Source organism: Melopsittacus undulatus, chromosome 8 (assembly GCF_012275295.1).
Source record: "Melopsittacus undulatus isolate bMelUnd1 chromosome 8, bMelUnd1.mat.Z, whole genome shotgun sequence".
Lineage (NCBI taxonomy): Eukaryota > Metazoa > Chordata > Aves > Psittaciformes > Psittaculidae > Melopsittacus > Melopsittacus undulatus.
Genome location: NC_047534.1, coordinates 15,000,749 through 15,144,927, shown reverse-complemented (window position 1 = coordinate 15,144,927; position 144,179 = coordinate 15,000,749). Strand labels below are relative to the sequence as shown.

General features: G+C 39.1%; 3 protein-coding genes across 5 annotated transcripts; 1 reads left to right on the top strand and 2 right to left on the bottom strand.

Moving 5' to 3' along the window:
• Positions 1 to 24,039: 24,039 nt before the first annotated feature.
• Positions 24,040 to 97,347, bottom strand: CLEC16A (C-type lectin domain containing 16A). Its single transcript, XM_031050312.2, has 23 exons — positions 97,144 to 97,347; positions 90,253 to 90,381; positions 89,080 to 89,213; positions 88,181 to 88,329; positions 87,584 to 87,689; positions 85,597 to 85,720; positions 84,500 to 84,674; positions 82,790 to 82,843; positions 80,164 to 80,277; positions 71,158 to 71,386; positions 69,651 to 69,780; positions 65,480 to 65,580; positions 61,143 to 61,265; positions 59,106 to 59,215; positions 58,578 to 58,622; positions 57,274 to 57,324; positions 55,187 to 55,315; positions 51,201 to 51,321; positions 45,214 to 45,365; positions 44,312 to 44,516; positions 42,748 to 42,915; positions 36,511 to 36,657; positions 24,040 to 25,643 (listed from the first exon to the last, which is right to left on the bottom strand). Exons 1-23 carry the CDS (start codon positions 97,221 to 97,223, stop codon positions 25,303 to 25,305), a joined length of 3,117 nt encoding a protein of 1,038 aa, XP_030906172.2. The 5' UTR covers positions 97,224 to 97,347; the 3' UTR covers positions 24,040 to 25,302.
• Positions 97,348 to 98,433: 1,086 nt separating this feature from the next.
• DEXI (Dexi homolog) lies at positions 98,434 to 107,353 on the top strand. Of its 3 annotated transcripts, none has more exons than XM_034065667.1 (3): positions 98,434 to 98,519; positions 99,170 to 99,689; positions 106,700 to 107,353. In XM_034065667.1, the coding sequence occupies exons 2-3, from the start codon at positions 99,370 to 99,372 to the stop codon at positions 106,833 to 106,835; spliced, it is 456 nt and encodes a 151-aa protein (XP_033921558.1). In that variant the 5' UTR covers positions 98,434 to 98,519; positions 99,170 to 99,369; the 3' UTR covers positions 106,836 to 107,353. The 3 variants fall into 3 exon arrangements, with proteins under 3 accessions (XP_033921558.1, XP_033921559.1, XP_030906276.1); XM_034065668.1 differs by having other exon boundaries at positions 98,439 to 98,519; positions 99,170 to 99,543; XM_031050416.2 differs by lacking the exon at positions 98,434 to 98,519 and having other exon boundaries at positions 98,642 to 99,543.
• Positions 107,354 to 109,965: 2,612 nt separating this feature from the next.
• Positions 109,966 to 141,793, bottom strand: CIITA (class II major histocompatibility complex transactivator). Its single transcript, XM_031050353.2, is given in 22 exon segments — positions 109,966 to 110,609; positions 112,158 to 112,254; positions 112,910 to 112,993; positions 113,466 to 113,549; positions 114,322 to 114,405; positions 114,751 to 114,843; positions 116,575 to 116,655; positions 118,018 to 118,089; positions 118,970 to 119,143; positions 119,239 to 120,946; positions 121,398 to 121,463; positions 123,497 to 123,553; positions 123,694 to 123,834; positions 124,988 to 125,137; positions 127,530 to 127,589; positions 128,181 to 128,264; positions 129,339 to 129,398; positions 129,818 to 129,940; positions 131,629 to 131,772; positions 141,509 to 141,605; positions 141,607 to 141,736; positions 141,738 to 141,793. Coding segments are annotated over 21 exon segments (3,621 nt in total). The 3' UTR covers positions 109,966 to 110,609; positions 112,158 to 112,181.
• Positions 141,794 to 144,179: the final 2,386 nt, after the last annotated feature.

Sequence of the window (144,179 nt, the reverse complement as noted above, 5' to 3'; positions counted from 1 at the left end):
GGGCCCTACCCTTCCCTGCATCAGGGAAATGCAGCAAATCCAAGAACCCGAAAGTGAAACCTGCTGTCTCATAAAAAGATAACTGACTCCCTGAGCTGCAGTATCTTGGGAACTGATGAACAGAAACTGAGGCATTTACTAGAACATGGTCACAGTGGTTTCAACAGCCAGACATGTTCAAAACAGCTGCAGAAAAACTCACATGGCTTCCCACCCCAAAAGCTGCTATAAAAGAGTTCAGTAGTGACAGTGAAGTGGCAGTATTCAAGGTCAGTTTGGATGTGGCTTTGAGCAACCCAGTCTAGGGGAAGGTTCCCTGCCTGTGGCAGGGGGTTGGAACTGGATGAGCTTTCAGGTCTCTTCCAACACAAACCATTCTGATTATATGATACAAAGGAATGCCTTAAATCAACCAATCAGCAGGTAAGCAAGAAAGCACTTAGTGGAAAAATAACTCTCCTGTCAGTTTTGGGGAAAACTTCTGTGCTAGAAGCAGCCTTGCTTGGTGCCAAGGGACAAGAGGACAAAAGTTTGGATGAACAGGTCTCCTATGCTGAGATCACTTCAGCTGCACTGAAGTCATAGTCTTGCAAGTATACATTGATATGGTTAAAATCCAGACTGTGAAAAAGGAGGCTTGTCACTACAGCTGCAGTGCCCTGACAAGGCTCTGTTGGTTATATCAAGGGTTAATGTGGTATAACTACGAGCTTGGCAAGGAAAATAAATAAGCTTAGTTTTCTGTTGGCTTAATTATATCCAGGCTACAGCACCAGCCAATACTGACATTACCCTGCGAAAACCCCCTACAATTCCTGTCCAAGGACACCTTCCCTTTGACGGTACTAATGCCAACGTCCCACCAGTCCTGAAAATAAAACAGCACTACAAATCACAACTGGGCTTGCTCTGTAGGAGGTTACTCTAACATCTAGAACTAGGCCAAATACTCAACAGGGAGAAGAGCTTCACCCCATTTGTAAGAAAAAAGTGCAGTTTATGGGCAGAGTTGTATTCAGGTCATGCTGCTGCTCCTGCATTTAACGTTTTGCAAAATATCCATATGACCAGCCAGACATATCCTCCAGCACTCTAACTTATGTGCTGCTGTGGAGCATAGACTCAGACTGCTCTGTACCTCAGTATGCTTTACATGGACCTGGATTCTGTGGGCAACACAGAGATGGAGACACTGTCCAGACTTCAAAGGGAAAAGGCTAAATTTAATTGCACAGCCCAGTCATGCCTCTTGTGTTAGTGCAGAAACAAGCATATAAGAAATAATAATTTTGGCACTAAGCCTCTGGACCACATATTCTCTATCTGTTGAGACACTGTCTTCCCCCTCTAGACTGTCATCATGCTCCCAATAAAAAACCAAACCAAACCAAGCAGCAGAAGAGTATAGACTGCTGGCTCTGAGGCTGGACAGAGTGACTCAAAAATAAGACGTTCTGCTTTTCTCCATCTTTTCCTCCCTATCTAGGCGTTTAGAATAAATCTGTTTTATATTATTTGCACCCTTATTTTGAATGGGAAGGATACTGTCATCGTGCCATTAAGGACTGTTTGCAAGTACAGCTTTGATCCCTAGCCAGTGCAAACCCCACAGATCTGCTCAGCACCTTTCACTCAGTATTTCAAACTAAGAACAGAAGTAATCCTGTCCCTTTGTATGCAGATATGTGTATGATTGATAAAAACAAGGGAAGGCTATACAGTCCACAGCACTGATATACATACCAAGTCGTGACAAGGACACACTCTTAAGGGTTTCCTTTAAACTAGATAATGATGCAGTAGTCACAAAATGAACAATAGGTTTCATTCTAGAGATAAAGAGGCAGCAGAAAGCAGCAGCAGTAATAGTTAAGACCGCAGGCTCAGAAAAAGCACATGCTTGGCACTCAGGGCTTGGGACATGCTGAGTATTGAGTGAGATTTCACAGAAGTTTAAGTGTATGTCAGCCAAGATGCTGTAGTCCTGTCCCTACCTCCCCATCTCTCTCCTGTGCCAGCAGTAAAGTTTATGTTCCTCTATAATGAAAAGGTCTGGCAAAGTAAGGAGAAATAAATTATTTTGGATTTTTTTTTTCCATTCCAGTTAGAGTTCAGGCAGATTAGGTCCCTCACCACAGTCATAAGAGCTATATTATGAACACAAAAGAGAGGAGAAGCAGTGCTGTACAGTGGATGCCAGGAGAAAGAGTTGCCAGGACCCACAGGCAACCAGCTGAAGCTGATGTGAAATCACACTGCTGTCACTTGATTTTTTATTCACAGAATGGAGATATTTAACATCTTTGCTAGTAAATAAGTTCACAAAGTCCTTTCTTCACACCCTTCTAGAAAAAGCATAAAATAAATCTCAAACACTGACAACTCACTTGGCCTAACAGACTGAACCACTGGAGCACTCTGTCTTCAGACTCTTAAAGTTAAGCGCAGGAAAGCTTTTCATCTGGGCTGTACAGGCTAACTCTCAATACCAAGTGGACAGTGATGTGAGGGGAGAAGAATTTCTGCTATGGGAAGATGAGATCTAGCCAGAGAACATCAAAAGCTCAGAAGCCAGGCTGTGAGTCACGGATAATACCAAAGCAAATTTGCCAAATGCATGCTAAGAGAGGGAAAACAAAACCATGGTTGACAGAAAGTGACCATGTCTTGATATCTCACGTCTGAGAGCAGAAAGTGGCTGATGGCTCTCAAGAAAGGTCCTACATCATCAGCAAAAACAAATGGAAGAGATTCCCACTATTATAAATGTTGTGACTGAGTGGAAACCTGCTCAGCCATACCTAGAGAAAGCGTAATACAAGCCTCTGTCTGGCCCCTCCTGAAAATATAACTGCATCCTCAACATCAAAAAAATCCAAGATTATGAAAACGTGTTTCCTAAATGCACATCTGTCAAAACACAGAAAGCTTCCTGAACAGGACAGGAATAAAAGGTACAGGCAAGATGGCACAGTAATGCTATGAAACACGGGCAATGTAGGGGGAGAAAATCTCCTTCTCTTCAAGGTCTTCAGGCACTGAGTATCACATTCTGGAAAAAGCCCAGACTGCTGCAAGAAACTCTGCAGTAAATCCAAACACGGCATACTACCTTCTTCAGTTTGGTATTCTTTACTTTCCATTTTGTTGTCCCCAAGGGATTATCAGCTGGAAGAGGACACTTGATGGTTTCTGAGACCTCAGATTCCATTATTCTGCTGCAACACTTACTAATTATAAATGCTCTTACTAATTATAAATGCTTTGCCAAATATCTAATGTTTTCACTGGCTAAAAGCCCATGCCTAATGGGCTGATAAAGAACAAGTGCTGTCAGAGAATGGCATATGATTGCTTACATGGGTCAGCTGAAACTGTGCCCTCAGTAGGTGCCTGCCTGAGCCAACAGCATAAATGAACATTTCCTGGGTAAGAAGCTGAATGATTCTACTCCTAGAAAATTATTTAATATGTTTAACTACTCCCAGTGTTACAAAGGCTTCCGCTTCAGTGCCAAAAGTTGAACATCCGATGCATGTTACTCTGCTCTCCCCAGAATTCTGTGACCTGTCTTCAGTGACTGGTAGACAATATATTAAATAATCTGAGTTAGTTGGGCTCAGAGAAGAGTGTGTCTGGCATAGATACCCGTATCTATTTTTCCGGGCACATTGAACATGTAGGATGCTTTCAACACTAGCCTGCACATTCTGGCTGCTATATCTAAATAAGACATTGTCCTTTTTCTCCTACTGGTCTGCTTCCTTTGCCCTGAAGTCCACAGCTCCCCTGTTCTGTCCTCTCCCTTTCCTGCATTACTGCTCCACACCATCAATTCATACCCACAAACTTGCAAGAAAAGAAACGAAAACTACAGTCTTCTCCACTCCATTCTACCCCTCCCACTTGATCACTCAGAGCACTGTTTCTTAGAGAAGGTCTGAGACCCAAAAAACAATATGGGTCACTCCTAGATGCTGTACAAGTAGTATCCGTTCTAAGCAGGCAGAACAGACCCAGGCTGGGGAAGAGACAAAAGCAGATCTACACAGTGTGATGGTGCCCATGTGCTCTAAATACTTTATGGTTTTAGAATTAAATCCTCTCTGGGAAACCATGTCCAAGTACATTAGCTAAACAAAAGGCTGGAGTGAGAAAGCAGAAGACCAAACAACTAAAATGAGATGGTGATTAGCACAAAAGCTTCAGAAAGCAACTCAGTGGCATCAATGGGTTGTTTTCCAAAAAGCTTCAACAGCTGCTCTTCAGACTTCAGTTGGCCTCCTTTGCTTTGCTGTTTCATTTTTCAAAAAGCCTTGTGCTGCTAGAAAAGGGAAGATAGTGAATGAATGGTTGAATACCTGGCTCCTAGATTCCTCAGACCTTTGTAATCTAAGCTCTCTCACAAGTAAAAATGCCCTTCTCAGTTTCTGGAGATTACACTGATGCCATCTTTATTTTGATTTAATAGCTCAATGGATGCTCAGTCAGTAATCTGATGGCAGACACTACTCTGCTCTTGTGAGACCTCACTTGGAGTACTGTGTGCAGTTCTGGTGCACTCAACATAAAAAGGACATGGAACTGTTAGAACCAGTCCAGAGGAGGGCCACAAGGATGATCAGGGGACTGGAGCACCTCCCATATGAAGACAGGCTGAGAAAGTTGGGGGTGTTCAGTCTGGAGAAGAGAAGGCTGTATGGAGACCTCATAGCAGCCTTCCAGTATCTGAAGGGGGCCTACAGGGATGCTGGGGAGGGACTATTCATTAGGGACTGTAGTAATAGGACAAGGGGTAACGGGTTGAAACTTAAACAGCAGAGGTTTAGATTGGATATAAGGAAGAAATTCTTTCCTGTTAGGGTGGTGAGGCACTGGAATGAGTTGCCCAGGGAGGTTGTGAATGCTCCATCCCTGGCAGTGTTCAAGGTCAGGTTGGATGAAGCCTTGGGTGATATGGTTTAGTGTGAGGTGTCCCTGCCCATGGCAGGGGGGTTGGAACTAGATGATCTTAAGGTCCTTTCCAACCCTAACTATTCTATGATTCTATGATTCTATTTGCAGGGATATTCCTGATTTCCAGAAAAAAAAAAAAAAAGAAAAAAGCCACTCATTTTATTCTTTCCATTAAGTCTTTGCTTCTGCTGCACCAAATTCAGGCAGTTAACACTGTGGAGAAGGGGTGGGAGAAAACAAAGTAAAAAGCCCCATGCTCTGTCTTGCCACTCAAACTTGTCAGAGCCTTTGAGAAATCATGCAAGGGACCTGCAGGGGAATGCTAAGAAGCAACAGCACACATGTGCAGAACATTCTGGAAATGAACAAACCCCAGGGCTGGCTTTCTAGATATAGTCAGTTCCTTAGTTTTCCTAGTATTGATGCCTTTCCAGTTGTTTATCATTCACTTTACTTGCTATCTCACTCATATTCTTTTGGTAGTGCTGCCTTCTTAGAAATATATTCAGTGGTGTACTCAGTTTTGCCAGGGGATAGAATGGAAACAGAAGCCACCATCACTTGGAGGCTGAGTGATTCATCTCTTTATGGTATTTGCAAGATTACAGGACTGGGCTCTAAAGACACTTTTGTAGGGCTGTCTTTCTATCAGATGGAATATTATAAACTCAATTCTGTTTATGATACTTAGGCTTAATTCCATAATCTGTGTTGAGTGAACATTTTGGTATAACCACATCAGCATGTAGTATCATATAAAGATTAAAGTAACTTCTGTGAAGGCTGCAAGGCAGGGGAAATTACACATTTAGTGTCATTAAAGTTAGCAGCAGCATGACCTATCCAGGCCCAAAACTAGCTAATATAAAAGTTAGTTTGTTGGGAATTCAAACACTGCATTAAAAAGAAATAAATACATGTTTTAATACATTTTTTTCACAGATGGTTTACTTAAAAAAGCAAATCTGAACTGAAATAACCTTGAGATTACATACCTATTTCAGTGCTGGGCATGCAGCAGCACAGTCTGCAGACAGGCTTTTTGCCATCTATTATTCACCACACTCATGTGTTTTGAATCATGAGCTGCTGTAGCGGCACTAGCAGAAAGCTAGATGGTTGGTCAGCAGAATAACAATTTGGAGGAGTTGAGCCATTTTCTGAGTTCAAACTCAGGTAAAACTTCAAATTGCTGTTTACCACTGACTTAATCTGTCACAATCGCTGAGGTGTTAATGGTAGTTTCACTTTTCATTCTCCGGGTTCAGCTGCTGAGGGAGAAGCTCTGTTTCTATTTCTCAGCAATAGCCTCTTCACTCTTAGTTTTGGGCATTCTGACAAGGAATGTTTAAGAATCCTTCAGTTTGGAAACATTTCCACAAACATTCCCAGGTTCCTCAAGAAAAGCAAGAACATTGACCACCTGCATTTATTCTTGTTAGCAATGGATCAGCAGGTGCAAGGCCATTCCTTCACAGCAATTGTTCAGTGCAGTGGGTGAGCTTTAAATGTCTTTATACACATTCTGCCTTTGCTGAAACAGCCCAAAACATGTGTTTTGTGATAGTAACCAGCAAAATTCCATGGCATAAGTAGTGTTCCAAGGTCACTGGCAGGGAATGCATAAAACATCTTCTCTTCCCCCAGCTACTTCAAAATACAGAAGTTCCAGTATTTTAATTCTGGACACAGCTCCATTTACCTAAGCTAAATTTGTGTCTGGTGTTACATTTTGTCTCACTGGTGGATCAACCATGACAAAAATACTCCTACCAACAATTCCATATGAGATACTTCCACTTCCCCCCCCCCCCCCCATCTCTTTTAGTACTTTCAAATCCATCCAATTTAATGAAAACTGTCTGCAACACACACAATCCGAAAAGAGCTGCATCGGTTTCTACATGGGCATAGAAATGTGCAAGGTAAAGGCAAGAGCAAATGACTTCTTAAGCCATTTCCTGCAAGGAAACAACACACTCCTGAGTGTAATTTAAATTTAAGCTTCTACATGACTATTTTGATATTAGAAGTCAATCTCTGGAACGCAAATAGACAAACAGGCACCCACAGGATAAACTTCATGGGTTGTTTCACCAACAAACAAAAAGGATGATTAGATACTTTTTCCATTCAAAAAATGGCTTGGGGTTTCTTAGCTCATTCTTTTGGCAGGACAAGGAGGCTGTAGAGGCTATCACTGCCTTGATGCTTTGAAAAACTTTTTTTTTCTTTCATATTCCCACAGAAAATCATTTGAAGGAGAGAAAAAAAAAACCCAACAAACCAGCCTTTGCCTTTTTATGTAACAAATGGCTATGGGCTAAACCTATGAGAGCTTAAAATTAGTGCTTCTAATGTGACCACTGAGGCATTTCAGGCTTAATTACATCTGAAGCAGACTTAACCACCCATTTCTCTCCAGTTTCATACAAACAATAATTGCTCCTGTAGCCACACTGCAACATTGTAGAATTAACCACATCCTAGAGGAGCTGGAAAAGAAAAAAAGGGAAACTGAACAGCCTGTTCAGGCAGAACAGGCTCACTGAGCAGCCATCTCCCTTATGCAGTAAAAATTAGAACCACTCCACTGAAGTCAGTGCTGTTCTGTACCCAATGTCTAAAACAGGTAATGCTATGCTTCCTCTCTTGGATTCTACTTTAACATTTGTTGACTTACAAGAAGTCAGAGATACACAAAGAACATTCCTGAGTCTGTATGTACTTGTGGATGTACACCTGTACTTATCATCATCCTATTAATTTACTTCTTTAAAAAAACTCCAGTATTTTTACTTTAAGAAGCTGTGCAGATTTCACTTCAAGTTGTAATCTTGTGCACCAAGTGACACACTACTCCAAGGCAAAAAAAAAAGTGTTAGTAAAGCTAGTTCACTAATATAAACACAAATAGATAGCCTCTATTAATAAACATGTCAAACTTACTGTCCCACATAAATCTTACACTTGGATCTTACAACAGAGATCAGCAACCATACTGTGGAAGCTGGAATGCGGTTCTGCAGTTCTGGTATGGTTGGACCACTTCGAACCATACCAAACCAAACCACACTCTTGTCACTTGGTCCTCTGCGACAGGCAACAAATCATTTCAAAGTGAATGAGAGAAATACTGAAATGCTTTTTACACAGCTAGGTCCTGTAATCAGTAGGGCTATACATAAACTCAGCTGTTAGCCACAAAGCTAGGATGCTCTGCAGATTTCAGAGCCTAACAGGCAGCAAGTAAATCCAGGAGTTTCCTGGAACAGTAGATAGTACAATGCAGGATGTCTCTGCTTTACTGCTGCTCAGCACTATAATACTCATGCATAAGAAGATAATCCCCACTTATTTTACAAACCACCTCTACTGCATACTGTTTATAGTGTACAGCTCCAACCGCCTTCCAACTACTACATGTTCTAGACTGACTCTGGAAGCAGCATGGAGCAACAAGCTGCTTTGTTTGCTCCAACACTGCAAAGTTCACTGAGGGCCGTATACTTATTTTATGTCCTGTACATACAACAGGTTTTTGTTTTCTGTCTTGGCTTAAGCAGGTTGAAATACAGATTCTCACTCTATTTGTTTCCTTCACTGCCCAATTTCATATAAAGAACTTTAATATAATTAAATTAATTAATAATTAAATATAAAATAAATATAATATTAAATAATCCTTTAACATAATTTCACATTGCATATTGAGCTGAGGATCCATCCTCCCAAGTCTCCTGAAATGGAGAAGATAAGCTAACAAAAGAAGGTGCAGTTACTCCTACTTGCCAAGTTAGAGTTGCTAGAGATCCTCTTGGTTCACCATGTGGAAGTGATTAGATCTAGCACCTAAAAATAAATCAAAACATCTTACAAGAACATGCTACTGATACATTTGGAATTCCCCCAAAAGGAACCCTCCACACTGCGAGCCAAAAGCCCTCTAAAAGCTGGCTCACTCTCTCACAGTCAAAGGTGTGTCTGAGTGAAGAGGTACAAGTGTACTTCTCTGTGTGGACTGAAGATGCATACAGCTGCAGATCTAAATCCTAGTGCAAGCACACAAGTGTATCTTTACAAAGGCCCAGCTCAGAGCTTGTAGAAACATGTCCCAGCCTTCTGGTTTCAGGTGGGGTGGATTATGTTTTCCATTTTGCTTTCTTACATAGAAACAAAAAATGGCTGATGAGAAACTGAACATGAGCCAGCAGTGTGCTCTTGCAGCCCAGAAAGCCAACTGTACTCTGGGCTGCATCAGCAGGAACGTGACCAGCAGGTCGAAGGAGGTGATCCTGCCCCTCTACTCTGCTCTCCTGAGACCTCACTTGGAGTATTGTGTGCAGTTCTGGTGCCCTCAACATAAAAAGGACATAGAGCTGTTGGGACAAGTCCAGAGGAGGGCCACGAGGATGATCAGGGGACTGGAGCACCTCCCATATGAAGACAAGCTGAGAAAGTTGGGTCTGTTCAGCCTGGAGAAGAGAAGGCTGCATGGAGACCTCTTAGCAGCCTTCCAGTATCTGAAGGGGGCCTACAGGGATGCTGGGGAAGGACTATTCATTAGGGACTGTAGTGATAGCATAAGGGATAACGGGTTGAAACTTAAGCAGCAGAGGTTTAGATTGGATATAAGGAAGAAATTCTTTATTGTTAGGGTGGTGAGGCACTGGAATGGGTTGCCCAGGGAGGTAGTGAATGCTCCATCCCTGGCAGTGTTCAAGGCCAGGTTGGATGAAGCCTTGGGTGATATGGTTTAGTGTGAGGTGTCCCTGCCCATGGCAGGGGGGTTGGAACTAGATGATCTTAAGGTCCTTTCCAACCCTAACTATTCTATGATTCTAAACAAAAAACCCCAAACCAGCCAACCAACCAAAAAAAGACTAAGATCTCAATAGTAAGCTAAAAACTGTCCTGGAACTCAAGCCCAAGCAGCACCTCAAACACTGAAAAAAGCAGCTGATTTTATTATTTGTACTGCAATGTCTGTAAATTGTCTCTTTGCCGAACTAACTATACTTTAATTCACAAAGTTGAGAAATACGGTGGTTTTCTTTCCTACTGTTTCCCTAATCTAGAAGCAATTCAGAGACATAACAGTTCCATGTGTAAAACAGAGTAGCAAGAGCTAATGTGTCCCTAGCCAGAACTGAATCTCTCTGTATGTCTGCCTGCCTTTGCCCCTCAAATGGCTCTCTTTAGAGGAAAAGTGTATCCTGCTGAACTCTGTAAGGCACCTTGTGCCTCAGGTCTGGCTGGATAGAAGAGCTAACTTCTTGCAAGATTTCTAGTAGATTGATTTTGGCTAAAGGAAGCTTGCATGAAAGTTGCTTAATATACTCAGAATGAAACACTGCCTCATTAGAAGACTTTGAAATACCCACTTCTCCATTTCCATTTTCTCCATCAAAAAACTTGAAATCAGAGATTTTGTTCAATAACCGTCCCCTAGAATTTGCTGGTTTAGATACTTCCTATGCAACCAAACCATGAGTCATGTTTGAAGCCTACCTATAAGCCCCCTTAGGGCACAGAACTGTTAACATGCTGTATGACATGAAATAAACAGTCTACACAGGAAAGAAGAGATGCAAACATTCATTAAGGTATGAAGATCATAAAGGTATGAAGTCTTCCCAGCCACTATTCCCATGAGGATCTGCAGAATCCTCCAGGTAACAGAGGAGATGGGAAACTGCTCTTCCATCAGCTCTTACTGGCAGCAGAGGCAATATTCCAGATGATCCTCATGCAGACTGACTGAACAATTACTCTGGGTTTGTCCTATTACCTTTTTTAAATCACCTATTTACTCATCCCTAAACCACAATGCTAAGAAATTCTCTTACACGGAAAAGGTGCCTCATACATACTAGAAAAAAAAACAAACCTGTCTAGTAGTTTTATTTTAATTTCAGTTATTACATATAATCTCTCTTGCTGCTGGAAACACAAAACAGTCATCAGCAAAGGCAGTTCCTTTGGTTTCAGTTCTTGAGTCATCCACAGACTTTATGTACAATTTTGAGCAATCAGCCTGTGATACGGTTTTTTGTATCTTTAATAAGGAAACAATGCCACTACCTTACAGTCATACACCCTAGCCTACACATGTCATCATTGCAGAACTCTTTGTAACAGGGTTTATTTCATGTCTGTACAGTACCTACTATAACACTATTTCAGTTTCAGTGTGATGAGTGACATCTGTGCAATAGTGATGAAGAATGAGAAGTTGTTGAATCAGCTTCTGGTCATTCAGCTCACAGTCATTAAGGAATTAAGAAAGAATACAGCACCATGGATTTCACATTAGTAATGTTGGTCATGGAACTAACCAGAAATTTCAGCTTCCAGAAGGAATGGTACATTAACAACAAGGGAGCTGAGGAAAACCTGCAAACAGACAGGGGTACATTCTAACACCAGGATATGGTGACTTGGGTGTTTGTTTTCTTGAAAAAGCTGCATATCAACAGAGTAGCTTCCCTCAAAAGCATTCACTTCACTCAGGATAACATTTAAAATACTGGTCTAAGGAATACATAATGAATGAGTCTTGATTAAGTCTCATTGCTAATGGTGCCTTATTAGGACCTGGTCTGCTGGCCACTTCTGGTTCTTCATTTTGCAGTATCTAAAAACACTTTACAAGGAATTACTTATTTCTTTCTGCATACACTTTCTATTCCCATTTCAGTTATTCTCAGTTACTTCCTGAGAAATATTTTTCTAAAATACAAGGCTCCACATGAAAAATTGTACATAAATCAAACTTTCCATGGTCTTTGGCAGATACTCAGCACAACAGACCCATCAAATGGGATTGCTCAGTTACTCTGATGAACAGTTATATATTGCATTTGACCTCTGTTGTGGGTTCTTATGCTCCTGAATGCCATATTTTCAATGCTGTTACTGATCAAGCCTGAGCAGTCCCAAGATTTCTTCATGGTTACTAACACCTAACATGTCCTTGCTTTGCCCTACTAAAACGAATTTTGTCACAGTCCCAACTTGGAGACAGCAAAAGGGGCTGAGAGCTGCTCACCTACACCAACCCTTACATATTATTTCAGAATACACCTCCCATCAGTTGCAGCTAAGACACCTGTCTGCCACTGAAGCAGATAAGTGTTCCCAATTTCCTTTCCAGCCCCTGCTTCTGTACTGTCCTAAACTGTGCCAGTTTTGCAAATATTATTTTTTTTGTGGAACTAATACCCAAGGCTTGTGCATAGATGGCCTGTATATCATGCTGCTAGGGGTGAATTTAAGGCAAATTTTCCACAATATCTTGCTTTTTTAATGAATCTCTTTTTCTTTCTTAAGTTTTGTATTTCTTTTAGCCTATACACAGACAGACTCTTAAAACAGTTTCAACATTCTAAGACCAGCTCACACATTCAGTTTGACTTCTTAGAGGATAAATCATTTCCTTATTATCAGTAGTATGAAGCAGGAAGGTTGGACAAGATTCTAGAAGTAGTGATTATTTTTTTCTCTTTTTTAAAATAAAACCAGACTTTTTTTTCAAACATCAAAACTCTTTCCATGAATTAATTAGACTGGACAATAGTGAACCATTGCACATTATGACCAACACTTAAGTCAAAGAACTCCAGAAGCTTGGAGAACAGCTTTTTTTCTTAACATCTGAAAGTTGTTCAGATGACTCAGAGTTATGATGCAAACAAAATCACACGTGTATTTTGTGGTGACTTTCAAAGTTACAGGTATTCACCAAGAACTACATTAACCTGGTGCAAGTACTGAGACTGAAATGGTAATTTTAACAACATTCTTTTACGACAAAGAGTTAAAAAAAATAATATTTAACATCAACATCAAAGTGCTTTATAAACATGAATATCGTTTTGCAAGTGCACCATTAATTATTTGATATATTTGAAAAGGGTGAACTAAGAGGTTGATGAACTGGCCAAAGTCCTATTATGCTAAAGCAAAGGTGAAGCCTGCTGACAGCAAGATAACATATATTGTGCACTCCATGTGAACTAATATCTAAATGCAGGTCTGATTTGACAGGTCTCTGATATGCAGAGTCAGGTCTGATTACCCAAAAAAAGTCTGCATTTCTTTTCAGATTCAAAGAAAAACACAGAGAAGCTGAGCTCCAAGACTGGCTCAGAGATTTGTGGTTTTAAAAAAAACTGACAATTTTCCCTCCCTCAAAAAACACCTAATATGAAGATCTGTTCAAAACCCCACAAATAAGCTTGCAAGACCTATTTTAGCCAAAATTTAGCCAAGCAAGACACTTTCCCTCCAAATCATTTTGGCATCTGTGTGAGAATTACAAGTTACCTATCAGACAGTGGTTGCAAACAACGCTTTCACAGGAAAGCCTTGAAGCTGATGAACTGTGATAAGAAAATTCAAGTGAACTGCATGATGGAGAAACAGCAAAGCCAAGCCACTCACATCTTGTTCCCAAGAACTCTGGAATTAAGTTGTACCCTTCTCACATCAGCAACAGGGTTTGCATAGGATAATATGTATGTGGTGTAGAAAGAGCATTCCTTAAATGCAAGTGTGGCTCTGGATGGTTAAATCTGATACCCTTACAGATTGTTGTTGTTTTGTTGTTTTTTTTTTAATTGTATCAGTTAAGTAACTGATACCCTGAATAGAGATCAAGATAACATATAAAATGCTACATACTGGTTTTTTTCTGACTGTACTGCCAAATTAGCTATTATTTTCATCCTTTGTATGACTTGGAAGTCTTCTCTCCAAAAGCTTCAAAATTTTAGTACCTGAAACAAGACCTATTTATGTGAAAGCTAAATAAGGATATAAAATTTCTTATCAGAGAGAAGCCAAAATCAAAGAATCATGGAATGGTTTGGACTTGAAGGGACCTTAAGGCTCATCCAGTTCCAACTCCCTGCCACAGGCAGGGACACCTTCCACTAGACCAGGTTCCTCAAAGCCCTGTCCAACCTGACGTTGTGGAATGGTTTGTGAAATGGAACAGCAAAGCCTATCACCAGTCAAAGCAAAGGGACTTTATTTTAAATTATGACATACTGTGAAAAATGCATTCCTAAGCACACTGGAGAAAACAGCTCTGTTTTGAAAGATGTCCTAAACATTCAAAAGGTTGTAAGTACATAAGCAACACTAAGTGTCTGTTAAAGATTCTGGAAATGATTCTATTATTTTAAGACACTGGAGCTCTTCTTTTTAAGCATAAGAAACTTTTTAACTCTCATCCACTAGAACTGTACGCAGAAACCTCCTGGGCCGGTTATACAGAAAAGACAACCCAAAAAAACTTTTCTATGAGGCTCACATCACTTAGCTAAAATCTTTGGTATATATTCTTGAAATCGCTCCAAAACATTTAAATTGATCTCAACACATCACTAGCAACAATGAATCACTGGGCAAGAACCATTCAGGTCTTAGGTAAAGTAGATAAAATTAATTATATTAAAACAATTACTATCTGACCTGAAAATTTCCCCTGAATAGGACATTAAAGTTTATTTTAAACTATGCATGATTGCTTTGGTGCTTTGTAAACTCTTACAAGGACAAGACAGATGAACCCGCAGAGAGCTTCATCACAGACCAGATGCAGCGGGTCCTATTAGACCACCCAATCACAGCAGACCTGTATAGTAACCTAAGACTTTTCAAACTCAGTTCAACCTGAGTAGACAACACCGTCAACAGAAATGTCTAGTTTCTTTCTAGGAGAATAACTCCACTTCAAGGCTCTCCAGTACTGTTCTCTATGAACACCTGGACAAAGGTAACTCCTTCCTAATCTGATCCTAAGCCTTCCCTTAGGGCTACAAAGCCAGGAGTCTCACCAAATCAGAAACATTTGGGCCGTAGACCAGCACAATTCTGAATCTACTTTGTAGTCTTTTTATTCATGTTTTTGTTCTTAATCATGGGCAACCCCCCTCACCAGATTTGTTATAACAACCAGTATTTTGCCTGTCCCAGGATGGACGCAGGCCTGGATGACAGCTAACTCACTCCACTGCAAAACATGCCAGCCAAAGCACACCTCAAGAACAATTACTTACATTTGTAATGCTGCATTCTCAGTCCTCAGAAAAAGATGATAAAGATCTTAAATAGAAGCCAGTAACAAAAGCAAAATGCCAAACCATTTCACACACTGAATCAACAGTGACTTCCAACACTCCGACTAACATACCAGAGAATGAAGCAACATCACCAAGAAAAAATAAACCCTCTACTTAGTGTGCCCAATAAAAGATAATCCTGTACTTCATAAAAGAAGAGGGTAAATTTACTCATCATCAGATATTTGCAAAACCTGTTGAAGTTCTCACCTTAATTACAATTTCCCAAGTAGTACTTGTTACTAAGGGGCATCTAGTATTAAGAGAGATGCTTCCTTCCAAAGCAAGCTTCCCTTGCTGTCTACAGTCTGTAGCAGAACTGTTAGGGTATTTGTGGACTTTTTAGCTACCCAAAATTGAATTTCCACTTTCAGAATATTATCCTAAAGCAAAACTATGCAAACCAAGTCTGTTTATTAGAGCCTGGAACTGGTAGGAAAATTTTGCAAAGCCATTTTCAGGTATTTCACCATCTCTTGAGTATATTTTTATTAGCTTCTTGTCATATTTTCTCCTTTTTAGTATTTTGTAGCTTGAACGAGCTGAGAAGGTTTTCCTCAAAAGAAACTCAGAGAATGAAGTGTTTTGGTATAAAATTAAAAAGCAGCTCTTGCTAAACTGCTCTTCTAATTTTACCAGCCTACATGAAAGGATTCCCATCTTGTGATTTTTCTAAAGCCTTTAACAAAACAAACACTACTAAAAAAATAAATTATCAAGCTTCCCGTACACATCCTAAAAAAAAAATATCTAAAAGCAGAGAAGGGCAACTAGAAATTGCAGTAGCCCCTTCTGAGGAACTAGAAGAAGTAAATGAGAGGCTGATACAGAATTTTCTATTATTTCTACTTTGTTCATTTCCTTCCACCTGCTTATTGTAAGGAAGGCTAGGAACAAGTTGTTGAAACTGAAACACTGAAGCCAGCCACCAAAACCCCCGGTGTCCCTGTCACATACTCAAAACGCAAGCCTTATGTCTGTAATTCAGTCCCACCTTCCACTCAAACAGCTTGTCCTAAGCATGCCATCTCCCTACTGAGGAATCCACCTCCAAAGCTGATTGATACATAATACTGAGTAGAACTTCCTGTGCATGTTATTACTCACCTCACCCTGGTGTGTGGCAAAAATCGCAAGAGGAACTCTGCTTTACCAAGCATGTAAAGCCTGTTGGAATGAAAAAGGTGATATGTGGTTACATCCTTCCTACACCTAAGACAAGCTGCAAAACAGTCAAAGGAGCACTAACAGAACATGTGGTCTTGCAAACTCTCGTGATTTTAAGTTTTTTAATTATGGAAAGGTTCTTAGAATCCTAACCTTGGAATAGTATTACCTGAAAACCTCAACTCTTGCTGAATAAATGTATTTTGCACCTTTGTGACAAGTCAGAAAAACAAGGATCCAGAAACCTACTCCAAAACAAAAACTGTAATCTTCTCACAAAAGTACATCAATACAAAGGACTCTGCAATCTCTGCGCAAATTCATGCTGCTGTAAGGGATATCCTCACTGATGAGGAACTGTAGAATTAGTCTTGACCTCTTGCCTCTAATTCCCTTAGTCCGAACTAGGACAACAGGAGGACTGGAAGTGGGGAATGCCGCAGCTGGTGGTAAGGCATTCTCACCTGCTAACAACTTCTGTTACCAAGCTATCAAAATTCAACAGAAGTATCTGTCATGATCCACAGAGATGACTTCGGCTTCTTTCTTCCCCTTCTCAGCAATATGTAATCTCAAACACCTTATCTACTAGCCTTAACAGCATATTAACAATGTTATACTATTCATTGGTAGTCTATCAGGATGTGTCAGAAGAGTAAAGCACATTAGATAAGTGTGAGTACAGTCAGTTCAGTTCACAAGTGCCAGCCAGCACTAAGTCTGATTCTTATTTCATAGTCTACAGGCTTCTTTACTGCTTTTGTTTAGGAGAGGGTAGATGAAATCAATTTCCCCTCAATGTCGGAGGCTGGACAGAGTGTTTTCACAATCATTCAGGACAGTGACATTCAGGAAGAGCTTGTGGGGACACTGGTACCGGTACGTACGCTAAGGTAGCTCAGATTTCAGTTTTTAGTTTTGTGCAGACTTTTTTTCTATTGTTTAAGCTTCATTTAGAAGTCTCAGCCCATATAAATCATTGACAAGAACAATGTTGTTGCAGTAAAGAGCCAAATGTTTCCTGGGAATAAATGACCCATTTTGGAAGAGCAGCAGAGGTAGGAAGCCTCAGGAAACACTCTACTATTAACAACTGTACTTAAATAAACCTCCTCTCCAAATTTTCTAACAATTGTTTTAGTAAGTCTTCTGCAAGATATACCTTGTAGTTTTAGACATTTTTCTAAGCTTCTCAGCAACTTAAATCTGCTTCAAGTAAAAGATCCAAAACGAGGAGGAATTTACAGAAAGATGTCTTCAACTAATGAAGTAAAAATATATTTCTGCAATAAAACAACAGCCTGTTTTCCCATCCTGTGTCACAATGTTTATTGCAAACTAAAGCTGAGAAAAAAGATGTGTAACCAGGAAACACAGCCCAACTATTCATTTGTCCTTATCGGTCATCCAAATAGGGCAAAAAATAATTAAACTGTGGCTTATGTGAAATATAAACCTTTATTTGGGGGCAAGACAGTGAGGATGGAATGATGACATCAGTATTTCCCATTCAACAAACACGACATTTCCCAGCTTTGTAGAATGAGTCTCTGAGGACAGGCAAAAGCTTTCAACATAATTCATAAGATCTCATAACCTAAGGCTGAATAATAAGGCACTTGATAAGCTAAAAATCTCATCTCTTAAGATCCATTTTAGAGAACTGGCATCCAAAAGTAGTATCCATTTTAGGACCTAAACATATTTGCAGATAAGCTTTGAGAAAATCCTTGAACTAAAACCAGTCACATAACTGAACACCATCCAACCACACTGAGTTACTCCCCATCAGCTCAGCTGCCATAACTGTGTGTGAGCACTTGCTCGAGACCTTTCTTCCAATTCTGCCAGTGAAGATTCGGAACTCCAGGTGTTGCAACTCTCACCACCTCTCCTTATTTACAAGATAAAACATAGCAGCTTAAAATTCAATGGAATTTTCAGGGAATACACTTACATAAAACAGTCAGCTTGCATTCCCAGTTGTACTATCACATATTCAAAAAGAACACCAGCTCTGACGTGGCAGCATAAACATTCACTTAGGGATGCAGTTTCTTCCCCCCTGCCAAGCATCCATGCAATCTCATGGAACTCTTGCCTCCATGTAGAAACAAACCAAACAGTTTAGATGTCAAGGAATAAAGACATCAATCTCCAAACAATGCATCTTTACAAGAGTTATTTTGATGAAGACATATTGATACAGTTTCACTTTCTTAGTTATCTAATGATGCTGAATGAATCATCTTTTGATAAAGATGTGGATTTATATATAAAGGACTGTTCAAGTGGCTGCACTTACATGTTCACAGGGACTAAGAGTGTACTAATACAGCATTGCATTTCTGCCAATTTTGTTTCAGTCAGAATGAGAAAGAGGACTTGAGGCAGTGCTTTCACTCTATCTCTCACCATTAGTAACAGAAGGTAAGATGCTGAACCTGACTCAATATCCAAGCCTAAAAAAAAGAACTAGCAAAAGCGACAAGACAAAAGTCTGCAAAAGTTCTTAATGCACCAGAAGGATAGAAGAACCACAGTTTCAAACAGAAGGGAACTTCCTGGCCACAAATGATAAAATTGTTATGCTTAAATCAGTATTATTGGCATGATGTGGACAGACCAACTGCAGGAGCAGATTTATGCTCCTTTTCTCCAGTACACCATGTTTGAATGTTTCCATCTTATAGTCAATCACAGTATTGTCTCTTACCTATGGTACCTAGCTTGCTTACTTCACAGTACAATGTGATTTAATCTCTTCCTAAGAAAGCTTCTGGAGCAATGCCTAGTTTGAGAAATAACATTTCACAAGGAATGTACACTGACTGCAAATAATTCCTACAGATGGAGAGGCTAATTAACAAGAATCCAACTAATAACTTGGTTGGACTCAATCCATATACTGAACTGGCAACACGCACCAGGAGGAGGAGGCAGAAGGGTGCAAGGATATATTTGGGGAAGAAATCACACATGACAGGTCCTTTCAAAGTGGTTCACAGACATTTTAAATGTTGCCCAGACACTCTTAACCCTTGGTCTCATCTAGTTTCCAGCACCTCTGCAGGCTTCTTTTCTCATGCTATGTCTTTCCTGCACACACAATGCAAAGATGCTTTGGCTACTTCAGTTTTCAGCTTAAAGATTAAAATACCTGACATTCACAAATGTGTATCACTCTTAACAAAAGCAAGCTTCTGCACATTTGCACTGTTATTGAATGTCCTTGTGCATCAAATCCAGCAACAGAACATGAAAGGGAAGGAAGTGTTCTTAGTAACACCATTTTTATTGCCAAGTTCCATTTACAAAGAAAGGTCTACTTTTCATTCTTGCCTGGGTTTTCAATAGCTACAATACATGACTAATGCCAGCAAATACAGGCTCAGCTATAGAAATCTGGATTTCAGAAACATACACCAGTATTTTCTGATTTCGCTCCCTTCTCGGGCATTTATTTACAGTTTTCTTTAAATTAACATAAGATATTGTCACATTTACTCTAAATGTCTAACATAACTTATATTACATAATTAATAATTATTGCCTGTAGAAAGACATTTCAGATTTCAATTCACCCTGTGTTTGGGCTTTTTTCAATGTCAATGTAAGTGCCTGTTCAGGACTTTTTCTTTTTTTTCAAATGAAGTACATTTTGGACACCACTGAAATACATTCCATAGGAAGACAATCCTTCATGCTCATTAAATGCTTTACGTAGTGTTTAAATCCCAGATACATTCATTCTTCTAGAAAAATATATTTCCTCCTGTTTGTACTTGAAACAATCAAACTTACAAACCAGCTCAAAATGAAGTAAAAAGTTTGCAACAAAATTATCCACATACCTATTCACAAGTGGAGATGCTTCACGTTATCCCCTAAAATGCTTCTAGCAGGTCCCCTCGAGCCTTAACAATGTATTATTCAGTGCTATCACTGGGCAAAACAAAGCTCTGAGAAATTCTAAGTGTCTCTAAATCTACACCTGTGAATCTATTCTCAATCCTTTTCAAAATGATCTTCATGTTCATTGTACCTATTTCTACCATACATAGTTCTTAAACACACTCGAACACAAAATCTCAGACCTTTTCACCTGCTCATACATATTTTGGTTATAAGACAGTACTTATTATGTCTTAAACTCACTTTAGTATGAGTACCCATAACCAAAAAGTAATGGGGAACAAGATGAAAAAACTAACCCTCACATATCTTAAGACTGCAATCTAACAGAATCCTGGGAATGCTATATACTAGTCTGCACCTTACTGAACTCTAACTTTTGCTATCAACAAGTATACTTAGTCATTACCTGCTTCTTAAGCCCTTTTTAGTAAACGCACTCCACACATTTATGCTAACAGTGACTCAAGTTTTGCCTTTTCATATTAAGAATGAATTCAAGATAGCAAAACAATAAACCAGATACCACCACAGTGCACATTTATTACACAAGCAAAATGCAGTTTTACATTTATAATACATTAACAAACAAAATACATATTTTATAACAACTCGCAAAAGAAATCAAATCTGAGCAATGCACAGGTCTAAAAATTTTGGGAGATCAAAATAGGGAAAATTCTGTACAAATGTAATATAAAAATATGTTTCCATATGAAAGAACCTTCTGTTTGACAGTCCAGAACTGCATTTCCCATGTCTTCATTGCTGCTCAGAAAGTCCTGAGCAGTAGGAAAAAACTTGAGCACTTTCCCCTCACCCATCCCTAAAAACATCCCACCCCCACAAGCCCTGCTTGGATCACTATCTGCTTTTCAGAAGCCAATAGGAGACAGTAAGAAAGAGTTATTATTCGGAGGCAGTAAGAATTATTATATTTCTTTCTAATGCATGCTGCAAATGTTGCGAAAGGTCAGAGTGATAGAGCAGGCAAGCACAGGAGAAACACTCCAAAGACTTCTAGGAAACAGAAGAGCAGTGCCCAGGTTAATGACATCCTAGGGTAAGCCAGTGATGGTTCAACAGTGACATACCAAAAAATTGTTTCAAGAGGAGTAACAGATATAAAGAGGATCTTCAAATTACATACAGATGCCTAACATTAGGTTGCCTAAAAATAAGAAGACTCATCAAGGAGACTCATTATCTTTGAGGCATAATGTCTAGATCTTACTGACACTGATGGCCCTGTGTGATGTTCCTTTGACTCAATCAACTAACAGTTTCCTATATAGCAGCTGCCTGTGCAATGCTCTTTTAAAAGCAAATCCCCTTTTAACTTTAACTGGTTAGTGAAGACAACATCAGAATGTTTAGCCTTGTGTTTTGGGTTTTTTTTTTAAGAGTACTACGTGCAGATTACTGAAACTATGCATTAGGCTATTCTGTAGTCATTTACCTATACCGCATGCAGCAAAAAGAGTGACTGATTACACCAGAGCACTGGCAGCCCATGGTATTAAAGTGTTTACTTTCATAAAGTGGCTTAGTACTTATAATACATACAGTTTGCCTTGCTTGTCTGATAGCTTACCTATGTCTTCAAGCATACTGCTTGAAGTTTAATTTACTACTACAAAATGACACTCAACTGCAGGACAAATACTGAATTCTTAGACTGCTTAAAGTAATCATCCCAGGCCACGTGCAGGAAGTGTGGAAATTACAGTTACTGCTTAATTAGGAAAAAAAATCACCAGTAATTTCAGTCTTAAAGTTGCTGTTTTTGCTACAAACAAACTATTTTAACCACCAGTTTTCAAATTCTACACACAAAAATACTTCAAATCTACAGAAAAAAACACCATTATTTCCCCCTATATTCTATCTCTGTTAGACAAAAGGGTCATATGAATCGCTGGACATTGACTTGAACTCTGAATAGTGATCTAGCTTTGAGTCTTAAATTCTGGATACAGAAGAAGTTTAAATGTCACATACCTGTTCTTTAGCAACAATACTGGATAAGGATAAATTAATTCTGGAAGATATCCCCTAATTTTCCTTACCAAGCAACCTCAAGAAAAATTCCAACTGTGCTGTGAAGCAAAGAACACTGTGGAGCTTCTTTAACAGGTGTCACTTTGTATTTACTTATTTAACTCAGCTTAGTTTAAGGAAGAGAAGTCAGAATTTTAGTTTATCATCAATTAGCAGTGGGGAATACAAAAGACCTCAGTCCTTATATATAATTCATTATTTCACAGACAAAATACAGCTTTCAGTATCAATAAATATGAGCACAGTTCTAATGAATTTGGTTTAATCCACACAGCTTGTAAAATGGAACACAGGAAGCTTAAACTTTGGTTTCTTCCTACATCAAAGAACTTCGGCAAAACAATTTTTTGCAGAAAAAAGCATTACTTCCATGGTGAAACAGACATCAGAAATGGGCACTAATGTTTCTTCCCTCCCTTTTACCAAATTACCAAGTGTATGCTGCAATTACACCTTCACAGATGAAAAGCTTGAGCCTTGTTCATTGTCGTTATCACTGAATGACAGAAAAGCCAAGGAACCAGCAAGAGGCAGTGAAACCTAACAGTGAAGGCAACACATAGTTCTCTTAAACAAGTGATATTTTGGTAAAATTTGATAAAATGAGTAACACAGACACTAAAATAGCAAAGTAACATTTAGTGTGCCTTAGCTTCTTTGGCTTCTCTTCTCAAAAGGAAGAGAAAAATAGAACTGTTTTATGTTAAGAGAATATGGCTGAAGACAGGCATAGCCTCTACAAACAAAAATTTAGCATCCAAAATTTTGGCATTTTCTCTGGAGCATTTCTATATTTATTTTAGAGTGATTCTACCTCCCTCTGCAGTCTTACACCAAAATAGTGAGTCTTCTGAATATACAGTTGTTTAGCTGCTGCTCTCATTTGCAACTTGGTATTTGGATCTGATTAAAAAGAGGGATGTTACACTGACTGTCATCAACTTTTGTTCAGAAAAAAATTACATTTGTGGCTGATGTGCTCAAGCTTTCTTGGTTGAGTTTCCTTTTTACAGTGAAAGGGGGATAAGGAAACAGCCCTAGAGTTTTTCTGATAAGGATGAGACACACGCAATACTCTTCAAGGAACTGCAGAATGCTGTACTTGCAGAGATAACAGACTGGTGATGACAGATTACTTCAGCATCTCCAGAGCTTTTACATTCTGAAATCTCCTAATGCAGCATGAAGCACAGTCATATCATACGCCTTAATACAGAAAGCAAATAACAGGGAAAAAAAAAAAATAAAAATCAGCTGCTTCTGTGGCATAACCAGAGATATAGGTTTGGTTTGTACCAGTTGTGTTTATGAAACAACAGTGGTAAAGCGGTGCAATCAGAGCTTTTCTAATGTAACTTCATCTTTGCAGGGAGCTTTTGGATAGAACTCCTAAAAGAGATTCTACGTTACCACCCCCTGACCAGCAATAGACTAGACAGTAGACAAGTCTTCAATTTTCCTAAAACTAGTATCTATCTCAGTCATTTCCTGTGAAGGTCTCGGTAGATAACTGGTCATGGGATTTAAAAGCCACTCAAAGGCAATGAAAAGCAGAAAGTCAGCTTTCTCTCCCTTCATCTCATTTCATGTGCAGTACGGCTCACAGGTAAGATTATACACACCATTATAAAGACTCCTTGTGCATGGTCCTAATCTTGCTAGAACTGAGTTTGAAATTAGATATATAAAGATCAAGGTTTTCCTGTCTAAAATTAATTCTATTTAAGTGAACTCAGCCTGCACAGTGACATTTTGTATAATCTAGGTCATGAGTTAAGGTTAGCAACTAACATAAAATGCTTTCAAGAGCAATAGTGAAAGTCTGTTCATTTTACTACTAATTTTAATTAACACACATGGAAATTGATGAGAAATCTCAGATTCCATTAATGTTAAATTATGTATCACATTAGCAAGGAACATTCCAAACATTCCAAAATATTAATCAACACTTTTTCACTACTGTCAACTTGGTATCAGAATCTAGGCAGCAAAGTAAGGCAAGCATAAACTCAGAATCATTTTTATGTAGCAATGTTGTTTAACTGTGATACTATCCCAGACAGGAAAAGACCTACATAATACCTTTCAAGTTTCAGACTTGTAAAGGAATTATCAGTTAGATGTGATGACCTCCTTCCTACATAAAAACGAAAAATTTAAAAAACCTCTTTAACCTGATTCTATCTAGAAGTTGTCTTTTAGTAGAAAGGATATCATGACTCCTCAGAAGTGTAGCAGTTTGACTGTCAGAAGCAAAGAAACAAGTTATAGCAATCTCTATTTTACATTTCTCTGTAGTTGATTAACCAAAGACTTGAAGTAGTCTCTAGACTCCCTTATGTTAATTTGTGTAAGCATTTGTCATTAAATTTTAGGCTTTTACCTTAAAAAAAATAATAATTTGATATATATCTTGCTTTGGATCAAACCTGGAAATAAATATTATACAAGAAAACACAAATACTAAAGACTGGAGTCCAAACAAAGACAATACTGAAAGTGGCCAATCCTGCTGGTATCGTGCAGGCCTCCACAAAATGAATGAGATTAAGATTTTGAAATACAAACAACAAAACAACAAGCTGAAAGAACACACCATATCTCAAATGGAAATGTTATCGCTGTACTACAATATATAATTTCTTTCTGGTCAGTGGTATGTCTCCAGTTTCAGAGAAGTAATGATACAATATCCTGAAGTCAGTTATCCAAAAATGTCTTCATTTTGCCATAATACTGTAGACCTTTTACAATTAACTTAGTTCCTGCAGCTGGAACTCTACACTAGAAAGAAAGCAGGTGCTCTGACATACTTTCACATTCTTGTATAACACAAATTAGTAGGAAACAACTAGTCCAGATTTAAAAGTTAGGCTTTTTTCTTCTGCTTAAATATGCTGAACATCTGATGTTTACTCTAAAAGCTGCCCACATTCTCTTTCATGATGGACCTCTTCTGCTGGACCAGACTGCCTCTGAGGCTTCAAGAAGTATCTGCACTCCCAAAGGAAAAAACAACAAAGAATTTGGTTGCATTTGCTCACTGTTTATCACAGTCTGCAGGCTGGCTTTAGTCAGAACATTCTTCCTCCACCTCTTTTACCTTGCATACTTCAGCTTCAGATTGCAAAGAGGACTGAGGAATGCAGCTGAATGTTCGAATGCTGTGTGGATCAACTGGTGGCACTAGTGTGAGTGACTCTACACTTAGTGCATCTGTATTGTCATCTGTTATTAATGATATTGTGGGCTGCTGTGCAGGAATCAGGCTAGGAGAAAGGTTTGCTGTTTCTATGTCACTGTTCTTTACAGCATTCTTGCTAGACTTTGAGACAGCTGACAGAGTTTCATCAGTCAACATCGTCTGACCGGAAGTGGTCATCTGAGGCTGCTCTGGAGCTGAAGCATCATCTAATAAAAGAAAACACCAAGAAAAGAAAAAAAAAAATCAGCATTCAATTTACTATGTACATTCAGGATAACAGTATGCTATTATTTACAAATATTTCAGAATAATTGGGTGGGAAATGCAGTTCTGTGAAGCACTATGCTTAGCATTAACTTTTTAGTAATTAGAAATGAAACAAAATATTATGAGGGTATAACATAAAATGCCAGGAGGAATGCAATCAGATTAGGAACCAGAAAATTTTACACATTTAATATTAGAATATGCAGCAATATCAGAAATATTCCTAGAGAGAAGAAAGTGAGGGGAAGAATAAAAAAGCCTCTCCAGTATTTAGTACAGACTAAAATGAATAGATACCCCAATACCAGGAACCAGGAAGCTCTTTAGAAATTAAAAAAACAAATCCCTGTATAACTAGTTTTCCCAAGAAGTGGCTTGTTTCTTACAAAATTTCAGAATCTGGAAAAAAAACCCCACATTTAAGTGGCACCTTAACAATAGAAAGCAGAACTATAGAAAAACAGGAAGGAGAATGATGTCCTTACTGTAACTGAAAGATGCTGCAAAACAGGCCTGTTATTATACAGGCTTGTGTTATATGACTTTTTGGTGGTTTGTTTTTTTTTTGGTGCTCCTAAGCATGGAGCATAGAGCCAGATGAAATGGGAAATAAGCATTTCTTACCACAGAAAACTGGGATGTTACTGCACCTTCCCACACAATGACACCCGCCCTCTCCAACTTCAAAAAAACATTTACAGCTATTTGTACTGCCCTTTTCCCCCTTAAAATCCTAACTAACTTTCAACTAATTGGCTCAGATGGATAGTGAATAGAGGGGATAAGGCAATGCAACCATATCTGTATGCCCAGAAAAGTCAGGGATTTTTTTTTTCTTTTCAGACTAGAGTAATAGATGCCATTAAAGTTACAGGTATCCAGCTTCAAGACAGGTCATTTTTAAAGTTCTTGTAAGAAACAGCATGTGTTCAAGTGTACAGGCATCTGCAGAAAAGTCTACAAGGCAATGTAGTGAATACAGAAGAATTAGGTTCTATTTTTAATATTCAGTGACCTTAAAATTATTTCCATTTCAATTTGATTCCAAATAACCCTGTAAAAGAACAGAAAGCATGAACATAAGGCAAAAAAAAAAAAACAAACAAAGAAATGAACAAAGAAGAACAAAGCTGAAAATGGAATGGATATCAGCAAGGTTTCAGTGGGCAACAGTAAAATTCTTAGGGTTTTAACCTTTCTGGTAAGATAACCAAGATAAACAATGGTGTATTCTCACTTAAGAAACCTACCCAGTTTTACTTGTTGAATCAGTGGCTAAAGCTTCTCACTTTAACAAAACCAGAATTTATAGATTATAAAAAAGGTCTCCTTTTAAATAAAGGAGACATCACTGGTTATTTCTGAAAGACAAGGACAGATTCAAAGTGACTCTGCAGATTCTTCTTTTTAGCTGTTGAGAAGCTTTAGTGAGAATGTAGCGATTGATAACAGAGGAAGTGATGCAAGACTTGCTTGGAAAATTAACTGCTAAAAACATGAAGTCTCATTTTTCTGAATTCCAAGCTAAAATACTAACATTAAAGTATGCACAGAACAGTTTGCCTCTTTGCAGCAATTTTCATTTCTGAAAGTATAAAATCTTCAAAGAATATAAAATGTTCTTTTCCAATTTTTTTTTTAAATCTTGATTCTAGTATGAATATGCACCAAAATTCAGGATTCAGAAACTTGAGACATTCTGGTAAATTAGCAATCAAACGCATTCTGCTCAGGAATGTTATATACAGCACATTTCTACTGCAGTCCTGCTTATTTCACTTCTGACTCTGCAGTTCATTTCCTAATTCCACCCCCCTTTCCAAATATTAATACATTTTCTCAATACTTTCATTTACTGAAATTGACAGATGTGCATACTCTTTTGTTAGTCTGTACTGTTCCCAAATCCTTTCACACAGGATATAAATTAATGCTAAAGTGATTCCTTTCTTATTGCCACAAAGAAAAAGATTGCATTTGAAAAAAGTCCCTATTAAAAAAAAAAATTAAAAAAAAAACCTCTGGAGTCAACAAGTCCAAATTTTCTATCCAAAAGGCCGAAATAACATTCAGAAAAAAGATAAAAATATCAAAAAAATCTAAACATACTCTTGTTCAGTATTTTAGCTGCAGTATTTATACAGAATACAAAATTGGAACTCTCCTATGTTTCCCTCCTGCTTTTACTTACTATCGATAGAAATTAAGTGTCTCTCTTCTACTTTCACTACTTCTTTAGTCACTGTCCAAGCTTCATTTCTCTTTCTCTGAAATTGTATTTCTCTGTATTTAAGGATAACAGTGGCAGACGTCTGTATGTAACCCAACATGGCATTACTGCCAAAATAATAAGGTATTTGCAAGCTGCCCCTAGTTCCTGCAGTGGCAGAGAGCAAATACCACTACACAAAGGGGCAGGGGAGAGAGAGAGGATTTCTAACATTGTCTAGAATAGGTCAACAGCTTTCACTACTATTTTGCAATATACTGTCCCTTCTGGATTAATGCTTAACTAAAAATCCTATTCTTCAGTCACAGCTATAAACTATGGCTGTGAGAATGGTACTTCAACCTTAGCAATCAAGGCCCTTACTTGAGGCTTACACTTAGCTTGAAACTGCACCTATATGCTTCTGCCAGGTCATAATCATCTCCCATATCTTCTGGATACAAGGATGGGGAAAAACAACCCTAGTCTACAGATGAAAGAAACTAAACAGAAAACAGAATACAGAGATCCCACATGTTGGGATGAAATCTCCAATCTAAAATAAGACTACTCTCTTGATGTAAGAAGTCTTCACATGTAACATCTCCCAGTTAATTGAATACATGGCTTCAGGAAAGTAATTAATAATGAGAAAATCTTTGAGGCTCAAAATTTCAAAGCCGTTTGAAGTCATACTCAATTCTGAGAAGGATCCAGGTAGATAAATTTACATTTTGTGAAATCTGAATTCTCAGTCTTTGAAACTGAAATAAGCAATTGGCAAAAAGACATACCATAGCTGAAAGAAAAATTCAAGGAGGGATTATTAAAAGAATGTCTATCAAATCCAGTCAGGTATTAAGCTCTTGATTCAAAAGAGTTTCAAGGCATCCAGATATATCTTGTTCTCTAAACATATATCATATGTTTAGGATAATTCTGGATTTTCTGCCTATATTGCACATAAAAATACTAACTGGCTTTCAGAAAAACCCAAACTCCTAACACAGGGTTCCAGCTTGACTTTTGGACAAAAAGAGCAAAAATAATTGTAATTTATACCTGAATAAAATCTCCACTTACTAAAATATGTTCTACTTTTTAAATACCAAAAAAATATCACCTAATATGGGAGAACAGCACTTCTATTCATCTCTCCCCAGCCCCCATCTATTTAAGCAATAGTGTTCTGGGAAAAAATAAAAAGCTAGATCTGCAACAAAACCAGGGAAAGTGAAATCAGTTTCTTAAAACAGTCATGATATGAACATTTAGTTTTCACAAACACCCCCCACCCATCCCCAAATTTAAATATCAAACAAGGTTTGAAAACAGGGTGTTGGTTAGCAAGTTTTTGGGTATTATTAGCTATCTCTGGTTGCAGTGGCATCAGCAACCTTAGATAGTTTTCAGCACTTCTGTAATGCTACTAATATTACCATTACAGCAAAAAAATCCAAACAAATTCATTGAACTTTTGTTGTATTAAGGATGATCATTAGTGAAAGAAGACAGAAAAGAACAGGAAAAGAATGGATATAATCTGCAGAAACATGTCCTAAGCTGTACAGCAACATACTGTGAAAGGATAACAAAAATATAAACAACTGGATATGAGGTGAAAAGGTACAAAGTAAATCTAATAAAGATGAAAAGGGATGTTTATATAATATTAACAGAAAAAATATCTTCATGCCATGACAGAAAATAAAATTACATTAGACACAACTTAAAACAGGTTATGTAAATAAAAAGGTAGCCTCAAGTGTATTTCTGTGGTTTTTGCATCTGTTTCCCCTCCACACCTCCTCAGGCAATTAAACAGTCCATAAACCCATCTGCCTGAGTTTGATGATCATAGAAATATTGAGCTTGTGCCATCATAGTCCAAGGACAGTCTTATGCTGAATGCTTGTCCATTTTACCCAAGCTATAGATTTATTGTTGCTAGCCAAATACCTGCATTACTGTCCATTCAGGAGCCTGTGACTTAATACATTCCACTACAGACATGACTGCCCCTGTGCAAATGAAGACATAGCTGCTTTGAAGCTGGAGGCTTGAGAGCAGAATTTCCATCTTTGTCAAGAGAACCAACAAACATGGGAGAAACTGCAGATAATGCTTTCAGAACCAGCTAATTACTGTTTTACAATCCCACCCCCTCACCCCCAAACCAGTAGAGACTAAGATTTATGATGCTTTCTTCACTTTCCCACCTCACCAGCATTGCTGTCAGCATGGAAACCAAACATGTTCTATCAACTGCCAATGGCCTTTTGAAAGCTTATGGAGGAACCTGCCTGAATTGATATTGCGTGAGTTTCTGTTGCAGCTGCTGCTTGAAGACCTAAACCCAGTGTCCACCGTGACTGTCAGCCTCCGACAGACTAAACACCCGCCGACGTCCTTTCCTGCCAGACCTTACTAGAGGAAAACACAGCGATATATCATATGAAGGTTTTAACAATGAAACAAGGAAGTGAAACTGGAATGAAGACAAAGGATAAATGTTAGAGTAGTAACAAGAATAAGTGACAAGGACACATCCATAACTGCTGGTATCTTGAATACAATTTGACACCACACCAAGAATCTTAAAAGTTTGGGAAATACTTCTGAAGCTGGAATCATTAATTCTTTAGGAATAAGTGAGTTTAACTGAAGTTAAGTTTTTGCTTACCTATCTGGAAATGTTCATAAAAGGAGGTTTGGGCTATGTCTCGCAACACCAACAGTATTTACACAGAGGAAGGATTAGCAGGCACTTATTTGCATTACAATCTACTCACATGCTTTAGAAATCTTTAGAGCAGTTGTTTATCACCAATTCTGGTGACAGAGAATTACTCTGATATCCACTGGCCACAAATTATAAAAGGTGCACTACCATGCATGTGACAATACTTCAGACCATTCAGCCCTAATACTCTATAATACGAAACTGAAGTATTAGATTTGGTTTATGTTAGTGTTTTTAAAGATAGCAGCAGTTCAGATGATGATGCTTGGTGCACAGTAAGTTTCTAGAAAAGTAACTTTCTAGAAACAAAAGTATTTCGTCACCTAGTTAGAAAATCACTAGCATCATAGAACAGAGGAGATCAAACCACATTTACGTTACTGATTATAAAGGCAAGAGACAGGGATGGTTTTAGTAAGATGGCAAGCACTGCTCTTACAGGCTCTCCATGCTTGATTAATCCTCCTCTCCTTGCAATATATAAATTTTAATTTGCTGACTGGAATTGAATATATTCTCTGCAACAAGGGACAGCTCTCTGTACTTATTTTAGACCTTTTACCATCAATATCTGCCAGTAGTGTGAAATACAGTGTAAGTAGTGTAGAAGATCAATCCCTTCCGAAGTCCTCAATATCCACTGCTCCCATGTAAACATTTTCTTAAGTATTGAAGCCAATTGCATTTTAAAGCTTAAGACAACCTCAAAAGTGATAAAATACAGCGTAGATGACATTACACATACATAATTCTGGAAGACTGCTCACTTACAGTAAGAGAGCTTCTTTATTTTAATCCTTGGCATATATATAAATAAGCACTTTAAAGAAGAGCATGGTTCCAACAAGTGTAGCCAAGAAGAGTCTGTATTCCAAGCTCAGAAGCTTGATGATTAAAATCTGCCTAGCGAAAGAACAACTTTACCTTATGCATCACAACACTTCAAATGGACATGTTAAACTAAAAAAACAAATATGTAAATACAATGAAAAAACCCCCACAACCTGATAGCAGCATTTGCAGAATCTGATACTGCCTTTTCTGTCTTGCTAGGCCTTCTGCTACCTCTAAAGGATGACTCCCGTTTTCTCAGTATTAAGGAATGGAGATCTTGTAAAGGGCTTAATTCCCAAATACTGCAAATAGGGGAGCTGCTAGGCTTTAAAATATCTGTGCCAGGAAGTATTGCGACAATTAGCAGGTAGGATAGCTGATAAACTCAGGAATCATAACAGCTTATTGTACTGATGACAATGCTGTTAATACCACAACTATTCTCTTACAGTGACTGAAACATGCGCAGCAGTCACATAATTTTATGTGAACTCAGTTAAACTCCCTCCTCACATTAAAATACTGTGTGATTGATGCAGGCAGGAGTGATAGCAAGTGAAGGATTTCTACAAAACACAAAATTAATTTCTTTTCTGTGAAACATTTTTGAAAGCATTTTTACTGTTGAACTATTAATATATACTCTACCTTATAATACTGTTTTCTCTCAACTATTACGCATTTTTTCTGTATTTTGTTCTCATTTATCAGCTTTAAATAAAAGTCAGTGTGTATGGTCTAAATCTTATTTCCTGAAACAATTTTGTGAAGATTATAAGTACCATCTCAGATGTATCAAGCTCCAAACTTTTAAAATCTGTTAGCAGACAGTAGCTTAGGACACTATAAACACAAGTGTACAGGAGAAACAGCTGCTGTGGTTTAGGTTGTTTCTCGGAAGGAAGGTAGCTGAGGGAGTTTCCTGGAAGTCCACATACACCTCTCCCCTTTACCTTGTCTGGCATTCTTGACTGAAGTTTCTGAGTAATCTAGCAGGTTCTTCTTCATGGTCAACAACCTGAGCAGTTGCCAGAACAAACATGGGAGTAGGGAAGGAAGGAGGGATAGAGAGCATGTGTGCTCACGTGAGTGTGTTTAAAATGGAATGGAAAATGAGAAGGGAGATTCAAATGTGACAGATGGTGGCAACATTCAAGTGCTACCTTGGGGCATAAAACAGACCTAGGTAACAGCTGTTAACCAGCTACTTGTTAATTTCTCCTTGAAGGAGCCACTTCACATAATGCAAGCCTCCTCTTCTGCTTCACAGTCAAGTAAGGCAGTTTATTTTCAATTGTCCTCAACAGGTTAAGGGAAAATCAGATTATTTTATATTCAAGTGGGTGAATACCAAACAACTGTTTCCCGACATCAATGAGTCATCAGTAAAACCTGATACAACACAGTGGCCAAAACACTATCTTTTCTTTCAGCAGTGTACTTGTGTCCACACAGAAGCCTACGGATCAGCTATCTGAACATACCAAACGGATAATCTCTTTCTTCGTTATGCTCCTAGCAACAGTTCCTAGTATAGATCACAATTACATATAAACACTGTAAATATTACAAACCTGCAGTGAAGCGGTCAAATCAGTTCATGCAGAAGCACTGGTCCCAGGAACTGACAAAAGAACTAATCTGACACTGAAGATCATCAAAAAGTGTCAACAAAGCTCCCTGGGTTGGAGAAAATCCTCCCTCCACCCCGCAAAGACCCTGCTCCAGGGATCTCAACACCCTCTCTAGTCCATACTAAAGACCTTGAGACACTGTTAACCACTCAGCTATAACTACTGTCATGGTTTGAGCATGTTTTGAGGGTGTTTTTTGTTCAAGGTTTTTTCCAGCCAGGTGGAGGAGGGGAGTCCGGGAGGAAGGAGAGACAGGACACCTGACCCAGGCTAGTCAATGAGGTATTCCATACCATAGCACGTGATGCCCAGAATGCATACTGGGAAGGAGAAAGCTGGAGGGGTACAGCTCGGGAGGAAAATGGAGGAGGGAGCACATGGTGCTCGGCCAGGCAGGGTGGAGTGAGTTTATGGGTCGGTGGCTGGTGGGGTGTTGTATTCTTTTCACTTGCTGTTTGCTGTATCATTATTATTTGTAGTAGTAAATGGCAGTAGGGGTTTTGTGTTATGCCTTAGCAATTAAACCGTTCTTATCTCAATCCGTGGGGGCTACATTCTTTGGATTCTCCTTCCTAACTCTCCGGGAGTTGGGGGACTTGGTTTAAACCATGACAACTACTTAAAACATTACTTGTCCATCACTGGCTGCAGTTACGTTAGCAGTTTGGTACTAACCAACAGAGTAACTTTGAAGAATTATGTACACTTACTGCTTTAGTCTGATTTGAGGAACAGTTTCTGTGTATTCACAAGGAAACCAAACTATATGATATGCTGCAGCTGTGCACCAAATACACTTCAAATCTGAATAGCAACATACATCTGACCTAATAACTGGTCCTTCAATCACATACATGGCAATTACGCCTGGTCCTAAAGGGTGGAGTAAGTATGGTCCACAACAAAATTTGTAAACTACAGGAAGATCAGATACATGCACCTCAGTACCAACTGTCCATCATCCAGCTGCACTGAATTACTTGCTCGTGCACGTACAGTCACTGTCTTCCTCTTTGTTACTGCTCTCCAAGTAGTTAGCAGTACAAAATCCAGGAGCTGAGCTCAGAAGTCATCCCTGCAGCAGCCTAATGTAAGCTGCTGACCTGGGACTTTAGTGGCTGATGCACATTTTCACATTCATTTCCACAGACTTTGCACATAGTGGTGTGGGACAGAATTGTATTTTCACAACTACATTTTCTAAAGCATCTACATCACTGCACCTAGATCATGTACAAAACACCAAAACTCACCTAAAGACTGTTTTCCTGCCTAACGTGGCATTTTGAACATGCTTTATGATTAAGCCACAGATCATACTAAATGTGGTCAGTTCATGCAACCTAACTGGTAATGTGCAGACTGAAACCAGACATTTAAAAAAAACAACTTTCCCCTCTTTTTTGGTTGGTGGGGTTTTTTTGGTATTTTGTGTGTGTGTGTGTTGTTTGGGGTTTTTGTGGATTTTTTAGGTTTTTGGGGAGCTAGGGAAAGAATTTACTTTTTTTTTTTCCTGAAAACAATAAGCAGCCTCCTGCCACCAGGAATTCCAGGAAACAAACAGAACTTTATGTTATACAGGTGCCAACATATTGTGTAAGTAGATTTTAACTATAGTCTCTGGTTATAAGGCACTATCTTTTTATGCTAGATAAGCAATTATGTGCTCTGGGTGTACTCAGTTTGAAACATGGAGTATGGTCTTGCTGGATATTTCTTTGAACTAATATGTTGCTTCTGGCAACAAAAATAATTTACATTTTTAATTTTCATTTCCTTTACCCCAGTTTTCTGTCATCACTGCTGCCAAGAACTTGCAGTTGCATTTCACTTCCTCATCATAGAGGATGCAAACAGAAAGGCAATCATAAATTAGATTTTTTACACTGCAAAGGAGAAAGATGCAGTCAAACAAATGATTTCTTGTGGTGCAAACTTATACTGAGACTTTAGACAATACGTACCACTTCTCTGGGTAAACACCACATATTATCTAGGCCATCAAGAGACTGGGTAACAGTAGTCAGTTACCAACACAGAAAATAAAGGTCCTACCAAATTTTTTAATAGACTGCATATAGAAAAATATTCCAAATTATGTTCTTGAATTACACATGTTGCAGGAATATTTTGACTATATGTCTCTTACAGCAATAGATTTGCTTTAATCTAGATTCTGAGTGCTAGAATGCTTTGCATATCATTCATAAACTTCCTAAGTAACCTTTCTTATCCTTTCCAGTAACATTTTTTGCAGGGTTAGTCACTTTCGACATAAAATGTACATTGATCTTCTGATGCTGTTCAACAAAATCTACAATATACTAAATGCCCAACAAAGATTGCACAATTTCCTGTAGAACTGCAATAAAGCTTACATCTACATGAGCTTTCCAATAAAGGCAAAATGTACATCTTAGAAGGGGGAACCAGAACAATTCCAAGGAGCGGTTAACAGTGGAAGTGACTGTTAAATGAGGGGTCTGTTTTAAAAGGTCTTGAGAATCAAGCTACCTCTATTGCTTTATAACTAAACTGAGAGTAGGTCTGTTCCAGCATGAAAACACTTTGGGATGTATCCTTCAGGAGTTACTTATTGTTTAGTCTCCAGCTTGAGGCTTTACCTCACACGTAATTTGCACTCAGAACAACCACCATTACAAATTCTCTATAAATGCTACACAAAAAAAGGAGGAATGAAGGCATTCTAACGCAACACAAAGTCCCAGTATAAACATACTCACTAAATATACTGACCACACAAACACATGGTAGTAGCTACATTAATGAAAGTTACACTGTCAGTATACTTATATGGCAGCTGCTTCTGCACCAGTGAAACAGGCTCCTCAAATGTGATGGCTTCAGCTAGAAGAGCGTTATTGCAAAAGCTTTACAACATTAGCATCCTAAATAACTGTTCTCAAGTATTTCATGTTTGAGCCATTAATACAAGTCAACATGAGTATCAGATAAACACAGAAGCAAATATCACTCAGTTCAAAAAAGATGCTTAATGTGGAGTTCAACCTAGCCACTGTGGTGAAAGGCTAACAGTATACATTACAAATTCATGCAAAGCAATACTTCAGTTTAAAAACAAACAACAACCTTTTAAGTTGTATGTGCTAGGAGACAAGTCAGACAAGCAGGACATTATTTCACCAGTACAAAAAAAAATCACTGCTGAAAGATGCCAAGTATTTATTAGTGTTCCAGAAGGCTCCACAATTTACTTTAACCAGTTTAGTTGAATGATCATGTGATCTGAAACCATAAAGCCCTATAGTTTTTAATCTAGTAAAATATTAACTTAATTTTACAGTATCCTATAGATTTATCCTATATCAGTTAATGTGCCTAGGCTGAAAATCATTATTTAATACCTGATGGGCTCTGTGCAGCAGAAGGGGTGGACGCTGAACTTGCAGCCACTGAATCACAACGCCCCGTACTCCCACTGCCACTGGAAGGTGATGGTGATGAGAGTGGTGATGGATTGTGCTGATTTATACACTGGGCTACAGCAAAACCTGCAAAATAGGACAATGAAGTTTATGAGTTAATAATTAGCTTGAAAGAACTAACCCACATGAACAAATTGAGAAAGAGGAAGTGCATTATATTGCATTAGAGTGGTGCTAAATTGACTTCATATTGGCAGTCCCCTGAATTACTGAAAGTAGCCACAATATGCACTGCAAAACACCTAACAATGTACTTACTCGTTGCCTTCAACTGCATAGTAAACACTGAAGAGGAAAGCATCTGACAATCAGGTATGAAAGCAAATGCACCGTTGCACATTTCTTTATTTTTTTATATGGGGAATCTCCCACGGCATTGGATTCATTCACAGGATATCCTAAATGGGGAATTTGCTGGTGCCATGCAGCAGGCAGCCAGTCAAAACAATTTAAATGAAGTCATTACAAGAAGCACATGAAAGCTTTAACACACAGACATGACATATCAGGAAAATGCTGTTAGCAGCAACACACACTGACAGGTTGTGTTGCACAGAAAAAAAAAAAACCAACCTAGAAGGGAGGAAGAAAGGAAGAAACAAAAGCTAACAAACATCAGCCCTGTTAACAATCTGACCTAATCTGCAGTCCCACTTCTTACCTTCTACTTCCCATCCTTATACACAAGAACTAGACTCAAAACACTTGCAGAAACACAATGCCATCTGAACAGCCGTAGTACTTGCATCACAGTTTTAGATGGGTGAATTCCACTTTTATCAAGCTTTTCTCTTATCTGAAGTTACAATTCATTATGTCCAAGATGAACATCATTTGAAAGAATTAAATAACCACCACTGCAGGAGACATCTATTTTATTTAAAAATAAAACAGTTTGTGAAGCAGCTAATTACTTCATAAGTGTTAATAAACTCATGTATTTTATTTCAGAAACCCAACTGACTGATCTTCTACAATCATTTAGGTAAGTTAAACGGAGGTCACACACAGTGACGCCTGATAGTCTGCAAAAAGTTAACCACAAACTAAACTATCTCAATTGTGAAAGACTTCTATAGCACTCAGGGCCACTGATACATAGAGTTTTTAATACAGCAAACATGCATTAGGCTTCTCATGCATACTTCATATTTTGAAATACCGGTTAGGATGGGAAACAAGGAATAATCAATGGACTTGTGACCACAGAAGTGAGGCAAAGACATCTCTTAAAGTGAATAAAAGTTGGTTTTGGAACAGATACTAAAGCCATTCGTATAGGAGTTTTTATATCAGTGTATTTTGTTTCCCTTATAGTGATGGGAAAAGCTATACCCATCCAAAGCATTCTTTGTCCACAAATGGTTTGCACTTCCAAGGAAGGATAAACCTTCCATCCTCACCAAAATGGTAGAAGAAATAAACAAGAGTTAATCTGTCTATCCTGTGAAAAGCTGCTAGGATTCAGGAGGATTGCCTGCCTAAAGGCTTTGCAGAACAGTGCTCATAAACTCATAGAATCATAGAATAGTTAGGATTGGAAAGGACCTCAAGATCATCTAGTTCCAATCCCCCTGCCATGGGCAGGGACACCTCACACTAAACCATATCACCCAAGGCTTCATCCAACCTGACCTTGAACACTGACAGGGATGGAGCATTCACTAACTCGCAGGGCAACCCATTCCAGTGCCTCACCACCCTAACAATAAAGAATTTCTTCATTATAACCAGTCTAAACCTCTGCTGTTTCAGTTTCAACCCGTTACCCCTTGTCCTATCACTACAGTACCTAATGAAGAGTCCCTCCCCAGCATCCCTGTAGGCCCCCTTCAAATACTGGAAGGCTGCTATGAGGTCTCCACGCAGCCTTCTCTTCTCCAGACTGAACACCCCCAACTTTCTCAGCCTGTCTTCATATGGGAGGTGCTCCAGTCCCCTCATCATCCTCGTGGTCCTCCTCTGGACCTGTTCTAACAGTTCCATGTCCTTTTTATGTTGAGGACACCAGAACTGCACACAATACTCCAAGTGAGGTCTCACGAGAGCAGAGTAGAGGGGCAGGATCACCTCCTTCGACCTGCTGGTTACGCTCCTCTTGATGCAGCCCAGGATACGGTTGGCTTTCTGAGCTGTGAGTGCACACTGCTGGCTCATGTTCATTTGCTCACCAACACCCCCAAGTCCTTCTCCGCAGGACTACCATGAATTTCCTTTTTGTCCAACCTGTAGCTGTGCCTGGGATTGCTCTGACCCAGGTGTAGGACCTTGCACTTGGCATGGTTAAACTTCATGAGGTTGGCAGCAGCTCACCTCACAAGTGTGTCAAGGACCCTCTGAATGGCATTCCTTCCCTCTAGCGTATCAACAGAACCACACAGCTTGGTGTCATCGGCAAACTTGCTGAGGGCACACTCAATTCCATTGTCCATGTCACCAACAAAGATGTTAAACAAGACCGGTCCCAACACCGATCCCTGAGGGACACCACTCATTACTGGTCTCCAGCCAGACATTGAACTGTTGACCACAACTCTTTGAGTGCGACCATCCAGCCAGTTCTTTATCTACCAAGTGGTCCACCTATCAAATTGATGACACTCCAATTTAGAGACAAGGATGTCATGTGGGACAGTGTCGAAAGCTTTGCACAAGTCCAGGTAGATGACGTCAACTGCTCCACCCCTGTCCATCACTTTTGTAGACCCGTCATAGAAGGCCACCAAATTGGTCAGGCAGGATTTTCCCCTAGTAAAGCCATGCTGGCTGTCACCAAGCACCTTGTTGTTTTTCATGTGCCCTAGCATGCCTTCCAAGAGAATCTGCTCCCAGGTTTTGCCAGGCACAGAGGTGAGACTGACTGGTCTGTAATTCCCTGTGTCATCCATTTTCCCCTTCTTGAAAATGGGGGTTATATTTCCCTTTTTCCAGTCATCAGGAACTTCACCTGTCTGCCATGATTTTTCAAATATGATGGCCAGTGGCTTTGCAACTTCATTCGCCAGCTCCTTCAGGACCCACGGATGGATTTCATCAGGTCCCATGGACTTGTGTACATTCAGGTTCTTAAGATGGTCTCGAACCAGATCCTCCCCTACAGTGGGCCCAAGGTCTAGGTTTTCACAGTCCCTTCATCCACCTTCCAACACTTGGGTGCTGCGGTCAGAGCCTTTGCCAGTGAAGACCGAGGCAAAGAAGCCATTCAGAACCTCAGCCTTCTCCAAATCCAGGGTAGCCAGTTCTCCTGACAGATTCTGGAGGGGGCCCACGTTGTCCCTAGTCTGTTTTTTAGCCGCTACATACCTATAAAATCGCTTCCTGTTATCTTTAACATCCCTTGCCAAGTTTAGCTCTAACTTGGCCTTAGCTTTCCTAACTTGGTCCCTAACTTCCCAGACAACATCCCTGTATTCATCCCAGGCCACCTGTCCTTGCTTCCACCTTTTATAAGCCTCTTTTTTCCTGTGATTTTTTTCTCAGCAGCTCCTTATCATCCAAGGAGGTCTCCTGGCCCTCCTGCTGCACTTCCTTCTAGTCGGGATGCAACACTCCTGAGCTTGTAGCAGGTGATCCTTGAATATCACCCAACAGTCCTGGGTCCCCCTGCCCTCTAGGGCTATATCCCATGGAACCTTGCTAAGCAGGTTCCTGAAGAGGCCAAAGTCTGCTCTCTTCCATTACTATGGGAGGACAGAATGGGTTAGCTATACAGCTTAATGTGTAGATGTCTTTTTGTCCTTTTCCTCCCTGGGTAAGATGAAAAATGATACGACTTTTTTTTCATTATTAATAATGAATGCCTTTCTTGTTGGTAGTCCTTGCTGCCGAGTAAGAATCCTTGAACTTTAATCTTTATGATGCAAGATTTCTGTTCACTTAGAAATCAACCAAAAGGGTCAGACAGGAGAAACTTAATACTTAGTTTCTATAATATCAGTTGTTACAATTCTTTATAGTGTTTTGTTTTGTTGTGGATATTATTATCATTTCTTTTAAATCTCATTAATCTCTTTGGTATTTTTTTTTCCAATGCACATTTGGTGCCATGACAGATAGACTGGAGGAAGCATGATGCATCCCCTCATTGCACAGCAGCAAAAAAGAAAAGACTCTTAGTGATTTCTAAAATATGACACTGAATGAAAAGGTGATCTGAAGTAATTTTCCTCTGTATTACTATTCCCAGAAGTTACGCAGCCCATGCACTTAACAGTATTTAGAAATCCATCAAATTCCAGGCCAATCACTTTTGGCTTTGTATATATATAAACATCTATACACAATATAATTTTATATATTTATGAAAAAAATAATCCTGAGAGATGCATACATACACATATTATTATTCATTACATAAACATCCTGTGGCATTGTCAATATACTTCATGATTCACTTCTGTTTTCTTAGTCTGTTAGCAATGACTATAAGGGAACTTCAAATTCTAATTCTCTGTTGGCTGGAGGTGTAGAGTGGCTTTCTTTCACTTCTTACATATTCCCTCTCCTGAACAGTTCTATCTACTTCTAAAATCTGTCCCACATATCAAGGGTTATCCTGGACTGGTAGTAATTACAAAAGGGGAGTGATAGTCCCAGCTTAGTGCTTCCCTATCTCTTTATGATGCTCTAAGCTGTAACAGAAGGATGTCTCTTGCAGAAGGATGTCTTGTCAATAGGTCTGAAATTCAGAAGTTCAGATCCATTCCAAACTGAGAAGAAAACTAGGAAGCCTACAGAGGAGGAGGGGCACAACAGTACCAAACAGAAAGTTATTTCTCTAAATGAAAGCTTAAATTGGCAAAACCTAACACATGTCCTTACATTGAAATATTTGCTTCCAAATAATCTTAAATAGTAGCGCTGCTACAACAGAGACTGAGGGCAGACCAGGCTGAAATAAAAGTTCTTGAAAACTCTACATTCAGTGAGAAGACAGATTAGCAAACTGATTCAACAGTTGTAGTAAAATTCTCCACAGAGTGAAATTTGCAGGAGGGGTGAAAACGTTTATATCACTGTCAATTTCTTAAGACATACCCTGGACGTACAGCTGACGTGGTCCTACTAAGGAAAGTGATTCATGTTCTAAAAATATTGCGAAAACAATGGTTCTCCCTTAAATTGGCAAAACCCACCATCATTGAAGGAAAGCATAACTTCTTGCTTACAAGTATAATCAAATTAACAGACTATATGACATTTGCAGAACTCTCAAGCATCACTTAAAGCTGTAGCATTAAGAAATTAACACACAAAGGTAGTTACAACTTGTTCAATAATTTTTTTAAAAGGAGCAAAATCACTCTCAAAGTGAAAACCACTCCAAGCCTGATTAAAGGATAAACACAAAGAGATTCCTGTGAAAAATGGCTTGGAACTAGGAAACCTCATACACTCATTAGTGAAGAAAAGGGGAGAAGGAAGAGGCCTTTGATATTCATTTTGTAACCAGATGTAAAATAGTGTAGCAATCCAGTTTCATTATACTATTGGCTGTTATAAAATGCATTCCAAAAAAGCAGAATGTGAAATACTTCATGTTCTGTGCCCGGTTTCTTGTACTTAGTATCAAATAAAACTTCAAAATACTTTTTCTTCCTGAATTGCATGTGCATACAATAGAAGTTTCCATTTCCTGGAATTCAAAGTAACTATGTGGTTGGTTGAACAAACTACCTTTAACCCCAGTTCCAAGCTGATGCTCTGTGCTACTGTTCAAGTTAAGTAGCTGTGGCCCTTTTCTGTTTTGCTGCCTGTAAGGTAAATGAAGCAGTGCACAGTATCCCAGCTACTTTTCAAACTGGCAAAAAAATGATCATAACCAAATTAAAAAGGAACTATGTGCAACTGAAGACGTTGCATAAATACTGAGTATGTGGAACAATTTAAACTAACTCAACTTGTAAAGGAAGGCAACGCATTAAGACACTTCCAGTGTAGTTGGACGAACTGCCGCAGACATTCCTCACAACATACCTGGAATTCACACCCAGGTATTGTTTCTCTAAGAGTAACTTTTTCCATAAGTCTTATCCTGGAGTTGTGTGTTCAGAAACCTATCACAGTAAGCTTTTCATAGCTCATTCAAGTTACAGTTCAGCTGTTGCAGATTCAAATCACAAGCAGAAGTTGCTTGTTAAGGAATGCTAATCTTACCTGGAACTTTGTCAACAGATGCAAAAACAGAGCGTTGTACTGTAGGATCACTGCTACCACGCCGTGACTGATCATAAAATCTAAATGGAAGGTGTTGGGCTGTAGCTGAAGAACTGTGTCCAAAACCCATAATATCAGTTGAAGGCTGAACAGGAAGATCCAGCAGAACTATGTTTAATCACAATTGATAATTTTTGTTACTCAAAAAATACATAAAAGGAAGAGTAGGTGAAAATAAAATTGATAGTTTTCTCAGAATCTTGGAAATGAACCCTATTGTTTGACATAACTTGACTGCATTTACCTCTTAATTATGGTTACAACTGCATTAGAAAAAGAAAAGACACAGCATTTATGGCAACCTTTCCTACCACTGCTGTCTACACATTCATGCTAAGGAAGCCTCAGAACACAGTGGAGGAGGAAAAAAGGATTAAAGTAAGCTCCCTGCATGAAGTAAGCCACCGGAATTATTAAAAGATAAAAAATAAACCTTCTGGTTTTCACTGTACAAATAGTTATTAATTAGTTACAACTGAACACTGCAGAAACCCATGTAAAGAGACAATCTGCTGTCAACTAGCAAAAAAAAACCAAAAACCTTTTCCATTACCACTCAACCTGAAATTTTAGTATCAAAATAGACCTGTATTAACCTCAAAATTGCTTTACACTTTTTTACAAGAAGCAAGCCATATATGTATGACATATCTATACTGTAACCTCAAAACATAAGACACTCCTATATTTAGCTTCCTACACAACCATAGGACACTAAAATGATCTTAAACCATCTATACTCAGAGAAATTCTCTGGCCAACTCAATAGTTGTGATAACAGCTATGACTGTGTTTTTCACAGCTCTGATTAGTTCATTACTGCTACTGGACAATCCAAGTAACTTAGACATCTGGTGTCTCTTTTCATTTGCCCAGCTATTTTCCCTCCTGTATTTCAGAGTTCCCTTTTCTAAATTCTCCAATACATTTTTTACTGGTAAGCTTCAATTTATTCTTCAGTCACTTAATACAGACTAATATTTTAATCACTCTGCTATTCACTCAAATTAACTCTTTCCTTCATCTCTTTGCATGCATTTCCTTCATTCACAGAAATATAGGCTGCTGACTCAACATTCAGGATTGCTCATTCAAGCATTAAACATTACAGTAACACCACTGGGACACCATCCATCTTGGGGCTCAGGCAAGCTGAGTTCCAATTTAGTCCTAAGGCAATAGAACATCTGCTTTTTTAAGTAGAGCATTTGAACTGAATCACTGAATGACATTTAAAGAGAAATGTTGAGTTTTGTGAGATGACTGGCAGCTAGGGGCAACAAAACAGGTCTCCTTTTTTGTCCGTCCTTTGACACATATATCATTAAATGGGAAAACACATTTTACTCCAATAACAATCTATTGCTTGGAAACTAGACACTGATTTACAGTTTTCTGTGGCACACCACTACTTAGATTTTTCTAACACATGCTTTTGTTACAGAATGATTTGCTATGACATCAAAGTCTTGTTTCTCAGAATAATTTCAAACTAATGGCTCACCTGCTATCCTCTGCATTTTCATACGCCGAGCTTGGATACGGCCTTTTGCAAGCCGCTGCTTTGCAATAATGCAGCGGATGTGATCTGAAAAAATAAATGTAGCCTGAAGGATAGGGAACGGCTTAGAATGAGGACTTGAGGCAGGCTTATGAATTATTATGTTCAGAGCTCTACTGTCATCCTCCACTCCCGTCACCTGCATATCCTAAAAGGAAACAGAACACAAGTTGCTAATTAAAAGTTTGCATTTTAGAACTATAAATACCAACATTAAAAGAAAATCCTATGAATGGTTCACCAAAGCACCTAGGAACTGTTTCCATATTAAGAAAAAGGACTATACAAGTTGTACAATGTTGAATTTTGCTCTTCAGAAATTAGTACTTACAGAGATTGTCAGTTTAAAATTCAATTGAGTTATTTGGGCATAGCAAGTTTCAAGGAAATAGTGTTGGCTAAGGCAAGAAAAATACAAATGAGGAAAACTTTTTAAAGCTTTTGAAACAAATTAGAAAAGCACAGATGATTCTGAAGTTACAGCCTGTCATCTTCCCTACCTGTGTAGTAAAACCAGAACTCTAGGAGAGTTCATTACTGTGCTACTTAAGGCAAGTGCCTGGGACTCAATCCTAATTGTATATGATTCCAGTGTTCAAATGAACACAGCCCAATATATACTGGAGAAGTTCAAGTTTGTCTTTAGTTAGCTATGTAAACTTCCTCACAAAATCAGAAATAGTTTAAAAGGCAAAACCTAAAAAAAAAAAAAGACTAGTAACAGAAGAAACAAGTAAGCATGGTACAAAACTTAAATATATAAGCTAATATTGGTATTACTATTTAAGATAAATGTAGATTTTCAGCCAAGAAAAAGTAAGCACCCATATTAAAACTCCTCTTACCTGCAAAAGGCCTGCAAACTTAACTACACCCCATCCAAGTCTGGCAACATCTGGCTCAACCAAGCTCATCTGGTATATGTCCACAGCCAGGAACCTTTGAACTTGACCCCCATCCTTTGTTATTACTGTACAAGCAATTAGATCACTGTTATCTGAAGGAAGGAAAAAGAATTCCATAACTTAGCTAGTGAAGTTAAGAATTATGGATTTTGGTTGTTTTACATAACATAATTTTAATGTATAGAAGTGTAATCATCTTCACAACACACATTTGAAGTTATTCAAGGCTGTTTTTTTTTAATTTCCCTTTGATTTCCCTATTATATATATAGTTAAGTAGAAAGGCCAGAATATATTTCAATAGTAGTGGTTGAAGTATCTTACAAGTTACATATCAGATGTGTATTATAAGTACTATTATAAGTACCCTGTTTTCTCTTACCACCTTCATTACCTTTTAGTATAAAAGGTCACTTGATTTTAGGGGTGAAATTGCAACAGTGTTGATTTCTCTCACTAAGTTAAAGTCTCAAAGTCTTGTCCGAAGACCAGAGACATCCTCTGTGTAGGAGGCATGGCAGAACTGCAGGCAGTTGTCTGTATACCAGTGTAAGCTTCACCTTCATTCTGACACAAGCGCCAATTCTACAGATTTAAAACCTGACTTTCTGACTGTCAGAAGCTTTTCAGCTTCAAGACTATACGGATGCTCCAGATTAACGGAATGAGGATTTTGCCAGTATTTGTTAAGTCAAGCGACTTTTTTTCCTTTACCCAGCCAACTTTATTAATTTGTGTTGAATAAACATATCCTCTCTTAATCATTAATTCTAGCACCCCTCAAACAAGCCCCAACATACAGATCTCGAGCTTTAAATACACCATTCCCTGATCCTCCTGCATCTCCTCAATGCACCTGTTCCAGTTCAAACCATCAATCTTGAAAATGTAAATCACATTCTTTACATCAGAGTATACTAAGTTGCCCATAAACTGGCACTGACACCTCACAGCAGACCTCATCTTAGATTTTTCCTTTACTTCAAATACTTTCTAATACTTAAATTATTTCACCTTTTCATCAGTAACTGGAAAGCCTGAAGTTATTATAAAGGTTTCTAAGTCATGGTAAAACAAGAATAATGCAGGTGCCATTTATTCTGTACTGGCCTGTGAATGTAGGCAGAAAACACTCAAACATATTTGATTGTATTGCCAGCTGAAGTATACACAGTTTGAAAGAAGCAGGCTGAAAGAAACTTGAAAGACTACCACAACAAAAACTGACATGAAAATTAGATTTGCTTTTTTTTTTTAAGCAAAACCTTAATAATTCAACTAACTTCATTTAAAGAATACCTAGAACGAAGATTTTAATCCATACATAAATAGTACAAATGGGTAAGAAATTCAATGCAAGTCCAAGTCTAACAGACAAAAGCTACAAGTGGCAGCAGCTCCAAGGTGAAAATAAGTGACTAATGAACCTACACAATTGATAGTCTGCCCCTTCACAAGACAGAGTTTCTAATTAAGAACAAACATTTTTCTAGGAATACACTTTTGGTGAAGCAGAACTAGCTGCCCAGAAGTCATACGTAATGTACAAAATATTTTTTTCCAAGCCATAGAAATCAGAAAAACCCAAGAGAATCCTTATAAATATAGCTGTTAACTGAGAAGAAATTAAATCTCAAACAGCTGGTATGACTAAACAAGGATGGGCTTATTATGGCCTATCCTCCACATTGCATGAGCTCTTATAGCCAATATCTTTTCTGAGGTAGTCTCAGTAACAAGCATAAAGTCTTATCAGTGTTAATGAGCCCTTAAGGCTTTCCACAGTTTTATTTCAAAACAGGACTCTGGAACATGTCTGGTTACTGCTTATCTTGGGACCCTTCATTTATTGCCTCTTTCATTCTTTAAACCAATTATTTCATCAACACATTTATTTCCATCGATACAAGTTTGTGGAACAGCCATACTCTTCCCTAGACCTGAAGAAGCTGGATTTTGACATCTCCAAGTAAGTAATGTGAGGTTTCTGAATTCTGTGGATAATTTATTGTGAGATTCTCAACATACAGGCCACAACACCCAATATAGTCATGAAGTTCTCAAATACTTGGTTTTGTCTAGTATTTATACAGTTTTTAGTGCAACTGCAAGCAGATTAATGTACTTGAAATAATCGCTGTACATATTCAACTGGGTGACTACAGAAATGCAGTACATAAGGTAAAGAACTTAAAGAGCAGTTGTTTTCCAGATCAGAAAGTTTTCATTTTAGGTGTGACAAAAACTTCAAGTAAAGCATTGCTGTTAAAGTTTATCAAACAGAAAAAATCATTACTCATTTATTAGGAAACTGTTACAGGAATCTTCTGCGTTTATACAACAGAATACAACAGAATGTACCCCATTTACATGACTGTTCACAGCTACTGAAGGCTCATAAAGTACAGTCATCCTTTATGACAAAAACAGAAGAAAAAATGTGGTTAAACACATTTCCAGTGAACTGATCTGAGCTTACAGCTAAGCTATAAACCATTTACAGATATTGAACCACATTTGGGTAAATTTCAAGCCCAGTAAACTTAAATACTACTGAAATCTGATCAGGGGATTAAAGTGAACCACAGACTGAATGGTTCACTGGCATGATACTGATGCAAAGAAGTGTACTGCCGTTTCCAAGACTAACAGCAATGCTCATTCTTTCCTCATGCAAAATAAAGTTCAGGCAATACACATCCAAGACATGATCCAAGATTTCTCTGGACTTTGTCTAAGAAACATACAGCTTTTAGGAAATACAGAACAGGAAGGAGAGTTTGAAAATTTCAACAGTTTGCAGCAAAGAAGATTTAAATTAGATGGACACAGTTGTCTGTGAAGACTGCATTATATGAAGTCTTTACAAATGTAATAGCTAGTTTAGGAGATGGTCTAAACGTGCCTCACCTACCCCAGGGTTTGATCTTTAATGATTTTATAATTTACAGTGATGATAATTCTAGAAATCATCTGTAGGCACTAAAAGCTCTTACAGAAGCTTTCAGCACTTTGTGTGCTTAGCTGGAAGTCTAAAATAAGCATTAGGCTGGAGATAGTAAATGTACCACCTCCCACTTTACATAAAAAACTTTTTCCAACAGCATGTAGCCCATTTGGTATGCTATTCTTCTTTGCTACTAAGTTATATCCCTTGGAAGATATTTAATAGAATAAAAAAGTTATATACCCTATGATAAAACCTCTTGACAACTTCTGCAAATACCTGTCTGGGAGCAGTAAAGCAGCTGAAGCCAGTGTTATCCAACAAGATGAGAAGCACTGAGCACAAAATGAACCACAGGAAATTTCACAGAAACACTGGGGGGGGGGGGAGGAGGGGAGCAAACAACAACAAAGTCCCACAACCCTTTCTTTATTATGAAGGTGGTAAAATAGCAAAACAGGTTGCCCAGAGACACTGAAATCTCCATTCTCAATGATGGAAAACCTGATCAGTGAGGGCCCTGGGCAACTTGCTCTACCTGACCTTGCTTTGAGCATGGAAGTCAACTAGATGGTCTCCAGAGGTTCTTTCCAACCTCAATTATTCTATGATAAATATCCCTCAAATCTTATTGAAAAAAACACCGATTATGATATTATTTATAAAGCCTATTTATTTGGTAGAGACAAGAGTGAACATGGAGTCTTACCTATAATGTTAATTTTTCCTGGTTTAGCTAAGAAAGAATGGCTTTAAATGTATCATCATTTACCTCTTGACCATGGCACTTAAAACATTGTCACTAATAGAATCAGCAGCCTGAAACCAAGCCAATTACATGACTGTTAATTTGAGCTGCCAGTGAACTTCACACAAACAGTGAAATGCTGAACAAGATTAAAAAGCCACCTACATGAGACACCTACAAACTCACATGCAGCCTAAGGCAGGCAGTTATCACATAATACATGAGTGCTTCAATACTATTTACAGTAAAAAACAACTCTGAAAAGTAGCAATATATATCATTGTGGTAGCAGCATGCCCAGTGAGATGGAATGAGCCTTCTGTGGAATACATGACTCATTTCTAAACGCAGAGTCATATAGAGCGCCGACAACCTTGCAATTACACTTAAAAGGGTTACAATGAACATATGCACATCAAAACACTAAAATGATTTTGTACAAGAAACTTTAACCTTTCTTATCAATATCCCATAAAACACCAGCAATGCATTCAGTATGGGGGGGGGGGGGGGGAAGGCATTTTGATAACATGAGCTTTGCAAGAGATTTTAAAATCCGAATGGTAGCTGAAGTAATTCCTGGATCTTATTAACTTCTACTTCTTGTCACTATATGTATACAAATGAGCATAACCACTGGAGGTATCTAATGTTCAGAAAATTTTAAAAAGCACTGTAAAAATAAAGATTGAGAAGAATTTGTCTGATTGAAAATATCTCCAAAGTGATAACTGAAAAAAGGCACACAAGTGTAATTTTTTGGGTCACATTTTGTCAGCTATTAAGTCTCCTCCCAAGATACGGCACCAAGCAACAGCATACCAAAATACTGATATTCTCTTCTCTATTGGGCAATGAAAAGACTTGAGCTGGTTTTCCCTTTATTAGGGTAATTTTGATGGACTTGATGCACAGAAAGGTCTCTGAGATACTGGACATAATCATACAACATCTACTATGGCAAGTAGGGCAACTATTTTTTTAGCTGAAGTAAGATCATCAGGCATTAAAGCATAAGACAATAAAAATTTAACATCTAAAACATCAAGCACCCCCCTTTTTTCTTTTTAAAGAATAAGAACCTTCAAAGATTAAACCCCACAAATACACACACTATTTTAGCAATCACATGTCCTCTAAAGCTACACATCATACCTCCAAGCTCTTAATAAAACAACTGCCTGAACAGAATTTAACTACTTATAGAACTTAACTAACACCAATATATCAAAATCCTCTAGGTCTTGATTACAGGCAATGGAGTTAATACTATTTACATTGTCATATGCTTTCTTTCCAATTCTAGCCTAAAAGTACACTTTTCTACATATTTTAAGCCTTTAAACAAAAAACAAATGTCTCAGACTATGATAGGATTGATCTAGAACACACGTTACTATGTCTCAAACAATGTCAGTGCTGGAGACAGTGGAACTACAGCTTTCTGATTTAGCCTGGACTCGAGAAGTTGTACTGTTTGGTAACACTGAAGGTCATCTGAAGATGTATATTTTGATATTAAATAAACACAGGTATATTGACTTTGTGGACAAATATATACTTCATGATTCTATTCCTTCCAACTCTTTTGGGTGGTTTTTTTTTCCTCCATGATGATGCAGAAAGAAGGTACTTCACCTTCTAAGTACTACTTAGTATCCCAGTGACATTCTGGACATTACAGACTGATTTCCCTTGGGAATAGCTTTGTATCCTGTTCAACTATGGGAGTATATCTTCCATACACCAACTTGAAAATGACAGAAGAGATGTGAAGAAAAAGAACTCTGGGGGATGGACAGGACAGAGTAACAGTGGCACACACATGATAGTGACCAAATCCTAGTATTAGTAAACCAGCACAGTGTAGCTGTTGGAGCAATTACCTCTAGTCTCTTAAAATTCATTAATTGTTTAAATGAAAGCAGGATGAAAGAAAATTCTCCTAGGATCAGTTCATTTAGAAAACTAATGTACCAGGAAACCAGATGAATGAGACTAAATCTTTTCTGTGCTAATATTTAAACACTAGAATATTTATTAACAGCCTCTTAAAACAAACAAAAAAAACACCACAAGAAGTGTTCCAAATCCAGTAGAAAACAAACTTAATAACATCCTCCTTGGTAGTCAGTACACAAACAATGTAGCAATATAACTTATAAAAACACAACCAGAAGCCAACAATTTTTCCAAGTCATGGACTATTTGAGAAATCAAGGGACTACTTACTCAAGTCAAGAACATCATCTGCCTTTATCAGATCTCCCTCCCTCGTGAGTGGTAACTGAGTTTCTGGCTCGTCTCGTAAGTGCAGTGATAGTGAACGGAGCATAAAGAACACTCTGATTGCCTGGAAAAATTGGAAAAAGAATATTACAGTATTGCTGCACTCAGTACTACAGGTTTTAACAGTCTTACGTATACTCGCTTTCACATCTTGGAGTTTGCTGCAATGCAGTACATCTACTTTTTAAATTGAGAAAGTAGAATGGAATTTCAAAGTCAGCTAAAAAGGACACAGAAGAAGTTGAACATGCTATTTGTTTTTAATGAAGTAGAAGAAGCAGAACTTTCATCCCACTGGCACACTTACACGGACTGTGACTGACAGGCAAATGATTACAAGGAGTTGTTAAAGCAAAACCAACAATATTAGACTTTTTTTATCATTATTTGAAAACTAATTGTATTTACATGTACACTACAGACAGCCATATAACCAACTTTCAGAGACTCTCACAATTTGAACTTTAAACAGTAATAAGTTTTCAGTTGGAGTCTAGCCAAGACATCTACAAATTTCAAAGAAAACTGGGGATTTTTGAGCTTTAAATTGCTGTGTTCATCAAAAGTAATCATCTGCAATACAACATTCTTGGAGAACTTCTTCTACATTCTCAGAAGGTCTATATGAGGGCAAAGCATTCTAAAAGCTGCACCAGTCCCAAGAAAATTCCAGCAGCTGCTGTGAGAAATTGGTTTGATTTAGAAATCAATTACAAATAGTTTGCAAAGACTAGATAAAGTGCCAAAAAAGTGTCATCATTTTATTAGCCACATTTTGAAAAGCACCATTTATAATCTTCTTCCTTTAAAAGAACTGTGTTTTCAGTATAGCAAATGAAAAAAAATTAAAAAAATAATTTTTTATTACTTCTAGTGTTTTGGTTTTAAAAGTTTCTATGTAGTAATTCTGTGGCATACTGTAAATTAACTGCTGCCTTATAGTAAAAGCACTGAATTCATGGAACAGCTGCAGTGCCTAGGAACCCCCGGAATGCAGGAAGTACTAGGAAAAACAAATCTAAACTGTTTTAAGGCAAAATCTTTCAGCCCTGTACTTTTTAAACCAACAAAACTGTTGCTCCTGTGAAGCGGAAATGAATGCTTGGCAGTTAATATCATACTGGTGGTGCTTTCAGAAACTTCTGACAGAACATGGATGAAGAGAAGGAAGCCATGTATCTGGCTCTTCCATAAACTGTCCCAGAGCAGACCAATGTGGTATACAGTTGAAACCTAACAAGGCAAAATGCTGATTCTGAGTACAGAATGTCAAGGGTATCTAACAAAACCATGATATTAACACTGCCATATGAATAACAGCAGAGTCACTTCCTCATGGGACATGATCTCTCACATTTAGGCAGACTGCATATTGTGCATTTACCGAAATTAAACAGGATCACCTACTATAAAGCAGCTTTACTATGAGATGCTTCAAGAGGAATTCATGATATTGGGTTTAAAAGTTTCCAAGTTCAACCAAGAACAGCAACATCCTTGCATATTTGGTAACTCAAAGTCAAATCCACCAGGGGTTTAAAATTCAGAGGGCAGCCATCACTTAGCTTGCTTTCACTCTTTCCCTCCTACAGAGAGCATTAGTTTTCCTCACATTCCCTATAAAACTAAAGTTACTCATCTCCAAATATGTAATCATATTTACTACAGGAATGGGTAAAAATGTTAGAATTTTAGCCTTTGCAAGAAAAGAATAATCAAGAACATTAGATGAAAACAGAACTACACCATGCTTCTTGCAATACTGGCAGCCCTTGCTTTGCTGGCAGCATCAATATAAACCCAAAAGCATGTGATTTGTGACTTATTGAGATCTAATAAACTGCCATAGGAAAACAGCAGAGCCTAGAATTTCTTTCAGCTGACTTCAGTTTTCTTGGTTAAGTAGGAACAAATATGAATTGCTATCTACACTAAAGAACTATGCATTATGATGGGGTATACCCTGCACTGATTCCTTCATTCATATACATACCACAGGCAAACAAATAGCAATTTTAAGAGAAACCTTCCAGTACCTGCCTACATTCCCATGAACTAGCGTTCTCATAGGTAGTTCAAAACCTTCTCTCAAAGCCTTTGCTACGCACTCCGAAGTGCAGAGGTGCATGACCCATACTGTTCGTGGCTTCCCAAATCAGCATGTAAGTGAGTTTGCCTTATTCTAGGTGATTGGTAGCAACACCATCTTTAGGACTATAGAAATCAGAAGGAAGAGATGCAACCAACAAACGGTAATCAAATTGCCAACAGTTCCAAAGAGCATCTGATTCTGGGCAGGAGGCTCAATCAAGTAGTAATAGCTGATTTCAGAAAGAAGCCTAGAAGCTTCTGGTCATTTTAATGCTTCAAGTCAGAGGGGTTGGCTGTCTGGATTTTGGAGATGTGCCTTTGATAACTCAAGAGTTCTGATTTCTGAGAGTTCCTGATAAAATTAAAGAGCAAAGACTTGCCACTTAGAGGCACTTCCCATAGCAAAAGAAATGAGAGCCTAAAAGGATCTGATCACTAACAGCTAAGAACTCATGATATAATCAAAGTATGGGACTTTTTCACTTCCTAGTGAAATAAAGCATTTTTATAATCATGCCATGGGATTCTCTGAATTGAGTCACTATCCATTTGAACCTGTCAGCAAAAAAGACTTCCAGCAAGTTAAGTGGCAGCAGCAAGATACACTTTGTCACCAGATATACATGACGTTCAGCATATTACTATGGCAATTCAGCCTAGGAGAACCTAGCAGGAAAAAAGTAGCACAGGAATTTTAACAAACTCTAAACCTTTTAGAGCAGTACAATCTCTAACAAACTCTAAACTTTCTAGAGCAGTACAATCAGGGGAAAGAGGATCAACAAAGAAGCATTATGGGAGTTCTTGCTGACAAGAAAGACCCTTCGATTCCAAAGGATTTACAGGAATATTAATACTGATTTCTGAATTTCCACCAACAGAAGTTAAGCTACTCCTTACTTAGCATATGAAAAAACATGGAGCAGTAATTTTCTATTAACACATTTCTAAGTATCATTTTGTTCAACGTCTCCAAGGAAATTCTATGAAACATTTTTGCTTTCTAAGAACGATACTTGTCAAGATAATTCACTGTACTTTATCAAACTTCCTGTGATAACAAAAGTTTCATGGCTTATAAGAAGTAATTATAGCAAAAGTTTTCTGAAGATTCCTGGAAATACGTTTTTTTCCTCAAGAGCACTTGAATACACTTATGCAGACATGCAAGTGCAAAGCTACCTGAAGAGCAACACTTTCCAAATGACAGTGTTGTGCAATAAGATATCTGAAAGACTCACTGGCACCACAAGGCTTATTATGTCACTGCCATATAAGGGCCAAGAAGGGATTATCCCAAGCATGCTGATAAAAATGTTGTTATTCAGGTCAGTATCACCTCTACAGACTGCATCAGTCACAAAAATAAGTATTTTGCTTTTTTTCTCCTCACTCTCAAGACCCCTATCATGAATTACTTCAGCAAGATGAACACTCCTGAATAGATTGTTTGGGTATTTTTCTTTTCAATATCTAAGAAAGACAAGTAATATGAAGTCAGCCAGCCTTTCACTAGTGATTCTTACCATAGGAATATAATGACAGAATGAAATAACAGATCACAAAAGAAAACTGCTAGCATATGTCATCACAACTTCTCATGCCTTCTTATGGAGTTGTCCACATGGTCTAAAAAATTAAATCCCTAGTGCAAGAACATACTGAATTGATCAGACACAAGAAACTGGAGAGAAAAAGTTTTTTCACTGTGACAGGTAAATATTATGTACTCTACACACAGACCTGCCTTCATAAAGTCTTCATGATTTTATGGATCGAGCTTCTAACCAAGCAGCTTGCAAGAAAAAAGAAAGTAAAAAAAAAATAGTATGACTCACTCTTCGTGTTCTTTCCACATCTCCACAAGGCAATCTTTTCACAAAATCAATACCAGTCAGCGGTGTCCCCGTTGGAGGCAGTAAGATGGAGGCATCCATCATCAAGTACTCTACATTCATGGGTTTAATCTATAAAAATATTTTAACATTGATCACTATACAGAACAACAAGCATCTGCATCTTTACTTTCAAATACAATTCATGGTTGCATATTTTAAGAGGAAGGAATTGTCAGAGTTCCAAGATTTATTTTTTAATACCATCTATCTTTTTTCGAGGTCCTTACACACAATCTCTATTTTATTTGGTTACCATTCCCTAACACACTGTTGAAGTTTCCATACTGAAAAGAACACACAGGAAAATAACTCTGAAAAATTACAGACAAAAAAAGCTATTTCATGAGTACTATAAACAAAAGCCTGTCACGTTATTGCACCTTCAATCATAAGAAAGTTTTCCATATCTTTTTCTCTCCAAAAGAACTCTCAAGTAATGCAGTAACTTTCACACTAGACAATCCCCTTCAACTGTGCCACTAACAAAGTCTTTCCCTTTACATGTTTACCTATTTCCATGAATAAATGATGCCTAAAATATCTATCCTTCTATACCTTTGGGCAATTTCATCCAAGACTTATTACATATACATGCACTGGAGACTTGAGCTTGTTTTTTTTCAGGAAGCCAGCTGGAATGGCAAGAACATACAAAAGCCCGTTCCACAGCTTGTACAATACTCTGCCCGAAAGAAAAATGCAGTCATGTGGGCATTCCAAAATAGCCAGCTGTAAGCATTTCTGGCCACTTTGCCATGGTCACATACTATAAAAGTAGCAGACTGAAACAAGGTCCAGAATTTTCACAGTGCAGTTTTAACTGCTGCCTTGCACACATACAGACTTAAAAATAATTTTTAGCCCATTTTTCTGATCTCAGAACGATTCATCTTCAGTGTCTAAAACATGGCATTAACAAATTCAGTAATGTGTAAAGTGATATAGAAGCCTATACAGACAATTGTCCTGGTTTCAGCTGAGATAAAGTTAATTTCCTCCCTAGTAGCTGCATTTTGGCTTTAGTCTGAGAAAAGTGTTGATAACACTGATGGTTTAGTTGGTGCTAAGTTGTGCTTACACCAAGTTAAGGACTTTTCAGTCTCATGTTCTGCCAGTGAGGAGGGACACAAGAAGCCAGGAGGGAGCAGACACAACACCTGACCCAAACTAGGCAAAGGGGTATTCCATACCACAGCACGACATGCCCAGTATATAAACTGGGGGGAGTGAGCCAAGAGGGACTAATGGCTGCTCAAGACAGACCAGGTATCAGTCAACAGGTGGTGAGCAACTGTGCTGTGCATCACCTGGATCTTCCTTTTTTATTTATTTTACTGCTATTTCATTTTATTATCACTATCATTGTTATTATTATATTTTACCTTATTTCTCTTATTTAACTGTTCTTTTTTCAACCCACAGTTTTTTACCCTTTCTTCCATTCTCTTCCCCATCCCATGGGAAGGGTGGAGGGGGGGGTGAGTGACTCTGTGGTAGTTAGCTGCTGGCTGGGGTTAAACCATGACAACAATGAACAAATGAGAACACAGAACTAAAATTCATAACAAATAAATAACTACTTCAGATGCAACTCATGTGTGTGTATGCCGGTTTAAACAGTAATTTATAACATAAAGGTGAAGAATGTTAAAAAAAGGAAACTGAAAGAAAGATATAGGAAGATTTTCACGTTGTTTAACATCTAAAAAAAAAATCCAACATTTCATTTCCCAGGATAAAGCAATTTTTATATAATCACTTTCTGAAAGCAACGGGCTTTTATTAAGGAGCTGTAAAATTTCACAGAAAGCAATGGGCTTTTATTAAATAGAGAGCTGTAAAATTTCAAAGAAACTATTCATGTAACTGTAGAGATAACTCTTCAGAGACAAAAAAGCCACCCACGTTTTGTTATTCTACTCCTAGAAAAAAAAGATACCAGCACTGTCAGTAGTTAGCAGTAAGTACTTGCTGCTGTGCTGTATCTGGGTTTGAGGATCTGGCAGGGCGGAAGGGGTGTCACTTACTGTCATGCTCCGGTATTCATCTTCAAACATATCCAGAAAAATTTCTTCTCCCTTTCAAAAAGAGGGATAGAGACAGACCATAAATCCTTACAAACATGAATCCACGTTTTTGTTTCATCATGTACTGGGTGTTTCAGTGCCACCATCAACTGCAGGGCATAGCTGAGCCCCTCAGCAGAAGTCATGGCACCTCTGGGATAACATGCTTGGGAAAGGGAGAGAGATTCCTGTGCAGGCTGCAGAGAGGGCCATGGTGGAGCAGGTATGCCCTGAAGGAACTGCTGTCATGGAGGACCCACACTGAATCAGGTTTCTTTCCTGAAGGACTGCAGCTCATGGAGGAGAAAACCCTAACTGGGGCAGGGGAAAAGAGTGAGGAGGAGGAAGGGCCAGAGATGAACTGCTATGGACTGAACCCAAAGCCCTCTTTCCCACCCCACTGCACCACTAAGGAGGAGAAGGTAGACAAGTCAGGACTGAAGGAGCAAAGTTGAGCTAGGGAAAATGGAGGGGTGGGGGGAAGGTTTTAATTTGTCTTTGTTTCTGACTATCTAAATTTATTTTAATTGGAGTAAATTAATTTCCACCAAATTGGCTCTGTTTCGCCCATGATGGTATTGAAAAGTGATCTCCCTGTTTATCTCAACCATAATATTTTTTCATCTTACATTCTCCCTCCATCCTCTTGAGGAGGGGGAGTGAGAGAGCAGCTAGGTGGATGTCCTGCAGCCAGCCAAGGTCAACCCACCACCTGAAGTTACTTATTGTATGTAAGCCACATTGAGAAGACATCCTTCAAGAAAATTCTAAGAACAATACAAAGAGGCTTTAGACACCTGAAATCTGTTATGGATTTACCACCCATTATACAGAAGTTAATGCCTGTGGGTGCAGAGGCCTCCAGTGAGATTAAGTAAAATTTTAGATAATTTCAGATAAGATATGAATAAAAAGCAATGCCAAAAAGAAACACATTCTGTATTAGAAATGTTCTAATAGTGTGGTTCTGTTCCATGAAATACATAAGATAAACAAAATACACACCAGTTACAGCAAAAGCATGTGGCTGCTAACTTGACTTCCAGCACAAGCCCTGTGGGACTTTGTGACATTATGCCAGTGTGGTATGGGAATGGCATGAAAGCAGAGGAATCCTCCAAAACCACTTTCTTCTCTAACACACATTTGGAGTGCCCCTCTTAAAAAGTGCTGCCTTGGGCACTCTGTAAAGACTGGGATGCAGACTTGCTTCTAATTCCACATTATGTAAAAGATGTTTTTCTTGCAGCATTTTGCATACATACCTTATAGAAACGACGAAGGAGATGAACACTTTCCTCCCTTGCACCCTAGGAAAAACAAAATAACTGTGTTTCAGGGAGTAAATGTACCATTTACTCAAAAGTCACATTTAAACAAAAAATGCCCCAGAAAAGCATACATAAGAGACTATCTGTTAAAGTCCCAATGCTCAGAGCTTTCAGCCCAGAATTTGATAGAACACAGTTTTTGCACTCACAAAAATACAGTTTATGCGAGCTTGTTAGTGTAAAAAGCACTCCATATCATTCAGATTGATGACATACAGACTTCAGAGAGAAACGTCAATGTAACCTTGCTAGAGAAGTTAAGAAAGATAACAGCAAAGCTAAGAACACAACACAGGGTATTGATTCTCTATATTCACTGCACAGAGTCACCAACGGAAAGACGTTGTGAAGCTCAAATTTTACATTTATGCTCACTGCAATCACAAGTTAAACAAATTTATTCAGCTATAAGACTCAAAGACAAGTGAGGCTGTGACTGGCAATGTGAAAGAAAATACTTACCTCAAGGCAAGCAAGGTGAACATCTTTTATGATGCTGCTGTTTCTAGAGAACACAAGCTGCTTCAGCAACAGGCAGCCAAGCTCTAAAGTTGCCAAACGGATTTTTCCATCTATGAAAAGAAAATTTCAATATACAAAATAGCAGCAGTCCAAGTATCACTTTTCTTATTACCAGATGTTCTTAAATGTTTCTACTCTTTTCTGCAATTGTCATAAACTTTGCTCCTCTGTCATACACACCGTATCTGAGAAGAATGAGTGCTAATGTTGACTTACAATTTTGATGGTTATTAAAAAGTACACCACAACTGGAAGAGTAATTCAAAGCAGAAGCAAACTTAAAGCAGAAGTGTGCTATAGGAAGGTAATAAATACTATTAGAAAAGAATGCCTTTGTCAATCTGAATAGGGAGAAATGAATTACACTAAAATTACAAAAGACTCACAGGTGTTTGGAATGGATAAAGTTACAGGACAAAAGGAAGTTGTGCATACAGAATACTAAAAAGGCATAGCTTTTCCTTAAAAAAGATCTCAGGATTCAAATACAGCCTGAAATCTGGAGAAGTCAGAGTGAAAGAATGCACTGAGATTTTAAGCTTGTATTTCAGAAGGATTAATTTACATATAATCCTTAGGATATGTATTATATATAAGAAATATACAGTTGGAGTTCAGTGATCAATACTAAAGAGACAGACAAACATCTTAGCTTTTGACCACAACCCCATCTACTATTCTACAAGTTAGCAGCATGCTGTCAGAAACTAGACAAAGGTCAGTGCCCCCAAAAAGCAGAGAACAGGAAATGTTCTATGCAGCATTTAGCAAGCTTACACCCCTCTATTTCCACCCCTCCCCAGAAGTGCTTTTGTTTAAATAAATGCATTTCCTCATCTTGCACTCTTCCCATCTCCAGTATGCCCAAACTCTTTATATATAAACATGCTCTTAATCTGTGACTGACACATCAGCTCAAGTTAATACTCTGTTGATCAGCCAAATGAGCATTAGATTTTACCCTGCAGACAACCAGGAATTTGATTGGGTGTCAGTTTCACGGGAAAACCATGTCTACTCATTTGAAGTTTTAATAGGGGAAATGAAGTGAGAAGAGCTGTGGCTTAAACAACAATCATGTTTCCATGGAATAGGTCACAGAGCCTTATCTCTCATTTCACAAAAGTAAAACTCAGGGAAAACCCCCCGGTTTTCTGCAAAACAGTTCAGAAACTGGAAATACAATGTAAAAAAACCAAAACAAACAAAAAAAATCACAGGAAAATATGCTATCACCTCTAGAGATACGTGATGCTATAAGCAAAGGCTACCATACAGTTTTCAAGAATACTACTCTGCTGGAATTACTTTCACAGGCAAAGGTGCCACAAATCATATATCCAGGATGCTGAATCACAGAATGATCTGGGTTGGAAGGGACCTTAAAGCTCACCCAGTTCCTACCCCTTGCCCTTGATCCAAGCCCCATCCAACCGGGCCTTGAACACTGCCAGGCTGGGGCAGCCACAGCTTCTCTGAGCAGCCTGTGCCAGGGCCTCACCACCCTCACATTTATCATTTTCTATTAATTCTGCTTATTTCCCAAAAGCACATACACTTTGTCCTAATTTCAGGACTTTGTTCTGAGTTGCCGACTGGAGTTAAACATGATGCGTTTGCACCAGACACTCTCCCCAGGCACTGGGAAGTCTGAAGCCCAGAGGAAGGCCTCAGGAGACCACAACTGTCCCTGCCAGACGGTTGTGAAATCACTATATACCTCATCACTTTTCTTTATTCAAAACCACAGAAAGTAGGAATTAAGACAACAGAATCATGTAGTACTCTGAGTATGAAAGCAGCTATTCAGCAGAAACCCAGAGTTCCTGGTTTCTCACCAACCGAGTAAAACCTGATTGCTGTCTCTCACAGACTGTATCTATTTATTGTTCATGGAAGGCACAGACGCTTCCCCCTAAAAGACAAGAAGTTAAGAAGCAACACTTTTTTATTACTTTTTCCCCCACCACCACAAACCTGGTTGTGCAGCATAATTCATTATCCTGATGAGCCCTTCTGCAAGTACATGGTTATATGAATTTCTCTCTTCAGCATTTTGAGCTGGAAGCTGAATTCTCTCCAGCTTGACTGGGTCAATTCCTTTGTGGGAAATGAAGGAAGAAAGGTAAATGAGGAAACAGGTATGCCTTAAGTATTTAATATACTACAATAGTTTTCTCAGAAGCAGCAATACAAAACTGGGCAATTTAGTTCTGAACAACAGAAAGACTAAACGCATTCATGTATCACTGAAAAATCTCAGTCTTAAATGGAGCCTACTTGGTGAAGGAACTCAAATCCCAGGTGGATAGTGACATCCAAGCCATTTTGCTGCAACTAGAATTCTCAGACTATTTGTCTGCATCTAAATCAAAGTCAAGTCATATATCTGAAGAGCATAATGGCTACAGGGAAAAAGACAGAAGTCCGATTTGAAATTCTGCTCTGGGAATAAGTGATCAGCTCATTTATGTTTAAATAGGAATTTTATTTAGTAACTAGTGGCCTTTTATTTAGTACCCTCCCCAACAGATTTTCACTGATTTGTATAAGGAAACAAAACCCATATTTCTTCAATTTCTTCCTCTAAAATAGCAAAGTTATTTCTCAGAATAGACTGGTTACTTGTAGGGACTCTTTAAAAATAAATGAAGTTATGGACTGCTGAGGATCTCCCTGTCCCTGTTTTAAAGGATGGCAATAACCCCATAAAGCAGAAGATTACTATCTCAGGGTTTATAGTTTCTTCCAAACCTGTCCTTGTAGTAAATTAACACCACCATTCATGGTATCTGAATTATTTCCTCACTAAGCAAGGTCTGTTTGAAGGCTAATGACAGTATTAGAAATGTCATGGTGAGACTAAAGAAAGTGGGGCAGGAGGGGAAGCATTTAAGGAACAAGGGCAATCAAGAGTGCTAGTGTTCACAACAATCTAACAGTTTAGTGAAATGTTAAGAAACAGTTTTCTTTCTGGGAAGAAAAGTTGCTTACAAGTAACATTTCTTAGAGAAAACCTATGTGCAGATTAAGTTTTCAGAGGAGGACATAGTCTTCAACCAGCATAAAATCATTAAGAAGACTAAGAAAACATGTGGGAGGAATAGGGCAGGACCAGACAGGTACTCAACAAAGTGGCCAAACTGAAATCACAGTGAAAGAATTCATATTCAGCATCTTTCTTTTGGTTGTCTGCCTGCCAAGGATGCCAAGTTCTGCATTCTTGAGATACAGCACATGCTCTACCAACATATATGAAGGGTTTCTTCTGGAATTAAAGATCTCTCAGATCCAAGAGGTAGATGTACGCACCTAAATAGATGCGTTACAAATTGTAATTCTTTTTTATTGTTCACACAGATATTTCTTGCTGGTGAAGACCAAGCACATTTTCTTTAAACTCATTCAAGCACATGGTGCAAAATGCAGACTCAGTATCCAAATGGAAAGAGTCATGATCAAAAGCCTCAAAAATGTGTCTATGTTTACTGACCAAGACTGAGAAGGCTGCTCCCTTAGAAGCAAGGCCCAAATCAAAGTTCTTGATTAAGCTAGAGCAATTCAGTGATTTTTGAATGTGTTCTGTTTTAGCCTTCACCACTGTACCAGAGTGAGCAGGATTGGGGGGAATCGTGAAATTCAAATGGACCAGCTAGGGAATCAGAAACAGACGTGAAGCAGTTAATATACTGAAAGAAAACCACAACTCGTTTTCCTGTGGTGTAGAGATGACAAGTTTGTATTGCGTTCAGTGACAAGAAATCATCCTAGATTTCCAATTCATTACCTGTTTGAACTGATTCAAGTGCTCACTACGGCACTTACTATCTCTGCCAGGCAGTAAACAGGTAATCAGATCCTAGATACACAACTCTTAAGAGAGTTATTGCTTTCTGAAACTGGGGAAACAACTCTCCGTGTTTGGTCCTTCATGCCCTTTTGTAAAAGAAAAGGGTCATTGACCCATACCTTGAGAAAGCCTGTAAGCAGACAGATTTCTTGCATTATATTTAATTCAAATATAAACACACTGACTCCAGCTTAATCCTGAGGCACCTTCCATGACTGATATTGAATCTGGGGTAGAATGGAAGAGCTGCTCTTTAACAGCTCCTGAACTTTTAAAGAACATTCGTTCTTGCATCAAACAGGGGCACTAAATTACCAGCTTGTAAAACCCCTCTTCTTCAAGACAGGTGCACTGATTGTTTGGCCCCCAAAAGCTGAAAGCAGTGTATCACAGGCCACAGGAGTGGGCAAGAAAGACAAGACCACCAAACCTGGATGCCATTATGTAGCATTATGTAGCATCTAAGACCTAGGGCCAAGGATATGGGGAGAAGGGAAAATAGCTTCCAAAGAGCATCAAGCTAATGTAAACTATTGACAAAGAAAGCCAACTAATATAGCCTAAAGAATCTTTCATTTAGAAAGGTCTGATGTGACCACCAAAGAAGGAAGTGTGTATTTTGACCTCTTAACAAATAACAGGTACCTCCAGGTTAGGGAAAGGATATGTTTAGTGTCTTGAAAATTAGATATTTCACTGCCTGTTGTATTTCTCTTGGTAGGCCTGGATAGTGGGTGGAAAATAGAGAGCACAGAGATTGCTGAAACAAAGCAGCAAGAGGCTGGATCTGCTGCGTTTCTCACTGTTTACAGCAATACTACAGGTGTTTCAAAGATAATTTGCTTACAAGAGAGGATGTGAGAACTTTTCTGGGAACAAGACATTGAATAGTGACTAATTATACTGAATGAAAAAAACAGTGGGCTGAAGGACTGTAGTCTTAAATAGAATAATTCTTAAGAAATACAACCCTAGAGTACATGCTTACTCCTTTACAATGACACTGAAAAGCTTCCAGAGACATTCTGAAGCTGCAACAGCTACAGCTAATGATTTTGGCTATTCACAGCTTCAACTAATGAATTTTAAGCAAAGAGAATCAATTTCTGACATAAGGGTTTTCTAGTACAGTGATGCTCAAAAGCCCCTTAGTAAAAGACACTTTTTGTAAGAGGTATACTGGTTGTATGGCAGGCTGGGAAATAAGAGATGTGAATCAGAGAGGGCTAGAACATGGCAAGGCTGTGGTGCTATTTTGGGTGATATTAGTTGTGTTATTATCTTTTGTCATAAGAGATTGTGAAAACCCTGGAATTATCTGTAAATTATCATCTCAGAGAAACATTGTTGGGAAAAGTTAAAACCATCAAGAAGATGGAGGAGAGCAGGAGACGCTTATCTTAGCTAGTTCCCCCAAGACTCCATTTCCACCCTACCTGCCCATTAGAGGTACCTTGAAGCTAAAATGGTATCCTTGCTTTCAAGCATACCATCACACCTGATGGCTCTCTTGCTAAGTTTACTTAGTGCTAAGTTTACTGTAGCAGTTAACTCATTTAAATAACTAGTATGACATAGAAATTATACTCATAAGCTAAAAATAATTTAAATTCTGCTCAGTTCATGACATATATCATTGCCATGTAGGAGCTATTTACATTACTGTTCCATAAGGAATCTATTTAAAATGCACAGAAAGATAAACAGCACAAAAGCTAATCATAACCATCCCTTTGAAAAGTTTATGTATTCTCATGCTGTCTGAATTATAATGAAGTACACATTTAGCATAGGTTTGCTAGTTTATAAACATAGTCCAGGCTCCTTGGGAGACTTGCAAGATGTCTTATGGCATAGAACAGTGACAACTTAAATAAAGTTTCGATCAATTATGGCACAATGGATGAGGCAGCTGATGAGGAGCTGCACAGTTCAAAAAGAATTACTGAAGGACTGCCAAAGCTGGATAGAAATAGGCAGTACATGACTTTCATAATCACATCTGATTCTCAGACCTTGGGCAATATCTATATGCTTAAAGTATACAAAGATTTAATTTTAACATATGGTGACAAGTTTTGGACCATTTTATACTTGGCTTACATGTAGGAATCACAGCATATGCAAAGTGGGAAAAACCTGGATGCCATATATCTGCAGATTGAATACAGTGGACTTCAGCTGATATTAAGAGATGAAAAATTATATAGAACAGTCCTATTCCACTTCCAAGAAAGCAATGGAAAAAAAAGTTATCTGATGTTCACAAAGCTTTCTACCAAATTGTTCTTAAAAATGTGATCCTTAGCAACTGTTTTTACTTACAACATACTTATTTCTTCCTACCCCATGTAAAGAATTTCTCATCCTTTAAGGCACACATAAACAGAAGTTACAAACAGATCCTGCCTGTCCAAAACCACGTGCCTCATTGGTTTCCCTAGAAGAAGCAAACATTGCTTACCTTTGTTGTGTGACATTGCATATAAAAGACAGAGCACAAAGAGGGCATAGTAATCATCTTCAGCACAGTCCAGTGCATTATAAACCATATCAAGAAAAGGCCTGTGGGAAGGAGTAATTTTACAATTGTTCAAAGAAAAAGAAGACATCTACAGAAAAACAAGCAACTATGTTGTTCTAAATGTAGCTAATGGAAGAGGCAAAATTACAGTAATACACACTCACAGGCATTAAACAAAAATAAACCTGTTTGACAGTATTCAGATTATAGCTAAGCTTTGTATTACATTATTACATCCTGATATAAAATCTCATGTTTTAAAGGGATTTGTTACATAATACTTTCCAAGAAGTGGCTGTTGACACATTTACTAAGTTGTCTGTAGCACATTTAACATGTATGTAAGCAAAAGCTTGGTTTAAATGTTTACATAAGTAACTTTAAGGAGCTGCTATCACTGTTGCATTAAAAAAACCCTACCTTAAATCTCACATACTAAATGGACTGGAAGTTTTTACTATTAGAAGAAAGCAGGTTTCACTAGAAGTTTGGAGGAAGCTGGGTTATTCTGAAAGAATCAGTCAAAAAGTTAACTTCGAGCAGTTCTAGGAAGAAAATGAACAGGGATGGAATATTTGAATTGAAAAAATAAATGTTTAGGCCACAGATAAGCTTTTTTTCCCCATGACTTTTATGCATGTGTGACCTACAACATATATACAGGAAGCTACAAATAGCATCATGGTCACCCTTCACTTGTACCCTGAACAGACCAGAAAAGCCAAGTTAATCCAGAAGCTGTTTGGACAGCTCAGAGATTCAACTGATACTAGCAAAAACCTGATAGTAAGGCAACTTAGCTTCTTGTCTTCAGCTGGCTTGCACCCAGGCAGCTCAGAGCACAAGCAGAAATTAGATTAGTTTTCACAGGCGGTCCAGACAGACAATAATTAAAAAACTAAAAAATCACCGAAGTGATGAGAAGAGAGTTTAGAACCTTGATTGAAAAGGGAGAATTTCCACTCCTCAGAGAATTTTTAACAGTGAAAAGAAAAAACATCGTTATGTTACCTAAATTATATCCAAATAAAATACAGTAATATAGCATCCCAAGTCATAAAACCAAGTATATTTTCCTATTTTCAGACCTAGCAGACAAAAAGTATGCACTTCAAACTCATTGCTGTGGTTAGTGATGGGTCCTAACAGCTATCAAAGATGAGAACACAACATACTGATCCCAGACCTGTGGCACCCTGATGGTCACACTTAATGTATCCCAGTAAGCCACTCAATCAAAGTCACAACAATGTATTTAACACTTCCTCTCCACATACATTTCAACAACACACTCTCTTTTTTCAAAACAAGGCTATGACAAGAATAACCAAACACACTGTTCCTCTGCTCAGTTTGCAACATCACAGTTGTATGCTTGGGCATTTCTGAAGCTGGACTACAAGCATTCTCCATGATACAACTGCCACTGAGCTGTGCTCTCTCTTTGCCCAAGTTCAGCACTGCCCTACATACCTAAGCCAAATTGGTTAGGTACAAATACTCCTATTGTAGGTCTCAAAAGGAAGTAACTATTAATGCAAAAGCAGCCTGAAGAAATAGCAATGTGAAAATAAACCAAGAGTGCCTTCAGTCTTCCTAAGCATTAAAGAAGCCCTATAAGCCTCATGACATCCTGAAAAGGGGTGCTTTACACACAGAAGAGGGAGTCCAGCTTCCAGACTAATAAAATACAGAAATGGGACAGCACTGGGTCTCTTGTCAGACCAACAACAAATAGTAATTACCCTAAAAAATAACATATGATGTTGTCATGGGTAATATTTAATTCTATAGACTCAATGTTTTAGGAGGTCAAAGGTGAAAGAAACATCAGTAGCTGTTCCATTAACACTAATATTACATGGTATTAAATGCCATCTATAATCTCTAGTGCATTTTTCCTTGTTTTCACGCACATACTACTTAGATTTGTGAAATTACAGAATTTTAAGAAAATATGATTACAGCAGAGACCAAAATAATTTACACTCCAGCTACTTCTTCATAGCATCTATCTGCATTATCAAAGTCTCAGCTGCAGTAATCTGAGGCCAGAACAACTGCTAGAATCCCACTGACCAACAGGTCCTCATATAGCCTCAATACAAGAGAGACCCAGAAAAACTTTGTCTGTAAGAAGGTAGCAACAGAAGGTGCAATGTAGCATGAAGATTTTGCATTCTCGAAAAAACTTTACTATGTAACATATCATAAAAGGAAGTTAATTTAAAACAAGCCTTTAGGCTTAAGTTTTCAGTAGTGAGGCACATCAAAATAAATTACACCAAAAATACCTGAACTCTCTTTTACGTTCTTCACAGTAGTAAAAAGGCTAAGGGAGACTGAAAATCTTTTACAGCTACAGCTTTTTAAACTGCAAATACCACTGCTTTCTGTTTATTTTCAACAACTATTGGACAATTTTTAACACCATTTTTAATATTAATTAAATATTAATAATGGCCATATGGCAAGTATTTTCCATTGTATTTCTTAACTCTGTAAGCATTTTCTTCCTTTATTAGCCTTTTACTAGTGACTTGATAGGAGAAACAGGTTAAATGTCATACAAGTATTCTTCAAACTATTCCTGTAGACTGTCCACAATTAAAAACTGCAACATTTTAGGAATCACTATCATCATAATCATTAATGATTATTACAGTTATGAAAGTTTCGCCCACTTCAAGCATGACATAAAAGATCATTGTATTTTCCATTACTACATGGCTCACCTTACTCACAAGACTCAGCAACTCCAACCAGTGTTAAGAAAGAAGCTACTTGAGCAAATGTTTTGAGAAATGTAGCTAACTGCTTCAAATATTACAACTGGCATACAGAATAACACAAAATTTTAAGCTGTACCACCTTATCCACCAAACATTGTCCGAAAATGTTTGTACAAAACTAAAACCAGAAATGCCCTACACAAGATCTATCCTTATTTTAGAACTATCTTTAGCTCTGCACATTCTTTGATGCTGTTTATATCTAGGAAAGATGAAGGATGCTGACAGATCATACCTGCAGATCAAAAGAATCCTGAAATGTAGGTATTTGCCAAATGCACTGGCATCTCATGCATAAGTATTTTGCAATTTTCACCACCAGAGCACCTTAGTTGTTTTAGTATTCAGTGAAGTCATTGCCAATTTCTTTCTAAAAGCCATTTGGCACATATTTTAGTCAAAATATCAATAATCTAGAAAAACGTATTTTAAAGCCAGTTCAAGTCAAGGTTCAATTTCACTTTTACAGTGAAATTGTTATCTTTATTAATGAATGTAATCTAAGCTACGTCAAAGCTATAATGGAGACAGAATGAAATTCTGGGAATACTAGGCAGCATTTCCCAAGTTTAAAAATAAATTTCAAATCCTATTAAACATATGCATTTCATCAAGGGACACATTTGCAATTACTTTTGGGTTAGAGATGGCACATTCAGTTTCTTTAGCATTCTAATAGTAAAGAGTGCAAAATTCATATTGAGAGTGCCTATGGGCATTAAATATATCCAAGTTCAAATTTTGAAGTCAGAGCAACTTCTGCTCCCCAAAACACTTAAAAGCTGTGTTTCCAAAAGTCTTCAATAACTCTAAGATAATGCTGATGGACCTTGGAAACTGTTCATAGGTTAGTAGGGTTTATCCACAACTACTATTTCTAAAATTCTGCCAAATTCAGCCCTGATCAGAAGAATTTATTTTTTTTTTTCCTCCCTGCAGGAATATACAAAATTGGCAGACATGACCATATATGTAATTAAGAAAACTTCTTAATTTAGAGTTTTAGAAAATTCTGGAATTAAAATATTTATATTCTGGTATTATTGTGTTAATATTCTGTAATTTAATTTTACTATCTTAAGGCATCACAACTACCATAAAGGAAGGCACAAAGGAACAGGACTATTTCCAAAACTGATAGGTAGAGGTCTTATCCCATTTTTCTCATTCTACAAGTGCCTCAGTTATTTGTGATCCACAAAAACCCCTGCAATTTTAATTGGAAGAAGATTTGAAACTTCCTTTAAGAGAAGTGAGAGAATTAACAGGAGGGCAAGTAAAGACAAAATCCAGCAAAATATACTGCAATATCTTTATACCTATTCCAGTTTGTTATCTCGCTCCCAGAGGCAGCTGCGCTCTTTTCTTCATCTGTTGTATTCTGTTCTGTTACAGTAGAGATGGGCAATTGTGACAGTTTACACCTCTCCATGATTACCATCTCTATTTCTAAAAACCAAACCAAAAAATGTTATATTTTTAACAAATAGCTGTGCTTTTGTACTTTCCATTTTGCATTAAAAGTGACTGATGCAATTATATCTTAGAGACGAAACCAGAACCTTGGAAAGGTCAATGAATGCATAGATATAAGTGAAATTTCTTCTCATTAAAATAGTTTGTTTACATTTCTTTTAAGGAATTTAACTGCTATACAAAAATTATGCACATACATAATATATGTAAGGGCAATATATAGATTTTGGCATATAAACAAGAAACAGCAATCCCCCTTCCCTCCAAACCACAGGAAGAAAATACACAGAGATTATTCCTGGGAAAAAAGAAAAATCTATGTGAAAATGCTGGTGAGACTGGGGCATGAGTGGTCATCAAGTTTCATACAGGGTGAAAACAGGTCTCTACAATTACAGCAAACAGGTTATTTAGACCCAAGTGCTTCATTCCTATTGGCTTTAAGTAAAAATATTAGGAACAAGTCTAGCTTTTGCTTAAGAATTTGGATAAAGATAACCACTAAAGGCTCCTGTTCAAAGAGTAGATCATGTCATATTTTCTTCAAATCATGGTGGGCAACAAACCATCAGTTATTTGACACCATTTAATGAAATGCCTTCTCAGACTGTTTACTTAAATAAAAATGCAACCATGTTTGAAGAGGTCTGTCAAAGCATAAAAGTCTTGTTCTGAATTACTTGCATGAAATTCTGCCATATTTTTCTCAATTTATGTCTGAAGTAAAGACTAGTTTCTAGCATACACTCTTCTAACAGTTACTAACTAGTAAAATAGAACAGGTACAATATGCTGCAAGATCACTCATCCTATAAAACCAATTCTTCTAAAGGTTAGCATTACATAAAAAATCCTGAAAACATTCAATTAAGAATTAAAAAGTATGGGGTTTTTTTTCAGTTCTGAACTACTTAATACCACCTTCTATACTATACTGTCAGTTTTAACACACATAAAATACTCCTGACCACCTTTACCATGTAAGTGAAGTGACTACACCATTTGCCTTACCACAGAAGGAAAAGTTAGAAAGTTGAAATCTACTTAAAAAGTGCCCCATAACCATGTACACCCAGGTGCAAAGCATTCACTTATGATAAGGGCTGAAGACTATAGAAGACATGAAAACACTTTCATAATTTTTAATCAGATTAGAAGCACAGAATAATTCAGAATAATTTAACATGACTAAAAAAATTTATAGCCAAAGACTGAAACAGATTTAATAGGCCCACATTCACATAGTGCAACAAGAGAACAAGTGATGCAACAGATCACAGCTAACACTGTGATAAACACACTAAATAAAAGTATCCAAATTGTGTAATTTTAATTAGCTGTTATACTCACCTTCTTTTTCACTGCTTGTTCGGATGCTCTTTGAACTCGCTTCTGTACCTTTAGTTTTATCTAGGTCATCTTGGTTATCATCAGACCCTCTCTCCTCTTCATCTTCTTCACCAACATTTTTATAGTTGGGTCTTTTCTGCACTCTCTTCTTCCCCTTCTGTTTGTTAATTTCAAGAGACCTCTCAAGTGTTTCTGTTGGTTTTATGAAACATCTGATACTTGACTTTGCCTATAAATTTGAAAAGTTTACACTGAGTTATATCAACACATTTTTAATTCCAACTGATAAAGGAAACTTCAGTTCACATAAAAGAGGGGGTTTAGAATGAAAATTAGCAGACCATTAAAACTCTCCAATAAATTTTAAAATACAAAAAGGCAGACCTCAAGATGTATTAAATTTTCAGTAGAACAATCACCTCCAAAGTAATACATCCTAAAGATCTCTCATTAAAAAGTACGCCATTTTGAGACAAGATACAGAACTACCTATTTCATCAATAAAAGTTTATAATTTTTTCCCCCTCCTTTTAACTTCCTGAACAGGTGAGACAGCGAGTACACACAAATTCAAACAGTAAGCAATCACCAACTGATTTTACTGATTATTAATTTACAGAGCAAGAAAATTCATTTCAATAACAAATTTCTCCCAGAGTAACTTATTTCCAAGAGTCTGCGCTATCTGTGCCATCCTAACAACAAAGACTTCGCAAAACATTTAGAAAAATCCCTCCCTTTACTGAATAAGGAACACCTATATGTAAGAAGTAAGACATTAGGAAGAGATCTGGGAGGCTCGGTGGAAGATTCAAACAAGCCATCATTGGCCATTCTCAGTCAGAAGCTGAGGTGAGTAGCTTGAGACAGTAGCCTGCAACACCGGAGCGAGGGGAGCTTCACCTCAGAGTGACATAAGCCACCAAGGAGGGAGCCTCAAATCCTCGACAGGACTTGCCCAGGAGCCAGCAGCTCAGCTCCCACGAGGAGCTGACTCACCGGGGGCGGAGCCAGGAGGAGCGGCACCAGCTGTGAGTGGTTAAAAACCTACCCAGGGAGCACAGCAACCAGGAGCGCGGCAAACGGAGTGGGCAAGCAGAGCGGGTCGAGGCAGTTCACACGGGCAGGCGAGCGGGATGGTGAGCACTCGCCGTATGACCAGGGCCCAGTCTGGGAGCTCTGCCGTGGCTACTGTGGTGGTGGCCAGTGTAGGCACCCAGACAGAGCCGGTAAGTGGGGAGGCTGCAGCACAGAGCTCGGAGTGTAGAGAGTGCCTGCACTGGTCTTGTGAGGGAAAGGTGCACAATGGGCAGGGCTGCGCTTGCTCCCTGATGGAGGTCCTCCTGCAGCAGGTGGCTGAGCTACGGGATGCTGTCAGTAAGCTGCAAGATGTCATGGGAGCTGAGAGGAAGCAGGACTGCTTGCTCCAGGCCCAAACAGCACAGGGGCCTCAAGCTTCCCCTCTAACTCATGGAGGAAAGAAGGAGGCTGTTAACCCAGGAAGCTGGGAATTAGTAACCGAAAAAAAAAAAACAACAAAAAGAGGAAGAGAGCAATTAAAAGCAAGGGGCTTCCTCCTAAATCTGTTGTCCCAACCCAGAATGGCTTTGCTGTCCTGCAGGGGGCTGATGAGGAAATGCACTTGCATCAGAAACAGCCAGCTGGTGCACTGGTAGAGAAGATCTCTACTGGTGCTGCCAGGAAAAAGTGGCGGGCTGTAGTAGTAGGGGACTCTGCCTTGAAAGGGACAGAAGCGCTCATCTGTCGGCCTGACCCGGTCGCAAGGGAGGTGTGTTGCCTACCTGGGGCACGGATCAGGGATGTTGCAGAGAGGCTGCCTGCTCTAGTAAGTCCCACAGGACTATTACCTGCTTCTAGTGATACATGTGGGTGCTAGGGATATAGATAGTAGTAGCCTGAGGAGTATAAAGAAGGACTACAGAGCCCTGGGAGAGGTGGTTAGAGGCTCTGGAGCTCAGATAGTCTTTTCGACAATTCTCCAAGACACAGGGGAGGACCTTCCAAAGGCAAGGAGGATTGGACAGGTTAATAAATGGTTGAAAGGGTGGTGTCATAGTCAAGGGTTTGGGTGTCATGGACATGGGGCCCACATTTGTAGGCCAGGCCTACAGGGGTCTGGTGGAACTGCTCTGATAAAGAAAGGGAAGAGTGGCTTTGCTGGGAGGCTTGCCAGACTTGTCAAGGATGCTTTAAACTAGTTGTGTTGGGGGAGGGGAGCATCATTCCATCCCAACACACCCACTCAGTTGCCAGCACCTATAATAAATACTCTGAGCAATGCAGTAATGTAGCCACTGAGCCAGTTTCATCTGGAGCTCAGCTCAGATGCCTCTATACAAATGCCCGTAGCATGGGGAACAAACAAGGAATTAGAGATGTGGGTACACCCACGGAGCTATGATACAATAGGCATCACAGACACATGGTGGGATGGCTCCTTTGACTGGAGTGTTGGAATGGAAGGTTATAGGCTCTTTAGAAAAGACAGGCCTGGTAGGAGGGGAGGGGGAGCTGCCCTTTATGTTAGAGATAGGCTGGAGAGTATGGAACTCTGTCTGGGGACAGGTGATCAGTTAACAGAAAGTTTGTGGGTCAGGGTTAAGGGAAAATTGATGATGGGACACATTACTGTGGGGATATATTACAGACCGCCTGATCAAGAGGAGCCTGTGGATGAACTCTACAGACAAATAAGAAAAGCCTCACACTCGCAGGCCCTTGTTCTCAAGGGGGACTTCAACCACCCTCACATCTGTTGGGGCGATGGTAGGGCCCGGCACAAGCAATCCAGGAGGTTTCTCGATTGTGTGGAAGACAACTTCCTTCTGCAAGCAATAGAGGAGCCGACGAGGAGAGGTGCCCTGCTTGACCTCGTGCTCACCAACAGGGAAGGGCTGGTTAGAAATGTGACTCTCCAGGGAAGTCTTGGATGCAGTGATCATGAGATGGTCAAATTCGAGCTCCTCAAGACAGTGAGAAGAGCAGGCAGCAAGCTCACTGCCCTGGACTTCAAGAGAGCAGACTTTGGCCTCTTCAGGAACCTGCTTAGCAAGGTTCCATGGGATATAGCCCTAGAGGGCACGGGAGCCCAAGACTCTTGGTTAACATTCAAGGATCACCTGCTACAAGCTCAGGAGTGTTGCATCCCGACTAGAAGGAAGTGCAGCAGGAGTGCCAGGAGACCTCCTTGGATGGATAAGGAACTGCTGAGAAAAATTCACAGGAAAAAAGAGGCTTATAAAAGGTGGAAGCAAGGACAGGTGGCCTGGGATGAATACAGGGATGTTGTCCGGGTAGTTAGGGACCAAGTTAGGAAAGCTAAGGCCCAATTGGAGCTAAACTTGGCAAGGGATGTTAAAGATAACAGGAAGCGATTTTATAGGTATGTAGCGGCTAAAAAACAGACTAGGGACAACGTGGGCCCCCTCCAGAATCTGTCAGGAGAACTGGCTACCCTGGATTTGGAGAAGGCTGAGGTTCTGAATGGCTTCTTTGCCTCGGTCTTCACTGGCAAAGGCTCTGACCGCACCACCCAAGTGTTGGAAGGTGGATGAAGGGACTGTGAAAACCTAGACCTTGGGCCCACTGTAGGAGAGGATCTGGTTCGAGACCATCTTAAGAACCTGAATGTACACAAGTCCATGGGACCTGATGAAATCCATCCGTGGGTACTGAAGGAGCTGGCGAATGAAGTTGCAAAGCCACTGGCCATCATATTTGAAGAATCATGGCAGACAGGTGAAGTTCCTGATGACAGGAAAAAGGGAAATAGAACCCCCATTTTCAAGAAGGGGAAAATGGATGACCGAAGGAATTATAGACCAGTCAGTCTCACCTCTGTGCCTGGCAAAACCTGGGAGCAGATTCTCTTGGAAGGCATGCTAGGGTACATGAAAAACAACAAGGTGCTTGGTGACAGCCAGCATGGCTTTACTAGGGGAAAATCCTGCCTGACCAATTTGGTGGCCTTCTATGACGGGGCTACAAAAATGATGGACAGGGGTGGAGCAGTTGACGTCATCTACCTGGACTTGTGCAAGGCGTTTGACACTGTCCCACATGACATCCTTGTCTCTAAATTGGAGAGACATCAATTTGATAGATGGACCACTCAGTGGATAAAGAACTGGCTGGATGGTCGCACTCAAAGAGTTGTGGTCAACAGTTCTATGTCTGGCTGGAGACCAGTAACGAGTGGTGTCCCTCAGGGATCGGTGTTGGGACCGGTCTTGTTTAACATCTTTGTTGGTGGCATGGACAGTTGGATTGAGTGTGCCCTCAGCAAGTTTGCCGATGACACCAAGCTGTGTGGTTCTGTTGATACGCTGGAAGGAAGGAATGCCATCCAGAGAGAGACCTTGACACGCTTGTGAGGTGGGCTGATTCCAACCTCATGAAGCTTAACCATGCCAAGTGCAAGGTCCTACACCTGAGTGGGAGCAATCCTAGGCCCAGCTACAGGTTGGGCAAAAAGGAAATTCATGGTAGTCCTGCGGAGAAGGACTTGGGGGTGTTAGTCAATGAGAAAATGAACATGAGCCAACAGTGTGCACTCACAGCCCAGAAAGCCAACTGTACCCTGGGCTGCATCAAAAGAAGCGTGACCAGCAGCAAGTCAAAGAAGGTGATCCTGCCCCTCTACTCTGCTCTTGTGAGAACTCACTTGGGAGTATTGTGTACAGTTCTGGTGTCCTCAACATAAAAAGGACATGGAACTGTTAGAACCAGTCCAGAGGAGGCCACGAGGATGATCAGGGGACTGGAGCACCTCCCATATGAAGACAGACTGAGAAAGTTGGGGCTGTTCAGCCTGGAGAAGAGAAGGCTGTGTGGAGACCTCATAGCAGCCTTCCAGTATCTGAAGGGGGCCTACAAGGATGCTGGGGAGGGACTCTTCATTAGGGACTGTAGTGATAGGACAGGGGGTAACGGGTTGAAACTTCAACAGCATAGGTTTAGACTGGATATAAGAAAAAATTCTTTACTGTTAGGGTGGTGAGGTACTGGAATGGGTTGCTTAGGGAGGTTGTGAATGCTCCATCCCTGGCAGTGTTCAAGGTCAGGTTGGATGAAGCCTTGGGTGATATGGTTTAGTGTGAGGTGTCCCTGCCCATGGCAGGGGGATTGGAACTAGATGATCTTAAGGTCCTTTCCAACTCTAACTATTCTATGATGCTATGAATCTTCTGACTTTTTTTAATAGGTTTCATAGAAATCTCCTTGTGCTTGGCACTGAAAAAAAACCCAGACAGTAGGAGGTATCTTTCACAACACTAAAAAAAACCACAATGTGAAATTTACCACACTCATATCCCCAAGTAACCTCTCCAATGTATTTTTAGACTGATCAAACTGCAACACAGGAAGGTTTTAAACCACCAGAGTTACAACCAGATTACCTTTTATTGATGGTTTCTGGTCAGAAAAGTAATAAGAAAAGGGAAGAACTCATTAAGTCCTATTCTTTAGACAAAAAAGGAAAAGTACCATGCAAGTTGCATAATGCATTTTTCTCTTCTTGCGTTCACTTCTGAAAATTGTTTCCTAGAATCCTGTAGCTGCTTTCTTTATTAAGAATGCCCATACTTATCATCCTTGCATTTTGAAGATGCTGTTTGCCATAAGAGCAAAATAACTGAGACCAGTAGATAGCAATGTGCTTGTAAGCACTGAGCCATGGTCTAGTCCATCTCAAGACAGAATGGTGAGAAAAGTCAACATATGCTATCCTGCTAAACATAACAAGTCTATATATTTAAAACATTCTAAAATCAGACTTAAAAATAATTTACATAGTATATGCTTTATCTAAATTGATTATACAGTTTGAGATACTGCTATTTCATTCTTCTAAAATGTCTTTCAACCATGCTTTCAATCATGGTTTATCTTGTGCAATGTGTGCTGGTAAAGTAAGGCAGTAACTGTAACAGCTTTTACAGGAAGGAGAAAGTAGGTTAAACAAGAAACATGAAATAGGTGGAACAGGCCCACATCAGAATTATGCAGAGAGACAGATCTCACAGGAAGTAAGGTAAATGTTAGTGTGATGACTGCTAACAAGTTTAAGTATATTCTGTTGGCTACACATACTCAACTCTTATCCTGAGGCAAGAGACAGTATTTCTTCTGATGCCACCTAAATCCGGAAATATAGTGATAAAATATAGAAAGAAAACTGTATCCTCATTTGCTATACCTGAGGTGGAGAACCTGTTCAATGGAGGCTGGGCCATCACTACTGCCCTATGATGTTCAGCAGATCTCCACAGATTGGTTATTGCCAATTCATAAATTATCATGAATTAGACCTGCTGGTCATTTTTTTTCAACAAACTGATTTGCAGGAAGCAGTACCATTTATTCCTGGTAATTACTGCTGCTCTTTTACCTTAAATAACTCTGGACATGTTGCATTTATACACAGCAACTGCAACCCTTCTCACCTTTTAGTTTTGTTAGGTGTTCTCTACTCTTCAGCCTCCTAATATGAAGGCACATGACCCTGCTTCTGGTAATCTTGGTCCATGCTCTCTACAGCTCATTCCACTTTAATTCATTTTATTAGGAAGATTAATATAGACATGAGGTTCTACTTCAGGTTCTAGAAACTACATATTAGTTAGAAACTGACACACTTGAATTTAAATATATAAAGACATATCAGTTACAAGGGATAAGCAGTATTAGGTACAGAGCAGTGGTTTAGAGAGAACTGTGACTCACTGTAACACACAGAAATATCCCTGAAACAAGAAGCTTGGGAGAGTATCAGAATTATTACCATGGGAAATTGTAACAGAAAGGAAGTAATAAAAGATAAATTTGGGTTTGACTTAAAAACAAACACAAATCTAAACTCAGCCAAAAATAAAAAAAAACTAAATAAAATTTTACTCATCACATTTCTCTACTAACCCCAAAACAAGGAATGCTTAAGTAGCTTCTGAAATAGTTTCCATTATTCAGTGGAAGTTTGTAATTTCTTCACAACAGAATACACCACAGCAATAACTTTGCAATGATGTTAATGCACCCCTGAAATAGCCAACTGCTCAAAAAATCAACTTTCTGCTCTAAGAAGTCTTATCACAGAGCAACAAGAAACTGTCTCACCTTTACTTGTCCATGCCGCCCCATCTACAGCTGACTTTTAGCCTCTCTGCATTGAGTTGCGTACCAGTAGAAAACACCACACAACATGTGCAATACCTGCTCACACTCAAAGGAGGGCAGCTCACTTGATAGCTCCCCTCATTGGAAGCAGCACATGGAGCTATTATGATGAAGACTACTCCCTGCTTTCTGCACCAGTAGCCTTTCTGACAGTACAGGATGACCTTGAGATTTCACTGAAGAATATGGTTGAATTTACCAAAAACTATATTTCTCCCATGAAAGTTTTTTCCTCAACCACCAGAAGTGGCACCACACTGCTCTCCTTGCAACAAATGTCCACTTCTAGCAGTTTTGCTAAATGCCTGTCCTAGAAAGCCAGTATCCCTCTTACTTAGCACTGGTCAGGTATGACAGAAGTACTAGTTTACATGCCATTAGGACCTTTAAGAGCAGTAATATGATGCAATTTAAACAGTATTACAAACATAAAAGAACAGAGGAACAGAAGTTTATGGGAAAGCCCTAATATTCCCAACATTAGTGCAAGCACACAAACACATGCTACAGAAATTTTGCAACTCTGTTACAGTAGCTATGACAGAAAATCTCACTTCTGTGACATCTGGTGCCACACCCTCTTGCCACAAATTTCCTAGTACCAAACTGCTTCTGCACAAGCAGTAACATACAACATTAAGTAGGCAGCTAGCAGAAGGTCAGACATCTGCTAACACAGAAGATAGCTTTATCTTAAAGCATTCAGCCAGTTCTACCATTCCACTGCAGTTTACTTTAAAAAAGATTAGACTCTAAGTATCAAGGTCAACAGTACAAAAAGCTACTGGCCGAGATAAGTCCACACAGTTTCCACTGCACAGTTGGAAGAAACACAGAAAAGCTGACTTGTATTGTGGAAGACTTGAAGCATATCTCCCCCTTGAAACTCTCATAGCTATAGCTGGGAAAGAACATGCACAAGAACATAACAATGTATTATAAATTAAATATGCAGTAACTCTTTGCTGACCAGGCAGAAATCAGGGAACACATTCAATCTTCAGACAGAGCTATTATAGTCATAAGCCTCTTAATGAAAGTAAGGTTGTACCCCTTCTTATTTTCATCCCCCATTAGGCCTTCAACAAGTAACAAATTGTGAAACCCACCACAAAAGTGAAAAAAATCATATACACAAAACACTTAATAAAGACACTAGCAGCACCAGCATCTAGCAACACGTACACAGGATTAAAACTGAAGGTACAAGGGCAGTGACAAAATGATAGCACTCCCACCTATTTGTGGCTTGCCTATGTTCCCTTATGCACATGGATGCATGCCTTTGAAGATGATCAGTTTTACTGATAAACCAGTAGGACTACTCAGACAAAACCCTGAATTCCTTTTATATCCAAAGGATTTACCATAAGGCCATGTATTTTGTCTAAGTCTCTCATTTCTACAAGTTGTGTAAGGAAGTAATCTCACAGGAAAGTTGTGATGACTCATTTCTATAATACAGAAGATTGGATTACAGGAGTGTCCCATCAGAACAACAGAAGCTTTTGTGTAGTGCCTGAACCCTGCAGAAGCAACTAAGTATTCTTATAGGTGTTCTACACATGCGTATACCACTACTGGAAATACATATGCATGCACAAAAATATTGCACCTTTGACAAGAACAGAACACACCAACTTGCAGAGAGTATTTTTCTGCTATCATAACCAACAACAAAAGCTGAAATCTACTGCTGCTTTTCTTTCCTAAGCACAATCACCTTAGCTTACCAGTTTCCAGATGCCTGATTCTACTTCTCAAATGTTTTCTCTAAAACAAAAATATTCAAAATTAGTCAGGACCTACCGAGTTTTTCTGTACATCTTGTTCAACTTTAGAAGAAAACACAGAGAGGTCACCATTAAGTATAACCTCAGCCAATGAGTTCACCAAAGGGGCATAATGTATAATTAGAAAAACCTATTAAAAGAAGAGTGGAAAGAAATATCAGACATCTATTACAGAACAAATAGTTTCACAATTTCAGTCTCTGAACATACTTTGACCTGGTTAAACTGGTAACTTTACATATAAAGTACAATTGGTAACCCTGACAATTCATGAAATCTACTTCGACCTTTCTCCACATTTTAAGCTATCTAGTTTAAATAATTCTTCATACTCTTTGCTCCTATAGAAACTTAAAATTCTCTCTCCTCATCAGCTTCAAGATGAAATTTATGTGATATTCCAGTGAGCAACCCAAATTAAAACTGCTCCAGAAAATTGGGGGATTTTTGGCTGGTTATTTCTGGGGGTAGGGGTGGGGGTGGGGGAGAGATCACTTGCTTTTTTTTTAATTTTGTTTGTTTTGGAGATTTTTGGAGTTGGTTAATCTGGATGAGGTTTTTTTGTTTAGTTTGTTTTTTTTTTTTTTGAGAAACTACACAAACTGATTCTGGTACAGAGCATTCACTGACCTTCTTGTATGCCAACAACTGGAAGGACTCCAGTAAGTTCTCTGTTGTGCATACAATTACTTTGCAGTGATTCATGAGTAAAAGAAGCTGAACTGGATAGAAGCAGCTTTACTTGCTATGAATTAGCTGTTATTTCTTTCAATGACTTATGGTCTAGCTACAGAGCGGCTACATAACAGACGAATAAGGGTAATACTGCTTAGAATATTAAAGCACTTTTGCAGAGTTCTCTACACTAAGCACTCTATCCTGAGGCAAGGCTTACAAGGTTGGGCCAGCAAACAATTGGCTCCTGAACAGAACCAGCTCAGATCCAGCCGCAACAGCCTTATGTCAGCTTATAACCATTTTCTCCATAGGAGAATCAAAGCCTAAACAGTGCTTCTAGCTGAAAAATACCCAAGTAATTCCCAAATCCGTAAACCTTACAATTGTTTTGACAATATTTAGCTAAACGTGCCTTCCACAGGTTTTCTGGTTAAAGTCACAACCATTACAGGCCTTCAAAAGTGAAGTGCTTATTAGTATGCAGTGGTGACCAAGTAAAACTTGGAAAGTTGCAACACACTTTGAACAATCTCACAAACCACTCCAGCTTCTTTTGATTCAGAAAACATAGCTTAACTACACACAGGCATGTTTTGGTGTAAGTATGTTACATGTTCACTTTGTGAACAGTCTACAAAAGTCCACAGCAGAAGAAATTAATCTGCTAGTATGACTCTTTCAAGCACTTGTCTCCAATATGAGTAATGCCTGAAGTGCATGCCTGGTCTCAATAACAGGAGCTAAGAAGGTTTTTCAGACACTCAGCGTACACTTTTTCAGGTCCCCCTCCAAAGACAGACTCCAGGTTAAAAAGTAGTAGAAAAAGATGTATTTCTGCCAGTTACAGAAAAAGTAATTTGCTACATCACATCCCATTCGGACACAATTTTTTTTTCCTCCAGTTCTTTATTGTTAGGAAAGCAGTTCCATTTAAAAGAATAAAGAACATGGATATAAATCATGAAGTGATACCTAGGCAACACTTCCACTGAAATCAGAGGTTAAAAGAGGTCAACATACAAAGCCCTGTGATGCGGATCTCTTTAGACATAAGAAGTTGCTCCTCCCGATGTTTTATCTGTAGTAAATAACTACCACATCATCAAAATTTTTTAAGTTTAAACTAAGAAGCATCAAATTGTATTATCCTGAAAAATCATATTTTTCAGAAAAGTTCTTAAAGAAGATGAAATTATGGGCCAGACCATAAGAAAATGACTCACATAGAATCATAAGTTCAAAGGAAAAAAGATGAGTAAATTCTATGAATACAAGGCAAAACTATTTTCAGAGAAAGTAATTTAAGAAAATTAGCCTACTACCCATGCACTGAAAACTACAGGGAGAAAAGATTCTTTTTCTCTATTTACAATAACAAAAAAATCTCACTGTGAAACTCAATAGGAAAAAAGGAGGTGGCACTAGTAACTGAAAGAAATTGCAAGTACTTAAATATAGATTTAAGGTATAGGCATAATGCTATTCAAATAGTGAGAAAGCTTGAGGCTTAAGTGGTGGTGGTTTGGGGGGTGGGGGGGTGGTTGGCTGGGGGAGAAAAAAAACAACTAACCAATCAAAAAAAACCATGAGATCACTGCTCCTCCTATTTCTATTCAAACCTGGAATATTCCATTACTTAGGCAGATTCAAAGCACAATGCAGCATCTGGCTAAACTTTACCTAAAATATTACCAAGTTTTGTCCTAGTGTGTTGCACGGCTCTGTTACACACCATGTGTCAGGTGGTGTACACAAACTGACTGCTCTAAAGGCCACCCTGTGCTATGGGATCCTCAGAAGAAGGATATTAGCTCAAGTAAGAAACTGCTTGGTCTGTCCATAAAAAAAACAAATTAGATCTTCACTTGCCAAATCTTTAATAGATTTGCCCAAAATAATTTATAAATCATAACACTACTGTAAAAGTATGTTCAGCAATAGGACAAAATACTTAAAATACTTACTTGTGAAAGAAGATAGAGAGAAACTTGGAGGCTTATTTTTGGACGTTCTCCGCCCTATGGAAAAAAATGATGAAAAATGTTGATTTATTTACACAAAGTCAAAGCATCTACAGTTTAATATTTTATTTAAAACAAAACTTTTAATGAGGTGCTGTTCCATACATTCTGCTATTAAATGTTCAGAAACTAACATGCTTTTTACCATTCACTTCTTGTAAACTATTTCAACTGAAGACCTTCCAAATAAGCATGTCCCTTAATCTACATGCTTAAAAAAAATTGCTATTGATTACCATCTCTCATAATCACTTTGGTAACTTAAATTTCACATGTAAGTATCTGAGAAACATGCAGGGTTTCACAATGCTACTATTCCTTCAAAAAGTACTTCTCAGTTAACCTTCATTAAAAATTTGCTTTAAAAATTACTTATTCAGAAACAATAAAATATTTCCTACATGTTAAAAAAACATTTTCTTGATAGACACTTCTCTAAATCAAATAAACCACATTGGACAAAAATATCTGAAGTATAATTTGGGCACAACGCTGCTAAATTTATATATCAGTAGTAATGAAAACATTTTTGAAAATTAATTAGTGATACCTTGAAAAGCCATCACCAAATAAATTCATCAGTTATTGCAGGAGGTAAGAACAACCCCATTTTACAATGTAAGTGCCTGAAAACAGGATCACAAGCAGATTTCTGTACATGTGTGAATGGAAAAAGTTGAAAGAGCTGAAATGAAAGTAAAAGCCAGGAAAGTCTGCTTCATCCTATTTCAATGGCAAGACAAGAAGCTTATTGTTATTCAATCTTCAGTGCACAAGGAACACACTGAATTCATTAACTTGCAAGAAACCTGACCTCTGGCTAATGCAAGAATCCTGAAGTTCCCAAAGCACTGTCTATCTTAAAAACAAGCATCACTAGACAAGTTAAAATATATATATTTTTTTTCTTAAAAGACAAATGAACATAGGAACCTGTATATGTTTTAAAAGAACAGTTTCTATTTAATTAAAAATTGGCTTTCAACTATGCTTTACAAAAACAAAAACAAACAAACAAAAAAAAACCCAAAAAACCACCTTTTTCTAAGAGCAAATAGTGATAGGACAAGGGGCTTTAAACTAAAAGAGGGTAGATGTAAATTGGATATATTTCTTCCCTGTGAGTGTGGCAAGGTACCAGCACAGGTTGCCCAGAGAAGCTGTGGCTGCCCCATGCCTAGCACTGTTCAAGTCCAGGTTGGACAGGGCTTGGAGCAACCTGGTCTAATGGAAGGTGTCCCTACCTGTGGCAGGGAGTTGCAGTTCAAAGAGCTTTAAGGCCCCTTTCAACCCAAACCAGTCTGTGATTCTATGAAAAATAAAATCAAGTGTATCGCATTCAAATACAGCTTATCTGCAAACAGAATAATCAAGTAACAAAACTAAAATTTGTAGTTTCTACCTGGAGTGGATTTTACACCATGGAAAACTTGCAGGGATACTGGGAAAATCTATTATAACTTGCTTATTTTATCTATTCTGCCATTAAAATTCAGTCTCAGGGTATTTCCTACACTAATCCTATTTAAGCTGTTTCATGTAAAGCATACATAGATATCAACAACATTAACAACACTACAGCATGCACCTGCTGAAGAAATTGTTATGCATACTGGAAGTAATACCTTTAATTGTTTTCAGGTATTAACTTACCTTGTCTTGATTGACTAGTGAATACACATATAAGGGAAGAAAGAGCCGATTAAGTAGGTGGTCTGTCAGCACATCATTTAAAAATTCACAGTTAATGATAAGGATATCATTAAGGTAATGTAAATGATCAAGATGTTCTGCTACCAGGTCACTGAGTTTGCCCCTATTTCTGTGCCTGAAAAAAAGAGCAGAAAGAAAGTCTGAGATAAAATCAATTGTCAAAGTGTTAAAAACCTTGTGAAGAGAATTAATGTGCATCCCTTCCACATAGCACCTCTTGAAGATTAACTGTCTAAAGAGGTTTTTACTAAAGTCAGCTAATGCAGCTAGCACATCAGGCTTAGATGTGGTTTAGGATGCACGTATCAAGTTCTTCCCCAAGTTTTCAGAAGCAGTGGTTGTTTTAAAACTTCACTTTTGACTGCCAGGGTCTTTTCACAAGCCATTCATAAAAAAAAAAAAAAAAAAAGGTAAGATTTGTTTCCAAAAGAAGAAATCTATGTTGTATTTAGCGTTCACTTCTTCACTTTAAGAAAGCAAGAATCAGAGAGACCTATGCTAAGGTGGGGTGGGAAGGCAAACCAAGAATAACCTAAACCAACAAAATATTTCTGTAGATGATAGTGGAGTATTACACATGCATTTCAGGTCTGACAGTTCACGTATTTCATAAGAGTTCATCTTTTCAATTTGAATTTTTTTCCTAGAAACTTCAGAAAGCTGTTCTACTGTGATGCTACACACAAAAAAGGAAGATTAGAAAGATACAGCTAATAAAATTGGAAAAATAAAACCCACCCTTTTGTGTCTTCTCGGTATCTACTAAATTTAGCAGAATTGAAACAAAGATGAAGGAAAAGCATGCTGCCGAACACTAATTTACTATCTGTATATTATCATGGAAAGGACACAAAGCACTAATCACTATCAATTCAAAGAATCACTAAAAAACTTTGCAGGAATGAAAAGCTTTAACTGTCTACAGTGGAACATATTCAGAAACTAACTTGATCCGATCACTACAGACAAAGTAAAGAGAGTATCAAGACCAGGGAAAAAGCATTTCCATTCAATACCCAGCATTTGTAAAACCTTACTCTTCATCAGTCTGCACGCAGTTATCCAATTCTATCACATGGCTTCCAATAAACCAAACGAGGTTGGAGAAATAAGGGACAGCAGTTTTATCTCTAATGTAATGCAGCATAGGTTGGTTGTCCACTGAAGAGAAATTGTTAAAAAGAAAAAAATCAGTTGCCAACTTTTTGTAATTAATTTTTAACAAATACAACAGAGTATCTTCTCAATTTGATTACATGCTAGCTTTTCATATGTGCATATACCTGACATGATCTTATGCATGAAATGGACAGCTACAAAAGCATCGTATCAATTCTTAATTAGCTTGAATGAGCCTAATACTGATATATTTACAAATGTCTGAAGAGAAACAAATCTAATGGAATTGAGAAAGGGTTTTTTTAGCACATTCTGTATTAATAAGAAGAGTAAAAAAGGATAAGAATAAAGCAGTAATGCTGAAAGTCAAGCTAGTTAGACTTACATGACACTGCATTAAGGAACACAGGAATCATCAGTGAAGGAAGGGCAGAAGAAACAGACAACAGTTAACAAGATTAGGAACTGGGATAGTGACATCCTCCAAAAGGGTTTAAAAAGCTAAAGCACAAAGCATCTAAACTAAAAGATACAGGGTAGGTGTTAGATCAGAATATATGCTAATGGTAGGCAGAAAACTATGAACCCTGAACATCTGAGCTGCGTTTTTTCAACTCTAACCTTTATATTGCTATAACATCCCATAAAAATTCTAGACAAGTGCATTTTGGGCTTTTTTTACCATAAAGATATTTAGATACATAAATACGTGACTAATAGGATATAAACCCCACACTCTGCTCTTTTTGTGAGCTCATACTTGGGTTTACAGCTCCTTGAAGTAGAAACATGTACAAAGTGCCCATTTCACAACATACAAAAGAAAGACATTTCTGTCCCTTTCAGTCAACACTATGAAGAACCTCTACGCCACAAAGGCTACCCAGTTATTTGCACAGCAAATTGTTCACTGTTTAAAAAAACAGATCTTATATTCTTCTATGAAGACTTATCAAATCACTATTTCTCTTGATAGAAAGTTGTGTAAATTTAAAATGCAATTTAATTTAAAATTGATTAAAGACTAAAAAACCCTGCATGAACATATTCCATAATACATTCTATCTTACAGCATGCTGATTTCAGAGGTAAAAGTTCTAAATATACACCAATTTCTCTACAGAGATCACTATATTTTTAGCCTATTACAGATTTTATACACTCCACCTAAAATATTAGGGGGAAAGTGACTTTTGGACATTGTCTAGTTCAAACCCATTCTCCAAGTAGCAATAACTTTGAAGTTCAACCAGGTTGCTAAGGGTCTTGTTACATTTTTAAGATCTCAGACAGTACAGATTACTCAGTGTCTCCACAAAACCTAGTGAAGTTTGGATTGTTTTTCCTGATGCCCTATTGGAATGGTCAATGCAGAAATTTGTGACAGCAGCCTCCTGGCCTTGACTGGGGCCCTCTGGGAATGGTTTAGCTCTTCTTTGGACTGCAGCACCTATGAGCTCTATAATCATATTCTAATGCACTTAAAATCCAAAAGGAAGTGATGTAGCCAGCAAGGTTACTATTTCACACATTATAAAGCTCAAGTTCATAAGTCAAAAGTAGTTGATAGGCTTAAAGCACTTTGGGTTTGGGCTTGGTTTTTTGTTTGTTTGTTAAATACAGCCACATTTTGATCTTTGTTGGAAGGGAAGCTGAAGTTCCTTGTGCATGCTTTTTTTTCAAATCAGTTTCATCTCTAAGGAAACAATACTATTTACAAGTACATACTGTAGGTTTGGGGTTCTGCTTCATAAAAAACAAAATATGCATTTGAAGCATGTCAACATGCCAAGCTTTTCAATCTCATAAAAGACAGAAAACCTTTAAATGTAAATAACTGAAAACTAAACTACCACAAAATAAGCATTTTGTATACATGCCTTTTTTAATATGTAAAAAGCATACCTTTGTAGACATTTAAAGTTATAGTCCTAACAGCAATCCTGACCATACTTTCCGGGTGATTAAAAAATTTAATAGCTTCAGTGTACAAGGCAAAGTCGTTTGTGTGCTGTAACAAAAGGAAAGTATTTATGCATTAACCAAACATCTGCTGGGATTCTGCATGAAAGCTGTCATCCCTGTACTGCTCTGATACTTTTCTTTCTACTTAAGTATTTTAAATGATTTTACAATGCACAGCTGCATTTGTAGCTCTGCATTAAAAATAAACTACTTTAAGCGTCCAAGTTAACCCTGCACATATTCAGTGCTATAATGCCATCTTCTGGCAAAATGTGGAATGGAGTGAGGAAAAATTCATTGCCACCTTGACCTTTGACTACTCAGGCTTTTTTAGACCTTATAGTTGTATAAGGACAAAGACCTTCTTTATCATGTTTTTGCAGAGATCCCCACAAATAAATTCTCAACCACTTATATTAACATTATAAAAATAAATGTAGGACATGGCAAAAGAAGAGACTAACTAGAATGCGTACCAAACTGCTATTTCTAATTAAAGTCCTCTCATCATTATACTACAACTCTTTTTTCACTTACCTCATTATAAAAGAAATGTACAGTATGATTGTTGAGTTTCAGGGAAAGAGTTTTCAAAAACGATATGTAATATGCCATGATCTCCTCATCAGAAAAGTCAAATTTGTGGACAATAATAGAATTTACATAGTTATTAGAGAGTAGGTAGTCTGAAAAATAAAAGACATTACACAGGTTAACAGAAAGAGAAAATTATGCTAACTAGCTGTATCTAAAGTACCTGCTAGCAACAAACTACCTGATGACTGAAGATCCACATTTTTAGCCAAACAACTGAAGTGATGGCTTCAAGCAGTAATGTAAAGAAACCATTCCCTACAAAGATCTTTGTTGCTAAGGATAAGAAAACTAAGAATACACTTGACTTTCCTCAATTTATGCAGTCTTTGCAACTAATAACACATAAAATAACTCTCTTTTTCTGCCAAAATCATAACTTCTAAAGGCTTATGACTTTGTTTCCAGGACAGCTGTAAAATACTTAATTCTCTGCACTCTTTACATATTTCTAAAACCCTGAAGTAAAGGTAGGAGACTGAATGCCAGCCCTAATGACCTCAGAACAGTCCCAGTACAAATGATAAAACAGAGTTCCACCACATCATCTGCAGTAGCAAGGCGAATAATTCAGAACACAATGACCTTGCTGACTTAACCCCCTGAAATGTGATAAATGTTTCAGTAATACTGAACAACTACTTCTGTACAACTGAAAGTTTATATTAAAAGGTATTTTGGAATCAAATTACACTGTATTTTCAGTGTTCAATTACAAAGATTTTCAAGAGTACATAAGGTTCTTCTGTGAAGGTGTACTAGGACTAAATTTCATTAAGTGAAAGGGAATTCAATCACATCTTGATCATTTAATCCTGAACAGTTTATAAGTATGCCCTTACACAGTGATGTTTCATGACTGATGTTCTCAAAAAGGATGTTCAGAGTCTGCAGAAGCTGTACACACACATAACGACCAGACTTCTGACGCAAGATATTCAAGAAGAAAACAAACATATTCTTCTCCAAGAAAAAGCTGAAATAAAATAGAGGTGTCATCAAGTTACTTATTGTCTTTAACAAGAATATAACTTTACAAAGATCAAGGATGATTCTAGGCAAGTTTAACAGCATGTTTTACATTTATAAAGGATTATTTTGCAAAGTTTTATCTGTACAATTAAAGAGTATCTTCCAATAACCTTAAACACTAACAAGGTCACTTCAACACTCAAATTATGCAGAAAAGGAATGTCAAGAAATCAGGGACTTCTTTATTTTTAGTATATGCAATTTATCAGGCAGCTTCCCCACCTAGCAATCATCATTCTGAAGGGGGGAGCTTCTAAATGAAGATTACATTTTGTTCGCTTGCCCCTTTTAAGCTAATACACTTTTTGCCTTCACGCAGAGAATACAGTAAGGAATGTGATGGAGTTACAGTTCAGGCATGAATAATCAGAGTTAAGTTAGTTTTCTAAACCCAATCATGTCGAAACCAACCACTCCTTAAATAAGTAATTAAAACCACAAACACTTTACTTAATCACAAATTGCCTTGACCAACGAGCAAGCATCTTCAAGCAAACAGCCAAGCAATGGGTATTAATAAAGTCAGCTTTGCAACTGTGAATGTTTGAAGTTTTTCTACCATGTTATTGTATGAGAATTAAAGTAAAATCTGAACAAAAACTCTAAATAGCTAGAATATCTATTTATAGTATCTTATATATATTGAACGACCTGAAGTCATATGATATTAATAGATGTACTGAGAAAATCTGGGCCCTAAAACAGGCCTGATTTTGTGTTTATATTGGAGATTTCAGAGCCAAAGAAAAGCAGCACATGAAAGGGGCTCTGGACTTTGAGAGCTTTTTTATTAAAAGTAGTAAATTCTCTGTTTCTTTGTATGACAAGAATATGATCCTGCCTACCTGTCCATTACAGGACATAGCTTTGTACCTACATTCATGAAATAGTCTTTGGAGAGTTAGCCTTTTGAACTAGATCTCTATGCAACTTTCATCACTTTTCAAAAACAAACCAGAGTCAAAATTCTTTGCAATACTTACTCAAATACTGAGCTGTCATTCTGATCTCCCCATATAAGGATCTCAGTTATAGAACGAATAGTCTCTACCAGCAGGTTGCGGTTGTGATCCGTTACTGTTGTGTTTTTAGTCAAAACATGATACATGTACCTAAAAGAAAAAATAGTCACAAGTATCAATGTAGCTATCCTGTCAAATGCACCACATTTATCTTCAGTCACTGTAATTTAATAATAGACACACACATACTGTATGCTTCATGATTGTACAACTTAAAAATCCAAAAATTCCTTTTACTATTGATGCAGAGAGAAAAGTAATTGTTAAACAGAGTATGTGCCAAATGAAACAAATCCATAACTTAGCCAGTGTGAAAAGTGCAATTGTGTAAAGAGACACATGCAGATCTCACTAGGAAAGTTAGATCCCTACTCTTGTCTGCAGATACACTTTACAGATTGACTCATGTCAATTTTATGGTCAATAATCAGGACTGTCAAAGGCTATTCACCTTGGCAGTTTAATCACATCTTTGGCCCTTCAAGCATGGAGCTACTGATGGGAAAGGTGGTAAACTCCAGCTTTATCATCTCAAAGTTTAAGGCTGCCCAGTAAAGTTTACAAAAGCGTATGCCTATGTCTGATTTACACAGTGGACAGGAACCCAAATAAAATTGGAATGGCTTGTAAGTCTCAATTTCACTCAGTGAAGCACATTTATTTTTTTCCTTCAAAATAAAATGTTACAAAGATTATTTCTTTTTGTCCTAAAAACAAGAGGGGATGCTAATAAAAGCACAAGAATCACCACTGCCATTCTCCCTCTGTTTGGTGCTTTTTTTTTTTATTTACAGAGTAATAAACAAAAAGGACAGACGAAAGAAAGGTGCACAGTTATGAAAGTCATTATTAAAAATAATTTCATATTGAGAAACTGCATAAAATTAGAACTGCAAGAGTTTACCTTACTAAACACAGATCATACATTGCTATACTGCAATCTGTGCAAAATAAAATCTGTGGATAATCCTGAGTGTTCAGGACTATCTGGACAATAAACTCAGAAGTGCTTGGGAAGGAAGAGAGATTTTTCCATACTATCAACCTTTCCATGAAAAGTGGAGCTAATAAAACTCCCAGGATCTATTTCTAGGAAGACAGCCTGAGTGTCCTGACTCTGGGGCAGCCTATTATTATTGTTTTGGATTCCATGAAAGTTCATTCTATGATTCAGGCTGAAATTCTAGGAGTCTTATTAGTAAGATGCAGGAGTTTAGAAATTCAAGAAGCCAGACCCAAAGACCTCAAGCAGCCATTATGTAAAAGATAAAAACATCAATCTTGCCAAGGATTGTAGGGTTCCAGGAAACTGCATTTCTGACACAAAATGCTGGGCTATTTCATTTAAGGCTAAGTTTTAGAAATTCAGGCCAAACCCAGACTTGAAATCACATTTCAAAAAAACAGTATTCCTATCAATCTTACGTACATCAGGAAACTGAACCACTGCACAGAGCAAACATGCAGTTGGAGACTAAAATGCCATTTAACTGAAGCCATGTATCAGGCTGTTACAACTACTTATCAGACTCACAAAGATAAAACAAGGTATTACCCAGTTTCAGAACCTTTTTCATGCTTGAATTAATTTATTTTTTAATCATATTTTCAGTTTAGTTTAAATTTGCAAAATTTGGTTTGGGGAATCTTTAACAATTGAGCTGCCACTCAGTTGTCCAAAGCTTCACAGGACTGGTTGCAAGACACAGGCCATCTTCCTGAGCAATGCAGGAAGCAGAGGCTATTTCAGAGAAGTTTATGTTGCTGTTATAATAATATAATTTATATATAATTTATATATATTATATATATAATTTATATAATTTTATATAATATAATATATATTATGGTATATAAAATTCTATATATAATATAGAATTTATATAATTTATATAATTATTCCTATAATATATATAATTTATATATAATATATGCTTGCTAATGTTGCTACTGCTGAATCATCAAATACCAGTTTTACTTCATAAGGATACTAAAAGGTAAACCTCAGAACCTCACCTTAATAAACTTGATATACCACATTCTCCATTCCCTTCCCTCCAGAATCAGCAGTGTGATAAAGCCTACATCATATTAAAGTTGACCTACCACACAGCAGAGGAAAGAGGAAGAAAAATGTAAGAGATTGCAGGAGAGGGAAAAATACTGCCTTTTCATATTTTCTGTTTCCAGTAAAGTTTTCTCTGCCTCTTCATGCTGTTTTTTTCCCCTCATAAATCAATACTCATTTTCCAAATCCAGAACAGAAACTGGTAAGCTTGAAACCATTCTAGGAAAAGTTGATTTGTAGCTATATCCTACAGTCATAACAGTCTGATCACATGCTGTACTGTAACAGAAGTCATAAAATAGCAAGTCAAAGAGCACCTGCAAATCTCCTTTAACTAATCTGAGGATCATAATTCAAGATTCCTTCTATGGAGATTGACAGTGTGATGGCTCACAGTGAAGATGTGAGAACTGAAGTGTGACCACCTGTGAGAATTCCCAGGGCTTTCTAAAAAAAAGCAACCACCACACAAGGACTGTAAAAGCTTCCCATTATGGCTCTGTATGTATTGTCAGGACAGTGAACCAAAAAATAGAGCAAAAGCTAAGTCACTGCTCCGAGAATGCATCAGTTAATGGAAGAGTGAATAGGTGAAGACAGAAGACAATTAAACCACAAAAGTTAATTCCACAGCAATCTGTGTAGTATTTTTCCTGATAAAGTAATTAATACTACACTACTTCAATTATTTTAGCCTATTTATTTGAAGTAATATAAAAATTCTTGCATCTGTGAACATGTATTTCTCATTAATAAGTTACACTGTGTAAATGTGGGAATAAAGTTTACTCCAACAGCAGAAATGGGAATGGAAGCAGTGGAAAGAATTATGTACTATTACTTCACCTCAGAAATCTATGGAACATAGGACATTTGAGATGCAAAAAGCAAGAAACATTTAATAGTCAGGAACATATTAACTCCAAATTAATTTACTTAATATCAGTATTACTGCAGAGTTCCTTGATCTGCTGCACTTGGAGAAGGCCTGGGTTCCACCTTCCAGCTACTCCTTTATCTACTTAGTTGAAAATGCATGAGAAACCACAAACATGCTTGTTTCTCTCAGCAGACATGCAACATACCACATCTGAGAATATAAAGTATCAGACAGAAACAAGATTTTTGTATTTACATAAATCTTTAAAGCCTATGTCTAAATGCTCAGTATTAAAAGGTCAAGTTTGTGCTCCAAAATGGTAAACCCTCAAAAAGGAGGCTTTTGTCCTCTCTCTGTATCTCAAAACCGTGTTCAAACAAAAACACATCAAAAAAATCAGCATAAAAGAAGCATCAAAGCACCTGATATAATCAAAATCTGTGGGAGATTTTGCCAGCAACTTAACAAGACAAAATTCTGAACATTTTATGATAAGAAACCATGTTCAAAGGGATAACATAACTCACAAATACAGAAAGTGTGTATTAATGAGTTTCCTATTTATTACTTACAAAAAAGCACTAGAACAGAGAAGAGTTTACGAAGTCAAGCACTCAGAATGCCCAGACTTAAAAGCAACATGCTTGCTTTTTCATGCTGCTTGTAACTATGCAATCACATATTGCTCTTATAGAGGAAACTCAATTTATAGCATGGACAGTACTGCAGGAAATGAATCAACTGTGAAGCAGGTCTTCAACCATACATGTTTATGGACACTGCATCTGACCAAGTAATGAGAAATGTTCAGCATCCACCTCTAATGCTATAAAACCTTTTGTGCAATCAGTATGGAATTAAAATACCAAGTGTAGAACCAATAATAGGAAGCATACTTGAACATAACAACAGGGCTATGTAAAATACTTCTGAGACAAGGGTGGGGGAATGCATCTAGAAACAAAGATACTAATCCTAAACTCCAAAGCCTTTCACTTTAGCAAGAACACCAGAGGTATTATCAGATGAACTCCTTAGAAATGTTTAAGATATATATGGGGGAACTGACATCAATCCTCTTCATCTGTTCCAATGCAAAGTCAAAGTTTGTAGACAGAAGGGGAATTAAGATACCATTATGCTTTCAATAAATCCTCACCATGCATCTGCTAAGGTTAGACTACCCTCAACTGGGCAATATGAAAGACTTTCTGGTATTTTAACCACAGGTCACAGCTCCTAAGATGAGGAGCTGCAGAATCAGTGTACAGTGACTATCACAGTCAGCAGCTGGAGAGAACTGTAAGAAATCCTGACCTACAGGAGAACTCTCAGCCTACATGCAAAGGTAGACCAGCCTTGATGTATTTGCTTTTAGAACTGGAAACATATAATAAACAGAGCAGAGGACTACACATGGGCAGGGAAAACAGGGTTACATTTTAAACTGCTGGATGCCAACTTTATGAAGTGGATTTCAGCCTGGTTTCAGACACAACCTAATGTAAAGATAAAAAAGTAATTTCACACCATTTTCACAACATTTTAACATTGTTCTCGTTTTGAAAATATTTACTTTCTCCATTTATTGTTATTGACACTCCCTCAATTACTAACCTAAGGGCACAAAAATACCAAGTTCTCTGAAAAATAATGGTCAGAAGCACTCAAGACAGTGCATAGTACTGTTTCACAGCCTCTCTAGATTGCAGTTCAGCAGCTATTAGAAAGCTAGATTATACTGTAACTTTTGGCTAGACAAAGAGACTGTATCAAAACACTTAATGCAGCCTCATGATTTTCTTCCAGCCAATCCATTCTACAGCATATTTGCAGAAGGAAGTATTCCTGTAAGGACAAACTGGGCTAATTTCACTCTTGCAACATAGCCTAATACACTTTTTATAGGCTAAACTAACCTGTAATAGCAAGGTTGGTGCATTCTACTCAACTCATTGACAATGGAGCACAACGTGGTGGTCTGAGATGTGAATGCAGAAAGCTCAGAGACTTTGTTACATGACGCCAAAACAAAGGTTCTTTGCTCTTTTTTCTTCTATTGTTTTACCCACTTTGACTGCTACCTTAGAAAAGCCCTTAATTTCACTTTACCAGTAGGTAGCTACCTTTGCTGTTGACATGTAGCTGCAAACTGAAATTAATACAGGACAGATAAAGAAACTTAAAATACACAGTCTAAACAGATGAAAGGTCTTGGCTGTCCTTTACTTACTACCATTTTAGAATTTATGATTAAAGAAATCACATGCAAAAAAAGCAAACAAACGAAAGCTAGAATTTAGCAAAGAACGATATACTTCATTCTGAGACAAGAAGTCAACTACAAGCAACAACACTTATAGCCTAAGTCACTTTTACTGCAAATCAGTATATCACTTTTTTCAACCCTTTGGGAACCCAAGAGAACATATGATCACATTTTTCTTGCCTGAAAGATTCTAACATCCGAAAGTCTCCCCCTCACCTTCCTACTTTTTCTAAACTTAAACTCAGTTGCTTCAGATTTCATTGTGCATCAGCATTCTTGCTCTACCTTCAAGTGCAACATCAAAACCATATAGATCTAAAGCTTCATGAGCAATGAGCAGTACCAGTGACTACCCCTTGTATGTTAAATAGAACATTCCTACATTTATACCCAAACATTACTTTTTCCCTTTTTCCTGCAATGCCAGATCATGTTGATGTACTAGTCTGACCCACCATGCTTCAAAATTACTTTCTGCTGTGCTACTGCCTCATCAGTTTTGTATTTATGGACTTGATTTCCCCGTTTTGGTAAAAACTAATGCATTGCCATTAATCTTGAAGGTTTTGAACATTTTTCTAGTTGAAGACAAATACCAGAATCTATAAATCACCTTGATAAAGTAATTGCAAGATTCAAAACTTGTAAACTACCAGCCACTTATTTCTCAATGAGCTATGTATTCACATTGATTTAATTTAGAAACACTTCCTCTCTCAGTGACTTCCTTTTCTTTTTCAGCAGAAAAAGAAACTATAATAGGGAATCCTATTTTTCTCAGAATAGCAGAATGCTTGAAATGGGATATGGGATGTTTTATCCCTTGCCATCCTTCCAAATCCCCTGTGGCAGAACTAGAGAAAAACACTGTTCCACACTCTGCAGACAGTAGTAACGCAAGGCTGTCAGCCTCCAGAGAAGAACAGTACGATCCTCCAGCTCAAAAGCTGTACATCTGTGCCAGCTCCTGAGCCCTCTAACCAGGGCAGGTCCCTGGACCTGCAAAACCACCAACCTGACTACCATGAATCACTGCTGACTACTGAAATGTACACACCCCGTAGAAGGTGTGTATTGTACTGTACAGGATGGGATCAGGCTCCTTGCTTCTTTATCTTTGCCACTATCAGGAAACAAAGTTCTCCCTCCTGAGAAATGTGCTATTTCCTGTATTTATCACCTCTCACACTCTACTCCGCTGAAAGAGTTTGTGACATTATTAAAAAAAATAAAAAATCAAACACACAAGTACCGCAGCCCTGAGCGTAGCATGGCATCAGGGAACTGCGTCTGCCCTGAGGACATTCTGGGACGACGAGGCAGGTCTCCGTGAGAAAAACACCAATCCGCACCGCTCAGAGCTTGCTGTTGGGGCTGCTCAGATGAACCTGTTCAGGTGAACAGCGCCGGGAGCGCTCGCACCGACTTCCACCCCCTTTCTCCCCCAGCCCTGCTCCGAAGCCCTCTCGGAGGTAAAGCCCTGCCCTGAGCAGCTCCACCACCCTGTACCCTCCGAGTCCCTCATAGCCGCAGACAGCAGCCCGGCCCCGGCCCCCAGCCACAGCGGTCGTCACGCGCCCCCAGGCTCCCCCTCCCCTCACAGCTGCCCCAAGCCCGCGTCGGCCTCACGCTTACTTGAGGTGATCCAAGGAGTGGATGCTGCGGGCGGCCTTCCCGTGCCCGCCGCCCACCCAGCTGCGGGAGCGGCCGAACATGCTGGCAGCGAAGGATTACTGCACCCGCAAGGCTCTAGTGCTTCATGGCCCCGGGGGGAAGGTCGGGCAAAGACCGAACGACACCCGAGTAGACCGACATGAGAAAGAAGTCTGAGCCGCAGAGAACACCGGCGGATACCAGCACCACGGCGCATGCGCCGGAGGGGCACGCTGGGAGGTGGTGAGCCCCGGCAGAGCCGCGCGAACTGCAGATCCCAGTAGGCACTGCGGTGCGGCCGCTGCTCGTCACCCGGGACGGAAGGGGCTCGAGCTCTGTCACTGCGCGTCTTCCCTCGCTTAGCGGGACTAGCGGTTCCCACAGGCACCCGCTCTCAGGGACACCCGGCCTGTGGGAGGGCGTCCACCGGGGCCCGACACCGAGCTGCAAGGGAACGGGGAAGTCCCCGGGGAGCGCAGCGCTTCCTCCTTTCCTGTCGGGATTACCACGGAGCTGCGCCGCCGCGGGTCCCCCTCAGGGTGAACCACGTGACGCGGTGGCGCGGGGCCTTCTCGGGCGCCGTGGGGAAGAGGAGCCCCTGTCCCCCGCGCGGCAGTGGTGGCCCGGCGCCGTCAGGCTGTGAGGGGTCGGTGTACCGTGTACCGCAGGCCGTGTTTAGCCCGAACAACACCACAGCGTTTCAGCGCGCCTTTGTGCCCCACAGGCACGGTGACCTGAGGTGAACGTGGCCCCCAGTATTCGCCGTGCGACCTCGGGACCCTGCGGGCAGCGGTGTCGCGGCCTATGCCGCCGTGGCAGAGCTGTGGGGTACGACGAGAAGCGGCTGCTGGCACTGCATTCGCCGAAGTTCCTCCAGTAATGCTCGCGTACTTTTGAACCAGCTTGAAAATAAACTTATTCGAAGCGGGACGAAGAGACCATTAATGGCCATCTTGGTCTGCCCTTAGAATTATTTTTTTAACTGGATAAATAAACTAAACCTAGTACAGCTGAGGATCTTGTCAGCCACTGTCAGGATAGCCCTCAGGTTTAACCCTGCCATTGGCAGTACGTAGGTACGAGTAAAGCCTTGATCAGCAAAGAAACACCCCCACCGAGGCCCCCTGGACAGTGAACAGCTTCCAGGGGCACAGAAACACCCCAAATCTGCCCCCACCCTTCGGCTGCGTCGGGTGCGGGGAAGGAGGCAGGGGCAGGGTGCGGCACCAGGCTTCCAACTCCCCGGAGCGACGCACCGGCCTCCGGGCAGGCGGAGCGGGGCCCTGCGGAGGCGGCGGTTCCCTAGAGGCCGTCCTCCGTGCCACGGGCCGGCTGCTCTGCGGAGGCATGCGGCGCGGGTGAGCGGTCAGGCGGCAGTGGTGGGAGGTGAGGAGAGGGGCGGGAAGGAGCGGATGCTGCGGCGCAGGCCGGCGCTAGCAGCTCGCTGAGGGCAGCAGATGCTCAGCGGGAGCGCGCCTGCGGGCCCCTTCCGCAAAGTTTGCGGGCGGCCGGGCGGAGGAGGAGAGCCGCGGCGGGACTGCAGCAGCCGCGCGGAGATGCCCCTGCGGAGCCTCCTGCCAGCGGCGGGGCTGCGGCAGCGGCGCTGAAGCCGCGCTGGCCAGCCGCCTGCGGAGGCTCCTCTTCCTCCGGGGAAGGAGGGGACCGACCGGGCGCTCTGCGGCTGTGCTGCCTCAGCGGGGCTCGCCTTTTCCCCGGCTCCGGATCCAGCTCCGGCCTTGCGGTTTTGCCCTTCTCCGTCACCGGGGCTGCGGAGTGCGGTCCTGCGCTCCCCGCTCCTCCCCCGGGCCGGCCGGGCAGGTCGGTGCCCGCGCCGGAGCCCCGCACGGCTGCATGCCCGCCGCGGTCTCGGCACGTCTGGATTCGCTGGAGTCCTGGGCCTTCCATGCGCTGCTGGTGCTGCCCTATATGTTTTACGTGGGCTTATTCTTTGTCAACGTGCTGATCCTGTACTATGCCTTCCTAATGGAGTACATCGTTCTCAATGTAGGCATCGTCTTCCTGCCCGAGGATATGGACCAGGCTCTGGTGGATCTGGGGGTGCTCTCTGACCCTGGTTCAGTGCTCTACGAGACGGACAGCGAGCTAGATGTCTTTGATGGGTACTTGGAGTGACGCCCAGGGGCGCTCCAAAGCGACTGACTGCGGGGTGACGCCGTCCGGACCGGCAGTGGGGCTGGGTGTCCCGGCATGGCCGCAGTTAGGGAACCACCGCGGCCCCGGGATACCCTCGCTGCGGCTCGGCTCCTTCTGCAGCATCTTCCGTTACAGTTCCGATTCCCCTCACCCCCGGGGCATGGGAGGGGGACTGGGACCCACTACCGCCGGGCAGGGCCGCGGACACGCCGAGGGCTCGCCGGGGAAGTAAGTCATTTACTCGATCTCGTCCCGGGCAGTGGGGCGCCCGGCCCGCCATCGAGGCTGGGGACAGCCCTTCCCGGGACGGCGGAGGACAAGGGCAGGGAGCGGGCCCTGCGCCGGGACACGCACTGCCGCAGCCGCCAACGCGGGTGAGCTCTGCGGGCCAGGGCCGGGAGCCGAGGCTGGGGCTTGGCTGGAGCTCTGCGGGCTGGGGTCGGGGCTGGCGCTCTGAGGGCAGGGATCAGGATGCCCCCTGCGCTCCCGCCGCCGCACCACCGTGCAGGGCCCGCTCCGTGTCCTCTGCGGCGCGGAGAGGGAGTATCTTTCTCTAAGGCCCGACATTCACAGTTGTGAACCACTGCAGCTGTTGTGCTCGGTGTTATCTTTACAGCTGGCAAAGAACTTTGCTCCTCCACTCTTGAAAGCAGCTCTGCACGTAACTGAACATGCAGGCTAATGTTTTATTAAAATTCAGAGCCCATAATCGAGCCAGAAAGACATCTCAATCAGGTGCCCTTTAAAACCTCTGTCTTGGATAATAAGAAACCTACCCAGCTCCTCGTTCTTCTCATGGTACTCCTAGCAGGAGGGTTTGCTTGATCAATTTATTGTAGTTTTGAGTGATTCTGAAACTCTGGAAATGTTGTAAGAATTTAACATTTTAAAACACTAAAATGCAATTGGGAAGAAAATCACTATTTCTAGCTAGGACTTTCTGTGCCAAATGTATGTTCATGAAAACATTCACAGTTTAAATTAAAATGTGTTAGCAAATCTGCCAGTAGAATTTCTAGCAAAATACTGCCTGTAAGTTTGAAAACCGGATCAGGATACGTGTTCATTTTCTATTTGAAATTATGGAAATAGGAAATTCTGTTGCAAGGCTGCAAACATAACCTTGGCGAATATACTATACAAATACCATAAAGCTATCAAACGATTTTAATCAGACTTCTAATTAAAAAAACAAAACCAGAAACCCAATATCAAAACCCAACAAACAAACTTTCCCTGCCCTTCATACAGATTAAAACTACCTCCTAAGTATTTCTATTCAGATTCCATATAAAGCAACAGTAGCTGATTTTGGTCAGTAGTTCAGAGGGAAATGTGGAAATTTTTGGTATTGGAGTAGCATTAGTTGCACAAACAGCTGGACAAAGTTTGGTCAAAAGCACATGGAGCATAACAAATGCTCTATATTCCAGGGAAGAAATTAATAAAAATTAATGGAACTTAAGCAAAATCTTTAATGCAAAAAATCCCTTTCTCCAAACCTAGTTACTCCAGCACCATTCTAATGCAGGCATTAACATTTATTTTAATCTTTTTTTTTGCTGACTAGGATTTGTCATAATAAGTTGCATCTAGTTTTCAGGAGGACCCAGGGGGAAAAACAGACACAATATTCCTCAGTGGACTTTTCCTACTACATGAACACACAGTTTAACAGAGCATAGGGCCTGAACACAGTTCTGTTCAGTTTAAATAGGTTTCTTATTTTTTTCCCTCATATTAATGGGAATGCACACTTCCCAGCTCCACCACTGATCATTTAATTTGGAAGTAGTCATGTTAGTGGTGGTTGCCGCTGAGAATCAAACAGCAAATGCCTAAAGTTACATCAATTATTAGGGAGCAAAAAAATGCACTATTACTGTGCTTTGTCTATTTATATATTTAATGGTATTTGTGTACACAGCAGCCAGGCCACAGACTGCATAATTATATAGCTACCAGGCAAGGACTCAACATGTCACCATGGGAAGGAATCTGTGTTAATATCCTGGTTACAGGTTTCTTCCCTGTTCCATGCCATTCCTCCTCACCAATATCCTAGGAAGGCAGGCAGAAGAGCACCCTAATTTGGAGCTGTGTTTTCTGCTTTGGGAGCAGAAGGCAGGCACTGAAAGAGAAGATTTAAACCCCTGTTGTGCCTAGCCTGCAGTACCCTAAGTTCTGTACTAAGTTCTGTACTGTTCCGAGTGTCAACACAGGCTGCCCGCCTGACCTCTTCACTTGGACCCAGATATGCTGAGCATTCACAAGAAATTGCGGGAAGAATGGGTCTCAGATGAGAATCTAACCAGCAGAGATGAGAAATCCATAGGCATTGCTTTGTGTTAAATATGAGGAGTGTTCTTCGTGTGACTCACCAGTGATTACTGAGAACAACTAAAAAGCTGTGATTAGCCTTAGCTGAAACCTTGCAGTGTGCTCCTTGCAATGATGCCTTGCACCCAGGAGGTGAATGGCAGCATGACAGGGAGACAAAGGGGGGAAATCCCAAGAGGCAATTCAGCAAATGTGGATAGGCTAATTGAGATATAAAAATAAGAGAGCACATGGACCAGAAAAGCTGTTCTTTCTTGCAGCAAACGCTTCTCTTGAGCTGACAGAACTCAACAGAAGCAAAATTACATCCAGGGTTCTGGGCATAACTGGTGGCAGAGATTGAAGGTAGACAGCTAAGCAGATGAAAGAAGCTTCCTGTCCTGTTCAGATGGAGAGATCCATCTGTGTAAACTGAGCAGAACTGAACTTGCTCATGTCATCTACTGTTTTAGTGTGAGTGTGCCAGGTTCCTTATTACATTTTAAGTCCCCTGGAATAAGATGATCCAACTGTTCTCCTTGAACTTTATTAAAATCAGATGTGACTCATCACAAAGTATTCTAATCAGAAAGAAAATGAGCAAAAATAATCAGTAATGAAGGCTGAATAGGAAATACTGGATTTATTTAATCTTACAGTACAAGAATTATCTATATTTTTCATCAATGTGATTTATGATAAACATCTTCAGTGAGCAGAATTTAGAACTCAAAATCTTGTGACTCAGAACTTTTGCTGAATGCCAGCACCTAAGTCCTGAATCAAAGACATAGCGTTACTAGCTCATCAATATAGTGCCAATCAGAAATGTAGGCTCAGTGTCTATGAGAGACAGCATGGCCTAGTGGAGAGGGAAGTAAGCATGCTGGACTCCTTCCTGTGTCTGCTATGCTGGCTGCTGTGAGCTTAACTCATGCCTCTGATCCGTCTCTCTAAAATGGAGGTGCCATGCGAAGGAAGCATGTTACCACTAGAAGTGACAGGATACACATAAGTACATCAGAATACACCTCCTGACTTCTTCCCTTTCAGACTTTGAGTCAGTCAGCTACTTTATATGAGCTAGAGTAACAATAGGCTTAAGAGCAATAGCTGTGGTTTTTAGAACTATTTTGAACTCTTCTTAATAGAAGTGCTCGAACTCACCTGATAGCTCTGTTTTAAAGAGACTTTTGTACTCTGTCTCTTCTTAACTGGAATTCCATCTTAGGTGGAGAGAAGACAAAATCATGGTTAACTAATAAACTGTCTATACAGACTCATTAACCATAGCCATGGCCAGTCCTAAGGGATTTCCTACCAAATGCATTCATTTATGTAATGCAAAGAGAGGAGAGATTTTTCTTAAGTTTTCCAAAAGCTGTTGTTAATAACATGAAATGAGGCATAGAATATAGAGACGCATTCCATTTAGGATAGAAATAGTTCAGGCCTGAGTATTTAATGTGTTTAAAAGCCCCAACCACAAGTAATTTTAAAGAAGGATAATTAAAAAATAACAATCTATGATTCTTCCATACAAAAAATGAAGCTTACTATAACCAACTTGGTTCAATAGAGGGCAATAGCCAGTTACAAGTTTTAAGCTGCCAAAGGAACTAAGAAATTAATCTGTTTTAATTCTTCATGTTTGTTTCCTCTGAAGGACTGACACTGTAGTTCAGCTAGCAACTGGCAATCCTAAAATAGAAGAAAAGAGCAATCTAGAGATGCTTTGTGTATTTGGCCAGTCCAACACTTGGCATTTGACCCCTTGTAATGATTCCAGTTTATATGTAATACAACTGTCTCAGAGTATTAAATAGGATACAGAAGTGGCCAAGTTTTTCCAGTTCTTAAAGAAAATTGTCAAACTGTCTTTTCCCAGCTGAGGTTTAGTACTTTGGCTACCAACTTGGGGGAGGAAATTAGCTAAATAGTTTGAATGATGCTCTCTTGAGAACAAAAACACGTTTCTAATATGTGTAATAAAAAAGGTATAGACTAATAGCAGCTATATATGAAAGATAACAGTATAATGGGGAATTATGTAGTGCACTGAGAGATCTGTGGTAGGTACAAGCTCTAGTGTAGTGAATGCAGTGAACTCCAGCAGGAAGCCAGGAAACAGCAAGGAATGTCAGGATGTGAAACAGAGCCAGTGTTTCCTTCGGTCTGGCCTCGATTGTGAAGAGCAGTAACTTCACAATTAAGAAAAGTACCATGAGTGAGTTTCTTCTTCTAATGCTGGAGTTAGGCTATAATAGCCCTACCATTAAATACAGCAGTCTTTGAGGCTACTAGAAGACCATAGTTTGGAGATTTTAAAAATACTTGCTACCTTTTAATTTTCCACTGTTTTATTAAATTCTGTTAAAAAACAGACTTACATGAAACTTGAAGACTTAATCAGCTGACTAGAAAGGCAAGACTGCATATCCTGGTCAATTGTATCATTCACACCCCATTTAATATCTGCCACTACAAATTACAATCTTAGACTAGCAGCCCTACCACAGTATTTGAAACTTCCATTAGAAAGCTTTATACTTTAATTTGGAGGTGCACTATGTTTTGCTATGCTATTTTTAAGCCAGCCTAAAATTAGATTTACAATGCAGAATAGTACCAATTCCCCTTAACTGCCTGCTGTAGATCAGAGTTTTTAAATCATCTTGGAAAGCAATCTGATAAACACCAAACGAGTAACCTGTTCAGCTGCTGTTTCTCCTTCTCTTGTTCTTAGTGTGAGAGACAGGATTTTGAGTACATGATTACTGTTAGCAGAGTGCTGTAGCTGGTAGACACTTGACAGAAATACCTCACTGAACACAAAAATGCTTCTTGTTTCTGACCTAGCATCTACAGTAAGTGACACACAAGAACATACAGAATGTCAGGATGAGTCAGACCACTCTCAGCCAGTGCTGTCTTCTGCCAATGACAGCAGCAGAGGATGCTCACCAGGAGAGCGCGTGATCCCGACCAAAATCTGCAGCTCGTTCTCTTTGTACTTCTCAGAATCCACAATGGTGGAATGGGGGATGTTAGAGGGCACATTGCTGCCCAGCTCTTTTTCAGATGTTTCCTGAACCTGCCACCTTTTGCCCACTGCATTTTATGAAATTCTTCTAGAGTTCCTTGCTGTCAATGCAGCATTTGAGTACCTGAAAGAGCCTGTTTTCTGCAGTCTGGAAGGAAGATTTCTCCATTCACTCACTTCTCTGGGTCACTAATCGTGATGTTGAATAAAAGCTGGTCCCTGGTACAGCTGCTACCAACTTCTTTCCTCTCAAGCCTTATTCTCCACTTCCAATCTTTCAGTCTGCTTTCAATCCATAGGAGTCACTCTTTCAGTCTGCTTTCCCCCAGTACTGTGTCAACTTGTTTGCTTTTGGCTGCCTGCAATGCTCTTGTTCAGTCTCTTCCTCAGTCTCTTCATGCTAATGCAGAACATGTGACCATCCCATTTCATTCTTCATTCAGACTTCTTGTAGACTCTGTTATACCCTCTGCACCCAAAATGGTGGTAGCTCTCCTGCCTCAGGGCCCCTTGTGCCAGACACCCTGGCATATGATTTGCTGAGCCTCTGCTCCAGGCACAGCAGGAGAAGAACAGGAGGGAGTCTGTGTTGTGCCATCAGCCCAGCGAGAGCCTTTTCACAGAGCTACAGATCTGTTAGCAGGTCTGTTATTGCTGTACCACAAACTCTCTTCCATTATACAACCAGATTAGCTCCCTTCCCATGCAGGGTCTCCTGCCTTTCCACACTGCAGGAGGCCTGTCATACATACAGAGTGGAAGGAGGGAAGAGCTGTTCTTCAAAGACACACAGTGCAGATGATCTCCTGAGCTGCAGGCAGCCTAGGGACCTGCTCTTGGTCTTCTTTACTTCAGCTCTTCTTCAGCACAGATTCATCCCCAGGCAACCATCCCTTCTCAGAGCCACACCATTCTATGTTGTGTTAATTACTCATCTGTAAGATCATAATACCAATCCAGGGGTAGAGGAAGATAGATTTAGATTAGACATTAGGCAGAAGTCCTTCCCTGTGAGGCTGGTGAGGTGCTGGCACAGGGTGCCCAGAGAAGCTGTGGCTGCCCCGTCTCTGGCAGTGCTCAAGGCCAGGTTGGATGGGGCTTGGAGCAACCTGGTCTGGTGGAAGGTGTCCCTTCCTGTAGCAGGGGGCTGGAACTGAATGAGCTTTAAGGTATCTATCTTCCAAGCCAAACCATCCTATCATTCTGTTATTCAAATGGATAAAGTGACTAGTGCCCAGAACTTTTGTAATTTACAGCTCTAGTTCTACTTAAAGAAGGCTTCTCAGGCCTTGTGATTACCTCTGATGATAGTAAAAAAAACCACCTCTTAATAGCCACCGGATACTTTGATCCAGTCAAGACAAATTAAGTAAACTGGGATAAAGCAATTCTAACAGGCAATGATACTTGTCAGTTAAGACCAAGAATTTAAACATTATTAACTCTGTAACTACTTACAGTGGCTCCAGAATGCTTTGAACAGAGTGACTCTAAAGAAGAGAAAGTGACAAAAATCAGACAGACATAGGGAATATTTAACTAACACAATTACACAAATAATAACAATAGTCTTAATGAACAGTATCTGGCTGAGAAAATGTAGCCAGTTCAAAAATCAGTTTTGATAGGTCTGATTTATCAAACCTAGAATGAAATAGGCTGTCCCACTATATGTCACAGCTGGTTGTAATTTCTTAAAAGCAGCCCTTATAATTGATTTGATGGCCTGTGTTTGACAGCTTCTTCTCATATCCTGCATGCTAACATCTTCATGCCTCTGTTAAAATTACAGTAAGGACTAGTGTGCCCTCTCATGAACAGAAACTATTACTTTGATTTCTCTGAAATGTGATTCTCACAGAATTATTATCCATGTTCACAGGAGGTTTTTGTTGTGGTGGGTTTGGGTTTTTTTTTTAAGAAGTCAACAGCATGGTGCTCTATCTAACCTACACACTGACTTCTCTGTTCATTTTTAAGTACAGAGGGTTACTCTGCATTTATGTGTTTTCTTTTAAACAGATTCATTAAACATCTGAAAAGGATTATGACCAGGTGCATGGATCAAGTCATGGAAAGAAATTATACTCTGAAATGTGGAGATGAAAAGAAGGACAAGGGGACAAGAAGAATTGTCATCAGACCTTGTCAGTGGTGACTTTTCTCCATGGTCATTGCCTCTTGAGTGTGCAGTAACCACAGTGATTCATGCACCATACTTGGCTTCCATAGGTTATTCTGGGGTGGACTGTATGAGCAATTAATATAAGCTATGTTCTATTATAACAGAAAATCAAGACGTTACTCAGAGTTGATAAACTTGTGAATAAATACCATGTTACCCAGACATGCTCTACATACTGCTTAAGCAAGTGTTACAATCACACACTGAAACTCTACAAGCCAGTAGTTCAAAGACAGTGCTTTCTCAGGGGACAATCAGCAGGAGTGACTGCTGGGAGGGTCTGTTCAGGGCAGCATTACGGCAGGAACTGTGCTAGTAAGATATTTTATTTAAGTTGTGAGTTTTGACATAGATCGGAGAGTGGATTTTATATAAGTCAGATGAATTCGTTGTCTAACACGAGATACTTTGCAGATTGTTTAAGCTCATGTTCCTATGTACAGATGTGAAAGCAATACAATAAAGATTGACCTTTTCCATGAAAAAGTTAAGCAGCCATGTGTTGGAGTTGTTCTTTTTCAGTTTAATGAGAAACTAACAGAAATATGCTTTCCAGAAAAAGTACCTGCAAATAGCTCCAGGTTGTTGAGATGGCCAGCGTGTAGGTAATCCTTCTCAGGAGGAAGTATTTAAATCAGACCTGAATTCTGATTTTCATAACTGCAGTTGGTAAGCCAAGTCGATGCATCCATAACATTTCAGATAAAGCAGAAATGAAAACATTTCCCTGAACTCTCTGTGCATTATGTCTGTCCTGTGCAGTCTGTGTCTCTACCACCTGCTCCCAGCTCAGGCTTTCAGATCCAGACAGATGGTGTCATGAGTCTCTTGACAGCCAGTGTGAGGGAACAAGGGGGTGATGGCTCAGATCCCTCTTGAGACAATGACAAAGAAACTTGCATATCAGAATCTTTTTTTCCTGATACTCTCAGTTTGTTGCACTCAAATGGCATTTTTTAACTCCTACTGCAGTAGAAATTAGCTTCCAGTCCCCATAATTCTGTGCTCCAAATGCAATTGCTCCTGCAAGAGGTGAAGCAGTCATTGAACTGAGTAGCTTTTCTCCAAGATAGGTCCCATTAGAAACAGTTTGGGGTCTTGAAACACTGACAAGTGCTTTGTTCCGTACAATCCCTGTCCTGCTAGTCCTAGATGAAGTCACTTAGGGGACTTACATGAAGTCACATATAGGATGACGCATGTCATATTCTGACATGTAAAGATATATTTAGGGAACTGACACCTCCCCCAAATGAAGATCAATCAATTAGTAAACTCTTGGGAAAAAATAATCCCTTTCAGTTTTCACTGTCTCTTGTTTCATAGCATGGAATAGGTTATATATTAAATATTTGTTCTGTTTTTTGAGTTAGGCTAATGTTTTTGTGATGCTATCTGAATATAAAAATGCATGGCTCTTAGATGTATTCATTGCCATAAATTCTCTTAAATGAAATTTCTGTAGTTTAGTTTGCCTTGGTTCACATTTCATTCGAGTTTCATTTTGACTTCATTATTCTATCCTCCTCAGTTCTTAATTAAATATGTTGAAGAGTGTGGTGTTCTGTTCAGAAGCCAGCAGTGGGTTCATAGTATTGCCAACAGAAAAAATAATTCTCAACAGGTACTACAAGGTACTGTAAACAGGAGCACTCACTTTTATTAATACTTTAAAACAACATGTATAAAGACAGTCAAAACACTGTGTCATGATTTACAACCTGTTTTATAAACAAACATCTCCAACTAACCCACAGAAAGAGAACAGCATTATAACCAACATGATTTGATCAGTCCAGACAAGGTCCTGTTACATTCAGCTGCCTGTGTAATATTTAACACATCCTCAGATCGAGTCACAGTGGAGGGTAGCTCTAGAACACCTGCCAAAAAGTGCATTTCGTCATCCAAAGCTTAGTTAAGCCAAGACAAAGGCTCACAGATCTGCACAGCTGGAGTGCTGCAGGCTGATGTGAGCATCGCACAAGATTTGGCTCAACTATCTCCCATTCAAGCAGCTGAAAGAGGGGAGTGTAAATGAGCTTTCTTTCCATCACTCTGGCTAGAGAGAAGAACCATGCAGAAAGTTAAGAAAAATACCACTTTCAAGTTACAGTTATATTCTCCATAGAGTTTTTCCACCTTGCTCTCATACTATTCTTTCATGTTCTATGGCTAGTTCTCTGCACACCTTTGATTAACAGTAAACAAAACAGACCTTCCTTCCTTCTTTAATTTGTTCCCCCTTTATTTCTGCTGTCAAGATTCTGGAGGACACTGAAACTTTAGCAGAGAAGTATAATTTGCCAGAAGGAACATAGAGATTGTGGGTTTGAACTGTTTGAATTGGAGACTTTTAAAAAAACGAGTAACAGTATTTGAGAGGTTAGTTGAGAGACTCCAGTTTCCATAGATCCTTGGGTCAGTATTGTCAGTACTTCCTGGAAGAGATTTCAAGAAGGCTGTTGAGCTAACCGTGCAGTAGAGACATCCCACCCCAATTTGTAGCATATCAAATATTCCTAGCTTTGGTCTGTGGAGTGTATCTGGACAGGGAGTCAGTATGCTAGTCCTGACCACTGTCTCTGTACAATTCCAAGTTTTCTCCATGTTCATGGAGCTGAAATAAGATACAAGGAGACAATTGTCTTGCTGTCCCAGTCAGCAGGGCCAGTATTTGGCCCACATATGATTGAGACCAGCAGCACAGACACATAATAATGCTTTAGAATACATTACTGGCTGTCATTGCCTAGTTATTCATAGCTCTGTGAAAGAAGGGCCGCATAAACCCCACACAGTAGTGATTGCACTGCCAAGTATAAAATGAATGCTTGTACATTTATGCTGCCATGTACAAGTGAGAAACTAAATCCAAATCCAGTCATATGAATTAAAGGTCTCATTTGAGACAGAGTAAACACCTTTGAAGATTGTCATCACTTTGAGGATTTTTGTGCAATAAACTGAACCTATGTGCATTCATTTGGACTTCTGTGATAATGTCAGAAAAATCCTTAATATACTTCAAGTTTTAATCCCTTTCTTCTCTTTACTAATAACTTTCCCCCCCACCCCTGAATCTTTTTAAGGGATTCTATAACAGGAGAGTGATAGAAAATATTTTTCTACCACTTAAGAGAGCATTGGTGATTAGCAGCAAGAAAAGAGACACTTTGAGATTCACGTGGATAATCTTGCAATCCCAGGCTGTTTTCTAAGGCTGATCATTTCGGTTTATGCTCCTGACACTAATGCTTCAAATCAGTCCAGACAAGTGAAATCTGTAACATGGAGCTTTGGAAGTCCAAAATCAAACCAAATTTGATTGTAGTTACCACTCGCACCAGAAAACATGTAGATTTGATCTGTCACTGCTTCAGATGTTGCAGGTCCAGCAGCTTGCAGTCTATTCTTTGATGAATCAATAATGAAATTTTATACTGTAATCCTGGTGATTCCTGGTCACCTTTAATGGTGATCACAAATTCCAGATGCTCTTTTCAACTCTGAAATGGATGTTGCTTAACTTTTCATCGCTTCAGTAGAAACACAACTGGGTCCTTGAGTAGCGTTTTAAATGACCTTTAAAAATTTTAACTCCATCATTCACCCACTTCAAGCATCACTCAGAAGCTTGAATGTGACCTTTTTCATCTTGCCACCATCATGAAAATCAGCCACCAGTTCATAAAGCAGCAAGAAGATGGGAACATACAGAGGAGAACTTCCCCTCTGCTTTGCTACCTGTGAAATGATGAAAACAGAGTATAAGGGGTATGTCCATCAGCTTATACATAATGAACATCATCAAAACCAGATATTTGATATGCTCTGAAAACAGACAACAATGACTGGTAGATACTGGATGTTTCAAGTTTGGGAGAGAGCATACATACTTCCTGCTGTTACTTCTCCTCAGTGCTAATGAAGAAGAGTGTTTCCTCACATAATGTAAGATACTAAAGTGGTGAGTGGTGCCAAAGGCACATGCTGCAAACATGGAAGAACAGCAGTGGAGAGAGATGCAAGGGGTTGTTTGTGCAGAACTGTGTTAAACACATCTTTTGCTTGGTGTGAAAGTTGATCAGTATCCAAGAACCACTGACTTTCACAGGACAGAGCTCTTTACCACTGACTGCCACTGTTCTGTGTCCAGAGGAGACCTAAGGTCACTTGAGAGCTGACTCACATGTTCAGACATTTAGTACATGCTCTCCTCGAATGACTGACACAAGAGGTTAGAGAAAGCTTTGCTTTTGTAAGATTTTCTGACAGTGTTCATATACCTACCATGTTCTTTCTCAAGTAGCTGTAGTTATTCAACAAGACAGAGTTAGCTATACTGTAGGCTATTAAGGATCACTACAATTTTTCACTCCTGCTGTATCAGGCTAGCCTGTGAAGCTGGTGTAGCACCTGAGTCTTCCACACCCTGTAGCCTCATCAGTGCCATATATACAACCCAGTCTACATCCGGTGATGAGTGCACTGAGAGCAGAGTCACGCAAAAGCTTGTCTCACTGTGTAGTTTAGGGAGCCACTGCCAACAGCAGCAGTGCCAGGACCATGCAAATCACAGCTAAAGCAGCTGGTCATCACTCTGCAATGTTTTTTTTGCCATCTGAAAGAAAGCTGGAGGGTATCTTGTGTCTGGCTTGATTCTGGTTCCTCACTCTTCACTGCAATCATTTCACTGATGCATTGTGCATAGTTTTAAAAGCAAGAGGAAGCACATAGCAGAAAATTAGCAGAAATAGCAGAAACCCACACAAACCAGGCTGAGAACAAGACATTTAGGAACTAGTAGTTTGCTCTGAGTATAGTATAGGCCCAGCTTCACAGTGAGACAAGCAGCTATTGGGGATTTTGTACTAAACAGAAGTGAAAGAACTTACTAAAATCCAACACAAAACAAACTCTGAGAAGCACAGAACTCATCTATTAAACATGACAAGTACACAGGAATACATAATTTTCAGCAACAGAAAAGAGAAGGTAAGCAGGCCAGCTGCCAGATACGCAACAAGCCTGAACTAGGAGTTTTAGAAGCCCATTCTTGGTGATGCAGCTCTTGGGTTCTGCTAGTGCTTGTGCCAGCAAAATGGGAGTGTGCAAGGTGAGTTGGGAAAATGGACCTGATGTGATGTTGATCTGTACCATTCTAGGGCAGCATCTCTTTACTCAGCCATGTATACGTCGATGCTGTTACTGTACCTGCTGCCAGTGAGACCACAATCAACAGCTGCCACAGAAACAAATCTTTTTGTCTCAGGGAGCCAGGGTTTATGTTACCTTTATCATCTGATCGTATGGAATCTACACACTGATCCTAGAGTCCAGCTGCTGAAGGTGTTCAAGAACTCCATAGGGAATGGTGGGATTCCACATCCTGTAAGGGCAAGTTCAGAAAGGAAAGAGATTTAAAAAAGAATAATTTGCTTCACGTTTTGTTTTGTTTTGTTTTGGTGTTTTTGGTATATTTGTGTTTGGATTTTTTTTTAATATATTTTGTGTTAAGTTGCCTGTTTCTTTTGAATATCATTCCATAAAAGTATTTAAGCTATGGAACAAAGGAAAATGCATTTTCATTTAGAAGAAAGCAGTTCACTCCTCCAAAAACATGGCTCACTCTAGTTACAGGACACACTACAGTCCTGTCTCCATAACTGTTCTTCACTATCTAACTCCCTTCCTCTGAATGTATACTGGCAGCTTCAGTCTATTTAACCTCTAATGATGGCTGCTCATTCAAATACAAGTCCTGCAGCACAGAGTAGGTCACACACTCTGGGAGGGTAGGAGATAACAAAAAGAGGCTCAAAGTAAACTATGGTTAAAGCAGAACAAGCTTGTTTGCCTGGGATGATGGGAATTAATGCAGCTGAAGCTGCAGAAGTTTTTAACATGTCTGTAACTGCTTTTGTACCTTGATGTCTTCTTTTGTGCCTCTTATAAAACTGACAAATTCAGAAAACAGCTTTAGCATGAATTCTAACCAAATATACAGAATGAAGACAGAGCAAACAGTGTATCAAGAAACTTACACCAATTTCTTTATATGGGGACATCTTCGCAGGCTGTCAGTCAGCTTCTGGGCTCCAGCACCAGTTATTTTGTTATACTGAACCCTGAGGAAAAAACCAACTTCGTTAATGCAGATCACAACATGTAGTGGTGTACTCAAGCATTTCATTCAAAATAAAAAATACCATACGGGCTTATCTGCAGATGAGAGGAAAAGGGAAAAGAAAAAATACCAAAATAGATCCTTGAATCAAAAAACCTCTAATAAAATACTCAAAAGGTCAAACAGGACCTTTATTCAGTCAGTTCATCTGAGGGATTCCTTATTCTGTGTACCCAAGGTCCTTCTCCAACTCCCCATAATTCTATTCTCCCATCTTAAACCAGATTTTTTCATTTTTTTATCCTTAATCCTTTCTAACCACTATCTGGACTCTGCATAAGTACATTTTTCCCTGTGAAATTTCCCTAAAGTTTTCTTCCTCAATTTCTGGTGTCTTTACCCTGAGCACAGAAGATTTGAATGTTCGTTATCCAAGCAAGTAAACTTCCCTGGGCCATCTCAAAAGTACTCACTCTAGTACTCTCAAAGATGCCATCGCAGGAAGAACTTTGGCAAGATTTTCTGCTCCAAAATCACAAATGCTGTTGTTGTATAAGCTGCAGAAAAGCAAAGTGGTACAGTCACAACTGAATAATGGATAACGTAAACAGATTATACATTAGATCAAGGAATTTCAGATATGGTTGGTACATTTTGACTTCCAATTTATCCTTATCTAATTGCAGTTAGTTTAAAACAGCTTTCTGTATCAAGTAAGGTAAATGGTAACACCCTTCTTCAGCTAGCACAGCTACAACAAAACCAAGTCTAGATTCCTAATGAATAATGGGACATTTCTGTCTACATTAGATCAAATTAAAAATCTGCAAGAAAATGAAGCTCAAATGTCTGGGGTACAGCATTCAGAAAATTTACATGTGGGCATATTATTCCAGAATTGCACACCACAGTTTCTTGCATTCCTTACTGAGACGCTTCACTCAGGCCTGTGCCAGATATTTTAATAAAGTGGGGTGAACCATGGGTCTCATATCAGCAAACACACACCACCTTATTGCTGGCTTCGGGCTTAGTAAACTCCACATAAGCTTGCAGCAGATCATGGCCCTGGGTGCACGTTTGCATGTAAGTGGGTATTACTGATTGGATTTAAAAATCAGAACAGTCCTCATTATATTCCTGAGATATCCTTCCATATGTCAATGCTTGGTCATACATCCTTTTCCTCTCCTGTCTAAAGGCCTTATGCAAGAATGAAGTCAAAAGCTTGGCTGCTGCAGTGTACATAATTGCTTTATGTTCAGCAATTTCTGGCAGAGATAGTGAGGTATATTGTATAAAACAACTGAACAGGATGCAACTACTTACCTTAGTGTCTTTAATGAAGACAGGGAAGGAAGAGCTGTAGCTAGCTTCTCAGCACCCACATCAGTTATCTTATTCTGTGATAAGCTACAGTAAGTAAGCGAGAACACTTTGTTAGTTGAGCACATTTTATTCTGATTTATTACAATGTGGAGACAATTATTTTTTTATGTCTTTTTATGTATAATTTGGACAGTCTGTTTATAGCAAATGCAGAGGAAACAGTAAATTACAGCTCTTGAAGGGAAATGAGGAATTGCCATAGGATTAACCTGTTTGTTAATGAATGTAGATTAAGTATGTCCATAGACTCGTTGGTCTTCCATCCCTATAGGTTAGTTGTGCCTGTAATTGCTAACACACACTCCTTAAGGCCTTAGGTTTAATCTATTTATTTTCAAAATTTCCCAGAATTGTTAACCTTGCACTTACTTTAATGTTTCCAGTGACGTCAGGGTTGGAAAGACTTCAGATAGACTCTTTGCTCCTTCATCTCCTATGCCATTTTCACTCAGAGCATCAAGGCTGGGTGACGACAATGAGAGAATTAGCTTGCCTTTTAATCTAAATTTTTGTGGTTTATTCACCTCAGAGACCACTCTATCTATCTTGAGAAGTTCCTCCTCTGCAGTAGCCTCAATCATCAAGAAGCATCACACAAATTACAGCTTCCCTAATAAGCAGCTTTCTGCTTCCCAAGTTTAGAGCCTAAGATTATTTTTTTTTTTTACTAGTTGAATGGCTTGACCCATTTCCTTTGATATGCAAGATTATTTAAATGTTTATGAAATAGCTGTGTTCCAGCTATGCCGAAAGATTTCCTGTGCACACAAAAATATAGAACTGGAAATCCAGCAGACATGGTAAATCTCTGCCTAACCAGCTCCTTCTCCAGATAAGGAGTATTAGAAGTGAAGTTCTTCCTCATTCAGACATCGAGATGGTAAGAGTTTTACAGTCACAATTTTAGATACTTGATCCCCTCTAGTATGACAGCTAGTGCTGAGATACATCGGACTTATTCCAGTTTTCAAGCTTTATTGTTCAGGATGTTTGTTGACACTGGAAGGTACAGAGCACTGGCACAAATCATAGAATCATAGAATAGTTAGGATTGGAAAGGACCTTAAGATCATCTAGTTCCAACCCCCCTACCATGGGCAGGGACACCTCACACTAAACCATATCACCCAAGGCTTCATCCAACCTGGTCTTGAACACTGCCAGGGATGGAGCATTCACTATCTCCCTGGGCAACCCATTCCAGTACTTCACCACCCTAACAGTAAAGAATTTCTTCCTTATATCAAGTCTAAACCCCTGCTGTTTAAGTTTCAACCCATTACCCCTTGTCCTATCACTGCAGTCCCTAATGAATAGTCCCTCCCCAGCATCCCTGTAGGCCCCCTTCAGATACTGGAAGGCTGCTAAGAGGTCTCCACGCAGCCTTCTCTTCTCCAGGCTGAACAGCCCCAACTTTCTCAGCCTATCTTCATACGGGAGGTGCTCCAGTCCCCTGATCACCCTCGTGGCCCTCCTCTGGACTTGTTCCAACAGTTCCATGTCCTTTTTATATTGAGGACACCAGAACTGCACACAATACTCCAAGTGAGGTCTCATGAGAACAGAGGGGCAGGATCACCTCCTTTGACCTGCTGGTCACGCTCCTTTTGATGCAGCCCAGGATACGGTTGGCTTTCTGGGCTGCAAGCGCACACTGCTGGCTCATGTTCATTTTCTCATTGACTAACACCCCCAAGTCCTTCTCCGCAGGACTACCATGAATTTCCTTTTTGCCCAACCTGTAGCTGTGCCTGAAATTAGCCCCTAAATTTAACACTGCTTCTGGTTCCAGAGGGAGCCTGCTCTCTCCTGTGGCAGACATGACTGTGAGTCCCTCAGAAACCTCACCAGGAGGGAGCCTGAGGCTTGGGCATGTAATGGAGTTTGAATAAGGAAGTAATATGCAGGCAGTGCGGTGGCAGGAGGGGTGAGCACTCAGTGGGATTCTATAGAAAACCTTTCCCACAAGATTTTAACCACTGAGAAACACACAGGAAAGTGACTGAAAGGGTATCGAACAAACCACTGACAAGTGTTTTAAGGGAGGATGAAGAATGCTAGCTTTAGTCTGCTGCTGTATTCTCTGAATGTTTTTATGTTAGCTTGTTCAAAGCAAGTAGTCTTATTGGCTCCCCCATCATCACTGGTTGCTGAGGAGCAACATTAGGAAATGTCATCTTTAGCATTACTCACTCTAAATACCGAAGTGATGGAAATGCTGCAAGAATTTCCACGAGTTTTAAGAATCCCTGAAAGCCGCATACTGGACCCAGCCTGCAAGAAAAGAAATACAGACACGCAGCAGCTTTTTCACATGCTCAGAAACAGCAGAAGTTATGAATTTTTCAGTTCTTCCCCTGAAGCCCCAAATGCAAGCCAGTTTACACTCCTCAGAAGCAGCCATGCCCTACAATCTGCAGCAAAGATTTCTGCTTCAAAGCCTCGAGATGAGACCCCACAAGGCTAAGATCAGACAGAACAGAGCTGCTTGCACAGAAGCAGCAGAACATGCATTTGCCACTTTTTTTTTTTCTTTGCGAGACTCATCTTACCTGGTTTAGATTCCTGTATATTTTATCTTTTTCTGTTTTCCCAAGTTTTTGGGTTTCTTTAAGTATTATAATCTTAATAATCTAGATGAAACAAATATCTCTCTATTCCTCCCCCCCCCCCCCCCCCCCCCCCCCCGCAACTGTTGGCAGTTCAAACTAACTTAAGATCAACATTTTACTGCAGCTTAAAGCAGAAATTGAATATTCCAGCTCCAAGCATTTGTCCCTCAGACATTAACCTCTTATTTGGAGTTTCCTTGGTATCAGAACAAGTTCAGCCTAGTTAAAGGACTTGAATTTTAACAAAAAAAATTAAAATAAATGGCAGGTAGGAGAGGAAACAGGAAGGGAAAGCAGCATGAAATCAGAAGTGAGGCTAAGCATAACCTCTAGACTGGGTCAAATATGAAGATCAGGAAACAGATGAAGACCTGATGAGAGTACACCATTGCACTGGTGCCATTTCTGCCCAAACTAATTCACACACTACGGTAGGGAATTTTATGCAGTAGAACAACCTTGAAAGCTGTTTACAGTTTGTAGGGAAGAAGTGTTGCTACACCTCATGTTTAAAGTCAGTGTTTCCAAGTCAATCTTCTTTCTTCCAGGAAAATGGTGATAAATGTTTTATCTGGGAGGCATTCTCTGCCCTTATTCTCTCATGGCCTAAGCTCTGATAGGGCAGAAAATTACATCAGAAGACTCAGCTAAAAATGTTGAGCAGTTCTGGGGATTTTTTCCCCAGATATTTCCCAGATAGCTGGATCACGATCAAGATACTTTAAACCCTATGGCAGAAGATCTACACTTGGTGATAAGGAGCTATCTTGTAGTGAAAATCAAACAAAATAGATCAAATCATGTAAACCTGTATCATGGCAGGAGCCAGAAATTATGTTTTGTGAGTTTGAGCCATAACTTCATGTATCTAGTTGAGAAAAGCAAAATAGCAATAAATGGGGTTTACTTAATACTTTGTCATAAACTAATTGTATATCAGTTCAATTACTGTAGCTAATATCCATAATTCTTCTGAGTCTTAAATGCAATCATCTATCAATCAACAGAGAGGTGTACTACTTACGCAAATTCTAGCTTCCTGAGGTTTTTGATGGCAGGAATTTCATAGCTGCTGCAACCAGATGCATCTTGCACACTAAAAACATCACAGTAGAACCAGGCATGATAAATATTTTAGCAACCAAAACAGCACTTTACATATAAATTCATAGTAAACTTTTACAAGAAATAAACCACTTTTGCATTAACAGAGGAATCAGACATTTCAGAATAACTCCTGCTCAACCTTTCTTTGTTCAATTCATTCCAATTTTTAGATTGAAATGAATTTCAAATGACTGCACCTTTTGTAGTGTAGTCATTTGCTCTTTTTCCAGCAGAACTTAAAAACACATTCTTCTAAATCAAGTGTCTTCTGTCAAACATAAAACTTGCATATATTTTAATCAAAATATTCTGCCGATGTTAAAATAGAAGTCCCCATTTCTATTTAAAAAACAATCAAAATACTTTCTTTATGCACGCTATTAATTGCAACCAATCCCCATGCAACATCATGAGCAGGGATGAAATACAGGCTTTCACATAACACAAACCTTTACCTCCTGAGTTAAAGGGCCAACTCAGGTCATTTGTGACTGGTACAAAACAAGCCTTCATTTATGGCCCAGGTGCTACAGGGGACAAAAATCAGTTAGCCCAAGTTGTGTAAGTGAAAGCAATTGGAAGATAGCAGCATACTCAGAGATTAAAAAGGAATCTGAAGAAAAAAAAAATACAGCCAGCTTTTTTTATTGGCAGTTTTGATAAATGTTCTGCATGGTGCTGTCATTGCTCCTCCCTGCCCTGACAACAACCATGTATCGGGGTAGGAGAACACCCTGAGTTGATAGAAGAGCTTGTACTGCCTTAGTCACTTCTCCTCTGAATAAGCACAGAACTCAGTTTTTCCAGTGCTGTCAGTAAACCCCCATTTTCTTAAATCCCTAGTATATTAAGATCATAAATGAGCCTACCAATTGATCATCTTCTTCTGTATATCCACAAGGTCTGAAAGGTCACTGACGTCCTTCATTGTCTTTGCCTTAAAGGGATCAAGAACAAATTTCTCTGTTGATGCTCTCAGCAGTTCATAGTCTTTTGCCTGTTCTAAAGACTTCCAGAGCCTGACTGCGTCACTGAGGGAGGCCCTGTGAAGTGAAATCAACAGATATGATTGCTGTTGTTGCCTGAACGAGTCATACAGTCCTATGAATGACACTACTATCTACAAAGAATGACCTACCTGAAAGATTCCACATTCTTCAGGCCAACCAAGTCTTTCAGTCCTTGCATGTCAATGCTGCTGTTTCGCAAATCCAAGGAAAACTCTTTTCTTGACCTTTTTAACATAGAGTGCAGTACATGGACGTCAGGTGGTGTTAAAGCTACACCCAGAAAAGACAGGTCTGGCTTGAGCCTTAAAGCCACATGCTGCAAAAGATAACTGCTTTGGGTTTCATAAATACATTGTAAGAGTTTGAGTAACCTCTCTGGACAGAGCTCATTTATCTGCAGCCTTTTAATACATTTCAACAGTGTTTTCTGCTTCTTGATTGACTGTTTTACAGTCTTACCCGAAAGTGAGCAGAAGAAGGGGTCATCCTGGAGGAACAACAATCCAGACAAAAATTGAGGCACTAAATCTAACCAATTATAAGGTTTTTTCTTCTTGGATGGAAAAGACAGGTACTTTGTTAGACTTTTATCCTTGATCTCTTCTGCTAATGTAAGGTGAAGTGCACCCAAGAAATTCTGAATGACAAAATCAGTGAATGTGCTCCCAAATGCCTCTTCTCCACTATCTGAATGTTCGGGGAATGCAAATGGCAGGAGAATTCCGTATTTTAGAGCAAACTCTTTAACTTCCTTAGAAGGAAGAAGATCACTTTTTATGGCACTTCGGTGTTTTTCTCCAAGATACCAGGCTATACGGGCCAGCGTAGCAAGACTTTCTTGAGTTTGCATGGCTGCAACATCTGCTTGCACAGGTATTATCTTCTGCTGAAAAAAATTCAGGAAGACTGTAGTAAGAGTTGAAGGGAGACACTTGTCTCCCATTTCAAGTACTGTCTCACAGAGAAAACAAACAAATCTACACATAACAGGGTTGTAACAATGACTGAACAAGTACTCACACTCCTTGATTAATTTCAGTGCATTATCACTGTAGGGTAATCCTTCAAAGTATTTGCTTATGTACAATTCTCTCTGCTGAGGGGAAAATCCTGTTATTTCAATAGCCTTATCCACTTTGGACACACACTGGTACACCTTGTCTTTTGGTCTTGCTGTAAGTAATAAAGTACAACCATTAAGCATCTTTTTTTGAATGAGCCCTGAAAGCAGCTCCTTTATAGTGCACAAGTCTTGCTCAGGCTGGCTGGCTGAGCAACGAAGAAAACTCTCATGATCACGCAACCCTTCAAAACCATCGAAAACCAGAAGGACTTTAGCAGGATTTTGCAAGATATACTCAAAGATCTCTTTGCTTCCCCCTTGAGGTTTCACAAAAAAATCAAGCAGCAGATCCTTCAGGCTATATCGCTTCTCAGGCAAGCTTATTTGTTTGCAGTCAAACCAAAACACAAATTCAAATTGAGAAAATTCTCCATTAGACCAGTCCTGGCAGATCTTCTGAACAAGAATGCTTTTGCCCATTCCTGCTTTTCCCAGCACCACAATCACTTTAGTCTCTAAATCTTTCCTTCCTGGGATTTGAAATATTTGGCTTCTTTTAAGGGCTGCTTTTTCCTTCCCTTGCAGACTGCATGTTACCAGCTCCTTTTCCATTGCTTTTATGCTATTCTTCCCAGTCTTGGTTTCAGTTTGGCTTTGAACAAGTGTCCCATCAATAAACAGGTGATCAAGAGCTACTTCACGCTCCATAGACACAGATCTGCAGACATCTTGGAAATAATGCTTCAGTGATGTACAGAAAGCTTCCACTGGCTCTAAAGAAATAGAAAGCATACATAAACTGCAGAAAACTGTTCACAAATTACAACATTAGTGGTTTAAGTACATAAATGTAATATGGTCAAAATACACCAGTTTCCATAAAGAGAGTATGTTTGGATTTATTCCATGCAACTGCAGGTACTTACATTTGGAGTACAGGCACAATAGACACCTTTAGACCATGAAATGAAAAATTTTGGAGATATCCACACATATGATATAACCAGCTGAGTACACTGACCTTCTAGGCAGGTACTACAGCTAGATATCTAAAGGTAGACAAATCTAACATCTTAAAAATAGGAACTGTGCTAAAAAGCTTGGAACAGCTTCACAAACTGTTGAATGACAATTCTTACAAGTAGCTTTTCTTTATGCAATAAAACACAGAAAAAATAGCCAAAAAACCTCTGGAAGTTTTAAGTACACAAGATCTAAACTCACTTGGCCTTTTGAAAGTTTCTTCAGAAGGAATTATGGGAACTTGGACTTCTTTAAGCATTTCTAAACCTGAAAAAACCAAAACAATATACTTGAGGAAGACACCTAGATAGTCCCTTATTCAGCTTTACTAATTTTAACATTAAGACTAATGCAAATTTTCAAGTTCATTGCAAAGTACATAGTATGGATCATCCAGAGAAAGAGAGGCTTCGTTTATTTTACAAGGGAAAGGAAAAATATACTCAGCCATACAATTCAGCTGACATGAACTGTCACAGGCAGCATGACACCACACAAGATGACAGCTGTTCCAATGTTGTAAGAAGCAGAAGACGTACCATAACAAGGTGATGTCAGGGGTTTGCATAAATTCATGTTCACACACTGGGCTTCTTTATATCATCAAAAGCAATAGCTTCCTTTTACTATTCCACATCTTGTAACTAAGCATTAAGGGTGAAAGTCACAGACAAATTACTGTTGGTTGCAGAATTTACCCATTGCTCTTTCTGATGAAGTACTCTCGCTGTCCAATTTTCTTTATTTTTGCCTGCATGTTTTCAAACTACTGCAGTCTTTTGCACTTGCTCAGATGAGCCACGTCTGCCAAACACATAACTGGGAATTTTTCAGGGAAAGCATATTTTCTACTGACTCATGATGACAGTATCAGTTCTGACAAAACTTCTGGTAGGAAAAACTTTGCAGACACAGGACAGAATTTAAATTGACAGAGGCTGTAACAAACCCAACTTCATCAATAGTCTTGTGGAAACCACACTTAGCAGAGATGTGGGCCAAAACCCAAACCACAACAGGTTCATCTACCTAGATTTGGACAAATGATTTATTACCATGATAATTGGTTCATCTTGATATAGAAAGTTATTTAAAAAACAAAAAAAGGTTTCAGAGATCTGAAAACTAATTCCTACCCCACTTGCCAGCAATAGATGGTATAGTTAGAGTTCAGGGTTGCTTCTAGGAGGGAAGCAGTCTGAGGTTTCTAATAAGCAAGTCCTTTTTCCAGTGAAAGAATACATTTGATAGAGAGCGTTTGCCTCCTTGTAGAAGAAAAATCTACTGAAGACATTAAATAAGAAGGGGACATGCCTGTTTTCAGGCAAGTGTCTCATTTTGGTTTATTACTTATTAAATAAACACAACAGAATAGAAAACCAAGAAAAACTGTAATTAGATATTTAGATGGGAAGCAGCACTGGTCAAAGCAATCAGACATTAACAATTTTCTAAAAAGGAAAAGAAACTAACTTGATAGCTAAAGTGGTAATTTTTCTGCTGCATTTGGAATTCTGAGGTTTGTGACATACTCATATAACGTTGTGCTGCTGTAAATCAGTTGAACTTATTAGTATTGTATGCTCACATAAACAATATATATACCGTACAAGTATTTCCCCAAACCCATGGGTACTTGCTTGTTAATCCTCACTTTAAAATTATGCTATTTTGGGCTCTGTTGCCACCAGAGGGCAACAGAACTCTGCAGCAAGCAGCTATAATTAGCAGGGTGCACGGAGACCAGAAACTGAGCACCCACTGAAATCAAACTCCCTGTTGTAACAGTTCTCTGAGGGCTGAAAGAAAAGTGTCTGAGGAAAGCTTACTACCACCGGTGGGATTGTTACACCCTGACCAAGGCTACCAATTTCTTTGCAAGCCTTTCTGTATATTAAATCATCATTTTGGCTTTGGAAGTTCCATTTTAACTGACTGCAGTATGGCTTCCAGCACCAAGGATTTAAGATGCTCAGGCCATGTGAGTACCAGCACAACTTCCACTTCTGATGATGCACACTGGCCTTTTGTATTGTTTTAACTTTACAAGAAGGCTTCATCTCGTAGCATACAGCTAGCATATAGCTGAATCCTTAGTTCTACAACGCTTTATCTGCTCTGTATTTTGAACTAGACTAAGCAGCCAGTAAACAATACAAAGAAATACCATTAATTTTTATTTTCCTCAATAAGGTCAATATGAGTAAAGTCCAAAGGGGAAAATTCACTTTGGACGGAAGCAATCTGCTCCCTCTCCCAATCCAGAGTACTGTGTACATACAAAATTGCTCTCTACGTACCACATAAACTAACTAGAAAACTTGGGGATATCAATGTTGCAGTGGGAGAAGTCAGTGATGGCAAGAAGAAAAAGTGATAGTTTTCAGCCTATCATAACTATCAGTGTCTGAAATGAAGGAACTTCGTACTTTGTTGACAGTATTGACTTTCCAATACTTTCTGCCTATTTATGTGAGTAAAAGCGTATTGCTCTCACCTGGATATATTAGAATATCAGATGTGCTGTTTCCAAGAACAAAGCCAAATATCTGCTGAGGAGAATCTGCAAAGCCTGCATTCTGCTGATTCCCTTTTGTGCCAACAGGTAGACACTCTGGAATCAGAGATGCTGAAGGTCCTGAAATGAGTGCAGAGCAATTACTCTTCTGTTTTTAAAGGCTCCTGGTTTCTAAAGGTTTTCAAATTAAAGAAAGTATCCTTTCTGGCAGCTTCTGGGCAAATATTCCCAGTGGAGAGTTAATGAAACAGAATTCATAGGCTCACATAAAGTCCACAGAACCCGTTACTCAAAAAATCTTAACAGGTACAATGAATGTGAAGTACAAGGGATTACCCAGCTTTTAGAAACTACTGTTTTTTGATAGTCTAAAGAGAAATCCTATTAATATGACTAATGGTGCCTAAGGCAAAATCTGTAAATGTATGGACCAGAGACCCAGAAGAGAAGGAATGTATAGATATTGTGTAATTTAAGCATCCTTTGCATAACTGCACATCATGCTGCTTGTACAAGCAGCTAGCAAGGATCCTTCTTCTGAACCTGCACTGGAAAATTTTTTTGATGATACAGTGCTTGCAATTTAATCAGCCATACTTCTGAGCTTCTCTAAGCATGACAGATTTTTTTTTTGCTTCTTTGTGCTGTTTCAGCTATCATCATATACTTCAAGACTTCCAATATATCCACTACTTCTTGGTTCCTTTCCAGCATAGATTTAACAGTGAAAGGTGTTGAATTCTGTCTTTGTCATTAGCACCTGCCAGTGTACCATGAGCACCTGCTGCTACTCAATGTTATCAAGGCAAGGCGGCTACACAGTCCATCACTTGGATTAGTATTGAGGTTTTACAAACAAAATTCCAACCTAGATTTTTCTCTGCTACTACAAATACAATTGTCCTCTGGATAGCCCCTGGATGAAAGGAACTAACCCAAAGTTTAGGAATGAAAATTTTGTGATTTCCTATTCTTAAGACAAGCAAGTAGTTATTTAGATTAGCATACAGCAAATAACTGTGTTCTCTTATTTATTAACCTACACTTCACCAGTTAAATGAAAGACTCACTGTTTCATTAAGGGCTTTTAATTTCCCTTGAATATTTCTCATTCTTTTAGTGAGTGCCATACTTTCAGTGCTCAATTGAATCAGCTGCCATGCTTGTTTTCCCCACCCTTGTTCATGGTCAATAACCAGATTTATGAGAGAGTTTTCCCTCTGTATAAATCAACCCATGTACAGATGCACAGCTGTAGCTCTACCGTACATACCAGAAATTATGAAACTCCTTTCCAATGCATCGGCAGCAAGAAGAGAAAAGGACATGTGCTGGTTAGTTAGTGAGGTGGAGCTAGCTGGATGGGTGTTGAGAGGCATAGTAAGGAAGCTGCCGTTCCCTGCAGACACTGCAGGGACTTCCACTTGAGAAGAAAAATAAAAAGAAAGGCAAACCAAAAGAAGAAAGTTATTTCATTGCTAGAAGTTAAGGGGGCCAAAGAAGAGGTCTCAACAGATATAATAAACCACTTGATTATGATCAGCTGTGCTTTGATTTTCCAAAAGCAAAACCAATTCACAATAGCTTTCTGCAATATATTCCCCATCTAAGCATTGCTGCATTGATATAGTCAGAGGAGATCAGGTACTGTTACAACTAGCTGAAAACAGCTGTCAAATCTAAAGATGAATTCCGTTTAATTCCTTTGAAAGAATCTCATCCTTGGCTTACCACTCTGAACTTCAGTACACATTAGCCTCTTTACTGCACATGTTCTTACACTTCTGAAGACTTGATGCATTTCCCTTTGCAGGATCATTCTGTGACACTCATTTTATGACAGGTTAAATAAATTCCTGATTTTGTTATGTAGCTCATCTTTTTGTCAATTAGCCCAGTATGTATACTACCTTACGTATATATTCCTTCCCTCAGCACCCTTAAAGTATCAGTAAGGTAGAGAGACTGATAATACTCTAAGCACTTTCCACCTATCGAGAAAAGGATAGGTGCAGCTTTACAAAGCACCTGATAGCTCTGTGATGATACTGTAGACTGAAATGCAAGTCATGTAGGGTGAGACATTTTTACTGGTTTGGTTTTCTTTCTAAATCAGGAATTGATGTATCATTTCCTTAATGAAAACTCTTATTGTTAGTGTGGCATAAACAGAGGCTCAGTCTCCCTCCTTCCTCCTGAAATCCACACAAACATTGGAAAAACAGCTTAGGTCACAGTTCCAGTGCATGTGTGTGATCTCTATGAATTTCATCCAGTCTATACCAGATCCTTGAGTTTTGCTGGGCAATTGCCAGACTAAATTTCGCTGAGATGCAGTCCCATAATCCAAGCATTCTCTGCATGGCTCTCTAAATTACACATGCTGGGTTTGGCTGCCCACCCTGACATGCACACAATCAGGTTTCATACAGTCAGAGCTCCTCTCAGGAAGCATGCTAACATACAATGATGCATACAGCACTTCAAAACACAGTATGATATATTCACCCAAAGATGGTTGCTCTCACATGGATTTTGCGAGAGTGTTTTAATGGTTTATCTATGCCTGAGACACCCATTTAGGCTCCAGACTAAGAAAAAGAACTCTAGCACCAGTTTACACACAGGAAACAAGTTGCAGCCTGTCTGCTGGCCACAGGTCCTGCCCTGTAGGTGGTCAAAAAGCATGCAGCAACTTGCCATTTCTCTTCCTCTCATGCTTACTTTGGTTTAAAGAACTGTATAGCATGGGCTGGGCCAAGAAGATGTCTCTTCACAGTTATTATTTTCACTACGATGTTTGACTAGATTTTTGGGAGGTGACACACTTAGAACAAAGAGGATCAAATATAGGAAATAACAAACTATGGCCTGGGTCACATTCCCCATCATAAACAAAAGGTATACGTGATAAAAAGGACATGGAACTGTTGGAACAAGTCCAGAGGAGGGCCACGAGGATGATCAGGGGACTGGAGCACCTCCCATATGAAGACAGGCTGAGAGAGTTGAGGCTGTTCAGCCTGGAGAAGAGAAGGCTGCATGGAGACCTCATAGCAGCCTTCCAGTATCTGAAGGGGGCCTACAGGGATGCTGGGGAGGGACTCTTCATAAGGGACTGCAATGACAGGACAAGGGGTAATGGGTTAAAACTTAAACAGGGGAAGTTTAGATGGGATGTAATGAAGAAATTCTTTATTGTAAGGGTGGTGACGTACTGGAATGGGTTGCCGAGGAAGGTTGTGAATGCTCCATCCCTGGCAGTGTTCAAGGCCAGGTTGGATGAAGCCTTGCGTGGCATGCTTTAGTGTGAGGTGTCCCTGCCTATGGCAGGGGGGGTTAGAACTAGGTGATCTTAAGGTCCTTTCCAACCCAAACCAGTCTACGATTCTATGATAAAAACAATAAAATTTGACCCTGACCAAATCCTCCACTGTTTCGCTTTCTTCTCTCAGATTTTAGACATTTTTAGAGAAGTTCAGCTAGGCCTCATCTGATGCTAAGGAAGTAATTTTTCTATCACACATGAGGAACATGTGCTTCTGAAGCATAAGGATCAATGGTTCCCAGGCTATCATGTAGTTGGTCCTAATATGTAGTTTAATAGTTACTATTAAGAGGGCACAGATTTGTTGCATCATAAATTAGTCAAGATGCATAAGAATGTGATTCTACAATGATTTCTACTCTGCTGGAAGTAAAAACATGAAAATGCATGATGGTGCTGTATCATCAAATGCCTAACAGAGGATGAGACTTTGGAACATAAGACAATATGTGTTCAATAATCTTTTCCTATTCAGCCAACAACTTACCTATTTTCCTGTATTTGGGTTCTGAAGCATCAGGGCAACTCTCTGCAGAGCCTAAGAACGCTGAAAGAGAAGTGATGATAAATTACAAAAATTGAAGCAGTTTGGTAACTCTAAGTTTCCACCATGGAAATTTATTTTAACCTTCTAAAGCAGAATGAGATGTTATCCATTTCAATTCAGCTATTTCAGAATTGTTTGGGGCCAATATATAAAATACTAATGTGAGAAGCCTCATATTATTTCACTCTGACTGTGAAGCTTCAATTAGGCTTCAAATTTTTGTGCCAGTAATCAAAGTTTTTTGCTGCTGCTCTTGATATTGAAGAGGGAATTGTTCAGCTAATATTTGCTAAGCGATAGAGTCACTGAAAACAAAGTTAACACTGTCACACAGATGAAGGGAAGAATACAACATACTTAATGTCATGTTACAGAACAACAAATTCTGCAAATTGTAAAGAATGTGCCTGTGGGAGTTGTTTTTACTTCCAGCCTACAGACGGCAAGCAAGATCAAAGGAAGTGCATCTGGTTGTATCAGTGAAGAACTACATGAGAGATGCATTGAGGCTGGGTTAAAACCAAAGTGTCAAAATGCAAATTTAGGATTCAAATTCTGCAGCCTTTCAAACTCTCACTGTTTTTCACTTACTTCGTTTGTGACATTTCTGCACCTTTATGTCAGGAAACATCTCAGTGTTTTCAGCTCCTATTTCATCCAAAATAAGGTTCCCTGCTAAAAATACGTAAAAATGTCAACCTTTGCTCTCCTAGAAAAATTATAGGAAGAAAAAAAGTAACAGAAACATACCAACAGGGGGCAAAGATAAAACATGCTCCAAATAAATGCAATAAAATACATATTCAGATCAAGAGGATTTAGAAAGCCCACGGATCTTTGAATGCAGGTTCTGTTACCCTATGTTGGTTTCTGAACTGTGAGATATTAATCTACTGCCATTAATTCAGTGGCTAATAAAACTTAAATACTTTTCAATACTTTAATGATGAGCAAAGGATAAAAGGATAAAATGTCACAGCTGTATCACAGCATAATCTCAGTACTAGCAAAGTTATTTACTAATTTTTGGTACAAAAAGGATTAGATCCTTTAAGAGATTATATTTTGTGTTCTAAGAACTGTGAAATTATCTGTACCATTCTTCTACTGGCAAATCATTCAGCACTAATACTGTATCTTGTTTCCTCAAAAACCAATACAAGTTTTGCCATTAGGTGCAAAAAGCCTTGATTTTTAAACATATCAGGGAACAGTAAAAAGTCAAGCAATGATCTCTGGTCAAGCACTGAATGAAGGAACCATTTACCACATGTATACTACAGCATTGCTGCATTGATCAGGGACAGAAGTAAAATTTAACATGCTTCCTCAGGCAGCTTTGTGCATCCTGGACAGAAGTGAGCGTACATGAGCAGCATTTGAATGCATAAGTCATCTGGGTGGTTCAGCTTTAATGAACTTCTGCATACCACCTGTGTTGTGCTTAGAATAAGTCAGACTCTAACTGAGGGCATATATTGCACTAGCTGTACATACACTATAGCCATAGTGATGTGATCAGCAACTGCTCAGAGATAAAACTGCCATCTTTGAGAAATGCCTGCAACAATACAGAAAATCCTCAAAGTTTGCCATGAAAATGCTGGGGTACAGTTTCCAGGGCAGAAGAAGAATATATCAGATACATAAAAACCTTACTATGGTTCAAATCATGGGGATGAAGTAGAGTGCAGATATTAGCCAGAACAGTTTCATGAAGAAAATTAATCTTTGCTACATAAATCTTACCAAAAGTGTCTTCCACCTGCATCTCCTGCTGATCTTCAAGCACATATTCTGCTAATCCAGCTAGCAAGAAGGGGACAAAAAAAAAAAAAAGGAAGAAGAAACATAGTAAGGGCACAGTAATTTCACAGTAAAACTCCTGTAAGCTTACCCTCTTTAACAGAATTCTGCAGAGGTAAAGTAAGTTTTTCTTGTAAATTGTTGTTCAGGAAATAAAGAAAACGAAAAAGAAGAAGTTGAGACAGGACGTATTAAGCAGAAGGAGCCATTAATAGAGATTTTTCCCCCAACAACCACAAGCTACTGTTAATCTGTTTCCCCACAAAGTGCAGGTTTATATACCCAGGCTAGATCTGCCATGCATGAGGGACAGAACACTATGTATATGCCACTGCTTTAGACTGAAAATACAATTCATAAGAAATAGCTATAGCAAGTGACTGGAAAATAAGGATGTAAAAAAAGAAAAATTGCGCTCATACCTATTCTAGCATAAGCTTCTTTGGTGGAACAGAGATCCAATTCATCCCCATTTTCACTGCTTTCCATTGTATACAGGAAATCCATATTGAACTGATCATAGTCGCTGGCATCAGCTTCAGAATCTAGAAGTAAAAGGAGATCACATTGGTTCAATGAATACCATAACAAACAAATAAAAAAACAGATCTTAGGACATGCAGAAAAGGCAGATTTGTTACTTCAGCAAAAAGCTTTGGGTCTTCTTTTTATGTTGGTTAAGCAGGAATAGAACTGAACTCTCAGTAACATATCAACAGAAACCAACACTTTTGATCAACTCTGAGACTTCATCTTTCCTAATAAATAAAACAGTTCTGGAATCCATTCTATGCCATTAAGGCCCATACACATGGCCCAGACTCATCAATACTATTAAACTTATTCTTCAGGATATTGTGGTACCATCCAAAACTCCCTGTTTGGAAAAATGCTGGTCCATGCTAACACCCAAGCTACTGCTACAAATTGCCTGTAAAGCTGCTAGTTGAACAGGGCCAAAATATATCAGAAACCATGCTAACATCTTCACAGCAGAGGTACCCAGCTTCCAATAACTGGTGCCATGTCCTGACAACATTTATTTTATCTACATCATCTCAGACATTGCTAAGGCTTAGAAGTATTCAAAATAGTGAAACATCTCTGATATAACAAAAGCCATTCCTTGATACGCAACTCATCCTAATTTGACTGAGCAAGTAAGACGATGGGAGTGGAGAAACACTCCTGCAGGTTTTATTAAGTCAGAAATTGAGAGAACAAAAATCAACCTGGGAAATAATTAATCACAAAGATGATTCCAGGTTCTGGTGCTCAGTTCTCCACTGATTTGTGCATGTACCTGCTGACACTGGTCTCATTAAAACAAGGATGCGAGGTGGCATCCTCCAATTTGGTAATCTCTTACATCTGTTAAGCAGAGCTATAGGTCTTCATATCTGGCATGTGTCTGTTGTTCTCTTTTCATCACCAATCTCAACCCACAGACCAGCTCAGTAGTTTAAAATAAGCTCATCTATTGTTCCACCACACAGTTAGCAGCACACATTCACTTTCATACTCTTATGCTGGCACACTCAGGGGAAGCAGAACATTCCACAGCCTCCACACAAATTTAGGAGGAGAATGTCTGAGATCCAGGGCAACCTCCTAATCTGATTGGCTGTAGAAACTTACATGAAGAAACTATCATTATGTCCTGGTCTTTCAGCTTTTTCCTCTAGCACAGAATCATGAAATCATTTGCCTGTGCCCAATTGGCCTGTAAAATGGAAACTTGTAATGAAAGTTGATGCCTTAGGATCTCAGAAGGAAATAAAATGCTAGTTTGCTTGCAGACTGGCTTCATCACAAACTCACCTAAAAGTCTCTGTTTTGCAAAGCTTTTACCTTGAAGCTACAAAAGTGTGGACAATTACATTTGACCAGCTTACAATAAGAACACTTGCAAATAAACTACTTACAGGAATGACATCCAAACCAAATACATTAATCCCACACCTTGATGTGTGACACATATAGTATATATTCTTAAACTCACTGAGCAGGAAGCTGTAAACATGTAGTTTCAAAACCATGATAGTTTCTGGAAGCAGTCACTATTTTACATACAGATATGAACAAAGTTATCATACCGTAAGACTATGCGTTGCAGTGTTTAGTTTAGCCAACATGATAAACTGCCATTAGATGGCTATGTAATTGAGAGGAGATGGTAATAACTTATAGCATGAAGACTAAACTAATCAAGAATTTTTAGTGTTTTACTAACCTGCAGAGAAGTCACCTTCTTCATTTCCAGATAACTTAGGATCAAGTTGAGTATACAGATGCAATGGATCGATACCACTGTGCAGCAAATCAAGATAGCCATTTTCAGACAGAAATGTTGAATCCATGATTTGTCTCCTGCTGTCTGAAATACAATAGAAAAACAGTTAGAACAATAACAAAACCACTTTTTTTTTTTTTTGTCAACCAAAACTACAAGTCCTGCGCTGTGGCTTTCTGTTGACAAAATATTGAGATCTTAAGGCTGTGGAATGGGTATTGCTTTACCAAGTCTTGCTTGGGTTACAACTCTGCATAACTTAAATTTACAGATCCAGATACAGCTTGCAATGAGACTTACCTATCTTTTAGACCAGTCAGGGGGTGAGACACTGCAGTCTGACCACCTGGACCAGAAGTGCCAAGCATTGAGTAAGTCACAAGTCCTGTATCTTTATCAGGATATAAATGATGCAAGTGCAAATCTAGCAGGTACTGGGGAAAATGAGAAGACTGCAGTGAAGAGAATGGAAGATGAATCCCATTCGTTACCATCAGGACAGTTTCTTCTAAGGGTAGCAGCTTCTGTCTGGGATGTTACACTCAGTTCCTAAGCCCTGGAGGTGGCACTAGGAGACATCCCCTCAGCACAAGAAGGTATAGTGAAAGGTAGAACACTTGTTTCATATAATTCTTTTCCAAAATGTAGTTGATTGTGAACAGAATAGCATGATTATTTTGGAAATTAGTTTCTTGTAACAGGCCACTCACTGACAATTTGGAATCTACCACAATTATTTGTTAATTAATGTTTTTTTCCCCCTCAGAACTCATACCTACCTGAGTTGGGCATTGCTACAGCCTTTCAAGCAGAGTGCCGTACAGTATCCAGACAAATCTGACTGACCTAAGATGCTCCCTGCTCCAGTCACCTATATTTATATGACAACTACTTTTACTGCTGCAGCTACATTTCTCAATAAAGGTTATCTCTTCCTCCACCTCATTTTAAATCCTTTATATGTCTTTCCAGTTACCAGAATAAGCTTCCAGGCACTACAATAAGCTCAAACATTCCTTCTGGATATTCCACAGCCAGTGAAATAACACTGCTTGTTGGTCATTCATCACCTTTATCAAACTATTTCAAAACCAGATATTGGCTCCTCAGTGTTTACAGGTCACTAATACAAATGCCACCTGCGCTGGTGATCCAAGAAATTTAGTTCATAATAATATTAAAATGCCACCATGAAATGAACAACCAGCACAATTTCCAGGCCATATCCTGTTAAAAAAAAAAAAAAAAAGGTGCTGACACACCACAACCATGAAAAATTTCAGTTTAGCATCAAGCACCATAATCTGCAATGGAAGATAAATATAATACAGCTCAAATATTCTGCCTTTAGCAGAATGCCGTCAATAACTCTGGTTGCATATGCCTAATTTCTCAAGGTGTGTAAATATGGAGGAACCTCTTGTACCATGAAGCCTACCTGCAACATGATGAAAGAGAAATACAGCTAATAATGCAGCTCTGATTAAAGAGGGGCAGAGCAGACCCAGTCACACACCACTACATGCTGCTTTGTTATAGAATAATCTTCATCCCTCTTACTTCTCTAAGGGGCTGTTCTGATGAACAGCTTAAAAATCAACCTTTTCACATTCTGCTGCAGAAGATGTCAGAATCTAGAGCCTTAGCTTAGAAGAGGATGGACACAATGAAGTTCCAGAAGTAGGAGTAACCTACACTCAGGTATTTCTCCTTTCTCATGTTTGGTGGCCTCATTATGCTACCAAGATTACAAATATATTATATTATTGCCTGATCTGCTATAAATGGAAAGCAGAAGTTGCCAAACCTGCATAAGACCCAAAAATGAGGTTATAAACATACCAGATTAAATTTTCAGTTTGTTGCAGCATTTTGCTTTGCCCTTTCCCTTGCTAAATAAATATAAAACCCTTTCAGAATGTCAGGTTGCCAGAGTTTGTGAATAATCCTGTTGAAGCACTACATAGGGGTCAATATAATTTTGGGGTTAGAGACAGAGAAGTAATCGGGCAGAAGCTGTAAAGAGAATGCAAGACAGACAAATGCATCATTCCAATGGCAGTCAATTGCTCGATTACAGCAGACAAAGAAAAGGCTAAATCCTATGGAAAGAGACTAAGTAGGCAAACTTAATCTTCATGTAAATACTAAGCTTTAATTAAGTCATAGTCATAATGTTGTCCCCAAAATCTGGGTTGTCTGGTGCACAGAGAGCTGATTAGTACCCAAAGTTGCAATATTTGTGTATTCTGTGTTTGTGGAGAGGTGGGTGTTAGGTGATAACTTCACAAAGCCAGCACACCCTCAGTCTGCCAGTTACCTATTTCCATACATTTCAGTGTGAATCAGGGTTTTCTATATACATAGATAGCATTGTATATCTATAATATATATCTTGGTTTCCACATTCTCTCTCTGTGTTTAAAGACATGGTATATATTTATTTCACTACGCACACCCAGTGAGTAAAGATTTCTGTGGGCAAGGCTCTCTTATCTCAGGGGGTGTGATTTTTAGTATTATAATGAACCAATCCTTTAGGAACACAGTTATCTTCTTTTTTTGCTAGGACTTTCAAAATTACTCCTGCCTTCCTAATCTGTCTGAAGTTAGCTGTTACTCTTCTTCTGATCCAGCTGGTTCATTTATCATCCTTCTCCCTTTCCTCTAGGTCTGTCAGCTTGTAAGAAAACATTGTTGTTCCTCACTACCTGCAACTCTAAAGACAAGGTTTTCAAGCTTTCATGCACATAGTCCTTAAAAATAATAAAAACATAACTTCTTCATTGACAGATATTAGTAAGAGCTTTTGTTAATTTAAACCTTGCTTTTAATAGCATTTCCCTGTGGATAAATGCGTAAGTAATGCAAAACATTTTCAGCTTGCCAGTGCCAAGTCTAGCTAGAGAGCTGATAAAGGATGTAGAAAGTGTTATAGCTGAGGAACATAGGAGTAAGGGAAACATAGCCTTCCACCTTAAGAAGAATGAAGATTGCCATTCTTTCAGGAATGAAAAACTGGAGTACTCATCTCTTTTGTTTCACCAGTCTGAATGGCGCTCAGCTTACCCGCTGGTTTTTTATTATTACTTTAGTTTGACACAGATCTATACCTACCTGTCTTCCTATTGACTTTACTAGATTTGCAATGCTGCAATTTTTTTCTGTAGTTGAATGAACAAATTCCTAATAGCGGGTGTGCTGTGTGCTTTGCTGCATTAAAATCATGGTGCAACCATGGAAATCACTGTGTTGAAGTCAAAAAAGTTTTTGAAAGGTTGAAGTCAAAAAAGTTTTTGAAAGGTGAAAGCTTCTGCACTGAGAGAGCCAGAGGTAAGGACACTGACACCTCATGGGCAGTGAGTTTTGCTGCATGTAGTAACAAGCACACAAAAAGAAGCCAGACATAAATTATCTTGTTTACAACAGCAGCTCCTCTCCCAGGGCTTCCCTTTTTTTCTCACAGCATTTTCCAACAGTCCCCTGGCTGGGACCAAAGATAAGTAAGCTCTGTGCTACCCAGCACTTTCTCTGTTGTTTCATGCATGCTTTTAACTTAGTTAACTGATAATACATTCCCTCTAGAGTCCTTGACAGAGCTGCCAAAACGGGTGTTTGTCACATTTTCACTTCATCAGAAAACTAAAATATTTCTGTAGTAATTTCTTCATAAAGGCTGTGCAGGCGAGAGCCAGCTCACATCTGGAAGAAGACAGACGCTGCACAGACCTGCAAGACAAAGTTCCCAGGGGTGTCTCTGCCATCCTTTGTGGCAGGCTTCTGCGCACGAAGTGCAGATGCTGAATGGGGGAAGGCAGGGTGTACTTGCAAATGTATTTCCATTAATATATTTTCCTTTATTGTTTGGACACTGGTTAAGACAGACTTTTTGCTTTAAATCTTTAAATAAAACCTTCTTTCTCCTGCATTTGGTAGCCTGTGTTCTTAAAACTCTGCAATGATTTAGTGCATATATGCTACAGCAAGGTTTCCACTCATGATGCATTTGGTTTACTGCTGTATTCTGCATATACAGCACAACAATATAATTCACTTCCAAGGTTCTCCATGGTTTGTTTTCAGTGCTCTTTTAGAGTCCAAGTGATACCATATGAATTAAAAATGCTGGAGAATTAGTAAAAGAAATAGTGAACTTCACCATAGCAGGACAAAGAATCTGGTTAAAGAAGGAAGAGGTATTCACTTAAACCATATACAAGTCTTAAGAGTTAGATAGGGCAGTTTAGATTTTTAAAGATAAGGAATGTAGTTGCAAATTCTCATTTTGCCCCAATAATTTGATTTAAACATGTGTTATATTTTAAAGGATCAATATGTTAAAGATTCCTGGCAATGGGGTCTGCTACTTACTAACTGTTCTCTAAGAGAAAGAAGAAGGTTTATATAGACAATAACATAACATTTACTCCAAAAATGAGGTGGATGCTTCTGAGATTTGTTAGAGGGTTTCCTTCCCAAAGCTTTGTTGACATCTGAACTGACAGATAATGAAATAGTCTCTCATATGTGTATAGAGGTTAAGAAAATGAAAATATCTGAAGCTAGTTCAGGAACAGAGGAAATCTCCCCCTCCTCCATAGAATTTTTTTATCAGTTTAGGAAGCTGAGGATAATTCATAGAAAAGAGTAGTACTGCCACACAAATCACATGTTTTTCAAGCAGAGGATGACATAATGTTACAGCTCCAAGTCTTACTTAAAGAAAAATGAGTGGGACTGCAGTGAAGACAAAGAGGTCAAAAACTTAAACACAAAGATTGCTGAAGAAATGTTACTTTCTTGCAGCACTCCAGACTAAGTGCTACACATGAACCAAGCTGACAAGAAGTGGGTGTTACCACTCTAAATAAGGAGTCCAGTGAAACACTGGCACTTGAACTGAAAAGTTCTATGACATTAGCTACCAGCTACAGCTTTAAAGCCTTTCTAAAATTTTGTTAACAACTTTAGAAAGTCTTCTCTCTTCTTTTGTGCCACCCAAGGGTTATGTCATTGTGCACAGCACACATGCCAGAAGGCAGGGATGCGCTTTCTGGTTTTTGCTGCAGGCAGTGTTTTAGGGCAATGATCTCTGGGAGGTGGGCAAGCCAGCACTGAGGAGGGATGAAGTGCCCTCCACGCTACAGTCACCCGTTTCCCTTTCCTCTCCCCAAATCCACCACTAACAATTCCTTTGCTCCACAGATATCAAACAGGTTTTGCTGTCAGACAGCCTCATTGTTCATAAACTGCAATTAGTGGTGCTGAGGTTACGAAGCACTTAGTTATAATGAACTTAGGTTTTAGTTTCTATTTCAGATCTTTGAAAAGCTTATACATCTGAAGAACGTTTAACTTTTCCTGTTGTATTACCTGATTCAACAAAAGATACTACTTTTACCAACAGTCTTTACTGTGCCAATGTAGTGTTACATTCCATGGGCTTTATAGTCTAAAAAGAAAGAACAGAGATGACGCTGAAAACAAAGCTGCCCTATATCCTGTCACATTCTCCTTTGTCTCCCTTAGAGAGGAGTTTAAAGAAGTTAGAAGAAGTATAAATATTAGGTAAAAGGAACTTCTGCCTTTCAATGGACTTAGCTGTATAGAGACCAACACAATAGATAAAAGTTATTAGTCTTCCACTGGAGGCAGCTGAGTTCAGGCAGACTAATAACGTACTGTCCTGCAGGTGTCCAGAGTTGTGATTTGAGAGCAGAATTTGCCTTTTCATATCCAGTATCACCTCATGGGTTACAGCTATGCCCAGCTCTCCCATCCCAACACTAAGATGAAATACAACAGCACAGCAGACAACTTGCCTACATTTGTACTCAAGACTTTTTTCATGATAGAATCTCAGCCCTCCTAAATGGGAAAGTAAAACTCTGTGGGAAAAGAATGGAAATAAATGAGATTCTTTCTAAGACTTTTAGTTTCACTTTCTATAGGAGCAACTTGTATTAAAAAAATCCAAGTACATTCTTTAAAAAAAGACTGAAACTACAGCAGCCTTTTGAGCAAGTAGCAGGGCTAGCCACAAAGAGAATAATTCAAGATTCTCCAAAATTTCATCTGCATTCAGACTTCATCTTACTAATATTTCAAGCAACACGATGCCAGATACTGACACACTGTAGCTAGCAATATCTACAGAAGGTAAGATAGAAGAATTTACCCCATTCAAGAGTTGAGGAAAAACTGACCTCAGAAAACAGGATAGTTCCTCTTCTTTTACTCTGGATTCACTACCAAAATACAAGGAGAGCTGCTATCACTGCCCAGGCTTATAGAAAGTGACACCAGAAAGGAGGAAATGAGCCAGACCAGTCACTGCAGAAAAATGAAATACACAGGGGGAATTCCAAACAGCAACATTAAGAGGAACCTCCTTTCTAGCAACCTTTGTATAATAAGCACTCTTACCTTTACCCGTCACTTGTTACTGCTAAGAAGAGCTTGCACTTGTCACTAGTTAGGAACAGATTGATTTATTTGATTGGAAATTAAAACTGGACAAGAGCTGGTGGTCCATAGAATTCTTCCTCTCCTTTTTTATTCCAGTTCAAAGCTGTCCTAAATCATGCTGTTAAACAGTCTATCAGTGAGAATAAAGCAAGCAGCGCAGTAAGAATAAAGCAAGCAGCATGCAGACACTGTTACCTTGCAGCTCCATGTGTTGAAACAGAAGTGAAAGTATTTCTTTCACAAGTTCACAGCCTACTAATCCAAAATTGGTTTGGGGTCTTGAGCAAGTGTTTCTTGCCATTGGTCCAAATGACAAGTAGGATGTTCTATGAAACAGAAGCTCATAAATCTTGCCTGGCTTACACATGGTGTTCAGGCTTGCTTGTAGCAGCATCTGACAGTATTCATTCATCCAATCATCACTTACCCTGGCAGTGTATGACAAACAACCTTCTGAAAATCAAGTTCATTCACAAGCATTCCTGCCACAATGCCCATAGCTCTTTCTGTGTGGCTCAGCAAGCTTATTTGACTGTTTTTCTGGTGGGCTTTTTTTCTGTTTTGTTGTTGTTGTTGCTTGTTTGTTTTTGTTTTGTTTTGTTTGTTTTTTTTTTTCCTAAATCACGCACAGACCTACACAAATTAGAAATTAACTGTGAAAGATAATCTATTCTCAAGCAAGAAAATACTTTCTGTAGTATTATTCCATTGGCTCTAATTTACAGCAAAAGTTCCACCGGAGTCTGAAGTGGAAAGGAAGTGGGATTTGGCAAAGTCAAAGACATGCAGGACTTGCTGCTTCAGTAAGGTAAGTTTTTAATCAGATACTTCATAGCAAATGGCTTCTGCACAAGGCAGCAGGTCCTATAAGCAAAGCAGCTGCTGACCTGTGCAAGCCTTTTCCCTTTGCAGAGATGATCTGCTTCCACTGTGTTTTATGGCTCCCCAGGAAGAGAAAAAGCTTTTCTCACACCAGGAGTGGCTGGTCTTTTCTCAGTATTTAAAGAGATATGGATCCCAGCCTGCAATGCAGAGCACTAGCCTCTTTGGGCTAACCTGCCAGGCAGCTGTGTTCTTGGAATTCCTCTATGCACATTAGAAGAAAAGCAACATCTCAGTATAACAGCATTCAGAGCAGAAAATAATGAAATGCTGCACAAATACAGATTTCTGTATTTTAGTGCTCTGTTTTGATGGAAGACAATAATACAATCACTGTATGAGAGAACCCTACAAAATTTAAGAAGGTTATTTCTTAGCCCTAGTGTAATGTGCATCACAACCCCACAAATTATAAGCTCCTTTATCTGCCCTGCAGGCAGACTTCTTTACCACCTTTTGAGGCTCTAATCCTCATGAGGTGATCTATACACTGCAAGGATGAATGTTTGGAGAACAAAATAGCTCAGCTGTTTACTGTGATTCTAATCTGTAACAGTAGCAAAGACTGCTTGTCCACTTTTTGTGCAACACCCATAGCTGCTTAGAAACTGAAGAAAGGAATTGCTGGAGCAAACCAGAGTATTGGTTCACCTATGATTCTGTCATCTAGTGGACTAGTCTATAAAGATGGTCTTATAGACAAAAGGAAAAACAGTCTACAAAAACATCAGGTTGAAGCAGCTGAGAACTGCTTTAGCTTCTCAGGTGACCACCAGCTTCTTTGCTTCAATGCTTGCTGATATGCTGCCCTACTGCAAAAGGAGGGAAGAGAATGTGTTGATGAGTATTGGAAGCACTGCAAAACAGATGTCAATGGTGTACTTTGTAGGAGAGGGGAAGCTGGGGTATTTTGTCTAGAAACTGTAAAGATCTGTTTTGTGGTAGAAAAAACAGTTGCAGGACTGTTTTTAAGTAGTTAGAGAAACCTGCTGATATAGATCTGTTCCTGACAGGAGTTTTCTTTGCAAGGCTTTGTCAGAGTGAAACAATGACTGAACAGAAGGCTGAAAAATTAACAAATTTAAAAAATAAAGTCAGAAACCAATTTTCTTCAGAGGAAGCTGAAGTCTTTAATACAATTGAATCTCTTCTTGGTGAATTAATGTTCCACCTTTTTTAAGCCCGTCTCTACTACAAAAATATAAAGCACAGTGACAAAGGTTGAACATGTGATGGATTAAGACTATTGCTTCTTCTGATGAGCTCTGTCATGTCTCAAATAAGTGCAGACAGAGCCAGCCATGACAGGACCAAGGTCTTTGAATAGAGATTTTAGGTGCTACCATTACAGAAATGAGAAGGAGTAGATACTTTGTCAAGCATTTAATAGATTTACTTGAAAGTAGAAACCTGACTATATATACTCTCAGCATAAGTGACACCAGGCCTCTTACTATGATATTCTACATTTAAAATATGAAATTTTGGCATTAACTTTAATGTATGCAATAATAGAGCTAAAATTGTCCACGTCAGTATTTTATCCTGTCATGAACTGTCTTAACTTCTTTTCTCTTATACTTTCATCCATGCCTTGAGAAGTGATTTCCAATACTGTATTTCAAAAGAGAAAACAATTTACACTCCTCACTATGTTGCAGCTCAAGGTCCTGCTATTTGTTTTACAGGACTACCCCAATGTTCATCTAGGTATTCTTTTATGCTCATTTACAGTTGCTTGGTTTTGTTAAACTAATCCTGAAAGCAATAATTTAAGATAGGATTATGTCATTTTACATACGATGGACAATGTTTGGATTGTCCAGAGCTATCCCTGCTCCCTAACATATGCATTAATCCTCTGGTGCATCAGACTAAGAAGTGCCTCAGAGTTATAAGATTTTTCTCTCTCTTGCTGTCACTAAAACCCTCAGACCTCTTGAATACAGCGTCATAAACCATGAAGTATTGCCTCTCCCTCCTTCCTTCCACACACCCCCCCACACCCCCCTTCTAAATCTGCAGCAGTCTCCTGTAGACAGTGGAGTTTTGTTGCTTATAGACAAAAGCAACAAAAGGGGAGAACATTCCTTCCATATATGATTGAGAAAGGTAAGAGATTTGCCAACATGAACTGCCAGCATGTGCCATCAATACATGCTGCTCAGACTATCAGTGACTAATAGGCCATTTGAGAAAAATCTGACCTTATCCTGGTCTCTTTAATCTACTTTGCATTTCTGGTTCTGTAAAGGGTGGCAAAAACCAAGTTTTATTATGGCCTGGCTATGAAAACAAATATCTAATAACTTAAAGGGATGTATCTCTCTTTAGCTGCTCTTGCATTAACATTTGGCTCTTCTCAAAGTGCTCTCCACTGCTGTACTTTGCACTATGCCATCTCAGTATGCAATAAAAGTAAATCTTTAACAAAGCAAAAAAAGGAATAAAAAAAAATCAAATGATTTACCAGAAATGTAATTTCTTCCTGTTGGCTCATTATCTGTCATGTTTTGAGGCTTACTGATATGGAAATTTAAACAACAGAGGGGAACCAAAGCATTCCAAGTACAGGTCCCTTTTTTCCACAAATGTCAGAGGTATCTTCCTTGCAAGGTCCCTTCTGTCTTTTTCATGGAGCAAGGCTTGATTGTATTCCTTGGTTATCACATCTTCTTTCAGCATGAGGTTAATCAGATGTATCAGTTGAAAGAATCTTCCTTCCTCTAGGTAGGATCTCCTTAAAGAGATTCATACCTGCATCTGAAGACAATTGAAGGAGGTCTAAGCAAAATCTGAACTGTTTCAGTAAAATAAAAAGATCCACTCAGCATCAAAAAGATGAAGTGAAAAAAAGAAGTTGAGACTTTGGCCTGCAACAGCAGAGGTATTTTCTCACTTGATTATGCCTTTAAATAACATTTCCAAAACCAAGTAACTTCTTGATGAAATGATAGAACACTGCAATCCTTCCAAGCATTCATAAAACATGGCTCTCCAACCAGCAACATGGTCACTAGAAAGAACAATAAACAAAAATATTTATCGCACTAAGGAAGGACTGCCATAGGTGGAACTTTGTCTCCTGGCCAAGCTGAAGTGTGGACCCATTAGTGGGCCCAGCAATGTCATTGTCTAACCTGAACAGTACCAAAAGCTTCAGCACAAAATGCATCCTCTACAACAGAAATGGGTTTAAATCATAGAGACTCCAATGTGAGATTAATTCTGATTCTGATTTCATGAAAGTCAAAGCAGTTAGAACCAGGTGAGAAACTCTGAGGTAAAAAGTTATTCCAGATCTGACTCTGATTTCTGCCATATCTGAAGTTATTAGGATGAAAAAATAACTAGGAAACAAGTTGCTTTTGACTTCCATATATTCTTAGTAAAGGTTAACATACTTATATTCCAAGGGACAGACACTATGTTAAATTTTTTGAACAGAAGAGTTTTCAAGTTCCTGGTATAAATAAGTAGCAAATCTTCCATACCACCATAACAACTTGTCGGCAACAAGCCTTACTGCAACTATATAAATGGCAACTAAGAAAAGCACATCCATTTTCTTTATGAAAAAATAAATTCCTTGGATCTTTCTGGCATGTTCTTATTTCACTTAGAATGTTTTTAAATGTATTTTCCTTTAAAGTTGTTTCCTACATTGATTCAAAATAGAAGTAACATTAGTTTTATTGAATTATGAGTAGGAATGAGCTCCAACTCACTTGGAATAGCATTGCCCCTCAAAGAGTATATGAAAAGGACTGCTTCACTTAGTATTGTCAACATGAAAGCGCACCGTATAAGATGTCTTCACTTGGACTTTATCATCTCGTGAAGCAGAACACATGCTGAAGGCAGCTAGCTGTTTGCCTTGCAGAAGTTTGGGAACTGATTGCTATTGTGGCAAATCTGAGTGATTTACTATAGCTTGGAGAAGAAAGTCTCAATCTCAGCTTTTCCTGCAAGGAGTGTGCTCTTGAATGGGTTGAACATATTAAAAAAAAGTATTGTCTCCATTATTTGGCTGGGGAGCATCATCAGTCACATTAAAGGCCCCTCTAGGTAGCTGTGATCCTGACTAGGACGTCTCCTTTTCGAACAGGAGGTGGACAATTCAAGCCACACGGTAAGCTGTATATTAGAAGAAACTCAATTTAAACTGTAATCCTCAGCCAGTCTCTGCAACTCATTGACCTGCTGCACCTTAGCTTTGCAAAAGCCAGATACAGAAAGTCTTACTCTTGCTCCAGGGTATAAGTGTGTTTGACTGAGGGCATATAATTAATAATGGGAATGGTAGAATTTCTTTTTGTGGGGAAAGAACTCTCCTCCATACAATAGTTCCCTCCAGAGGCAATTTCTCCAGAAGACTGTTTTTCCCAAATACAACATTGTTTATTCTGTCATGTCTAAATTTGAGACAGATCAAAAGTGGGCTTGTCTTTGCATATGGGTTAAGATAAGAAGATTTCAAGTTTATTTTGTTGGCAAAAATACCAAGCAATAATATTCTAGAAGTTCTCTGCCTTTGACCTCAAAACTGATCTTGTAGCTGAGGCCAAAGCACAGGAAAAGGGACTACAGGTGTCTTAAGCTTTGAAAACTTGATTCAAGTAAGTTCTACTGCTCTACAGTCCTAATTTGCAATTTTTTGGAAAATAACTAAATGTTATTCCTATTTCTGCTTTTGTTTTTGCATTTGTATAAATAAATAAAAAAACCTTACTACCTTGACACTAGATAAAATCTGCTAAGACTCATGATATATCCAGATGTCAAGTACTGAAGGACATAACCTGGTCTACACTGGTACACTTTCAGCTGCTTTACTGACTCTAGGAAAAACAGTGAAATTATTTTACTGAGAATATTTGGATTTCAAAATTAGATGTAGACTTTGGACAGCATCATATTTACTTAGAATTGACACTTCCCTTCAATGCAAAGAAATCAAAAGCATGAGTTCTCCTTTTTGTATCATTTTCCTCTTTAAAAATGTATCACAGCACAAACTGTGTGTGAAAAAGAGAACTAAGTCAGGCTGCACATTTTTACTATTTGTTGCTGTTTATGTTGCTATCATTTAGCACTTTATATAGCTAAATCATGTCTTCTCCTTTGGACTCTGAAAGAAA

Coding starts and splice junctions, on each gene's coding strand:
- DEXI (XM_034065667.1), top strand. CDS start 99,370: ATGGCCGCAGTTAGGGAACCACCGCGGCCCCGGGATACCCTCGCTGCG. Junction 99,690..106,699: donor TGCCGCAGCCGCCAACGCGG/GTGAGCTCTGCG, acceptor TCTTTTAAACAG/ATTCATTAAACATCTGAAAA.
- CLEC16A (XM_031050312.2), bottom strand. CDS start 97,223: ATGTTCGGCCGCTCCCGCAGCTGGGTGGGCGGCGGGCACGGGAAGGCC. Junction 88,330..89,079: donor CAGTCATGAAACATCACTGT/GTAAGGGCATAC, acceptor TTTATTTTTCAG/ACTACCTACTCTCTAATAAC. Junction 44,517..45,213: donor AGTTTGCAGGCCTTTTGCAG/GTAAGAGGAGTT, acceptor GTTTCCTTTTAG/GATATGCAGGTGACGGGAGT.